General features: G+C 41.6%; 1 protein-coding gene and 1 long non-coding RNA gene across 2 annotated transcripts; one reads left to right on the plus strand and one right to left on the minus strand.

Annotated features, from left to right (window-relative positions):
- The first annotated feature begins 25,253 nt into the window (after positions 1–25,253).
- Positions 25,254–113,429, plus strand: LOC148884172 (ephrin-A5b-like). Its single transcript, XM_089020295.1, has 5 exons — positions 25,254–25,975; positions 104,297–104,589; positions 110,929–110,994; positions 111,089–111,169; positions 111,856–113,429. The coding sequence occupies exons 1-5, from the start codon at positions 25,869–25,871 to the stop codon at positions 111,978–111,980; spliced, it is 672 nt and encodes a 223-aa protein (XP_088876421.1). The 5' UTR covers positions 25,254–25,868; the 3' UTR covers positions 111,981–113,429.
- On the minus strand, positions 28,303–31,818 carry LOC148884173 (uncharacterized). Its single transcript, XR_016118288.1, has 3 exons — positions 31,102–31,818; positions 30,556–30,999; positions 28,303–28,873 (listed from the first exon to the last, which is right to left on the minus strand). It is a non-coding gene; the product is annotated as an uncharacterized LOC148884173 (long non-coding RNA).
- Positions 113,430–144,179: the final 30,750 nt, after the last annotated feature.

Below are 144,179 nucleotides of genomic sequence, written 5' to 3' on the forward strand. Positions count from 1 at the left end.
GAATCAGAACATTTTCTCTCCTCTAATGCTCCGGTGCATTCACGCTGAAGTGCACTAGTTGGGCTCGTTTAAAGGGGCGTTTACCTGTTTCAACATGACGGCCACTATCATCCAATCAACATGGCGCTTTCGGCCATTCTAGGTCAGTGTCATCCAATCAAAATTGCGCTTTCCGCCAACTGCACCCCCAACGGGAAATGAACGCCGAAAAAAACGACAATATGTATTATAATATGGAAGATTTATCGGCGAGCCATATGCAATCATCAAAAGAGCCATATATGGCTCGCGAGCCATAGGTTCCCGACCCCTGCTATACACACACACACACCCATGCACGCACCCACCCACCCACCCACACACACACACACACGCACACACACACACACACACCGAGGAACAATTTCTGGTGTTCCATGAACCCACCAGGCATGTTTTTGGAACCTCACCTAACCTCGTCCACGCACATGCACACTCTCATTCTTCTCTCTCCCTTTCAGTTGTTGTGTCCCAGCTGGGAGCCAAGCCACCCAGACACAGCTCACTGAAGCAAGGAGCAAACGAGCACCTGCTCCGGCCTGGCTGAGGGTCCTCCAAACGCATGACAAATTGCCCCGGTTTGATGAAATGACCTTCATCCATTTATTTGTTCTTTTACTGTTTCTTTTGCTCTCATCTCCATGCAGCTTGCCGACCTCTTTCTGCTGCTATGATTGCCCAAGGGTTTAATCCTCTGGTTCAAACATGGCTGACCATATCCAGTGTCTGTCCACTGTGTTGTCACAGAGTTCAAAGGACAACCGACACCTCCCGACAAGTTGCGTCCCTAATTTGTAAAATCACTTCAAATGACTTCTACTGAGCACATTTTACGACGATTCCACGGCATATAGCTATATTTTACTTTTTAAAAGTCACGCTGAATATTCCTGAAGTCTTGTTTTCGAGTTGATGTCGACACCGGAAGTGACATCACATTCGGTACGCCACTGACCGAGAAAGTGACACACAATGTATTTTGGGTACTTTTTTTTCATCTGAAAACACCTTGTATATCGCAAAATTAGAAGGAAAACTACACATGATGGTGAATTGTTGTGTGGCAGCCAATTGCGGTAACACGCATAAAGAAGGTGTAAATTGACACAAATTCCCAGCGGTCAAAGCAGCCATTTCCAACGGAGCAGAGCAGTAGAGCACCAGCGGAGGCGAACAAGTAAGCTAACCGGAGTTAGCGATTCGGCGCTTGGATAGCGGATGTTTGATGCATGTTTACTCATTTAGTCACACTGCATACTAACTATGAGCTCACCTAGTCAAAGAAAGCAATCCCCATATTAGTGGAGCAAACCGATCGGCCAAACATCCACTTTCCACCGTGTCATTTGTTGCTCTGTAGCGCTGTCGAGCTCTCTCTTGTCTCAACATCTCTGATTGTCACGATCTGGTTGGCGACGAACGGGTGGCGCTGTTGGCCCCGCCGGCACCTGCACAGGAGTTAGTCGTTCCAATCCGCGGCAGACTGTCACGTTCTGGTTGGCGACCAACGGATAGCGCTGTCGGCCCTGCCCTCAGTTGCACAGTTGTTGGTCATCCTCATCAGTGGCAGTTAAAAGGACTCCCATCACGACCATTCAGGGTCGGGTCAATGTACTGTGTATGTGTTTGCTGCACCCTGTCAGGTTTGTTTCATTTTAGCAGATTTTTACTCGTGGTTTTCTTTGATACTTTGCACTTTTCTGTTCAGATGACTTAGATGTTTTAGATATTGTTCCTGCTGACTTTATTTTAACTTAAAACAGATTCTTTTATTATAGACAGTGTATTTTAGGTTTTCAAATACTATAAATTATATTTTAATACACTTTGTCAAATACAACCTGCTGCTCCTGTCACGGTTTGCAAGGTGGTGATGGCGGGTGCGGATCCCAAAAAGCAGGCAGGAGGGAGCAGGAGGTTGTTTGACAAATTGTATTAAAATAAAGTCAGCAGGAACAAAATGTAAAACATCAAAATCATCTGAATGGAAAAAATACAAAGTAGCAAAAGAAGACCAAAAGTAAAAGTCCGCCAAGGTTAAACAAACACATACACAATGCATGTAGCAAACAAGCAACAAACAATGAACCGACACCGGATGGTCGTGCCGGGTGTCCTTTTAAGTGTCAGTGATTAAACGACCAGCACCTGCGAGGCTGCAGGCAGGGCTGACGTCGCTACCCGTTGGTCGCCAATCTGATCGGGACGACCAGCACCTGTGCAGGTGCAGGCGGGGCCGACAGCGCCCCCGTTGGTTGCAAACCAGATCATGACAGCTCCCTCCTGCTTGCTTTTCTGGGATCCACAACCACTATCACCACCTTGCAAACCGTGACCGAATTACCCGGCCAACCATCGGATTCCGCAGGTACAACGGACCTGTCTCATTTCCACCCTGTGCCTGGCAGTGCAACGTCCACGGCGAGCCATGCGTTGTCGCGTGATTGTGTGAGAAGGGTCGCACTCACGCTCACGACAAGCCATGCCGCATCCACGTCCACGTCAGGCCGAGACCTCTTTCCAGGTGGCCGTCCAGGGTGACACTCGATGTCTGGCAGTGTGACGTCAACATCGAGCCATGCGTCGTCACGTGATTGAGTAGAAGGGTCGCTCTCACATCCACGTCAGGCCGAGACCCCACTCACCGCTGGATCCCGTGGGTTCTAGGGACTGGTCTCGTTTCCCCAGTGCTGGGCTGTTCATGTACACGTTAGGCCACGCCTTGTCGAGTTTGAATTGCGTCACACGACGAGCCGTGCCACATCCATGTCAACGTCCGGCCGAGACCTGTTCCCATACGGCCGTCCGGGGTGCTACGCTGCGCCTGGCGTTACAACATCCACGTCGAGCCTTGCGACTTTACGTGAATGTGCGAGAATGGTTGAACTCACGTCCACGACGAGCCGTGCCGCGCCCTCAATTGTCAGGTGTTGGTCGTCCTTATCAGAGGAAGATGCTTTCTTGCTACTCATCCAGTTATGAATATCATTCAAATTGTTCTGAAGAGGACAACATAAATGATTGCAATCGATTAAAGAAGTCCTTCCGTATCAATTCGAGGCGTCTGCAAGCGATGAAACCGGTGAAGATCTGGACTCCGATGTAGCAGCCCAGAAAATGCACAAGATGGTGCACAAGAGGCGTTTCATCCAGTATATGGAGCCGCTAATAAGAGCCGACCTTCAGTTAAAGCTGCCCATGATTGGTTAAAATCCGTGGGAGAAGACACGGGGTTGGGTTTTACGCGCAGATAGATAGAAACCTAGAGGGCTAATAGTTAGTAAATAGATAGCTAACAGTTAGCTAGCTAGATGGTTAGATAGCAATATATTTAAGATGCATTACTTTACAACCAGTGGAATCAATCTTTCAACAATTTCCAAGAGGGGTGGGAGAAACCGCCCAACAGAAGCAAGTGATGTGCTAGGTGCACAGCACTTATTTCTCATCTTGTTGAGAAAAAGGCATGTTCTCCAGTTTCTGGCAATACATTTCCATTTGTTAGACTGCAGTGGAAACTGTGTGCTATGTGGGTGCTATTTATACGTTGTATTTGTGGCATAAATGGCCCCTTTGTGCGAAAAATTGGCTTCTTGTCTCAGGCAAGGGAGTCACAATCCATTTCTGCGGAGCAAAATGGTTTTAATAATCAGACCGGGGGAATGAAATGTGGCTTTGGAGACTAAATGGGAAGTATAAAGGTTGGTTGAGAGGATGAAGGAGGGTGAGTTGGAAGCAAGCAAACAATACATATATTCTTTTAAAAACATCTTATCTGAGATCAAGAAAAGGAGGTAAAAGAAACAATGACATTAGTTGTTGTGTTGTGATGTGCAGCACATGAAAAGGGAGCTTCTACAAAGGGGCGAGAGAAAAGCGTTAACTAAGGGACAACCCTCAATAAAGGCAGAAATGCGGGTGCTGTCCTTCATCACACCGATAAAACAAATGACCCAGAAAATGTCATAGCTGTCCATCATTACAGAAGTAAACAAGAAAATGTCTCAAGTGCCAATCAATGCACAAATGGGATGAAAAAAAATATATATCACAAATGTCCATTATCAAATAGCCTGTAGAACCCGTGTTCCATCCTGCCGTCCCTCGTGAACAAGACCCCCCCGGGACATCAACTCCCCCACTCATTCCGCAAGATCTCATCCCGGCCCGTATTGGACACGATACGAAATCCGATCGCCTGCTACGAACCAAACTCTGACATCTACACAGTAGTAGTACCCAATGACTCCTGAATCGCCCCTCACAGAACTCTCACTGGTCCACTATTCCACAACTAGGGACGAAAATCATCCGGATGCGCCTCAATGATCGAACTCATGACCTCACAACAGTTTGGAATTGAAGATCTCGTCATTCCTAACTCTGTTTAATGACAGAATGACTGATCAAGTGTCTTAAAACTGCTCTGACACTTTTGACTTAGGTTCTTTCACCCCTTGGCGATGGGGAGATGAGACCCGGATCATATCCTGCCTGGCATGAATAATCATAATAATAATAGACACCTGAATTAATTCTGCCTGTTTTCTTCTTCTTTGATTTGACAACGACTGAAGGGTAAAACAGAGCAGGACGCACAATTCATCCTCGGTAATAGTTCAAGTTATAATTTAACCAAAACAATGGCAATGAACGCAATTTCCCCGGCAGAATTGAACAACTTAAAACGCTCGCGGACGGGTGGGGGGGGGATTTATTTTTGTGTGTTTGCGTACCCCCTTGGGTCGCTGTACCTGACCGTGCTTCGGAAAGAATGAACAGAAGGTGCTAAGTGGAAGAAGGACTAAGAATCTGGGGCACAGCATCGGTTCCTGGAGCGGCTCGGAAAGGCACTTGAAAACATATGGCCGTTTTTATCGGCCTCTGCTGTGCAGTCTGGTGTAAGCCTACTTGACACCTGATATTCTGAACGACACCTGTGATGGAAGGGCACTGGGGGAAATGTGCTTGGACAGCGCGAGTGTCCCAGTTCTGTGCCAACAAAGAGTTCATGAAGGGAAAGTGCATCACGTTTCTACAAAACCACCTCCCCTGTGGCTCAACTAAACCCGAAAACCATCCCTTTAATTGATTGTCCAGGGTAATCCACATTTTCCATGTTTGGTCTTGAATTTGACCGCCGGCCTCTGATTGAACTGCGAGTCTCTGAGGATTGAAGAATCTCTTTAAGATCTGCCAAACGGCCACGTCTTGAGTATGTTCCTGAGTATGGAGACAAGGATGGAAAAAAGCGGGTGACCTTACAACTGCTGATCTGCAGTCCTGCTTTCCACTTCCCAAGATCCTAATCCGAAAATCAATTTCTGCCTGTGTTTTTCAAAACCTAAAAACTTCCAAGATGGCACGCTAATGGTTTGAAGTGTTTCAACATTTGCATGTCCAAGCGCCATCTGAATGATCTGACAAGACGATTTCTCCAAGGAGAGATGAGAGGCAATTTGTTTGCTCGGTAGAATTAACGACGGCGTGCGCTGGATATTGGCCTTCACTCTCTAATGTGATAGAGCCAATCCAGCCGTCAGTTTCGATCTGGGACTCCACTGATGATGCAACGATGATAAGCATTGATGATTCATTTATCAAGCTGCTCTTCCAGTCTCTGACATGACTCCACTGTTACTCTCTGTCGCTTTGTGACGTCATATTGCATTAGCCTTTATTAGTCTCGCGGTGGAGAAATGTCCATTTCACAGCAGCAATATGATGAGGGTAAGAGGAAAGGAAAGGAAGAAGTAGAAAAACAAAATGCAGGACCTGCTGTAAAGGCAGACATCTTGAACTCCCAAAAATAACAACTAAATAACCAATAATGTGACACGACACAAAAGCCGCAGACAGTCACTCAATCTTAAGCACTTTCTGCAGCCTCTTTGTTGTATGAAGCAGTTCTAAATGAAAGGAAAATCATTGGACTAGAAAACCTGCCTTGATGATCATTTATTTCTCTCAAATTTACATTTCACAGCAGCAAAAACATAATACAGGAGCTGCTGTAGAGGCAGCCACTCCCACGGCGCCATCTTGAAGTCAAAACAACAAAAACTACATAATAAATAATGCGACACAACACAAAAGACACAGACAGTCTTCAACATTAAGCACTTTCTGCAGCCTCTTTGTTGTATGAAGCAGTTCTAGATGAAAGAGCAGAGGATCAAAGCGTCCTTGTCACCAGTGGATCAGGGCCGTCATGATGAAATTTGCACGCCTGCTACAAGCTAAATGGTGAAAGCAAATACAAAGTTGTAGTATACATTGACACACAAAGACACTGTCTCACTCATCTATACATATCGCTAATTCTCTATATATCTATATCTATATCTATATCTATATCTATACCTATATCTATATCTATATCTTTATCTATAGCTACTATATATCTATAGCTATAGAAAAACTATAAGGAAAATAAAAAATAAAGCTATGTAGCTATGTAGCTAGCTATCTATCTAGCTACCTAACTTAACCTGGGACTGTAAAGGGACCTTGAGAGTTTTGAAAGGCTCTTATAAATGAAATGTATTATTGTTATTATTAGCTATCTATTAGCTACCTATCTAGCTATTAACTATCTATTCACTAACAATTAGCTATCTATTCACTAGCTATTAGCTATCTATTTTGCTAGATATTAGCTATCTATTCACTAGCTATCTATTCGCTAGGAATTAAATTTTGTATTTTATTTATTGGATTTTATTGGTAATTGTATTTTATTTATTATAGTATATATGCTTGTCTGTGACTGTAAAGTGTCCTTGAGCGTTTTAAAAGGCGCTTAAAATAAAATGTATTATTACTATTTTCTATTCCCGAGCGATTAGTTATCTATTCGCTAGCTATTAGCTATCTATTCGCTAGCCGTTAGCTATCTTTTCGCTAGCTATAAGCTATCTTTTCGCTCGCTAGGTAGCTTGCTTTCTATTTGAGTTACTTGAGCTGTCGTATGTGGCTGCCGCTGCTCACCCACAGAAAAACTTTATCCTGTGACTATAAAATGACCTTGAGAGTTTTGAAAGGCGCTTAGAAATGAAATGTATTATTATTGTTATTATTATTATTATTATTATTATAGCTATATCTATAGCTATATCTATAGCTATACCAATAATATGAATAAAGCAGCTGCCTTATATCCGTCACAGTCATTCCTCAACATGCACAGTCAGGTCGATTGCAAGTGATGCATCTGCAGAAAAAAGGGTTAAATAAGAACAAATAAAGCACTCTGGAAAGCCCCGAGCTAAGTTATGCGTAAGGTCGCGTCCCTCCCCGCACAGCCGAGTGTTAAGGTTGAGTAAACTAATCGAGTCTTGAAATGGGGGTGAGCCCCGGATTTAGGTTCAATCACCAGGATAGAAAATGTAACCAGTGTCCTCTCATGGAGCTAACGAGAGGCAGGCCACGACCTTTGACCCCTTCCCTACATGGCAAGGTCGCCACGCTCATGTGAAATTAAGAGCTATTAAGAGAAAAGTTGCCACTAATGAGGACCCCCGTTTGGAGGTCTGCTGCGGAATGCAGACTCCTCGTGTGCGCTGGGGGGAACTTACTTAGCGCAGCGTTTGCTCTCGTGACACCAGATAAGGTGACAGTGCATTACGTCTGTCCGATTTCACAGGCGCGGACTGCAAGGGAGTACATGCGCTGTTATTTGACAAACTACAATGCCGGGTGAGCCAAATGGCAAAGAAATTTCTGTTATTTTACAATTCATTAACTCATTCACTGCCCGACGTGCTAAAATGTGTCCACTCCAGTGTCAGAGTTTTTGCCATTGTCACTTGACATACACATACAATGCAGCGTAAGAAATCTTAGACTCTCTTCTTTTATCAGAAAAAAATAGTTATTTCCTAAATGATATGGGTCTGGGGTTATATGAGCTTGAAATGAGGGTGGCTGTCCAAAATACAATGCATTAAATACATATCTGGCTGGCTAGCTATCTAGCTGGCTATCTATTTGCTATCTATTAGCTATCTGGCTGGCTCGGTAGCTATCTAGCTGGCTATCTATTAGTTATATGGCTACCTAGCTAGCTGGCTATCTATTAGCTAACTAGCTTTCTATCTATTTGAGTTACTTCCAGGTTGAGTGAACGCTGGCGCGTGTGGCTGGCGCTGCTCACCCACAGAAAAACTTATCCTGTGACTGTAAAGTGACTTTGAGAGTTTTGAAAGGCGCTTATAAATGAAATGTATTATTATTATTATTATTATTATTATTATTATTATTATTATTATTATTATTATTATGATTATTATTATTATTATTATTATTATTATTATTATTTGGTGCGCATGGATCAATAGCGCCTGCCTGAGGGGAGTCGGAGGAAGAGGTCATGGGCAGGGTGCGTAGGGTCCAGTAGGATTTTCCGCGCCCTTGTTTGGATTCTATATTGGTTGATATAGCGCTTTAACAACAGCTGAAGCTCGAACAAAGTGGTAACATGGACAAAAGGGAAATGCTGCCCCCACGTGAAAGGGAGAAAACACTGCCAGAGGTCCGACCAGCGCTTTATCGGCACCCAAGCATGAAAAAAACCCCCGAACAAATTCAGGAATGGCGCTTTACGTCATATTTTCAATTCCTGAATAAATTTGTGAATGGCAGTGAATGAGTTAATATACTGGGCGGGCTTTGTATTTTTATTCCCGAAATTCATTGCCATGTAAATTTAATGTGAAAATGAATATTGTCCAGTGACATGCAAATGGAATGGCATTATGTTTTAATTTGTTGTTTCAAGGGCAAAAGGGCGTTGGGAGGTCGAGGCTACTTTGACCCCCTCCCTCCAGAATGCTTGAAACAATAATTCAAGCAAATTTGCCCCCTTTTTAAGCACTTGTGCACAATTGTGCAGTGTCAATATTGACTTGTCTCATGGTTGAAGGATGAGCGCCTTTCTGCCATCATTGAATGAACCTAACGTGACCACCAGCATAAATCACACATGCCTGTTTGCTTTGAATCGGGACGGGCGGCTTGTTAACTTAAACCAATCGGCCATAAAGTAACTTCAAGGTTGAACCCGAAGCACTCCGCCATGTTGTTGACTTTCTTTTTCGTGGGATTTTGAAAATAAGTGTCCATACAAAGTAGTAACAATGTACAGGTAACATCCGACTAACGACCGAGTTCCGTTCCGATGAAACGGTCGTAAGTCAAAACTGTCGTAAGTCGAAATCCATTCAAAATGTTGAATAGGGACTCAGAGGAAAACTGCCATCACACGGTCGATTGCTGTGCGAGACTGAGATACTGGCTGGCTAACCAAAATTGTCGTAAGCGTTGCGGTGCCAGGTGTAGAATTAAATTTTTTTTACATAGTGTCTAGAGGAATGTAGCCACAAGGGGGCACAAGCCAGTGTCTTATTGTGCCGGTCCCAAGCCCGGATAAATAAAGAGGGTTGTGTCAGGAAGGGCATCCGACGTCAAAAAAAATTGCCAAAACAAATATGCGAATCCCATACCGGATGGGTCGAGGCCCGGGTTAACAACGGCCGCCATTGGTACTGTTGACCTTCAGGGTGCCAGTGGAAAATGGACTACTGTTGGTCGAAGAAGGAGAGGAGGGAGGTGTGCCCGGAGGAAAAGATAGAAATGGAACGCCAAGAGTAAGGAAGGTAGACAGACTGTGTGTCCAGGAGACCAGGTGGAAAGGGAGCAAGGGTAGAAGCTTAGGGTCAGGGTTTAAGTTGTTCTATCATGGTGAAGACAGAAAGAGAAATGGAGTTGGGGTTATCTTAAAAGAGGAGTTTGTTGGGAATGTCTTAGAAGTAAAAAGAGTATCAGATAGAATGATGAGCCTGAAGCTAGAAATTGAAGGCGTGATGTTCAATGTGGTTCGTGGGTATGCCCCACAAGTAGGATGCGAGCTGGCAGAGAAGGAGAAATCTTGGTTGGACTTTGATGAAGCCATACAGAACATCCCGAGAAGTGAGAGGGTTGTAATTGGTGGAGACTTCAATGGACATGTTGGCGCAAGAAACAAAGATGATGAGGAGGCGATGGGCAGGTTTGGACTCCAAATGAGGAACGCTGAAGGACATATAGTTGACTTTGCTAAGAGAATGGAAATGGCTATTGTGAATACTTTCTTTCAGAAGAGACAGGAACATAGTGTGACCTATTCGAGTGGAGGCAGAAGTACACAGGTAGACTACATTTTGTGTCAACTGCGCCATCTAAAGGAAATCAGTGACTGCAAAGTAGTGGTTGGTGAGAGTGTAGCCAGACAGCATAGGTTGGTGGTGTGTAGGGTGACGCTGGTAGTGAGGAAGATGAAGAAACCAAAGGCTGAAGTGAGGACAAGATGGTGGAAGTTGAAAAAGGAAGAGTGTTGCATGACATTTAGGAAATAGGTAAGACAAGCACTGGGTGGGCAAGAGGTCCTTCCAGATGACTGGCAAACTACAGCGAACATAATCAGAGACACAGGTCGGAAAATACTTGGTGTATCGAGTGGAAGAAAGGTAGATAAGGAGACTTGGTGTCATGATCTGGTTGGCGACCAACGGGTAGCGATGTCAGCCCTGCCTGCAGCCTCGCAGGTGCTGGTCGTTTTAATCACTGACACTTAAAAGGACACCCGGCACGACCATCCGGGGTCAGTTCATTGTTTGCTGCATGTTTGTTGCATGCTTTGTCTGCAATCACATGCATTGTGTATGCTGTGCATGTTTGTTTAACCTTGACGGACTTTTACTTTTTGTCTTCTTTTGATACATTGTATTTTTTCTGTTCAGATGATTTTGATGTTTTACATTTTGTTCCTGCTGAACTTTATTTTAATACAATTTGTCAAACAACCTCCTGCTCCCTCCTGCCTGCTTTTTGGGACCCGCACCCGCCATCACCACCTCGCAAACCGTGACACTTGGTGGTGGAATGGGGAGGTGCAGGAGTGTATACAGAGAAAGAGGTTAGCAAAGAAGTGGGACACTGTGAGGAAGCCATGCGCCACTCCTTCTGAAGAAAGGCATCGATAACTTCTTTGTAGAAGCCTTCCTTATCTTTCTTCAGTTTTAAAAGTCTCTCTGTCTCAACGGAGATCACTGCCAGTGAAGAAAGTCGTCCTTGATCAGTCCTGTTCCGACTGTATGTTTTCAGTGCTGAGAATGACAATCTCGTCTACTTCTACAGCAACAAATGGGGCTGCACCGATCTCCTTTTTAATGTCATTTATAATGACATCACCAACTGCTTCAATTAAATCATTCTGTATTCTGTTTCACAGGCTAGAAAATACAGTGGATGTCCCAAAATGACTCGCTAGCCTGTCATCTTTCTCAGCGAAAGCATGTAATAGTTCAACATAGTTGCCACGATTAGCAGAGCCTTTCCTTTCATCATTTCCACGAAATGCCAGCTGTTGTTTGGCAAGGAAGCAGGTGGCATTGATAAGATCTTTTAAAAACTCCCGGTTCTCCTTTACCTTAGCATTGTGGATGCTGATGTTGAGTCTTCGCTCATTTTTGATGAGGCTCCGTTGTAAATTTTTCAGGTCGCAATATCCCATTTGAGTCCAGACATTGTCACAAATTGAGAACAGAAGGCAGGAAAAGCAGAAAAGGTGGTTTCTTGCTGGACATCCACACAGTCAGCCTTTTCGTGTGTACCAGTCTGCCTGAAAAGAGCGAGTATTGTGTCCCGTTGTCTGAAGCAAACCTTTTAGCTCCGGTGTTGGTCTTCCTTTAATTATTACCTCCTGCTTCGATTGAAAGTCCAGTTTAGAAAATTCTTTCAATTGAGATATGTAATCCTCCATTCTGAAAGTGAGGCCAAGCAACACGAAAAAATGACTGCAGGGTTGCACTTTACTTGCTAACTGTTTACTGTAGCTTTCTGTCTCTAATTCTATTATTCTGCAGACGTGAAGTCCGAAGTATCACTGGAATCATAAGCGCCCCCTGTCATGAGGCGGGAGAACTGTTTGCCTCACCTACGCATAGCGTTTTGATAAAAATAAAACAAAATAAACAGTGTTTATAATGTACAATGACTCTACATTATATACACCAGCTAAACTGTAGAAATTTAGTTCATATACTAAACGTGTTTGAACGCTTTAATGTTTGCCCATGTCTGCTGTAGATCATTGCAGTCCAGGAAGGGGGGGAGTTTGATTTGAACGACATTTAAAAAAAAAGGGTGAATCTCAATACATTCATAATAATTTGATAATAATAATACTTTATAAAATAGTTTACATTCATATTGCATAGATTTTCAATTGCATTGCAGATTGAAGTAACATTTTCCAATCATATCGACAGCAATATAACATGCTTTTCTTAGCTAGCTCTTAGCGGTCTCGCTAGCTGGCTATTATCTGGCTAGCTGTTGGCTATCTATTAGGTAATTATTAGCTTGCTGGCTAGCTATTAGCTGTCTTGCTGGCTGGCTGTAAACTGTTTATTAACTCTCCATTAGCCAGCTAGCTAGCTAGCTTTCTATCTATTTGAGTTACTTCGAGGATGAGTGAATGCTGGTGCATGTGTCTGCCGCTGCTCATCCCCCACAGAAAAACTGTTTTCTACAGTCCATGGAAAGAAAAAAAGGATGTTACAAATTAGGGAAATGTGACAGTTTGATGTCCACTATGTACTGCATTGATCTCACTAAAACTAACATGGAAACCAATATGTATGTATTGCATTCCATTAGCTATCTATTTGCTAGCTAATAGCTATCTATTCGCTAACAATTAGCTATCTATTCACTAACTATTCGCTATGTATTCTCTAGGTATTAGGTGCCTAGTAGCTATCTATTTGCTCGCTATTAGCTATATATTCTCTAGCTAGTAAGTCTCAGTAAAGTCTCGTTATATCGATATCGGTTATATCGATAGTACTGCTTATTACGATACTATTTCTATGAACACAAGGAGAAAATTTACATGCCACAGGATCGGATATATCGATAGTTCGTTTATATCGATATTTTTTCCGACTCCCGAGAATATCGATATACCGAGACTTTACTGTATTAGGTATCTATTCGCGAAGAATTAGCTTTCCATTCATTAGCTATTAGCTATCTATTCGCTAAGTATTAGCTAGCTATTAGCTACATAATTACTAGCTATTAGCTATCTATTTGCTAGCTATTAGCTATTTACAGGTAGCATCCGATTTACGACCGTCGCAAGTTACGTCCACCCGTACTTACGACCACAACCGCCAGACCTTTGTTCTACAGCTGCTTCCGCTACAGCCAGCAACGCGACAGAGACAGAGGTCCGTGCAGGATGATTTATTAAGCTACAACACAAAGCGCTGGTCACAAAAAGAGGACCAGGGGAATAATCAAAAATAAAGAATACCAAAAACGACGAGTGGGAGGGGGGCATGGGAAACCCGACAATAGCGAGAAGCAACTCGCACACGGTGGTGCAGAAATGGAATAATAATAATAATACTACTACTACTACTACTACTACTACTACTACTACTACTACTACTACTAATAATAATAATAATAATAATAATAATAATAATAATAATAATAATAATAATAATAATAATAATAAGCCTGTGGGACTCCTGAGACAGCTGACAGGTATCGATTAGCCAAGCGGAATGCAGCCTCGGTGGTCGCCGAGGCAAAAACACGGGCATGGGAAGAGTTCGGTGAGGCCATGGAAGCCGACTTCCGGACCGCTTCGAGGAAATTCTGGTCCACCATCCGGCGTCTCAGGAGGGGAAAGCAGTGCACCACTAACTGTCTTGGCAAACTACAAATATGGCCGAAGCTGTAGTCCAAAGATGAGTGTCTTGGTAAAAAAACTACAAATATGGCCGAAGCTGTAGTCCAAAGATGAGTGGCACCATTTTTCCCCCAGAGGAGAGAGCTGAAATGCAGGCAGGTGTGCCAGCAGCTGAAAGCCATTCAGAAATCAAAGGCTCTCACCAGAAGCAACCACTCCTTAAAATAGTCAGTTGCTACACCGCTCAGCGTTCGGTTCGGTTCAAGTACCGCTCTAGGAGTTTACCAAGACAGTGGAGTTCAACTGACGGTGAGAGAACCTGTTATTGTGACCGTTTAATTTGATGATTTGATTTGGTGGTTTAATGTCAAAACCAGCCTGTTAAGCCTTCAAATGTAAACCTAATTGCCGTTTGTGTTTTTACCTTCTTCAAAGGTTTTTCACCTTGCAATCAGCTTGCAATCAGCTTGCAATCTGCAATTGTCTTTTCAATGAGAAAAGAGATTATTAAGTCCAAAATAAAAGAGGAAAAAGAAAGGAGAAATCTGTCTCATCATTGGAGTCAAAGAGTGAAGTCCCAGTGTAATCCCGGTCAACACAGTCAAAACCCTTTTCAAGTTAGGGGGAGAACTCAAAAAACCAACATAACTTGACACTAACACTGTGTACAGTGAGAGTGGGGTGCTGCTCACCTCGACTTGAGACGTCGTGAACCGGTGGGCAGAGTACTTCGAAGACCTCCTCAACTCCACCAACACGCCTTCCTTGGAGGAAGCAGTGTTTAGGGACTCCGAGGTGGGCTCTCCGATCCTTGTGACTGAAGTTAAAAAGCTCCTCGGTGGCAAGGCCTCCGGGGGTGGATGAGATCCGACCGGAGTTCCTAAAGGCTCTTGATGTTGTGGGGCTGTCCTGGCTGACACGCCTCTGCAACATTGCGTGGTCATCGGGGAGAGTGCCTCTGGATTGGCAGACCGGGGTGGTGGTCCCCCTTTTTAAAAGGGGGGGGGGGGGGGGTGGAGGGTGTGTTCCAACTACAGAGGGATCACACTCCTCAGCCTCCCTGGAAAGGTCTATTCAGGGGTCCGAGAGGAGCGGGTCCGTCGGGAAGTCCAGCCTCAGATTGAGGAGGAACAGTGTGGTTTTCGTCCTGGCCGCGGAACAGTGGACCAGCTCTACACCCTTAGCAGGGTCCTCGAGGGTGCATGGGAATTAGCCCAACCAGTCTACATGTGCTTTGTGGATTTGGAGAAAGCGTTTGACCGTGTCCCTCGTGGAGTTCTGTGGGGGGTACTTCGGGAATATGGGGTACAGGAGCGCCTGATACAGGCCGTTTGGTCCCAATATGACCGATGTCAGAGTCTGGTTCGCATTGCCGCAATAAGTCGGAATCGTTTCCAGTGAGGGTTGGACTCCGCCAAGGCTGCCCTTTGTCACTGATTCTGTCGATCGATGCGGACTTGGTACCGCTCTGTCGTGGTGAAGAAGGAGCTGAGCCACAAAGCAAAGCTCTCAATCTACCGGTCGATCTACGTCCCAACCCTCATCTATGGTCATGAGCTATGGGTTGTGTCCGAAAGAACGAGATCCCGGATGCAAGCGGCCGAAATGAGCTTTCTCCGTCGAGTGTCCAGGCTCTCCCTTAGAGATAAGGTGAGAAGCTCGGTCATCCGGGAGGGGCTCAAAGTCGAGCCGCTTCTCCTCCACATCGAGAGGAGCCAGATGAGGTGGCTCGGGCATCTGATTAGGATGCCCCCGGGACGTCTCCCTCGTGAGGTGTTCCGAGCATGCCCCACTGGCAGGAGACCCCGGGGAGGACCCAGAACACGCTGGAGAGACTATGTCTCCCGGCTGCCATGGGAACGCCTCGGGATCCGCCAGGACGAGCTACAAGAAGTGGCTGGGGAGTGGGAAGTCTGGGATTCCCTACTGAAGCTGCTGCCCCCGAGACCCGACCCTGGATAAGCGGCAGAAGATGGATGGAATAAGAATAATAATAATAATAATAATAATAATAAAAATCATACATTTCATTTTTCTGCTGTGAAATGTAAAACTTTCGGACAAAGATATAGAAAGTCCAGGGTAATACAAAGTACAAATACAAGTTGTCAGTGTCCCTTCATCGTACCCGCTGTCCTGAAGAAGGAAGTTGTGGAAGCGGGTAGGTGTGACTCCGCACCCAGCTGTCAATTCGAACGTGACAATCGGGGGGAGGGAGGGGTGCCCACCGACGCCGAGGCGGAGCGGGTGGGATCGCAGCGACGCAAACGCCCCGGCGCGCTGACGGTTGACGCCGCCGCCTCTTTGAGACAGGTGACCTCTTCTGTCTTCTCTATTAGCAGGGGGAGCGGTTTATGGAAAGCTCGCATGCGTGCGAAGCCGTGCGGATTCGGGTCAGCAGAAAGCGTGTTTGCCGACACAGTAATAAAGATTGATAATACGAAATATAAAATGATTAAAATGACACCAAAAGTTATAAGATTTATAAATGAACTGTCAACATTTTGGTATATAATAGTATTCAATGGAAAATGTTGCTTAAATGTTGCGTATGTGGAACTGTCGCGGCTTGGAATTGAAGCGGATTTATGTTGGACAGGAGATGTCAGACAATCTCTTTTCGTCAATGGATGCTACAGTTGCGTGTTTGCTTTCAACATTTAGCTTGTAGTCGACGTGCACATTCCACCATGATGTCCCTGATCCACTGGTAAAGAGATGCTTTGATCCTCTCCTCTTTCATCTGGAACTGCTTCGTGTAACAAAGAGGGTACAGAAAGTGCTTAAGAATGAATGACTCTCTGTGTCTTTGTGTTGTCATGTTATTTGTTATGTAGTTTTTTTTCCTTTTACTTCAAGACGGCGCCGCGAGAATCGCTGCCTTTCCAGCAGCTCCTGTATTTTGTTTTTCTACTTTCATTCCTTTCATAACTTTTCTGCTGAGAAATGTAAATTTCTCCACTGCGAGACTAATAAAGGCAAATCCAATCCAAAAACAACAGATTGACATGGTATACTATCCTGTAGTATGCTAGCATGTCGTCATTTGTTTTGATCTTGTGATCCTCGCGGCAGCCATTTTGAATGCTTTTCGATTTATGACCGTTTGACTTACGACCGTTTTGTCGAAACGGAAGCCAGTCGTAACTCGGATGTTACCTGTATTTGCTAGCTATTAGCTATCTATTCGCTAGTTAATAGCTATCTACTCGCTAGTTAATAGCTATCTATTTGCTAGCTATTAGCTAGCTATTTGCTAGCTGTTAGCTATCTTTTCGCTCGCTAGCTAGCTTCCTTTCTATTTGAGTGCTGGCGCATGTGGCTGTCGCAGCTCACCCACAGAAAAAAACTTATCCTGTGACTGTAAGCTGACCTTGATAGTTTTGAAAGGCGCTTAGAAATGAAATGTATTATTATTATTATTATGTTCAAAATGGCGAGTCGGGAATGAGAATAAAAAGTTGAGTTGTGCAAGGGAGGCCAGACAAGCTGATTTATGGCCCGGTGTGATAAATCACCTCCTATTTGTGGGAGGAGGCCACCATTGGATCCTCCAGTCTGAGGAAAATCTGTGGATTCAGCTGTGGCCTCTGTGACCTGCAGGCAGGACCGACTTGTTGAATCCTCCTTCCTCTCGCTTGTCATTCACCTCCTACCTATCCTTCTTGGTCATCTCTCTGTTGCTATTCAATCTCGTGTTCCTTTGGTTGTCATTCGCGCTGCATCTTTTTTTTCTGTCCTCTTCCTCAAATATCACCAAAACACTTTTTTTTTCACCCCTTCGCTGGCTGACTCTTCCCTATCTTCTTACAGCGCTGAATCTTATCCCCCCCCCCCCGTCATTATTCCAGGTTGCTCCGCCCCTCTCCCTCATCTTCCTCTTAACCTCTCACATCCCTTCCATCATTCTCTTTGACATTATGAGTCATGCCGAGTTCTTCGTATCGAGCCATTTCTCAATCTCATTCGCATTGCATGAAAAAAAATGCATTTGAACCAAGTCAAGATGGCCTGAGATGACTGTGCACTCTTTTATGCTTCCCTCCACTCCACCCTGAATAGTAATAATAGTAATATTAATAATATTAATATTAATAATAAAAATAACAAATAATAAAGCTAAATGTTGAAAGCAAACATGAAGCTGTCACATCCATTGACGAAAAGAGACTGTCTCATATCTCCTGCGCCACATAAATCCGCTTCAATTCCGAGCCACGACAGTTCCACATACGCATCCGCGCTCTGCGCTGACACTCCTTTCTTCTTAACCCCCCCCCCCCGTTGATTGGATTGAATTGGATTAGCCTTTATCAGTCTCGTAGTGGAGACATTTACATTTTGCAGCAGCAAAGTGATAAAAGTAAGAGGAAAGGAAAGAAGTAGAAAAACAAAATGATAGTGTTTTTATATACATCCGTAAACATCATGTTTAGTTTAGTACATACTATGTTATTTCATGTTTAGTCTATATGGATGTATGTAGTTTATTAGTTAACTAGTTGCGTATGCAGAGTGTAACAAGTATCAAATTTCAGTCTAATGTTCTCCCAACACTTGTCCATAGCTGATAGGCTCAGTCGAGATGATGTCATCAACTGTTGTGTGTTTTAAACTAGTTTGAGGAGGCGGGCTTGGTGCTCTTGGCTTCCCGCTTCGACGAGAGATTTTCTTCCATTGTTCTACTAGAATAAAGTAGTCTATTCTGTTTACCATCTATCGTCCCCGCTGGTATTTCATCATAAAACTCTGTTGAACTCTGAACCAGAAGAGAAACAGGAATTAGTTCCCAACACAAAATATAGGAGCTGCTGTAAAGGCAACCACTCTCGCGGCACCATCTTGAAGTCAAAAGAACATAATAACATGTATAAAGCAGTTCTAGATGAAAAAGGAAAGGATCAAAGCGTCCTTTTCACCAGGGGATCGGGGATGTCATGGTGAAATGTGTACGTCTGCTACAAGCTAAATGTTGAACGCAAACACAAAGCTGTAGCATCCATTGACCAAAAGATTGTCTCACATCTCCTCACCCACGTACTGTAAATCCGGTGGATTTGCCGTGTCATTCAGGTCTTTATTTGCTATCCATTTGCTAGCCAGCTAGCTATTAGCTGTCTAGCTGATTTTAAGCATGAAGTCCACCAGTTAAGTACAGAGCGTTCCACAAGTTGTATAATACAAAATCCAAATATGGTTAAGTATAAGTAGAAAACACCCCAAAATTAAATGATATGTTTAAAGTGATCATATGTGCAAGTGGAACAGTCGCGGCTATGAATTGAAGCGGATCTGGCCGGCTAGCTGTTGGCTATCTGGCTATATTCGCTATTTATTTCCTATCCATTAGCGAGCTATTAGTTGTCTAGCCGATTGTAAGCTGTTTGGTTGGCTAGCTGTTGGCTATATGGCTATATTCGCTATTTATTTGCTATCCATTAGCGAGCTATTAGTTGTCTAGCCGATTGTAAGCTGTTTGGTAGGCTAGCTGTTGGCTATCTGGCTATATTCGCTATTTATTTGCTATCCATTAGATAGCTATTAGCTTTCTAACTGATTGTAAGCTGCCTGACTGGCTAGCTGTTGGTTATCTGGTTGTATTCGCTATTTATTTGTTAGCTATTAGCTAGCCATTAGCTGTCTAGCTGATTGTAAGCTGTCTGTCTGGCTAGCTGTTGGCTGTCTGGCTATCTATTAACTATTTATTCACTATGCAATAGCTGGCTAGCTAGTTAGCTTTCTATCTATTTGAGTTACATCCAGGTGAGTGAACGTTGGCGCGTGTGGCTGCTGCTGCTGCTCACCCACAGAAAAACTAATCCCGTGACTGTAAAGTGACCTTGAGAGTTTTGAAAGGCGCTTAGAAATTAGATGTATTATTATTACAGTAAAGTCTCGTTATATCGATATTCAAGGGAGTCCGAAAAAATATCGATATAACCGGGACTATCGATATATCCGACCCTGTTTGCATGTAATTTTCTCCGTGCGTGCATAGAAATAGTATCGATATAACCGGGACTATCGATATATCCGATATCGATATAACGAGACTTTACTGTATTATTATTATTATTACACACAAAGCTAAGGGGAGACCACCCCCCCCCCTTTTTTTTTCCTAACTCTGTGTTTATATTTTGGTGTGTCCGTCATGGGATTACGGGTCGCACTAATCTAATCATCTGTGAGCTCAAGTGAGAAGACATTTATGAAATGGACGGCGGCCGAGGTGAACGCAGACCTCCAGTCTGTCATCCGTGTCAACGTTCGCTCAATGACAAGCTTCGCCTGGCCCGAGTCTGATCGCCCGCAGACGTGTCTGACTGATTGTGAAGGTCTTTGTTTCACTTTGGACACCTTGCTGGCGTCTGTTAGATTGGTGTCTATGAAAGATATCTATCACAAAAAATATAGATTTGACATCTGGAGGATGTTGGGATGAGAGACAGACAGAAACGTCTCAACGTCTGTGGCATAAAGGATTGGAACAACTTTTTTTTTTTTGCTTCCCCGCTTGAAGTTAAAAGGTCACGAAGCGTAGTTGCCCTTGGATGAACTGGGCTCTTCTCTGCACTTCATCATTTTGTAAACCCGGGTGGCTGAAAGCGTATTTTCTCAGGCTCAAGTGGTTAAGCGGTCCAAAAGTGGGGGAGGGAAGGATCAATGCTTTTCATTTTTAACGCAGAGACAATATTGAGTGCTTGAAACACCTTCTGGGGTGCGCATTGTAACACTGTCACAAAGTCAGAATTTAACTCTATTTGTCATCTTGATGTTTGAAAATCATAGGTGAGAGTGTGAGAGTGACTGTTGTACGTCTTTGTGTGCCCTGCGATTGGCTGGCAACCAATTCAGGGTGTCCCCCGCCTCGTGCCCGAAGACAGCTGAGATAGGCTCCAGCAACCCCCGCGACCCTAATGAGGAATAAGCGCTAAGGAAAAGGAAAATGAGATGAGATGAGATGAGATGTTTGAAAATCGATTCACTGCAATGCTTACTTCATTTCTCCACTGTGAGACTAATAAAGACATAGCCAATCCAATAAATGTCCAGAGATTTAGAACTTTACGCCCCAGTCCACTGTGAGACTAATAAAGGCAAATCCAATCCAATCCAATCCAATTAATGGATTAATTAATTAAAAAAATAGTTAACTAAGTAATTAATCAGAATAAATAAATGAATAGACAAGCAAAATAAACAAATAACCAAATAAATAAATACATATGCAAACAAAATAAATAAATACAAAAATAGTCAAACAAATAAAAAATAATAAATACATAAATAAAGAGACAAACAAATACACAAATAGACAAACAAATAAATAGAAAAACAAAAAAATAAAACAAACTAACAAAATAAATAAATACAAAAATAGTCAAAAAATAAATAAATAAATAAATCCATCCATTTTCCGTACCGCTTATTCCTCATCAGGGTCGCGGGGGGTGCTGGAGCCTACCCCAGCTGTCTTCAGGCACGAGGCGGGGGACACCCTGAATTGGTTGCCAGCCAATCGCAGGGCACACAAGGACAAACAACAGTAACTCTCGCAATCGCACCTAGGGGCAATTTGAAGTCTTCAATTCGCCTGCAATGCATGTTTTTGGAGTGTGGGAGGAAACCGGAGGACCCGGAGAAAACCCACGCTGGCCCGGGGAGAACATGCAAACTCCACACAGGGAGGCCGGACCCGGACGCGAACCGGCGACCTCTGCACTGTGAAGCCGGTGTGCTAACCACTCGACTACCGGGCCGCCTAAATAAATGAATAAATAAATAAATAAATAAATAAATAAACAAATAAATAAATGAATAGAAAAATATTTACACAAACAAATAAAAAAAATACATACATAAATAAACAGACAAACAGATACACAAATAAAAAGAAATAAATACATAAATAGATAAATAAATAAATAAATCTTTCAAATGTTAACAGCTTTCAGGACGTTAGGTAACTCATACATGTGTGGGTTTGTTGAAGTGTCTCTCTCTCTCTCTCTCTCTCTCTCTCTCTCTCTCTGTCACTGGAGAGTCACCCACAGCTGTGACTTTGGGTCAACCTGGTTCAGTTCTGGAATTCTGTGCCACACAGGTCCTCTATCGGGAACCGGGAGGTTGAGGGTGGGGGGTGCTGAGAAAGGTCATCGATGCCTTGGAATGAATATTACTTTTTGCGACGTTGCTCGCAAAAAATGGCCAAAGCTCAGAAGGGCTCATGTGAGGCGTGTGTGCGAGTGCGGGTGTTTGGATGTCTCCGTGTGAGTTTACACACACACACACTTTGGCTTTTGTGTGGATGTGTAGGTTTGCAGTGTTTGTGTTTACAGGAGGTCATATATACAAAAAAGAAGTTCAACGAGGTGCCAGACATGAGCGCGAGTGCAGATCGGACGGGAATATATCAGACCTCCCACGTCTTTCTGAGTCCCCCCCCCCCCCCAAATCCCCCTCATGGTGGAATGTGCACGTCTGCTTCAAGCTAAATGTTGAAAGCAAACACGACACTGTAGCATCTATTTACGAAAACAGATTGTCTCACATCTCCGGTCCCACGTCAATCCGATTCATTTCCAAGCTGCGACAGTTCCACATACGCAAAAAAAGCAAGACTCATGAGAGCATTTGCTGACGTCTGCTAACATGGGCGCCATCTTGGACGTCGATTGAGGCCTTTCGAGGCTACTATCACAACAATGGATTATTACACATTACATCCCCCCCCCAAAAAAAACTGCCACATGGTCGCCCTCACTCCTCAACTTGATGTCTGTCATCTGCACTCCAGCCGGAGCTCCCGTTACTTGTAAAGCCATGAGAACCATTGGCACGCACTGCAGACCCACTGACCCTAATTGACAAGGACTCAATTGTCTTGGGCAAGTGGCATAAATGAAATAGGACAGCCACTTTGGTGGGTGCGATCAGGTGATTATTGCTCATGCAATATCGAGCCAGATGATCAACCCCTCCAGCCCCCCCCCCCTTTAATTCCCACCACACTCTCGCACAAAAGACTCACGCATGCATCATCAGGTCTAGGCGTTGCACGCTTGTGTGTTGCAACATTATCCTTCGGCAGCATCCTGTGCGTCTGAGCAGCCCTATTCAGGGTCCGCACTGCTCACCCCTTATAGGGGAAGGGTCTAGAAAAGGTGACCTAAACATTGCTTGTTCCACCACACCTGGGTGGCCCACCGCAGCCACCAAGGCATCCCCCCTCTGCGGTCGAAAACGAAATATAATCAAACCCATGACTATGAACCTGGCTTCCTGGAATGTTCGCACCCTCCTCGATGCTCGAGACGGGATGGAGAGACCTCGGAGACGAACTGCCCTCATCGCACATGAGCTGAGAAGGTACAACATCGATATTGGCGCACTCAGTGAGACTCGGTTCTCAGGCGAGGATTCACTCACAGAAGTTGGTGAAGGTTACACCTTCTTCTGGAAGGGTCTCCCAGAGAATGAGCGAAGACTCCATGGAGTTGGCTTTGCTGTGAAAAGCAGCTTACTCAGTAACATCCCTGAGTCCCCCCAAGGCATCAGTGAACGGCTTATGACCTGGCGTATTCCCCTGGTAAAAGGTCGCTTCGCAACTTTAATCAGCGCCTATGCTCCCACCTTGGATGCTGACGATAACACCAAAGATGCAGGCCGACAGCCAAACAATCGTCTGTCTGTGTTTTTCCTTCATTCATGGATGTATTTATTCAATATTTATATCAATATGCATGTATGTATGTATGTATGTATGTATGTATGTATGTATGTATGTATGTATGTATGTATGTATGTATGTATGTATGTAATTAATCATTTATTTATTTATTTATTTATGTATTCATGTGTTCATATGTTCATTTATTTGTTTATTCATTTATTCCTTCATTCATTAATTTATGGATTTATTTAAATCAATATTTATCTATGTGTGACAGGTGTCACAACAGTGACTGTCTATACAATAAAAACGAAATGAAACAATCATTACCTGCAACACAGTATGGCAGAAGGGATGGGTGAAGTCGCATGGGTTTCGTCTTGTGATTAACTCCGCAACAGAAAAGCACTATGAAGCAAATGTTCTTCAGAGTTCCACGCGACGAAACGTGAATTAACTAATGACACAAAAAGTAATCTGGAGTCAAAAAGAATCAGGGAACTAATTAGATAACACTAGACAGTACACAAGGGGAAACAAAATAAGATATTGCCATGGAAATACGCGTTAATCCAGACCATCAGAGAAATGCGACTCACCATAAATCTCGTCCAGATTGTTCTGGAAACTATGGGCGGGACTTGGTGCCACACTGTGCGCCGTTGCGTCACTTCCATCATAATTTAATAATTTTAGTGTACAACTCCGTTACATATGTATGTATTTATGTATGTGCCTGTATTTATTTTTTTGCTTATCTGTCTATTAATAATCAAACGGATGGATGGTGCTTTATGAAAAGTCACCCACATCACTTGGAACGTGAGCTACAGCCTATTCTAATTTTTGGGCCTTGGATTGGTCACCAGCAGTGTTGACTTTCGCACTCATTCCCAGTTCAAAGTCTATTTGTGGATTTTTACACACGATGCCGTTTTCACGGTCGCCACTGGGCGGCGCCGCATTCAATTTGCGCAGATCTTACACTAATTTTACCAATGAAACAAAAAGACAACCCCATTAATAAGCAACAAATAGATACAATATTTGTTTGTGATCGCGTGTTTGTATTTGTGTGTATTTTATTTAAGATTTCCTGATTCTTTCAGATTAGCTAAGCAACTGCACTGTTGACTTTCGTTTAACTTTCCAACAAAAGGGAACGTTTTTAAAGACGCCAGAGGGATAAAAACGCAAAACCCAAATGGAAGAAGAGCTCTGAAAAAAAATATGAAATGTACCTCCTGCTTGTGCATCCCAAATCAAAACATGGGCGCTCGAACCTTCACGCTGCAAAAAAAAAAAAAAAAAAAAATCATCAGTGATGCCGAAAAAAACCCACACAAAACGGACATGCATTTTTTTGCACACAGAGGGTCAAATAATTCACCTCAGCATTTTTATATCATCTTTTTTTTAATTTGGAGACGTCAATAGATGGTGCAGCTTCGAACAGGAGAATATGGACACTTTTCACAGCGGGGCTGCGGCTTTTACAACTGTGAGAGAGAGAGAGAGAGAGAGAGAGGGGGGGGGGCGAGGGGGCGAGAAAAAGGAAAGAGGGAAAGAGAGAGAGGGAGAGAGAGAGAAAGAAATAGAGAGAGAGATAGAGAGAGAGGGGAGTGGGAGACAGGGAGACAGAGAGGGAGAGAGGAAGAGAGGGGGAGAGAGAGAAAGAGAAAGAGAAAGAACGAGAAAGAGAGAGAGAGAGTGGCGGTGTTGAGGATGGGGGTTGGGTGGGGGGGTCGAGAGGTGGGGGTGTGTCAGGGGGGGGGGGTTTGGTCCAGGGGAGCATGGCTGCAAAATCCGAAGCGCACAGTCGGTCTGCTTCCTTCGTCTCCGGTTGTTCACTTCGCTTCTCCCACAGACGCCCGGTCCGTGCGACGCGTTCCGTGGACGCTCCAGCGCGGCAGCGTGCGTGTCGGTGAACGATCGTGAGGACCAGTTTGGGTTTTTTTTTCCTCTCGCGTTTTGCATCCACGCGTTGAGTTGAGACGTTGGCCGCTTTTGGCGTCGTCGCTCTCGCCTGGGTTGTTGGGTCAACAGCTCAGAAGATTCCAACGACAATGGCAGCATAAGGACTCCATTTACTTTTTTTGTTTTAAATCTCGATCCAAACGGAGCATTTCACGTGATATTCTGCCCCCCCCCACCCTGCCGACCCTCGGGGATTTTTTTGTAGCCGGAGTTGATGGAAACCGGATTTTTCCTTTAAATTGACGTTCTGTTACTTTTCCAGAAGAACCCCCAAAAGGACTATTCCATCATAGAGAGACTCATGAAGTAACTTCAGGAGGCGAAGGGGGGTCAACGAACTCGACTTGCGACAAGATCCATCGGACTTTGAAATCAAAGCGGAACTTGGCGTCTCTTTGGGCTTGCTTGGTCGCAAACGTGCCACAGGTGGAAATGATGTTGTTGGTAGTCCTCCTAGTCGTTGGGGGCTTCGCTCAGGACCCGGCTTCCAAAGTGGTGTCGGACCGCTACGCCGTCTTCTGGAACCGCACCAACCCCAAGTAAGTCATCGTCGCTCGGCTTTCCTCTTACGCGGACGCGCTTCAGCCAATTTGGTGGAGGTCAAGCAAGAGTGGCGTGTTTTGCCCCCTCACCCAAAAAAAAAACAAGTTGCCAAAACACTGTTGCTATTCCGCCGATGGAATTTGGCCTTCTCATCAACTCACAGCGATTGTAAAGCCGACATTGCTGTCCCCCCCTCAAACTCATCTGACAAATCCTATTCCCCCAACCAATAATAATAATAATAATCATCATCATCATCATCATCATTATGTCTTTCACGCACACATTTAGTATTTCACTTTGATTCATTTCACATTTAAAAACCAAACATGCAATTTTATAGATGTTTATATCTCTTAATATGAGTGCAATGAGTTGTTTCATCCATCCGTCCACCCATCCATCTATCATTCATCCAGCCGCCCACCCGTCTGTCCGTCCATTCATCCATCCGTGCATCAATCCATCTATTCTTCCGTCCATTCATCCATCCGTCTGTCCATCCATCCGTCCGTCCATCTGTCTGTCCATCCATCCATCCGTCCGTCCGTCCATCCATTCATCCATATGTCTGTGCATCCATCTGTCCATCATCTATCCATCCGTCCGTCAATACATCCATCCATCCATCTATCTGTCAATCCATCCATCAATCCGTCCGTCTGTCCATCCATCCATTCATCCATCCATCCATCTGTCTGTGCATCCATCTGTCCATCCATCTATCCATCCTTCCGTCCGTCAATACATCCATCCATCCATCCATCTGTCAATCCATCCATCCTCCATCCATCCTCCGTCCGTCCATCCATCTGTCAATCCATCCATCCATCCATCCATCCATCCATCCATCCATCCCTCCGTCCATCCATCCATCCTGTAGCGGTCGTGTAACTGCTGTGCTTTGGGCTTATTTGGATTTCCTGGTCTCGAAAGTATCCCAGAATTCCTCGAAATGTGTCGTATAAAGCAAACGTAAATCATTTCCACCGTGGTCTCAATGAGACTGACCGTCAAAATGCGTCAAAAAGCCAACCGATGGGCGAAAATTCGTTTTCTTCGCCTGCATGTTGAGCCGATGGCGAGGACGGCAACGCAAACACCATCGGCAGATAAAAGGCCGATATCTGTTGCGATAAGCGTTTCTGCTTCCATTCCCTTGGCTTTCGTCCCTACGCTTGGCCTTCAAATTCCTCCGAAGTCTGGATTCTTGGCTGCTAAACACCTCCCCCCCCCCCCCCCCCCCGTCCGCCCGTATCAAGCTGGGCCAGACAATCGGGGCGCATCCAGAGCTATTTTAGTAACGGGCCAAGACGCAGCACCATGTCGGGTCTTGTGCGAGATCCACACATGACGAAGTCACACACTGAATGCTAACCGATCGAGCTCCAGGTTAAGCGGCGCAAAGGGAAACCCTTGTCAGGGTCCAAAACGGGACAGTGGCCTCACTTACGGGGTGGGGGCGATTTTTTTTGGGCACGGCACTGATAGGACTAGAACTGAACCGGAAAAAGAACAAGATTTTATCTGAAAAGATTCAAATCTAACAGCACCCCGCCTGGACTTTGTCTCCAGAGAAAGGCAACAAAATAAATGAGTAACTCCAAAAGACTGTGACGCTATGTCATTCACAAGTTTCATCTCAAGCTGACGATGGGCTGCATAATGGAGGCAAGCGCCATGACCAAAACCCCCTATTCTGACCGTCCATGGTCCTCGCATGTTTGTGTCTCGCGCCCGTAACGCCGCAGAATCGTGTTGCCGGAGGACTTTCTGCGTTCTAACCTCTGCATTAGCGTTCAGCTTAGCTCTTATTTCTTTCGTCTGCTAATCTGTGTCGCATATTTGTCTAAAGAGCACAGGAATGGCTTCCCGTGGAGCTCTAAAATTGAAACCGGAAGTGGGTTGTCAAATAAGACAATGTTTTTTTTGTGGACATGATTTCAGGGAGGACGACAAAGCTAGCCTTGTTGCTATTTTGATAGCGGCGCATCTTGGTTTGGGATGTTTGGATATGCGGGTTCAACGTCTTTGCCCCGCGCTGATGCGTCTTGCCGATAAGAGTCAGACAGCAAGACTCAGCGTGCAGGATGAGGGATTTACAACCCAACCCCGCAGGATGATTTGCCGTTTGAAAAAGAAGCTTCCGCTATTGACGGTAGAGCTCCTAAAACTTAATGGCGTTATATTGTCCAGAACGCTCGACGTGTCTGGATTTTGTCAGGAAAAAACTCACGAAAACAGAGTGACGGGTCTCTTCTCATTTTATTTTTTTCTTGTTAGCAACAAAAAAATGGCCGTTTTTGTCTTAGGAGAAGAATTTTGGGGACAGTCGGAAAATCCGACTTGGAATCGTTGAAGACTTTGGCGATGAGCTGCTTTTCAAAAGGGACACCGCATGCGCCGTCGTCTACGGTCGTTGCTTTGCATATTATTCGCAAGAGTTAGCGCTTGTGCGGAATTTAGCGTCATCGGTAAAAAAAACAAGAAAAGTTCTCCTCAAAGGTGTCGAAAAAGGCACTTTTCCAACTACAGAGGATTGCAAAGAATAAAAATAAAAATAAGAAAGCCTTTCATAGTCCCATAACAGGGGAATTTGCTACCATGTCAGGATGCTAGCTTGTACTAGCATATACATATTTTCTTCCATATCCCGTGTTTCCTTATACATTGATACCTCGGCTTACGAACGCTTTAGCTAACTAACTTTTCGCCTTACAAACGTTAAATTCACGAGAATTAAAATCTTGACATACAAACTATTTTTCGGGAAACACACAGAGCGTCACAATGGGTGATGTGTCGTTCACGAACGAGAAATGGCAGCCGGCTTTTTTCCCCCTCTATTCCCTGCCCCCAGTCTTCGGTTAAAGCCGTACGTGACTGGTCACCATCTGTGGTAGAGGAGGAAGGGGACACACGTAGCCGCAGCAGTGAGCGGGTGGAGGGGTTACAGAAACACACACACACACACACACACGGAAGGAAAAGACAGAGCTTGAAACAAAAAAAAAAGGGAAAAAGAAAACAAATCTGAAATGGTGAGAAAATGGATAGAAAACACAATGAAATTTGGACTCGTTTAAACTTTATAGTTTAAACGATAGTTTTTTATTGATATTTCAAAGGCAGAGTGTAGACTGCAAGGTTAAATTATGCCATCAATCAGGCTCCACAAATAACCCACATAAGTCATCTGCACAATTTGAAGAGAACATACAAGCAAGGGAACCAGCTATTAATTAAGTTTCTAGTGTTTTTGCCTGCATCTACAACTTCTAAAATGTACAACCCAGAGCTCCTTGAGACAATTTATGCAAAAAGCTATCCATTCCATCAAGCCATCAACGACCATCGCAAAGGTAAATAAAATGACTTTATTATATACTACAGTTTATTTCTTTAATTACAATACCATAGCATATTTATTATACATACAATCAGGTATACTGTGTATAGTTCTAAGGCTTATTTAGGTCAAAATTATGTTTTATGGGGACCTGCAAACGGATTATTCTCATTTTAATGGTTTCCTATGAGAAATTAATGTTTGGAATACACACTTTTCGCCTTACACACACTTTCTGGGAACCAATTAAGTTCATAAGCCAACGTATCACTATAAATGGTAAATCTAAGTATTTCAGCCACCTTTCCCACGCTAATATCTTTTCTGATCACTTCCTATAACCTCCATAAAAGTTCAGATTCATTCGCCATAAGTGACACGCAAAAATAACCCATGTTTTGCTCAGATAGCAAACATTTTGGCTAGCATACATCTTTACAGATCAGAACGGGGTCAAAGAATCAAAACCTGTCATGGACCTCTGACCTACGTAGGAGGTTTTAGTTCCTGGGTTATAGTTTAGTAGGCTATTGACCGCAGCTATGACAAGTAAGCTACTAGCAACACTCGCTATTTAGCTGCTTCATTAAAAAGCCACCCGGGTCCATATGGTGGCCACGCAGGTCTCGGATGTGGCCCAAAGGTGTTTATTTGTTGAATTGGGAGCTCTGGGGGTTTGCCTTCTTAATCTCTCAAGCTGTTTGTGTCTCCGACGCCACGGAAACCGATACCCGTCCTCATCAAAGAAGCTCATTGGGCGGGACTAACAAGCCGACAGCTGGGGAGAGAAGGTATCTCGGCATTCTGCGGGAGGAATGGCGGCTAGGGGGGTTGTCTTAATCCGTGACAATAGTCATGCGAATCTTTCAGATGCTCACCATCCGTCCCGCTAATCAAAAAATGACAACGTTTCTTTTCGTTTCTACTCGAGATTTGTTGGTGTTTGAGCTAATTCCCCCACAGTGCGAATAAAGTGATACCTTGGCTTACGAACTAAATTAATTCCCAGACAGAGTGTGTAAGGTGAAAAGTGTGTATCCCAAACATTAATTTCCCATAGGAAACCATTAAAATGAGAATACTCCATTCCCAGATCCCCATAAAACATAATTTTCTACTTTCTAATTTTCTAAGCCATAAAACTACACAAATTATACCTTATTTTATGTATAATAAATGTGCTATGGTATTGTAATTAAAGAAACAAAACAACGTAGTTTTATTTACCTTGGTGATGGTCGTTGTTGGCTTGATGGAATGGAGTGGCCGGTTTCATCAGCATTAAACACTTAATGAGGAACGTAGCCTTCTTCTTCTTCTACCATCTTACACCATCTTGAGAAAGCCACCATCTTGTAAGCTTTCACAGCTTTATCGTCAGAACTGGCTGCCTCTCCATGACGACACCATGAATCCCTTGTACGACGCTTCATCCGTTGCCAGCCTTGAAATCATTAATAGATGAAGAACTTCCAGGTTGCCTCTTGACGATATCCGAGTGAAGTTGGTGGGCTTTCTCTGTGATAATTTTACCTTGTTCCTCATCAATTGCGTTCTGTTTAGATGGGTTGATAGCTTTTTGCATCAAGTGTACAGATGGCCATTTCTTTGTTCGTAGAACAGGCTCGTTCGTGAATGACACATCACTCATTGTGGCGCTCCGTGTGTATCCTGAAAAATATAGTATGCCAAGATTAAATTCTCGTGACTTTAACGTTCGTAAGTCGAAAAGTTTGTTAGCCAAGGCGTTCGTAAACCGAGGTATCACTATACCTCAATATGACACCCGTCCACTTTTCCTCTCCATGGCGCAATGACCTGAGCTATTTGTTTTCTCACTTTAATCTTCACTTAAAAGAACAATACTCCGCTTTTCACCGGGTGACCAAGTGATCTGGTGAGAGTTTCCCAAGCACTGTTGTGGTTGGCCCATTTGCATTGTGTCAAGTGTTTACCCTAGCGTCCCTCCTCCACCCCCCCTCGGTCTTTCCCCGGCTCCCCGCTGGCTCGGTTCCATTCGGATTAAAAAGGGACACAAAAAGGCAAACCGCGTCCAAATATTGACTGGGTCTCAGGACCGATTCTCTCTCCTAGCGCCGGCGCGGTCTTCACTTTGAAAGGGCGCTATTGTTGTCTCTGCATTTCACTGTGCGAGGGGCGGGGCAGGGGTTATAAGGAGGAGATGGGGAAGAAGGGTGAATACGTTATCCGAGTTAACGGAGGGAATTTACAACGGCAGGACGACGTGGTCTTCGGCGGAAGAGGCCAAGGTCTACGCGACGCTCCGTTGCGTCACAGGGTGTAGTCGGAAAACAGGAAGTGTCAGAGGGTCAAAGGGAGCTAAACGGATGTGATTTCCTGCTTTCAAATGTATCATTAAGGTCAAAAGGAGACGCTGGCTTCCAGACCTTTTGGCCCCAACATGAAAGCGCAATCACCCGCCTATGAGTTAAAATGTGATGTAAAGATGTTTCTTGTAGAACACAGTTGTCAAAGGCTGGGGTTAGGTTTAGGTCTAGATTCAGGGTTTGGGCTTAGAGTTAGGGTTTAGGGTAGGGTTTATGGTTAGGGTTTAGAGTTAGGATTTAAGGTTAGGGTTTAGGGTTATTATTTAGGGTTAGAGTTTATAGTTAGGGTTTAAGGTTAGGGTTTAGGGTTAGGGTTTAGGGTTTTGGGCACAGGTGTCAAAGTCAAGGCCCGCGGGCCAAATCCAGCCCGCCACATCATTTTTTTCGGCCCGCGAAAGCAAATCAAACTAAATTCCATGATGATTGCTAAAATCTGAGCCAAAATTTCATATTTTTGGATGTCAACCACAATAAAAGTCATTATTCTTGACTTCAGATTTGAAAACGAGTTATTCATTAATTTGCTGTGTGCTCTATATGTAATATTTGAAGGGATTTAAACATTCTAATGGGTTCCCCAAAATCATAACGGCCTTCTAGAGGAAACCATAACTACAATGTGGCCCGCGGCAAAAAATGACTTTGACACCCCTGGTTTAGGGCAACCATGGGCAAACTTCGGCCCGCGGGCCACATACGGCTTTTTAATCCGGCCCGCCGAACTTGTCCAAATTATAGTAAAAACAGTGTATGAAAGTCTGAAAAAGTTAGCGGACAACAAGGCAGACAACTCTGAAAAGTTGCCTGCCCGGCCATAAAGGAAGACGAGAAATCACAAAAAAACCATTAACGCAAAGTATATAGTTTTTTTTTTTTTTAATTAAGGCTGTACCTACCACAAATGCTACCTTGCTTAATTTACGTTAAATATCCGTGGCTGAAGATTTTGCTCCCGTTGTCATTTGCCGTCATGGTGCACAATGCATCATTTTCGTTGCGTTGTCTCCTACAAGCCACTGAGCGCCTTTCATAACTCTCAAGTACACTTTACAGTCACGGTATAATGCACGACCTTGCTTCGGACTTTCCCAAGCGTTCTTGGGAATGTCCGAAGCACGAAGCAGGCTTCTGATTGGCTGCTGTGCCGAGTATGCAAATTTCAACTGTAGGTAGCCCATACACGGGTACTGTTTGCGCATGAAGGCGAGCGAGGGCGTCCGTGGCGAGTTTGTAGAGTGCGCAGTCAGGACAATCCATCCATGATTTTGCGGAGTTTAACACAAGTATATATTATTGAGCTTGAGTATTTCGTTGTGTAATAATATGTATTGAATGTGGAAAGTGATTCCATTTTTCAATAAATGTTGATTTCTTTAACTTTCCACTTTTGATTGAAACTTATTAAAAACAGACGCAATCTTGATAAATCACAGTGCGTATGTTATTTTAATCTATTTATTATTTATTATTTATTATTTATTATTTATTATTTATTATTTATTATTATTTATTATTTATTTCCTCCTCCCAGTATCTAGCTTCTAGGTGCCAATGTACTCCCGATGACGGCTGAAGAAACCTTCTCATCGATATTATTATTATTATTATTATTATTATTATTATTATTATTATTATTATTATTATTATTATTAATTCAGCCCGTGAAAGAAAATCAAACATGTGAATTTCCATGCTCCTCCTTTACATCACAGGTGTCAAAGTCAAGGCCCGAGGGCCAAATCTGGTCCGTCACATCTTTTAATTCAGCCCGCAAAAGCAAATCAAACTTCCATGGTGCTTGCGAGCGTCCGAAACAAAATTTCAGATTGTCCCACGTCAACCACAATAACAGTCATTATTTTTGACTTCAAATTTGAAAACTAGTTATTTGTTAACTCGTTCACTGCCAAACATGTGCAAATGGGTGTCCACTCCTGTGCCAGGGGTTTTTTGTCATTTTCACTCAAATTCCAGGACCCACAGAGTCTTCAGACTACATAGAAATTCAATGCAGCATAAGAAACCTTAAACTTTATTCTTTCATCAGAAAAAAGAAGTTAATTCCTTAATTATATGCATCGGGAGTTATCTGAGCTTGAAGTGGGGACGGATGTACAAAATACAATCAATCTTGATTTATATAGCGCTTTAACAACGAGCTGAAGCTGTAACAAAATGTTAACATGGACAAAAGGCTAATACTGCCTCCTTGTGGAAGGGGAAAAACATTGTCAGAGGTCTGGCCGGCACCCCAGCAAGAAAAAAACGTTGTTGTAGAAGGATCGCCTCGACAAATCATCGTCAGGGGCGCAGAATCTTCTCTCAAACAACCTGATTTGCTTGGTTCAATAGATGTATCTGATGGCTAGCTGGCTATCTAGTTGGCTATATATTAGCTATCTTGCTAGCTAGCTGGCTATTAGCTATCTAATAGCTAGCTTTCTATCTATTTGAGTGACTTCCAGGTTGAGTGAACGCTGGCGCCTGTGGTTGCCGCTGCTCACTGACAGAAAAAACTGATCCTGTGACTGTAAAGTGACCTTGACAGTTTTGAAAGGCGCTTAGAAATTAAATGGATCATCATTATTATTATTATTATTATTATTACAACTCGGTGTATCTTAGCCCCTTCCACCCTTACTCTGCCTCCATAGTTTAGTTCTGAGAATTCACCACTTGATAAGCTCAACGCGGACTTTTGCCTCGCATCCGTCGAAAATCCGAATCGTAAGGCCATGCCGAACGGGGTGTCAATCAACGGTCCCATGAAGACGGCCGTCTTTCAATGACCCCGCCTGCAGGGAGGAGCGACCCCCGGCCCCCCTTTTTTTTCTTTCTTTTTAACGCTCTAACTAATAAGACCCTCGCCCTCAGGCAGGCGGCTCGGCTTTGATTGACAGCTTAGAGTGACGAGAGGTTACTGTGGCGGTTTACAGAGGACTCGTTAATAGAATATAGAACTATATTATATATATTTTTAAAAATATATATACACAATTTTTTATGTGTATTCACAGTCACATACACTAACAGGACGTTGCCAGTCGAATTGGCAATGTTTTTTTCAGCAAACCCGAATGGTGCTATCTTGCGCTTAAGACGTGTAGCTTTAAATAATCATCTCATCCAGTCACGCATTATTATTATTATTTATTTATTTTATGTCTGTAAGAAAAGAATCTGGTTTTAATTAATCACATATTTTTTTATCTTCATTGGACTTTAATTTTTACAGTCTTATTTGCGTTTTCAATCTAAGATTTGAACAAATATTTGGACATTTATTTGAATTTTGCGTATTAAAAAAAAAACACCCGTAAAAATATTTTCACGTTAAAATTTAAATGGATGCCGTTGCTCCACACGTTCTATCCACTCATTCATTTTCTCCCGCGACTTCATGTGAGAAGTCGCGCAAAGATCACATTTTTGTTTTCAAATTGGACTTTAATTTTTACACTCTTATTTACTGATGCACTTTGAATCTATGATGTGAAAAAAATATATTTATTATCATAATAATTGGGCGGAGCTTGTAGGTGGAATAAATTGAAATGACGGGGGATTGGAAAAAAAATTGTTGGACTTTTGAGTTTTGCGTATTATTAAAAAAACATCTGTAGAAATATATTTTCATGTTAAAATTTAAATATATGCATTTACTCATTCATTTTTGTCCCGCGACTTAAGGAGAGATTTGAGCAAAAATCACATTTTTTAATCTTCATTGGAATTTAATTTTTACACTCTTAGTTACCGACATGTTGTAAATGTAAGATGTGAAAAAAACATTTTTATTGTCAAAATTGGGCGGAGCTTGAATGTCGGAGAGAATAAAATGAATGGGAATTGAAAAAATTAGTTGGACATTTATTTGAATTTTGCCTGTGATTCCAAAATTTTCTGAAAAAAATGTCTGAAAATATGAAAAAATAATATGAAAATATATTTTCGCTGTGATTTAAATGGACGCCTTCACTTCGCACGTTCTATCCACACATTAATTTTCTCCCACGACTTAATGAGAGAAGTAGAGCAAAAGTTGCATTTTTTTCTTCAAATTGGACCATAATTTTTACACTCTTATATAACAGTCATTATTTTTGACTTCAAATTTGATAACTAGTTATTTGTTAACTCGTTCACTGCCAAACATGTGCAAATGGGTGTCCACTCCTGTGCCAGGGGTTTTTGTCATTTTCACTCAAATTCCAGGACCCACAGAGTTTTCGGACTACATAGAAATTCAATGCAGCATAAGAAACCTTAAACTTTCTTCATTCATCAGAAAAAAGAAGTTAATTCCTTAATTATATGCATCGGGAGTTATCTGAGCTTGAAGTGGGGACGGATGTACAAAATACAATCAATCTTGATTTATATAGCGCTTTAACAACGAGCTGAAGCTGTAACAAAATGTTAACATGGACAAAAGGCTAATACTGCCTCCTTGTGGAAGGGGAAAAACATTGTCAGAGGTCTGGCCGGCACCCCAGCAAGAAAAAAACGTTGTTGTAGAAGGATCGCCTCGACAAATCATCGTCAGGGGCGCAGAATCTTCTCTCAAACAACCTGATTTCCTTTCTCCAAACATTGCTTGGTTCAATAGATGTATCTGATGGCTAGCTGGCTATCTAGTTGGCTATATATTAGCTATCTTGCTAGCTAGCTGGCTATTAGCTATCTAATAGCTAGCTTTCTATCTATTTGAGTGACTTCCAGGTTTAGTGAACGCTGGCGCCTGTGGTTGCCGCTGCTCACTGACAGAAAAAACTGATCCTGTGACTGTAAAGTGACCTTGACAGTTTTGAAAGGCGCTTAGAAATTAAATGGATCATCATTATTATTATTATTATTATTATTACAACTCGGTGTATCTTAGCTCCTTCCACCCTTACTCTGCCTCCATAGTTTAGTTCTGAGAATTCACCACTTGATAAGCTCAACGCGGACTTTTGCCTCGCATCCGTCGAAAATCCGAATCGTAAGGCCATGCCGAACGGGGTGTCAATCAACGGTCCCATGAAGACGGCCGTCTTTCAATGACCCCGCCTGCAGGGAGGAGCGACCCCCGGCCCCCTTTTTTTTTTCTTTCTTTTTAACGCTCTAACTAATAAGACCCTCGCCCTCAGGCAGGCGGCTCGGCTTTGATTGACAGCTTCGAGTGACGAGAGGTTACTGTGGCGGTTTACAGAGGACTCGTTAATAGAATATAGAACTATATTATATATATTTTTAAAAATATAGATACACAATTTTTTATGTGTATTCACAGTCACATACACTAACAGGACGTTGCCAGTCGATTTGGCAATGTTTTTTTCAGCAAACCCGAATGGTGCTATCTTGCGCTTAAGACGTGTAGCTTTAAATAATCATCTCATCCAGTCACGCATTATTATTATTATTATTTATTTATTTTATGTCTGTAAGAAAAGAATCTGGTTTTAATTAATCACATATTTTTTTATCTTCATTGGACTTTAATTTTTACAGTCTTATTTGCGTTTTCAATCTAAGATTTGAACAAATATTTGGACATTTATTTGAATTTTGCGTATTAAAAAAAAAACACCCGTAAAAATATTTTCACGTTAAAATTTAAATGGATGCCGTTGCTCCACACGTTCTATCCACTCATTCATTTTCTCCCGCGACTTCATGTGAGAAGTCGCGCAAAGATCACATTTTTGTTTTCAAATTGGACTTTAATTTTTACACTCTTATTTACTGATGCACTTTGAATCTATGATGTGAAAAAAATATATTTATTATCATAATAATTGGGCGGAGCTTGTAGGTGGAATAAATTGAAATGACGGGGGATTGGAAAAAAAATTGTTGGACTTTTGAGTTTTGCGTATTATTAAAAAAACATCTGTAGAAATATATTTTCATGTTAAAATTTAAATATATGCATTTACTCATTCATTTTTGTCCCGCGACTTAAGGAGAGATTTGAGCAAAAATCACATTTTTTAATCTTCATTGGAATTTAATTTTTACACTCTTAGTTACCGACATGTTGTAAATGTAAGATGTGAAAAAAACATTTTTATTGTCAAAATTGGGCGGAGCTTGAATGTCGGAGAGAATAAAATGAATGGGAATTGAAAAAATTAGTTGGACATTTATTTGAATTTTGCCTGTGATTCCAAAATTTTCTGAAAAAAATGTCTGAAAATATGAAAAAATAATATGAAAATATATTTTCGCTGTGATTTAAATGGACGCCTTCACTTCGCACGTTCTATCCACACATTAATTTTCTCCCACGACTTAATGAGAGAAGTAGAGCAAAAGTTGCATTTTTTTCTTCAAATTGGACCATAATTTTTACACTCTTATAATTGGGCGGAGCTTGAAGGTCAGAGAGAATGAAATGAAGTGGAATTGAAAAAAAAATAGTTGGTCATTTATTTGAATTTTTCATATTATACAAAAATAAAAATAAAAACATCTGTAAAAATATATTTTCACTTTAAAATTTAAATGGCCGCCTTTGCTCCACACGCTCTATCCACTCATTCAGTTTATCCAGCGCTTGCCCTCATGAGTGTCACACCACTCACGATTAGAGCGATTAGCCTTTGGATGGACACAAAAAACCCCTTTTTGATCAAAGTAAAGAAAAAGGTGAAAAAAGTGTTTTTTTCTCCATGTTTTGTCTTTTTTTCTGGAGGATTTGTCCCCGCTGCCATGAAGGTCTCCCCCGTCCCCCTTCTGTGTTGTGATAAGACATTGTGTGACTTTAGCTTTCTTCCGTTTGATATGCGCCCCAGTCAATGGATTAGTGGGAGACTCTTCAGACCTAATCTCGGTGTCACCCCGCTGCACAGATTCACTTTTCCGCCATTGGAAACTCAGCGAGAGCTTTTTCTTTTTTTAATTTTTTTTTCATGTGAACCGCGTTTAAATGCAAGTGGCGAAATGGTATCCCCCGTGTCTTTGTAGGCACCGGTGAGGGTATTAGCAAAGAGGCTCTAAGGGGCTTAAGAGGTCAGCCCTCCTTTTGTGCGGGGACACAAAACACTTCCTGTGAGACCCCTTCACCCCTTCAGAAAGCCAAGTCCTGCCTGACCATTCACATTAATCAGTCTTACCTCCTAATGACCGCGCTAAAGCTCCTCAAAACGGCTTCCAAGATGGCTCCTAAAGAGCCACTAAGCCACTAACGGTTTGAGCAAGTCTGACGTACTTAGCAAGGGAGGCCCAACGTATGGCCGCGAGGGAATCGGGTAGGCGTAGGTGTCAAGATTGCGCCTGTCTATTACGTAAAGGAATAAAAAATAAAATCATAAGGCTAATACTGCCTCCTTGTGGAAGGGGAAAAACATTGTCAGAGGTCTGGCCGGCACCCCAGCAAGAAAAAAACGTTGTTGTAGAAGGATCGCCTCGACAAATCATCGTCAGGGGCGCAGAATCTTCTCTCAAACAACCTGATTTCCTTTCTCCAAACATTGCTTGGTTCAATAGATGTATCTGATGGCTAGCTGGCTATCTAGTTGGCTATATATTAGCTATCTTGCTAGCTAGCTGGCTATTAGCTATCTAATAGCTAGCTTTCTATCTATTTGAGTGACTTCCAGGTTTAGTGAACGCTGGCGCCTGTGGTTGCCGCTGCTCACTGACAGAAAAAACTGATCCTGTGACTGTAAAGTGACCTTGACAGTTTTGAAAGGCGCTTAGAAATTAAATGGATCATCATTATTATTATTATTATTATTATTACAACTCGGTGTATCTTAGCTCCTTCCACCCTTACTCTGCCTCCATAGTTTAGTTCTGAGAATTCACCACTTGATAAGCTCAACGCGGACTTTTGCCTCGCATCCGTCGAAAATCCGAATCGTAAGGCCATGCCGAACGGGGTGTCAATCAACGGTCCCATGAAGACGGCCGTCTTTCAATGACCCCGCCTGCAGGGAGGAGCGACCCCCGGCCCCCTTTTTTTTTTCTTTCTTTTTAACGCTCTAACTAATAAGACCCTCGCCCTCAGGCAGGCGGCTCGGCTTTGATTGACAGCTTCGAGTGACGAGAGGTTACTGTGGCGGTTTACAGAGGACTCGTTAATAGAATATAGAACTATATTATATATATTTTTAAAAATATAGATACACAATTTTTTATGTGTATTCACAGTCACATACACTAACAGGACGTTGCCAGTCGATTTGGCAATGTTTTTTTCAGCAAACCCGAATGGTGCTATCTTGCGCTTAAGACGTGTAGCTTTAAATAATCATCTCATCCAGTCACGCATTATTATTATTATTATTTATTTATTTTATGTCTGTAAGAAAATAATCTGGGTTTTAATTAATCACGTATTTTTTTATCTTCATTGGACTTTAATTTTTACACTGTTATTTACTGATGCGTTTTCTAATCTAAGATTTGAACAAATATTTGGACATTTATTTGAATTTTGCGTGTTAAAAAAAAAACACCCGTAAAAATATTTTCATATTAAAATTTAAATGGATGCCTTTGCTCCACACGTTCTATCCACTCATTCATTTTCTCCCGCGACTTCATGTGACTAGTCGCGCAAAGATCACATTTTTGTTTTCAAATTGGACTTTAATTTTTACACTCTTATTTACTGATGCAGTTTGAATCTATGATGTGAAAAAAATATATTTATTATCATAATAATTGGGCGGAGCTTGTAGGTGGAATAAATTGAAATGACGGGGGATTGGAAAAAAAAAATTGTTGGACTTTTGAGTTTTGCGTATTATTAAAAAAACATCTGTAGAAATATATTTTCATGTTAAAATTTAAATATATGCATTTACTCATTCATTTTTGTCCCTCGACTTAAGGAGAGATTCGAGCAAAAATCACATTTTTTAATCTTCATTGGAATTTAATTTTTACACTCTTAGTTACCGACATGTTGTAAATGTAACATGTGAAAAAAACATTTTTATTGTCATAATTGGGCGGAGCTTGAATGTCGGAGAGAATAAAATGAATGGGAATTGAAAAAATTAGTTGGACATTTATTTGAATTTTGCCTGTGATTCCAAAATTTTTAAAAATGTCTGAAAATATATTTTCGCTGTGATTTAAATGGACGCCTTCACTTCGCACGTTCTATCCACACATTAATTTTCTCCCACGACTTAATGAGAGAAGTTGAGCAAAAGTTGCATTTTTTTTCTTCAAATTGGACCATAATTTTTACACTCTTATAATTGGGCGGAGCTTGAAGGTCAGAGAGAATGAAATGAAGTGGAATTGAAAAAAAAAATAGTTGGTCATTTATTTGAATTTTTCATATTATACAAAAATAAAAATAAAAAACATCTGTAAAAATATATTTTCACTTTAAAATTTAAATGGCCGCCTTTGCTCCACACGCTCTCTCCACTCATTCAGTTTCTCCAGCGCTTGCCCTCATGAGTGTCACACCACTCACGATTAGAGCGATTAGCCTTTGGATGGACACAAAAAACCCCTTTTTGATCAAAGTAAAGAAAAAGGTGAAAAAAGTGTTTTTTTCTCCATGTTTTGTCTTTTTTTCTGGAGGATTTGTCCCCGCTGCCATGAAGGTCTCCCCCGTCCCCCTTCTGTGTTGTGATAAGACATTGTGTGACTTTAGCTTTCTTCCGTTTGATATGCGCCCCAGTCAATGGATTAGTGGGAGACTCTTCAGACCTAATCTCGGTGTCACCCCGCTGCACAGATTCACTTTTCCGCCATTGGAAACTCAGCGAGAGCTTTTTCTTTTTTTAATTTTTTTTTCATGTGAACCGCGTTTAAATGCAAGTGGCGAAATGGTATCCCCCGTGTCTTTGTAGGCACCGGTGAGGGTATTAGCAAAGAGGCTCTAAGGGGCTTAAGAGGTCAGCCCTCCTTTTGTGCGGGGACACAAAACACTTCCTGTGAGACCCCTTCACCCCTTCAGAAAGCCAAGTCCTGCCTGACCATTCACATTAATCAGTCTTACCTCCTAATGACCGCGCTAAAGCTCCTCAAAACGGCTTCCAAGATGGCTCCTAAAGAGCCACTAAGCCACTAACGGTTTGAGCAAGTCTGACGTACTTAGCAAGGGAGGCCCAACGTATGGCCGCGAGGGAATCGGGTAGGCGTAGGTGTCAAGATTGCGCCTGTCTATTACGTAAAGGAATAAAAAATAAAATCATAAGAATACCTATCACCGCAGTGGACCGTGCAAATTGAATCGCATGTGAAACAAGAGCTGCCTTAACAACATACTGATAGTCAGTTTTACTTCCATTGCTATTTAGTGAACGATATGGAGCAGTCCGCAATTCCCTGATCCATTTTTCCTCATTCGAACAAAGATCGAATGATCTTTGTGCCAAACCAGAATCAAGCGACATCTCGCCGAATCTGATTAAATGAATTCCAACCTGCCACGCACTAAGGTGTTTGATCCAAATACAGGTAACATCCGACTTACGACCGAATTCTGTTCCGAGCAAACGGTCATAAGTCAAAATGGCCGTAACTCAAACTACTCCTACTACTAATAATCATAATACATTTGATTTACAAGCGCCTTTCAAAACTCTCAAGGTCACTTTGCAGTCATAGTTTTCTGTGGGAGAGCAGCGCCAGCCACACGCGCCAGCGTTCACTCAACCCGGAAGTAACTCAAATACATAGTTAGGTAGCTAGCTAGCTAAGAGATACTGTAATAATAATAATAATACATTTTATTCATAAGCGCCTTTCAAAAATTTCAAAGTCACTTTACAGTCACAAGATACAGTCACTATAGCCAGCTCGATAGATAAACGATAGCTAGCCAGATAGCTAGCGAGCCAGCTAATAGATAGCTCATAGATAACAAATCGATAGTTAGGTAGCTATCTAGCTAATAGATACAGTACGTCTGTGTAAGCTCTCAGTCGTACAGGAGTGGTCCATCGATGAGAAGGTTTCTTCAGCCGTCAAATTTGTACAGATGACGGCTGAAGAAACCTTCTCATCAATAGATACAGTAATAATTATAATACATTTCATTTATAAGCACCTCTCAAAACTCTCAAGGTCACTCCACAGTCCCCACCACAGTCCCCCCTCCCCCACCGGTTGGCGAACTCAACCACAATCAAAATGTTAAATAGAGACTCGGAGGCTAAATGACTGGCAAACTCCCCCCTCTGGTGCCATCACACGGTCGATTGCTGTGCGAGAGTCAGATGCTGGATGGCTGGCCAAAATTACATACGCGTTGCCGGCCTGCTAGCGCGTTGTGGTGCCAAGCGTAGAATATTTTTTTTTTAAATAGGGTTTGGAGGTCATGGTCGTAAGTATGCGTGGTTGTAAATCGAGCTGGTCGTAAGTCGGATGTTACCTGTAGTCTTATTTACTGAAACGTTTGGAATATAAGATGTTAAAAATATATTTTAGTATCATTACAATCTGGCGGAGCTTTAAGGCGGGAAAAATCGAAATGAAGGGGAATTGAAAAAATCCATTTGAGTTTCCCGTATTATTAAAAAAAACATCTGTAAAAATATATTTCCATGTTAAAATTTAAATGAAAGCCTTTGAGAATTAAAATGTTAAAAATAGGGTCTGGACGTCGTGGTCGTAAATACGGGTGGTCGTAAGTCGAGCTGGTCGTAAGTCGGATGATACCTGTATTCTCCAGTCGCTCGTTGATTTCAGACTCTGGGTTCAAAACAGATCACAATCATTAAGTTTGTGTCGTCTTTCCACCTCTCTCGGCATTGGATTAAAAAACGTAAACTACACCCTTGTGCAAATTAATTGCACTGTCCTGTTATTTTGGCATAAAATCGATGGTTTACATTTTTTGACAACTCAAATGATTAAAATGTACATTTTAGTAAGAAGTGTGTCCTCCCTTGTTCTTTTTCACCTCAGCGATGCGTTTTGGCATGAAATCCACCACATTTTGATAGTTGTTGATGATGGAAGGGTCCTTGTACCGGGTCTTAATTATAGCACAAAGTTGGGATTTTTTTGTTGTGCAATCTTTGTCACGCAGACGAATCTTGACTATTGACCTGATTATGGCGTCTACGACTGGCCTGTTACTCCATTTACTCTTGTATCGCCTCATCAGCATAACTAACCCTATGTTGCCTAAAAAGTCTGTTGTAAGATCGATCCAAATTAAACCTCACCCCACCATGGCGATTTAGTGAAGGGTTTTGCTGTTTTATAAAAATAGCTTAAATAGCTTATTTCAAAACATCAATTTTCTTTGGATAAGATTTTAACCTAATTTTATTGAGGTACTATTTGAGTGCTGATTGATAGAATCGAGTCTAGTAGAGTTGTGGGAAATTCACACACACAGATGTGATTTTTGTGTGACGTGGGGACCGACCCATTGGGTATTTGCTCTTGTAGGATTTCTACTCGTTTGGTGCTTTGGGACTTGTGAAATATTGAATAAGGCGGTTTGTGATCTTACAAAAGAACTCGGACCAACCCTTCACACGCAACCAGGAAAAAATCCAGGTCAGGACGGGAATGACTTGAATGGAGGAATTGCCATTATCCTCCTCCACCCCTCCGCAAATACTTTTGCGGGACTGTTACTTTGATTCTGGGGATTCAGTAGTTTTCTAATCAACTTCATTTCATTTGCTCAACTGTCAAACTGTAGAAATCTCTTTCTGTGACGGCGTGTCTGGATACTCCGTTTTTCCTTCCTGCCCCGCAACGGGCTGAGGCCGCCATTTTCCCACTTCGAATCCATTTTGTCTCAAGGATGAAAATGTCGGTAACGAATTCAAGTCAGTGACCGATGAACGGAATTGTATGTTTTTTCATAGTATTTAAATCACCTTTAATCGTCCCACAATGGGGAAATTTGAAGTCCACAGTAGCAATTTGAGAAGGGATGAGGGGGGCGGGTGAAAGGATAAAAAACAAGATATTCTAAGCATAGTAAAAAGGGCAGAAGACTGAGATGTATCCTGTAAATGTGCAAAAATGTTTCATAAATAACTGTACATAGTGCAAGTATCAAAGAAAATGTATATTCATATAACTATTTATATATAAATAAAATGTAATATTACTATTATGTAGCTGTATTTAAAAAAAAAAAATACATAAATTTCATTCATTTCATTTCATTTTCCGTACCGCTTATTCCTCATTAGGGTTACATAAATTAATAAGTGAATTAAAAATACAGAATTAAATAAATAATAAATGAATAGAAAATTAATACTAAATAAATAAATAAATAAGTGAATAAAAAAAGAAAAACAATCAAATGAATAATAAACGAATAGATTCCCTGATCCATTTTTCCTCATTCGAACAAAGATCGAATGATCTTTGTGCCAAACCAGAATCAAGCGACATCTCGCCGAATCTGATTAAATGAATTCCAACCTGCCACGCACTAAGGTGTTTGATCCAAATACAGGTAACATCCGACTTACGACCGAATTCTGTTCCGAGCAAACGGTCATAAGTCAAAATGGCCGTAACTCAAACTACTCCTACTACTAATAATAATAATAATACATTTGATTTACAAGCGCCTTTCAAAACTCTCAAGGTCACTTTGCAGTCATAGTTTTCTGTGGGAGAGCAGCGCCAGCCACACGCGCCAGCGTTCACTCAACCCGGAAGTAACTCAAATACATAGTTAGGTAGCTAGCTAGCTAGCTAGCTAAGAGATACTGTAATAATAATAATAATAATACATTTTATTCATAAGCACCTTTCAAAACTCTCAAAGTCACTTTACAGTCACAAGATACAGTCACTATAGCCAGCTCGATAGCTAAACGATAGCTAGCCAGATAGCTAGCGAGCCAGCTAATAGATAGCTCATAGATAACAAATCGATAGTTAGGTAGCTATCTAGCTAATAGATACAGTACATCTGTGTAAGCTCTCAGTCGTACAGGAGTGGTCCATCGATGAGAAGGTTTCTTCAGCCGTCAAATTTGTACAGATGACGGCTGAAGAAACCTTCTCATCAATAGATACAGTAATAATTATAATACATTTCATTTATAAGCACCTCTCAAAACTCTCAAGGTCACTCCACAGTCCCCACCACAGTCCCCCCTCCCCCACCGGTTGGCGAACTCAACCACAATCAAAATGTTAAATAGAGACTCGGAGGCTAAATGACTGGCAAACTCCCCCCTCTGGTGCCATCACACGGTCGATTGCTGTGCGAGAGTCAGATGCTGGATGGCTGGACAAAATTACATACGCGTTGCCGGCCTGCTAGCGCGTTGTGGTGCCAAGCGTAGAATAACATTTTTTTTTTAAATCGGGTTTGGAGGTCATGGTCGTAAGTATGCGTGGTTGTAAATCGAGCTGGTCGTAAGTCGGATGTTACCTGTACTCTTATTTACTGAAACGTTTGGAATATAAGATGTTAAAAATATATTTTAGTATCATTACAATCTGGCGAAGCTTTAAGGCGGGAAAAATCGAAATGAAGGGGAATTGAAAAAATCCATTTGAGTTTCTTGTATTATTAAAAAAAAACATCTGTAAAAATATATTTCCATGTTAAAATTTAAATGAAAGCCTTTGAGAATTAAAATGTTAAAAATAGGGTCTGGACGTCGTGGTCGTAAATACGGGTGGTTGTAAGTCGAGCTGGTCGTAAGTCGGATGATACCTGTATTCTCCAGTCGCTCGTTGATTTCAGACTCTGGGTTCAAAACGGATCACAATCATTAACTTTGTGTCGTCTTTCCACCTCTCTCGGCATTGGATTAAAAAACGTAAACTACACCCTAGTGCAAATTAATTGCACTGTCCTGTTATTTTGGCATAAAATTGACGGTTTACATTTTTTGACAACTCAAATGATTAAAATGTACATTTTAGTAAGAAGTGTGTCCTCCCTTGTTCTTTTTCACCTCAGCGATGCGTTTTGGCATGAAATCCACCACATTTTGACAGTTGTTGATGATGGAAGGGTCCTTGTACCGGGTCTTAATTATAGCACAAATTTGGGATTTTTTGTTGTGCAATCTTTGTCACGCTGACGAATCTTGACTATTGACCTGATTATGGGGTCTACGACTGGCCTGTTACCCCATTTACTCTTGTATCGCCTCATCAGCATAACTGACCCTATGTTGCCTAAAAAGTCTGTTGTAAGATCGATCCAAATTAAACCTCACCCCACCATGGCGATTTAGTGAAGGGTTTTGCTGTTTTATAAAAATAGCTTCTTTTACTCCCCTTTCAAAACATCCATTTTCTTTCGATAAGATTTTAACCTAATTTTATTGAGGTACTATTTGAGTGCTGATTGATAGAATCGAGTGTAGTAGAGTTGTGGGAAATTCACACACACAGATGTGATTTTTGTGTGACGTGGGGACCGACCCATTGGGTATTTGCTCTTGTAGGATTTCTACTCGTTTGGTGCTTTGGGACTTGTGAAATATTGAATAAGGCGGTTTGTGATCTTACGAAAGAACTCGGACCAACCCTTCACACGCAACCAGGAAAAAATCCAGGTCAGGACGGGAATGACTTGAATGGAGGAATTGCCATTATCCTCCTCCACCCCTCCGCAAATACTTTTGCGGGACTGTTACTTTGATTCTGGGGATTCAGTAGTTTTCTAATCAACTTCATTTCATTTGCTCAACTGTCAAACTGTCGAAATCTCTTTCTGTGACGGCGTGTCTGGATACTCCGTTTTTCCTTCCTGCCCCGCAACGGGCTGAGGCCGCCATTTTCCCACTTCGAATCCATTTTGTCTCAAGGATGAAAATGTCGGTTACGAATTCAAGTCAGTGACCGATGAACGGAATTGTATGTTTTTTCATAGTATTTAAATCACCTTTAATCGTCCCACAATGGGGAAATTTGAAGTCCACAGTAGCAATTTGAAAAGGGATGGGGGGGGCGGGTGAAAGGATAAAAAACAAGATATTCTAAGCATAGTAAAAAGGTCAGAAGACTGAGATGTATCCTGTAAATGTGCAAAAATGTTTCATAAATAACTGTACATAGTGCAAGTATCAAAGAAAATGTATATTCATATAACTATTTATATATAAATAAAATGTAATATTACTATTATGTAGCTGTATTTAAAAAAAAAAAATACATAAATTTCATTCATTTCATTTCATTTTCCGTACCGCTTATTCCTCATTAGGGTTACATAAATTAATAAGTGAATTAAAAATACAGAATTAAATGAATAATAAATGAATAGAAAATTAATACAAAATAAATAAATAAATAAGTGAATAAAAAAAGAAAAACAATCAAATGAATAATAAACGAATAGAAAATAAATAGTAAATAAATACATACATAAATAAATACACAAATAAATGCATAAATAAACAAATAAATAAATATACCCCAAAATATCCAATTTTTAGAAATCATTATTGAGATGTAAATGTCCAATATACAGTAAAGTCTCGTTATATCGATATCGGATATATCGATAGTCCCGGTTATATCGATACTATTTCTATGCACGCACGGAGAAAATTACATGCAAGCAGGGTTGGATATATCGATAGTCCCGGTTATATCGATATTTTTTCGGACTCCCTTGAATATCGATATAACGAGACTTTACTGTATAAAGGTTATTTATATATTTAATAACAAATATACTGTACATGCTCATTATTACTCATGCTAATTTTATATAGCCTCTTGATTTTCGTTGTGAAACAAAAGCGACTACAAGAAGGCGATTAAAAATCACAACAGTGAAGCGCCGCTCAGACCGAAAAGTTTGCGCTTAGAATTGTTGTCCCGATATGAAAATCTATCAAGACTTTGTGACAAAAATTGTTTCCCGTTTTCACGCTTATATTTGGAAAATTGGTTTGCACTCCCGGAAAGCACAAAATCCACCGTTAGCTCTTTAGCCGCAACACACCGCTAATCGCACATCAAAACTAGCTAGCTAATAATAATTGTATGCGATAACTATTCCCCTTAGTTGCCTTAGTTTGCATCCCATCGCTTCAATGAAATTTGTCCGAGCTACGTTGGAGCACCTTTCAGAGGCGACTTTGTACCTTGGTGCTCATATCAGCGGCGCAACGGCAGCAGGCGGGCCGACGCTACGAGCGCTGGCATCCATGATCCCCCCTTTTATGTCTTGGCTCCATCAAGGGCCCGGAGTTATTCTTCTGCATAATTGATGGAGGAGTTAGAATAGCAGAAGTAATGCGATGAGAGGGTGCAGCCGAGCGAAGCCGAGCGGAGCCGGGGATCGCGTGCGTGGGGCCGTAAACATTGCAGGGGACGAGAGGAGGGCATCCCGCGCAACCGGTCCCAAGCGCACAATATGTCGCCGCGCCAGCCAACCACAGACCTCCTTCTCTCCGCCAATGGGAGGCCACCGAGTACTACGGCCTTGGACCGGGGACTCGTTCATTCCCGGACGCCCGCTCGGAGAATTCTTTCATGAGGCTTTTTAGCGGCAGCGGTGACACGGGCAGACGTGGCAGCTTTCACAAAGGGAACGCTTATAGTTGGACGTGCTCGTCTTGTCCCTTTTGAACAAAAGAGACAATGTGACGGAGAAGCCACCTGATCCCTGCCGAGGAGCCAAGATCGGCTTCTGCTTGATCAACGTCAAACTTTCGTTTCTCTGTTGTCTTTTGTAAAAATACAACAAGGGATGACACCCAATTTGTCAATTTGTCATCTAAATTTCAATGCAATCGACTTGCAAGAAAAGAAATGTTATTAAAAATACAATTACCATCAATTAAAAATATTAACATTTAGAAAAATATATTATGTTTTTTATAAATTGTTATTTTTAAGAATTATATTTTTGTCTCAATACAAGAATGCTTGTGAAACTCATTGCGTAATGAGAAGAAACCATTCTTAATTTGTCAATTTCGATCTGATTTTCAATGCAATGGATTTGCAAGAAAAAAAAATAAAAAATACAATTACTATGAATTAAAAATGTTTTGAAAACATTTTGAAAAAAAAAATATTTTTTTTAAATTGTTATTTTTAAGATTTTTTTTTTGTCTCAATACAAAGTGCTTCCAAAATTCACATTTGCATGCGATGAAACCCATTCTTAATTTCTCAATTTGTCATCTAAATTTCAATGCAATGGAATCGCAAGAAAAAAACATAGCTGAAAAAGTAAAAATTATTATTAATTACAACTTAAAAAAAAAAACATTTTTAATTTTATTTAAAAAAAATATTTTTTGTCCGCATTCAAAATGCTTGCAAAACTCTCATTTGCATAATAAGATGAAACCATTCTTAATTTCTGAATTTCTCATCTAAATTTCAATGCAATAAAATTGGAAGAAAAAATATTAATTATAATAAAAAAAATGTGTATTTAAATATAAAATATATAATATATATATATAATATTAAATACAACTTTATTATATATATATATAATATAATAATATAATATTTATATAATATATATATATATATATATATATAGTCTAAATACAACATGCTTGCAAAACTCCCATTTTCATAATGAGATGAAATCATTCTTAATTCAGAGAGGAGAAGCAGCTATTCAAATATTGACTATGTACTGAAAAATATACAGCCGATGCATTTTTTTGTTGAGAACGATGATTCACATTTGTTTAGGAAATGGATTGGATTGGATTGGATATGCCTTTATTAGTCTCACAGTGGAGAAATTTATCAAAATGGCGGATGAAGAAACAAATTCAAAATCAATACACCAAAATGTATGTTGAATTTTGAGCTCTAGAAACTGCAGAATATTACAAATGTCGAGACCACATATTGTATTGATGAAAATGAAACAGCCACATTAATGAGTTAGGAGTATTAAATATCAAAACGCAAAATGAAATTATGGAGTAAAACACCTTTATGGGCTTATCAATGTCATTAAAAAAAACCAGTGACGCTGTACAGACTTGCAAAAAAAATGCGGAGACAGTAGCTGTGTTCTGAAGTGTTCTGAGAGAAAACGGAGGGGACCAATGGAGCACTTAAGAGGTCACTGGACCTTGACTCAGACTATTAAGGTCATAAAAGCAAAGTCGTAAAGATGGTAGATTTGCTTCCTGAGTACGCTTGCCGCTTGGCCTTCCGTCCGTATTCTTTATGACTCACGACTCATATTTCTGAATCTGAATCTGCTGGAGGAAAGAGGACCAAAAGGTGTAATGGGACTTCTAGGAGTTTTTTGTTGTTGTTTTTTTGAAAGAAATATTATTTTTGTATTTTTTTGCAGGGCTTTTTTTGGAGAGGGTATTGTGTAAATTTTGTCATAAAAATGCATATATTTATATATAGACATTTTAATCACATAAATTACACTATATATTTTTGTGGGAAATAAATTGTACATTTTTGTCGATGTAAATTTCTCCACTGCGAAACTAATGAAGACAAATTCAATCCAATCCAATTTTTGATTTTTTTGCAGGGCTTTTTTGGGAGGGGGTATTGTGTAATTTTTGTCATAAAAATGGCTATATTTATATATACACATTTTAATCACATAAATTACACACTATCTACGTGTCCTTGAGAGCTTCGAAAGGCGCTTGAAAATAAAATGTACTCTTATTATTACTATAATTTTTTTTTGGGGGGGGGAGAAATTGTCATTTTAGATTTTTTTGCGCGGCTTTTTTGGGAGAGGATTTTGTGTAATTTTTGAAATAACGGTCACAGGCTTGACGAAATGAAAAATAGTGTAAAAATACTGACATGGCCGCACCTCGGGTTCACACGGACCTTCCCGAGGCACGAAGGTCTTGACAGGCGATACGCCGAGCCAGTGGGGGTGCTTCAAGAAAGACGCCAGCGACAAGACGTCACGCATGTTTACCACTCGCGTACGGGGGGAAGGCGCACTCCAAAGTTTGCCCAGCAACCCGACGGTGTAGAGTGGGTCACATTGGGCTTTGGTGCAGCATGGGCGTTTCTATCACTACAAAATGTATTTGCAATGAATAAAAAAGAGCAATAGTCGTTTTATTATTTTGAGTAAAAAAATATTTTTATATAAAACATACTTTAGGGACACTTTAGAGTTACTTTTGTTTACATAATCAGAATCAGAAAGCCTTGATAATCCCACAATGGGGAAATTTGCAATCTACAGCAGCAAAATTGAAAGAAGGGCTGGGGGGGTCAAAGATAAAACAAAGTACTCTATGTTCAAAAGAGAATATCAGGAGAATGAAATGTGCAACTGCACAAAAACTTTCATAAAAAACGTACATATACATATACATATATATATATATATATATATATATATATATACAGTAAAGTCTCGTTATATCGATATTCAAGGGAGTCCGAAAAAATATCGATATAACCGGGACTATCGATATATCCGACCCTGTTTGCATGTAATTTTCTCAGTGCGTGCATAGAAATAGTATCGATATAACCAGGACTATCGATATATCCGATATCGATATAACGAGACTTTACTGTATATAGTAAAGTCTCGTTATATCGATATTCTCGGGAGTCCGAAAAATATCGATATAACCGGGACTATCGATATATCCGATCCTGCAGCATGTAATTTTCTCCTTGCGGTCATAGAAATAGTATCATAATAAGCGGTACTATCGATATAACCGATATCGATATAACGAGACTTTTCTATATATATATATATATATATATATATCGCTGTACGTTTAGCTGTATGGTTTTTTTTTATGAAAGTTTTTGTGCAGTTGCACATTTCATTCTCCTGATATTTGTGTGTGTGTGTGTGTGTGTCTTATTCCTGTTTTGTTTTCATCTTAATTTTAGGATAACAGACATTTTATGCTGCTCTTGAAAAAAAATCAAGTGTGTGTGTGCGTGTGTCTGAGTGTGTCAATTTGGTGTTCATACAAAATGGAATAGTTTGACCTTTCCAAAATTGTACTCAGTACTATACACAGAAGTAATTCAATCTAAAGGAAACCTCAAAACTCTGACTCTCGCTGCTAAACTAGCAACAGAGGTTCTTTTTTTTTGTCTACAACTCCCCCCCCCCCCCTCAGTCATGAGTCTAGTGCACACATTAATCAAAGGGGTAAAAAAAAAGATTGTTTTGAAGTAAAGGCATATGAAAAAGCTCGCCGCCGGCTTCCAGGTACAGGCTGCCACAGCCTCCCGTGTGGTGGTCTGCTCCACTAAGCCGGGAAGCATTTGGGACCGGCCAGACGGCCAAAGCGGCCAAAGCGGCCGAAGCTACGCTCACTCCCACATGCAAAGCTGCGCCTCATTCAAAGCGTCTCACGGCTGATTAATTTCAATTTGGCATCAAACGGACGACTTACGGGGCCAACCTGTGACACCCTGCTCACAAATCCACGCGGGCACCAACGACATATTTGTGTCGCACCGGCCACTTTAGCGTGCGGACGCCATTGGAGGCCCCCGTTGAAAAAGCGCCTTTCTTCTTGATTGGGAAATGGAGGGAGAAGCCATTTCAAATCAGCTCAAACAGCCAACCGGTTCGTATGAAAGACAAAACATATCCCGTTCAAGTTACTGTTCAATGTCTACCGTGGAACTGATGTCCACATGGCCAAGTAAGAATCAGCAGCTGAACGGTCAGGATTGAAGGAATGGCTCCATTTTGTTTTTCCTTCAAATAGCTAAATTCCCAGACAGAATTAAATTCATTATTTGATAAGCGAGCAACAGCAGTCAACATCTGGATGGCAGGCAAGGACACAGGAGTGCCAAATTCAACCCGCCCCCCCTACGTTCTATCATTCCTTGTGTTACTCTCTAGATTTGCTACGACGACCGAAAAACATAGCAGACCCGCATAGTCACATTTTTGTTCCTTATGTGGAATTGTGTGTCATAGACATGCAATGGCACACAATTAGCCTCATCTTGTGTACGTTTGGTTTTTTTTCGTTAATATATTTTGTGAAAATAAGACTTTTGTCTTCTGCAAAATAAGATTTGTGTTATGTATTCTGTTGTATTATTTTTATCATTTTATGTAGGATTTTCCCAGTGAGGTCTTGCCAGGCTATATAATAATAAATAACCTCGCTGGCTATCTGTTTGCTGTCTATTAATAATAATAATAATAATAATAATAATAATAATAATACATTTCTAAGCGCCTTTCAAAACTCTCAAGGTCACTTTACAGTCAAAGGATTAAGTTTTTCTGTGGGTGAACAGCGGCACCCACATGCGCCAGCGTTCACTCAACCCAGAAGTAACTCAAATAGATAGAAAGAAAGCTAGCTAGCTAGCTAATAGATAGCTAATACATAGGTAATAGCCAACAGCTAGCCAGCTAGACAGCTTACAGCGAGCCAGCTAGACAGCTAATTGCTAGCCAGATAGCTAATGGATAGCTAATAAATAGCTAATAGATAGCCAGATAGCCAACAGCTAGCCAGCTAACAGCCAGCCAGCTAGACATCTAAAAGCTAACTAGCTAGCTAATGGATAGCTAATACAACATCATTTGGAACGGAACGAAACTATTGGTTCCCCCCTTGAGCAGTCACAGATGATTCTGAGTCAATTAAGTCCTTATTAAGTGTTTTGGCGATGGAGTGGAATTTTGTGTTAGCCAGCTAGCTAGCTGGCTGGCTACCTAGCTAGCTGTCTATTAGCCAGCTAGCTATCTAGCTGGCTACCTATTACCGAGCTGGCTATCTGGCTGGCTATCTAGCTAGCTAGGTAGCTTTCTATCTATTTGCGTTACTTCCAGGTTGAGTAAACGCTGGTGCGTGTGGCTGCCGCTGCTCACCCACAGAAAAACTGATCCTGTGACTGTATATTGACCTTGAGAGTTTTGAAAAGCGCTTAGAAATGAATCAGAATCAGAATACCTTTATTCGTCCCACAATGGGGAAATTTGCAGTCCACAGCAGCAATTGAAAAGGGATGGGGTAGGGGTGAGGGTGAAAGGATAGAAAACAAGATAATAATAATAATAATAATAATACATTTTATTTCAAGCGCCTTTCAAAACACCCAAGGACACTTTACAATAAAAACAATAGAACACAGCACATAACAATAAAACCATAAGTAAAATGATAAATAATAAAATAGCAGAGAGAATTATACATTGAAAGCAATTTTAAACAAAGATATTTATTATTATTAAATTTATTATTATTATTATTATTACAGTAAAGTCTCGTTATATCGATATCGGTTATATCGATAGTACTGCTTATTATGATACTATTTCTGGTTTTATATGATGTGATAAATAATATATATAATATATATATACTATTTCTATGAACGCAAGGAGAAAATTTACATGCCGCAGGATCGGATATATCGATAGTCCGGTTATATTGATATTTTTTCCGACTCCCGGGAATATTGATATAACGAGACTTTACTGTATTATTATTATTATTATTATTATTATTATTATTATTATTATTATTATTATTATTATTATTATTATTATCTTGATCTTATTATTTATCACATCATATAAAACCATATCATGTAATATAATAGAAAAGCATATATTTTTATGGTACCATATACGTATTATTATCAAAAGTAAACAACAATTCCATGAATTGACGACAGAGGTGAAGACGGTATATGACAACGCACGCATGACAGACGCGTGTTGACGACATATTGACGTGGCGTTGATTGATGTGAGAGGTGGGGCTAAAAAAAGATTGGTGACAAAAAAAAACAGTTGCTTTCAAAATGACAAGGATTCAAAGTGGGACTTTGATGAGATGTCGATGTTGCCATGGTGATACCATGATACCAATGTATAATTTAGGCATCATTGACTACTAAGTAACAGATTGTGCATCATTTTTCTTTGTTTTCTTTTTCTACAAATGTATGTGTGTGTGTGTGTGTGTGTGTGTGTGTGTGTGTGTGTGTGTGTGTGTGTTGAAGGATGGGGGGGATTGTGGGTCTGTGGAGGATGAGGTAGGCGGGAAAGGCGTTGAAATTGAAAGCAAGCAGCCCCTTGTAACCTTCTAAAGTCCTTGTCGGGACGCACGCTCGGATCATACCAATCGCAACCGACGTGTTTGTCTTTTCACTTTTCCATCTTGGGAAAAAAGAAGGAGCGAGGATGAAGCCATCTTCCTTCCTGCTCCCTTCGGGCTAAAAAAAAAGAAGTGTGGCTCATTTGTAGCGTGGCGTATCGAGCGTCGTTTTTGGTGAGCCATCCTCAGCGGGCCAATGGCGGCGCAGCTGCTTCATGGCTCATTGGTTCTTTTGGCTTGGCAAGCGCCACCCTGATTGGTGACTTTCTGAGGCCATGTGACCCCTCCTTTGCGCCTCCCCCCTCTTTCAGTCAGGGATGATTAGTTGCATATCGAGCCATTTAATTTAGATGAGATGAAGGTATAGTTTTTCATTGTGGGTGCCATATATATATATATATATATATATATATATATATATATATATATATATATATATATATATATATATATATATATATGGCGAGAGAGAGACGGAGAGAGAGATGGAGATTTTTACTCTCTCTCTCCTCTCTCTCTCTCTCTCTCTCTCTCTCTCTCTCTCTCTCTCTCTCTCTCTCTCACTCTCTGTTTTGAAAATGGGACGTCGCCATGATTAAATGAGGGCCAATTTTTGTTCTTTAATATGAAAAAATAAACGGTGTCTCCGCTCGTCTGAAAATGAGCGTTTGAGTTGAAACGAAGCGAGTCCCGCCGTGACTAAAAAAAAATCTAACTAAGTTTACTATCTAAGTTTTATGAGACACCCGAAATGAAAATCACCCCCAAAAAAAAGCAGCGGCAGACATTTTAGCATTTTTTTTCTCCTCCAAAATGTCACTTTTGATCTGTCGATGATTTTTTTGTCTGTTGGCGTCCCGACTCGTTTGGGGATGCTTTCTTTTTTTTTTTTAATACGGAACATGGCGAGCATCTTGTTCTAATTACATCCAACCAAGCTCAAGAACCCCCCCCCACCCCCCATTCACCACACCCCTCCCCTTCCGGGCAGGGATCCACACGAAGCCAGACTCTGTCACACATGCATTCATCGGACACTTTGGATTGCAAAATTGTGCGACATTGTAAGAGGCCACTTGACCCCCAACCATCCTAGCCCCTCCCCCTTTGAGCTCGGAAGCCCTCGCCTTCATCTTGCTATCGTGTCCCATTTTGTGTCTTGGGACATTTCGGCTCAACCAAACCTGCTTGCGCTTCTTTCGTGGAAAGGGGGGGGGGGGGGCTGTTAATAATAATAATACATTTTATTTTAAGCGCCTTTCAAAGCTCTCAAGGACACTTTATATAGGTACTATCATAAATAAAATACAATCACAAATAAAATACAATTATAAATTGAAACAAGAGAAAGAGCTACACGGAAAATGCAATTTTAAATAGGTGGCTTTTGTGATGGGATTTGAAGGTGGTCTGGAAGAGGTGAGAGTGGAGCTGGAAGTACGCAACTTTTTCAAGGATTTTGGAAATAAAAGGAAGGCGAGAAATGGGGAGAAGGTTTTTGAAGTCATTGAGATCAGACCCAGGCTTTTTAAGAATTGGTGTGACAGTCGCCGTTTTGAGGGGGACAGGGACGATTCCTGAGGATAGCGAGGAGTGAATAATGGCTGAAATGAATGGAAGGAGAAATGGCAAGCAGGATTTGACCAGAACTGTTGGGAGGGGATTTAATGAATGTGACTTAAAAAAAAAAAACAACTACCCCAACACACACACAACCATACACACACACAGACTCCAATCTGAATGCCGTCTCCTCAAGATGGCCGCCGTAACTCCGATTTAACCCTGGTCTTCTGCCATGAACTTGGCTTTCCTGCCCACCATTCATGTCAAGTGGGCCCTGGCATTCATCCTGAGCTTTTTTATCTTTTTTTTTAAAGTGTGTTCACTTTGGATGGCGATGAAAGGAGGAAGGGGGGTGGGTGGGAACATGAGATCGCAAATCACTTAATGAGGGAAGACAGGCAACGCTTTTGTCCAGTTTGTTCTTTGCTTGTGTCCGGCCAAAGGCCTCTAACGGGCTCTGACACCTCGCTCCGCTGAAGACTCAAGTGTGTGTGTGAGCATGTGTGTGTGCATGAGAGAGAGTGTTTGTGAGTGTGCGTGTGTGTGTGTGTGTGTGTGTGTGTGTGCGTGTGTGTGTGTGTGTGTGTGCGTGTGTGTGTGTGTGTGTGTGTGTGTGTGTGTGTGTGTGTGTGTGTGTGTGTGTGTGTGTGTGTGTGTGTGTGTGTGTGTGTGTGTGTGTGAAATCGCCAAGCATCCCTCCAGCTGTCGGTTTCTCAGTCCGTCCAATTTATTGATTTTTTATTTTTTTGGTGCGCATCACAACATTAATACACATTTCCGAACGACACAGGCTTATTTGTTTGGTCTCACGGCAACACGAAGTGTTGTGATGGCGGCAAGGGTTAAGGTAAGGGGGGGTGTAAAGATGGACGCCGTCGCTCCCTGCGGGGGTTTGGCCTGTGGATGGCGTGCGAGCACGTGCTGATGAATGGTTTAAAAGAAAACAAATAAAGTGATACCTTGGCTTACGAACTAAATTAGTTCCCAGACAGAGTGTGTAAGGTGAAAAGTGTGTATCCCAAAAATTAATTTTCTATAGGAAAGCATTAAAAAGAGAATAATCCGTTCCCAGGTCTCCATAAAACATATAATTTTCTACTTGCTAATTTTCTAATCCTTAAAACTACACAGAATATATCTTATTTTATGTATAATAAATCTGATATGGTGCTATAATTAAAGAAATAAACTGTACTATATAATAAAGTTGTTTTATTTACCTTTGTGATGGTCGTTGATGGCTTGATGGAATGGAGTGGCCGGTGTCATCAGCATTAAACACTTGATGAGGAAGGTAGCCTTCCTCTTTCACCATCTTGAGGAATGATCCCTTGGAGGTGCTTTCTCTGCAATAATTTTACCTCGTTCCTCATCAATTGTGTTCTGTTTAGCTCGGTTGATAGCTTTTTGCATCAAGTGTACAGATGGCTTGTGCGGGTTGTTTGTGGATCCTCGTTGATTGGATATGTTAACCTTGCAGTCTAAATTCGGGCTTTGAACTATCAAAGTTGAAACGAGTCCAATTTTTTTTTTAATACGGAACATGGCGAGCATCTTGTTCTAATTACATCCAACCAAGCTCAAGAACCCCCCCCCCCCCCCCCATTCACCACCCCCCCCCCCCTTCCGGGCAGGGATCCACACGGAGCCAGACTCTGTCACACATGCATTCATCGGACACTTTGGATTGCAAAATTGTGCGACATTGTAAGAGGCCACTTGACCCCCAACCATCCTAGCCCCTCCCCCTTTGAGCTCGCCTTCATCTTGCTATCGTGTCCCATTTTGTGTCTTGGGACATTTCGGCTCAACCAAACCTGCTTGCGCTTCTTTCGTGGAAAAGGGGGGGGGGGCTGTTAATAATAATAATACATTTTATTTTAAGCGCCTTTCAAAGCTCTCAAGGACACTTTATATAGGTACTATCATAAATAAAATACAATCACAAATAAAATACAATTATAAATTGAAACAAGAGAAAGAGCTACACGGAAAATGCAATTTTAAATAGGTGGCTTTTGAGATGGGATTTGAAGGTGGTCTGGGAGAGGTGAGAGTGGAGCTGGCAGTACGCAACTTTTTCAAGGATTTTGGAAATAAAAGGAAGGCGAGAAATGGGGAGAAGGTTTTTGAAGTCATTGAGATCAGACCCAGGCTTTTTAAGAATTGGTGTGACAGTCGCCGTTTTGAGGGGGACAGGGACGATTCCTGAGGATAGCGAGGAGTGAATAATGGCTGAAATGAATGGAAGGAGAGATGGCAAGCAGGATTTGACCAGAACTGTTGGGAGGGGATTTAATGAATGTGACTTAAAAAAAAAAAACAACTACCCCAACACACACACAACCATACACACACACAGACTCCAATCTGAATGCCGTCTCCTCAAGATGGCCGCCGTAACTCCGATTTAACCCTGGTCTTCTGCCATGAACTTGGCTTTCCTGCCCACCATTCATGTCAAGTGGGCCCTGGCATTCATCCTGAGCTTTTTTATCTTTTTTTTTAAAGTGTGTTCACTTTGGATGGCGATGAAAGGAGGAAGGGGGGTGGGTGGGAACATGAGATCGCAAATCACTTAATGAGGGAAGACAGGCAACGCTTTTGTCCAGTTTGTTCTTTGCTTGTGTCCGGCCAAAGGCCTCTAACGGGCTCTGACACCTCGCTCCGCTGAAGACTCAAGTGTGTGTGTGAGCATGTGTGTGTGCATGAGAGAGAGTGTTTGTGAGTGTGCGTGCGTGTGTGTGTGTGTGTGTGTGTGTGTGTGTGTGTGCGTGCGTGTGTGTGTGTGTGTGTGTGTGTGTGTGCGTGTGTGTGTGTGTGCGTGTGTGTGTGTGTGTGTGTGTGTGTGTGTGTGTGCGTGTGCGTGTGTGTGCGTGTGTGTGTGTGTGTGCGTGTGTGTGTGTGTGTGTGTGTGTGTGCGTGTGTGAGTGTGCGTGTGTGTGTGTGCGTGTGTGTGTGTGTGTGTGCGTGTGTGAGTGTGTGTGTGTGTGTGCGTGTGTGTGTGTGTGTGTGTGTGTGTGTGTGTGTGTGTGTGTGTGTGTGTGTGTGTGTGTGTGTGTGTGTGTGTGTGTGTGTGTGTGTGTGTGTGTGTGTGTGTGTGTATGAAATCGCCAAGCATCCCTCCAGCTGTCGGTTTCTCAGTGCGTCCAATTTATTGATTTTTTTATTTTTTTGGTGCGCATCACATTAATACACATTTCCGAACGACACAGGCTTATTTGTTTGGTCTCACGGCAACACGAAGTGTTGTGATGGCGGCAAGGGTTAAGGTAAGGGGGGGTGTAAAGATGGACGCCGTCGCTCCCTGCGGGGGTTTGGCCTGTGGATGGCGTGCGAGCACGTGCTGATGAATGGTTTAAAAGAAAACAAATAAAGTGATACCTTGGCTTACGAACTAAATTAGTTCCCAGACAGAGTGTGTAAGGTGAAAAGTGTGTATCCCAAAAATTAATTTTCTATAGGAAAGCATTAAAAAGAGAATAATCCGTTCCCAGGTCTCCATAAAACATATAATTTTCTACTTGCTAATTTTCTAATCCTTAAAACTACACAGAATATATCTTATTTTATGTATAATAAATCTGATATGGTGCTATAATTAAAGAAATAAACTGTACTATATAATAAAGTTGTTTTATTTACCTTTGTGATGGTCGTTGATGGCTTGATGGAATGGAGTGGCCGGTGTCATCAGCATTAAACACTTGATGAGGAAGGTAGCCTTCCTCTTTCACCATCTTGAGGAATGATCCCTTGGAGGTGCTTTCTCTGCAATAATTTTACCTCGTTCCTCATCAATTGTGTTCTGTTTAGCTCGGTTGATAGCTTTTTGCATCAAGTGTACAGATGGCTTGTGCGGGTTGTTTGTGGATCCTCGTTGATTGGATATGTTAACCTTGCAGTCTAAATTCGGGCTTTGAACTATCAAAGTTGAAACGAGTCCAAAGTTGACTGTTTTTTATCCATTTTCTCACTCTCTCTCTGTCGTCTGTCTGTCTCTTTAAATTTTAAAACCCCGCTCACTGCTGCATTCTTGACCAATCACGTGGCTTTATCCGAAGACAGGGGGCAGGGAATAGAGGACAAAAAAAGTTCAGCTGCTAGTTCCTTGTTAGGAGAACGGGCTCGTTCGCGAACGACACATCACTCATTGTGGCGCTCCGTGTCTATCCTGAAAAATAGTTCGTATGGCAAGGTAAAATATTCATAAATTTAACGTTTGTAAACCGGAAAGTTCATTCATTGTTCATTCTTGGAAAATAATATGCAACAAATAGCTTTAAACTTTAATGAATGAATGATTTTTCCAGCAGATACTGCAAATTTAGATTTTTTTTCTTCGTCTTATTTTTCACTAAAATCTTCTATGTAATCACTATTTAACTCATTAAACGCCAGACGTGCAAAAATGTGTCCACTCCAGTGCCAGGGTTTTTGCCATTATCACTGGAATTGCAGGATTCCACAGAATATTGACTTTTTCAATGTAGTGTAAGAAATAATAATTATATTTCATTTCTAAGCGTCTTTCAAAACTATCAAGGTCACTTTACAGTCACAGGATAAGTTTTTTTTCTGTGGGTGAGCAGCAGCAGCCACACCCGCCAGTGTTCACTCAACCCGGAAGTAACTCAAATAGATAGAAAGCTAGGTAGCTGGGTAGCTAGGCAGCTAGCTAGCTAGATAGATGATAATAATTAGCTAGTTAGATAGCTAGCCAGCTAGCTATATTGCTATATAGTTAACAGATAGCTTGCTAGATAGCTTGCCACTATCTATTGTTCACATGTTTGGTATCCTCGGGACAGGGAGCCATCAATCCATAAATGTAGCCACCCTGAGCAAACCGCTGTTGCTATAAACGATGACACCATAACAACAATATTTGCGAGACCTGTTGTACGAAACCTTAGACTCTCTTCTTTCATCAAAAAAAAGAGTTAATTCCTAAGATATATGGCTCTTGAGCTATATGAGCTTGAAATGAGGGCAGCTGTCCAAAATAAAATGCAATACTGTACACCAATATTGGTTTATGTTGCGCTTCAACAGCAGCTGAAGCGCTAACAACAAAGTGCTAATATAGACAAAAGGGAAATGCTGCCATCTTGTGGAAAATAAAAAACATTGCCAGAGGCCACGTCATGCACTTTATTGGCACTCAAGCATGAAAAAAAAAATCCTGAACTAACTTAAAACGGCGTATACTTCCGCCTTCGTCAGAGGCGGAAGTATGCCGAAACATATTAGGTCATTGAACACCTCAAATACACTGTCTGTAAGAAATCTGTTTTAAAGGACAACCGACGTCTCTGGACAAGTTGTGTCCATAATTTGTAAAATGACTTCAAATGACTTCTACTGGGCATATTTTAATAAGAGTATATAGCTATATTTTACGTTTTAAGACTCGCGCTGAATAATTTAGGAAGTCTTGTTTTTGAGTTGGTGACGAGTCCTCACGTGACGATAGAAAAGGACCGTCTCCTGACGTAAAAAAGACGCATTTTACGTTTTTAATCTCCAGCAATGCAAAACGTCTTGGCATGACGTCACGAACTGGGGGCGGGACTTTCTGAAAATGCCCAATTCGCAGCTCAATTTTTTTCAGATTTAAGTCATTTTTATTGGTGTTTTGCATTTGAATAAAAATATCATACTGCGTGTTTTGGGTATTTTAGATGCTATACCTTTTTCTGATGTCAGTTAAAAAACAAAAAAGTGACGTCGGTTGCCCTTTAAGTTCGATATCAAGTAGCCAGGATGAACTTAATACAACTAAATCCTGAGCTAATTCGGGAATGGGGCGCTCCGTCATATTTTCAATTCCCGAATAAATTTGTGAAGAAGTTAAAACATAAATAAGTAAACACAGCACCAAAGTTGACATTAACACTCGGATTGGCGGTTTGGATTTCACACCGTCGCCTCTTTCCCATTTTTGGTCCGCTGCCATTTAACCTCGAACCAGATTTTCCTCCGTCCTCCCTTGAATATATATTTTTTTAATTTATTTTATAAACGATTGCCCCATCATACAAGTTTTGCCCGCTTAGGGCACCCTGGCACCAAATTGTCCCGGAGTGAACCGTTCAACGTAGCAGCTGCTAACAGTTACGGACGTAATTGCGCCTTGCTGCCTTGCCCTTTATAGCCAAGATTTATACGCCGTTCTCCATTTTAGCTTTGGCCACTACCGCTTCTTGGCTGCTAGACCTCAATGTTCTTTTCAGCGGGGGTGTAAGGGGTGCTGGGGGAGGTTTGGGGGGTTCCTTTTAGTGTTGTCTAAAACAAAAAGGAGCGCAATCAAGTTCCCATGCTAAATCACAGTCCCGTTAACATTTCCAGCCTCCTTTTCAATGCAAACCCGACAGCGGCACTGCATTAAAAAAGCGTCCTTGTAGTCGAGCAAACAACAGCGAGCACAAAAAGGAAATTTCACGTTGCATAATCAATCTGTCCATACTTTTGGCTGAAACACACTGAAAGGAATCCGATTCAAAGACTTAGTTTAATTTCTTGGAAACAAACAGTTCTGAGATTGTCATACACCATTCATTGAGGTTGCGCCCGACTAATAATAATAATAATAATAATAATAATAATAATAATAATAATAATACATGTCATTTATAAGCGTCTTTAAAAACTCCCAAGGTCACTTTACAGTCACACGATAAGGATATCTAATAGATTGCTAGCTAGATAGCTTGCGAGCCAGCTACAAAGCTAATAGATAGCAAATAGCAAATAAAGTGCTCGCTAGCACGCCAGATAACTTATTGGATAGCGCAAAATGTATAAAGAAGATAGAATAATAATACATAGCTAAGGCAGTAGATAGCTAGCTGGATAGCTAGCCAGCCAGCTAGGCCGCTAATAGCTAGCTAGATAGATAGCTAGACCGCTAAGAGCTAGCTTATAGCCATCTAATAGATAACTAACAGATAGCAAATAGGTAACTTGATCGCTAGCTCGACTGTCATAATTTATGATGTAACATGAATCCTAACCATGAAATGTTTTCAAAGTTTACTCACTTAGCTGGCTAGCCATTGGCTATCTGGCTATCTATTCACTATGTATTTGCTATCCATTAGCTCGCTAGCTAGCTATTAGCGCTCTAGCTGACTGGCTGTAAACTATCTAGATGGCGGCTTGCTGGATATCTATTCACTATTTATTTGTTATCCATTAGCTAGCTAGCTAGCTATTAGCTGTCTAGCGGACTTGCTGTAAACTGTCTAGCTGGCTAGCTGTGGGCTATATGGCTATCTATTAACTATTTAGTTGCTATCCAATAGCTAGCTGGCTAGCTTTCTATCTATTTGAGTTACTTTGGGTTTGAGTGAACGCTGGCGCGTGTGGCCGCCGCTTCTCACCCACAGAAAAACTTTATCCTGTGACTGTAAAGTGACATTGAAAGTTTTGAAAGGCGCTTCGAAATAAAATGTAATATTATTATTATTATAATACCTGTTTACATTTTATACTCTGGTGCGCCTTATACTTTGGAAAATACGGTAACTGCACAAAAAGTAGCATAACGGGTACTAATCCTAACCATGAGGGGGTGTCGGGGAGGTCTTATCTGTGGTCTTAGAGCTGCCGAGAAAATTATATTTCAAGTTGAGGTCAAATCGTTGACATTATATGACAATCGCTAGCTGGGTACCAAACGATGAATCCACCGACGTCAGATTCCCTGAAGGTTTCCAATTGAGAAAAACAAACGGCGACATCCCTACGTCATGATATCGCCGCCCCCACCGACGTATTTACGCCTGACCGGATGACACGACGAAAAGTGTATCGTATTTTGTTCGCACTCGACGTGGACTTGAAATGGCCAACTCGGATGAAACCATGAGAAACCTCACACATGAAAGGCGTCGTCTTGCCACCAAAGAAAATTCTCATGACATCGAATCACATCCCCCCCCAAAAAATGGAGTCCGGTCTCGTAGCAACGCAGCGGGTTATCTTGAGGGAGCGTAACCTTTGTGACATTGATAGGATTTTACTCAAAATGGGGTCAGCCAGAATAATACAACTGGACCGACTTCCTTTCACTCATTTTTTTCCGAGCTGGGCGGATGCAGAAATGACCGACGTGAATGTCGTCAGATCATATAGTCTTGGCTAATGAACCAGTTTTCCACACCCACTTCCTTTGAGTGCGGACGTGGTTTGTTATCGAGTGTAGTACTTTTGTTATTATGGGACCATGCCACAAAGAGGATACAGAAAGTGCTGAAGAATGAATGACTCTCTGTGTCTTTGTGTTGTCATATTATGTGTTATTTAGTTTTTTTTAATTACTTTGTTACTTCCGGGTTGAGTGAACGCTGGCGCTAGTGGCTGCCGCTGCTCTCCCACAGAAAAAAATATAGTAGTAGTCGTAGTAGTAGTAGTAGTAGTCGTAGTAGTCGTAGTAGTCGTAGTAGTAGTATTTGTCTCCATGGACCTTTTTGGAATGAGAAACACGAATGGGAAATAGGAAGGAAAGAAAAAAATATTGATAAATTGATTTTTGGCTTTTGGTTAGAAGTCCAAGATGGCGCCCAAATAGACAGTCTTGCTTTTTTTGTGGAACAGTCGCAGCTTTGAATTGAAGCGGATTTACGTAAGACAGAAGATGTGAGACAATCTCTTTTGGTCAATGGATGCTACAGCTTGGGTTTGCTATCAATATTTAGCTTGTAGCAGATGTGCACATTTCACTATGATGTCCCTGATCCACTGGTGAAAAGGAGGCTTTGATCCTCTCTTATCTAGAACTGCTTCATACAACAGAGGGCGCAGAAAGTGCCTACGATTGAATGACTGTCTGTGTCTTTGTGTTGTCATATTATTTTGTATTATATATTGTATGTATATATTTGAATTCAAGATGGTGTTGCGAGCGTGACTGCCTTTACAGCAGCTCTTGTATTTTGTTTTTATAATAATAATAATAGTAATAATAATAATAATAATAATAATAATAATAATAATAATAATAATAATAATAATACATTTCATGTCTAAGCGCCTTTCAAAACTCTCAAGGTCACTTTATAGTTTACAGGATAAGTTTTTTCCTGTGGGTGAGCAGTGGCAGCCACACGCGCCAGCGTTCACTCAACCCGGAATAACTCAAATAGATAGAAAGCTAGATAGCTAGGTAATAGCTATCTAATAGCTAGCCAGCTAGATAGCTAGCCAGATAGTCAGAAAGCTAGCCAGCTAGCCAATAGCTAGCTAACAGATAGCTATATATTGCAAAAGCAATTAATTGGTAATGGAATGAACCAAATTACTAATCAAAAATGAGGCACTGCTTTTTTGAATACCTGGTGGCAAATCATTTGCAATCGCATTGAATCTGAAGTGTGGAATTCACCAACACCAATTACAACTATGTCCAGTTTCAGTTTGTTGTTAGCTGATTTTTTTGGGAAGCCTACACATCATCAAGAAAATGAGTTTTTCTACTTCTTCCTTTCCTTTCCTCTTCCTTTCATCAGTTTGCTGCTGCTAAATGTAAATTACTCCACTGCGAGACTAATACAGGCTAATTCAATGCAACCCAATTCTTGTTCCCACCAACCATAGATTGCCTAATCAACACTTCTTTTTAATTCATGTTGCTGAACTGGAGGCCAAATTCAGGCCGCAAAGGCAACAAGTCACTTTTTCCCTCCTTCGTGCTTCGTTTTTCTGTCGTTCTGACAGAATGTCTTCATGTCACGCCAAACATGTGATTCCCCTTAACCGCTGCCTTGTCGCATCCCATCGCGGCGGTCCCCTCTGTGGCCTAAAGCGGCGGCGCCGAGAGTCGACAACAAGATGCTAAAAACATACAGTCTGATCTTTAAAGACACAAGGTTAGCCGATCCAACTACATTGATACCCCCACTCACGAACTTAAAAAAAAGTTTATTTTCTATAAGAAACCATTGAATGAGAATAATCCGTTCCCATGTCCCCATAAAACAATTATCTCTTAAATAAGCCTTAAAACTGCACAAAATAGACCTTATTTTATGTATAATAAATATGCTATTTCATTATAGTTAAATAAACTGTAATAAAGTGGTTTTATTTGCCATTGTGATGGACGTTGATGTAGTTGCCTCTTCGATCATACCCGAGTGAAGTTGCTGTGCTTTCTCTGTGATAATACCCTCACTCACAATGTCCCCTGCTAGCTGCTTTTCGTTAATCGAAATCAACAGAAGTTTTTCAACCTCTTCTATTGCCTGAGACCGTTGCAGAAATACCCATAGCTACATGCAGCAATGGTCGACTTAGCGTACTAGTGCTGGGACTCTAAGTCACACAAACGCACACCTCATTGGTGTTTTTCAATGATCTCCTTCTTCTGCTCGACCGCCATTTTGTTTTGTGCTTAACACTAGCCTGTAGTGGGGTCTTTTTCGGTCCCATAATAGTAAAAGCACTCCACTTGATAACAAACCACGTCTGCACTCAAAGGAGGTGCCGAAAACCAGTCCGCCAGCCACCGTGGTGCCGTGTCGTTTGGTTCGTCCGCAGAAAACTAGTTTGTATGCCGAGACTATATGCTTGCGAATTGAATGTTCGTGAGTCGAAAAAATTGTGAGCTAAAGCGTTGTTAGGCCGAGGTATCATTGTATTAAAAAAATATATATTGTATGAAAATGTGTAGTTCAAACCACCGTCAATTTTCAATTTCACATTTGGGGCATGCGGCTAATGCTTGTTGCGCTAATGCTAGCAGGCATGATTATATTTATCGTATCAGCTATACAAAAAATAACAATAATAAAAATCTGGTTTAGAATAACGCTTGTATTAATAATTGAATATTCAGCGCACAAAATTATCCTTCCAAAACATTGAAAAACAAAATTGAATTATTGAGTAGCTCGAATCGAGAAACTTTCTCCGTCACCACATGGCACCATCGCATCCAAGCCACAGCGTGACAGCCCATAATTCTGTTTCATCGGCTCATTTTCTGCCAACCTCCATCGGGTTGAGCCAAGAGCACATTTACGTAACGCCGTTCCTTTCTATTGTCGTGTGATAAACGATAAAACGAGTAAAATAAAATGAGTCATGCCGAATGAAAACTAACGGCATTTCTGCATATGTGTGTTTATTTATTGTATTGTATTGTATTTTGTGTACATCAGCCCCCATTTCAAGCTCAGATAACTCCAGACCCATATAACTTAGGAATTAACCATTTTTTCTGATGACAGAAGATAATACAGTATAAGGTTTCGTATGCTGAATTGAATGTTTATGTAGTCCTAAAACTCAATATTTTGTGCGTCCTGCAGTTTGAGAAAAAAAAAATGACACAAACCCTGACACTGGATGAACACATTTTTGCACATCGTCTGCCAGTCAATGAGTTAAAAAAACATTATTATTAGACACATTGAGCATAATCTGATCCAGATATCAAAACAAAACATAGATCACATAACCATCTCAATCAAACATTTTACATTTCTTGCTGATGCAATGTCCTGTTGACTGTGCCATATGAGAAAGAAAAGACAAATAAATAATGAGATAAAAGAAAAGAAAAAAACAATACTAATAAAAATAATAAATAACAGTAATTTTAATAATTGCAATAATGTATTTATTTTATAATAATATTAATTTTTTTTAAATGGATTTTCTATTGAGGTTAATAAGAATTTGCATGGCAAACAACAATGACTCATTCACAAGAAAATTGTCCAAAAAAATGATTATTTTTGATTGCCACAGTGTCTGAAATAACGTATGCCCGGACACCCGGGCCATGCAACTTTTACGTCGGGCGTACAACTTACAAAACGTCTCCGCCCTGATGTCCAACGACTTTTTCAAGAAAAAAAGAAAAAAAAAACGAAATATTTTTTTTCAAATCAAACGTTTGCTTTATTCAATAAAGCATACATTTGAACGAAGATTTCGAAATCTTAATAAATTATTCCGATTTTGAAATCTTCATTTGGTTTGGAAATTTCGGAATTTCGCTTCGTTTGGCAATTTGCATACTTGGCACGGCAGCCAATCAGAAGCCTGCTTTGTGCTTTGGGACTTTCCCGAGCGTTATAAGGTCATGCATTTGCATATCAGTTTCCAAAGTAGATGCACAGACCCTCAGCCCCAGAAGAGAGATTCAAAAGAAACTAACACAATTTATCACACTAAAAAACGTAAACGTACATTATTCCGTGACTGAAAAGTGTCCTTGAGAGTTTTGAAAGGCGCTTAGAAATTAATGTATCATTATTATTATTAAAAGCATCGTGGAAAGAGGAATTCACGTGGCTTGTAGCAGACGACGCAACTCAAACATTGCATTGTGCAACATGACGAACAGAAGGGAAAAGCCGAAAGGAAAAGAAGAAGAACATGACGAACAGTGTATGGACAAATGACAACTAGTGCAAAATCATCAGCAAGGGATATTTACCATAAATTAAGCAAGGGATCATTTGTGGTAGGTACATCCTTAATAAAAAAAAAAATCCTTAATACTTTGCAACAATTGTTTTTGCAATTAGTCGTCTTATTGTGTTTCAAGTTGTGAAAAACGGGGCAGGCATCTTTATGGCTGGGCAGGCAACTTTTCAGAGTTTTCTGCCCTGGTATCCTCTACCTTTTTGTCATGAGACACTGGATTGGCAGTTTGCATCGTTTGCTAATCCGATCGCGAACTCTCACAAATGGTGTTTCCTGCTTCTTTTCTTATGTGCCTTGATGTTAACCGGACTTCACCCCCCCCCCCCCATTTGACCCTCCATTCTTCAGCCTTCCACAAAAGCTTCAGACGTTGCTCATAGGATCGTCACCCAACAGCCTCCCCTTGCCCTCCTTCACGCTCTCCCCCGCCCAAGTTGCCATTGTCTAAATGTCAGCCTACTAACAAACCACTCGTTCATACCGAGCCGGAACAAAACACGGCATCGTCTATTCACACTGCGATTGTCACACACTTGAACGAACGGTACTACCCAAAAAAAAAAAAAGAAAAAAATACAGAGCTTGTCTCTTTTCTATTTCATCATAAGGGGGTGGGAGAGGATTGGACCTTGTCACCCGGGCTCAAAAAGGCTAACATAGCAAACGTGACATGCTAGCTAACTTCTGCCCGGTCATTTGCAAGTGGAGGCCCAGAAAAGGCCCATTGTGGCCTGGCTCGTGTGGCTAATTAGTGTGAGTACAGCCCTTTCACTCATCCATTGATCTCGCTTTGTCCTGGTGAATAAAAATGTTTGACCCTGCAAAGTGTCGTTGGAGTTTGTCGGGTTTTGACAGTTGATCGCGATTTCATTTCAAGACGGAAACACAGGATAAGAATACTCTTTGCAGCTTTTTTATGCTAATTGCTAATTCAGCTACGCTGTCATAGCCACTCTCGCGGCGCCATCAAGTCAAAAGAACAAAATAATGTTGCATGGAGCAGTTCTAGATGAAAAAGGAGGGGATCAAAGCGTCCTTTTCACAAGTGGATAAGGGACGTCATGGTGAAATGTGCACGTCTGCTACAAGCTAAATATTGATAGCAAACACGAAGCTGTAGCATCCATTGACGAAAAGAGACTGTCTCCCATCTCCTGGTCCATGTAAATCCGCTTCGATTCCAAGCCGCGACAGTCTCAGGATGTAATAATAATAATAATAATAATAATAATAATAATAATAATAAATAATAATAATACATTTATTTTATAAGCGCCTTTCAAAACTCTCAATCAATTTACAGTCACAGGATAAGTTTTTTCTGTGGGTGAGCACCGGCAGCCACACACGCCAGCGTTCAGTCAACCCGGAAAACCTCAAATAGATAGAAAGCGAGCCAGCCATCCAGTGGCTAGCTAATAGATAGCTATCTAGCCTTCCATCTATTTGAGCTATTCAACTAGCTAATATTTAAGCTATCCATCCAGCTAATAGCTAACTAATAGCTATCTAATAGTTAACTAGATAGATAATAGCTTCTAGCTAGCTAGCCAGTCAGATAGCATATAGATAGGAAATAGATAGCTAGATAGGTAGCCAGCACCCCGTCCCCATGTTTGAAATTCAAAACAATAAGATGTGAGCATGTGCGAAAGCAGTGTCTGAAACTTATGACAAAAAGTTAGTGGACACCAGGGCAGACACCTCTGAAAAGTTGCCTACCCGGCCATGAAGTTGCCTGCCCCATTTTTCACAACTTGAAACAAAATAAGACGATTAATCGCAAAAAAAACAACATTGTTGTCAGGTAATAAGGATTTTTTTTAATTAAGGATGTACCTGTTGGATTATTTTTATCGTTCGCCCTTGGTGCATTGCTTCGACGGGTGTTGATGGAGATCGATGGTTAAATCATCAGGGAGCCAGGTCTGGAAGAGAAAGTTGATTTAATTTGGGAGAGCGCGGAGCATCGCAGTGTCGGCCGCGGAGGGAGCAAGGAGAGTGAGAGAGAAAACAACGGGCTGCAGGAGTATTTATACGGCGCATAGTATATGACGCGACAGGATGTGACGTAATGAAAATGCGACACCATGTAAAGGAAGGCAGGATATGACGTATGAGGAAGTTCAAAATGTAAACAAAGATTACGGAGCGATGTTTAGAGATGTTTGTATGGCGAATTACCCCAACAGTACCTACCACAAATGCCCCCTTGCTTAATTGATCGTAAATATCCCTTACTGATGATTTTCCTGCAATTGTCATTTGTCCATACATTATTCGTCATGTTGCACAATGCAATGTTTCCGTTGCGTCGTCTGCTACAAGCCACATGAACTCCTCTTTCCACGATGCTTTTAATAATAATAATAATAATAATAATAATAATAATAATAATAATAATAATAATAATAATAATAATAATAATAATAATAATAATACATTAATTTCTAAGCACCTTTCAAAACTCTCAAGGACACTTTACAGGCACAGAATAATGTACGTTTAGGTTTTGTAACGTCTTAAATTTTGTTAGCTTCTTTTGAATCTTTCTTCTGGGGCTGAGGTTCCGTGCATCTACTTTGGAAAATGATATGCAAATGCACAACCTTATAACACTCGGGAAAGTCCGGAAGCATGAAGCAGGCTTGTGATTGGCTGCCGTGCCGAGGATGAAAATTGACAAACGACCCGAAATTCCAAAATTTACAAACCGAACGAAGATTTCAAAATTGAAATAATTTATTCCGATTTCGAAATCTTTTTCAAATCTTTGTTGATTTGAAAAAAAAATAAAAAATAAAATAAATAAATAAATAAATAAATATATATATATATATATATATATATATATATATATATATATATATATATATATATATATATATATATATATATATATATATATATATATATATATATATATATATATATATAGGGCGGCCCGGTAGCCGAGTGGTTAGCACACCCGTCCCGGTCCGGCCTCCCTGTGTGGAGTTTGCCTGTTCTCCCGGGACCCGCGTGGGTTTTCTCCGGGTCCTCCGGTTTCCTCCCACACTCCAAAAACATGCATGGCAGGCAGATTGACTACTCCATATTGTCCCTCGGTGTGAGTGTGAGAGTGACTGTTGAGATGAGATATATATATGTATATATATTTTTTCTTTTTCTTGAAGAAGTTGTCAGCCACCTGGCCGGAGACGTTTTGTAAATTGTACGCCTGATGTAAAAGTTGCACGCCCCGGGCGTCTGGGCAGACATTATTTCAGACACTGGTTAAAGTGTGGTTCTCTAGTGAGAGTGCTTCAGAAAAATAAATGGATGAATTATGACGGTTGTCTGTAGTCGTGTCGGATTCCTCCGCCGAGCCTGTCGCTCGCTCAATAATCCAAAATCGATGGAATAGCTCATGTTCTTCAGATAAGGTTTCGTCCCAAATAAACAGAGAAGCCCTCTGCGTCTCAGCCGAAGGCCCAAAGCCATCTGTGCCACATTCCTTTCACATTCAGATGAGTCGAGAGAGAAGGCGGCTAACCCCCCGACGCGATGCGTTCACAGCGTTGGGATCTCTGTTAGGTTGCGCGTGGCCTCGGTCGCGCTGGTTATTGATTCATTGGAGAACACGTTCATCAAAATCGGGGCACGGGCCAGTGTTACAGGACAACCGACACCATTTTTTTTGTTTCTAACTGACATCAGAAAAACGTTTTATAGCATGTAAAATACCCAAAACACGTAGCCTGATATTTTTAGTCAAACGCAAAACACCAATAAAAATGACTTAAAGTTGCCCAAAACTGCCACTAATGAGCTCAAAACTGAAGAGATTCAGAAAGTCCCGCCCCCTTGTTTGTGACGTCACTATGGATCCCACACTGCCTTGCTCCAGAATCAAAACAATGGCTTCAAAGAGTTCAGATTCTGAGAAGATGCTTTCTTGTTATAACTATGATTCAAATCGTTCTGAAGAAGAAAGCATAAATGTTTGCAATCGACTAAAAAAGTCCTTCCGTATCAATTCGAGCCGTCTGCAAGTGATGAAACCGGTGCACATCTGGATTCCGATGTAGCGCCCAGAAAATGCACAAGATGGCGCACAAGATGCGTTTCGTACAGTATATGAAGCCGCTTATCAGAGGTAGAAAACTGAGGGGTGTGTTTTACGCACACACACAAAAGAGACAGCGGCACAATTCGAACAAGCACACGAACATCAGATGTTGAGACGAAAGAGAACGCTCCGACAGCGCTACAGAGTAAAAAAATGACACGGTGGAAAGTGGATGTTTGTCCGATCTGTTTGCTCTACTAATATGATTGCTCTCTTTCATCAGGTGAGCCTACAGTTAGGATGCAGTGTAGACATGCATCAAAACTTCCTCTATCCAAGCCCCGAATCGCTAACTCTGGTTAGCTTCCTCATTCGCATCCGCTGGTGCTCGACTGCTCTGCTCCTGGGAATTTGTGTAAAGTTACACCTTCTTTATGCGTGTTACCGCAATTGGCTGCGACACACAACGATTAACCATCGCGTTATTTATGCAGTTTTGCTTCTAAATTTGCGATCAACACAGTGTTTTCAGACGGAAAAAAGTACCCAAAATGCATTGTGTGTCGCTTTCTCGGTCAGGGGCGTTCCGAATAAGACATCATTTTGGGCGTCGTCATCAACTCGAAAACAAGACTTCATGAATATTCAGTGCGAGTCTTTATACATTTAAAACTATCCATAACCTTGCCCCCCCAAACTTATCTGCCCTTCTTCAAATTTCTATTCCCTCTCGTTTTCTCAGATCCTCTTCCTCCCTCCACCACTGTGTGCCCCCCCTGCCCGTCTCAGCACGATGGATGACAGAGCCGGCAGCTGCTCTGCCCCCAAACTTTGGAACTGACTTCCTCCCAACATTTGTAACATCAATTCTCTTCCCACCTTCAAGTCCCATCTCAAAACCCACCTATTTAAATTGCATTATCTGCGTAGCTCTCGCATAGCCTTTTCTGGATGGAACTGTTCAATAAACGCCTGCACATCAACTCCTGAATGGCCTGCTTCTGCTCCTCCTCTTGAAGGCAAATCAAATCTGTGTTGAAGACCTCATTATCATCAGCAACAAGCTCCTCGATGTTATCTGCATCCATCCTGGCAGAGATTTTATTACCACAAAAGGCGCAAGTCCGATGATTCCATAGACGCGGAAGAAAAACGCGACAAAAGACGGCGGGCAGGGCGATCCGTCCAACACATTCGCGATCCCTTAAAGCACCAAACTCACGCGATCGCGGCTAATAATCACGGGCAAAGCAAACTCTTGAACTTGCCAGCACAAGACATATCGAGGCGCGAGGCGTCGTAATCATGTCACTAGTGAGGTGACAGCGACTCGTTGAAATGTCCCAGTATCGTTGATGAGGGGATCAACACGCACACCACACACATTTGCGATCCCGGAAACCACCAAACTTACGCGATCGCGGCTTACAATCACCTCGGGCAAAGCCAACTCTTGGACCTGCCAGCACAAGACACAGCGAGGAGCGAGGCGTCGTAATCATGTCACTGGTGAGGTGACAGCGACTCGTTGAAATGAAATGAAATTGAAGCGTCTTCTTCGCTGGCGGAGGTCGTGACCTGCGGCTCCACCCCAGCTGTCAACTCGCACGTGAAAATTTCGGTGTCATTAGTCACGTGAAAGCATCGACTAAATAACGCTTGTGTAAAGCTTTTAGGCGAAGGATGGTAGCAATGGTGGACGATACCGGGCTCTTTATTTGTAGCTGGTCGTAGAGAGTTACTCTCAGGGAAGTGGCACACAACGTGAGATATGTGTCAGGCTGAGATTCACATGACAGCTGCGGTGTGCGCATGTGACGCCACAAACGCAAACCTCGTTCGTGTTTCTCAATGATCTCCTTCTTCTCCTCGACGGTGATTATTAGGGGATCATCTTGCATTGATTTCCTAATAGTAAAATTATCTGCAAAAAGCTCCTCGGTGGCAATCGACGTGTGAATTCAGAGAGAGGGGGTGTGGTTGTGCGCCATCTTGTGCATTTTCTGGGAGCAACATTGGAGTCCAAACGTCTCAAAATGATACGGAAGGATTTCTTTAATCGATTGCAAACATTTATGCTTTCCTCTTCAGAACTATTTGAATCATATTCCTAACTGGATAACAAGAAACAACAAGAAAGAATCTTCTCTGAATCTGAAGCCATTGTTTTGATTCTTGAGCAAGGCAAGACGTCATAGCGTGACGTCACGAACAAGGGGGCGGGACCTTCTGAAACTCGCCATTTCCGAGGTCATTTTGAAGTAGTTTTGGGACACTAAGTCATTTTTATTGGTGTTTTGCATTTGACTAAAAATATCAGCCTGCGTGTTTTGGGTGTTTTAGATGCTATAAAACGTTTTTCTGATGTCAGTTAGGAAACAAAAAAATGGTGTCGGTTATCCTTTAAAATGTAATGGATTGTTATTATTATTATTATTATTATTATTATTATTATTATTATTATTATTACGTAAAATATAGCTAAATGCGTTGGAATCGTTGTCAAATGCGCTCAGTAGAAGTCATTTGAAGTGATTTTACAAATTATAGACGCAACTTGTCCGGGTGTCGGCTGTCCTTTAAGGCAAAAAGATTCGCATGCGGATGGCGACGGGCCAAGCGCCGACAGACTGAGCGGTCGTTACTTGGAAGTAGACAGCGGAAAAAAATGTCAGAGGGAAACCCAGACCTCGCGGGAGTTTTTTCGTTTTTCGTCTTGAGCTGTGTTTGACATTAAGACCAACATAAAAGTCCACAAGGTCCATTTTAATATTTGAACTCCTCGCGGTGGTTTGGGGAACGTACAGTAGAGCCGATGAGCTTTGCAGACGGCGGCAATAATTAAATTCCTCAGGTAGCGTGACGTTGCGGGTTCCCACACATAAACACGGTGTGAATGCACAGACCACGTCAACACATCTGTCACATCCAGCACAAAAAAAATCCAAAGAAGCCACCATTTATTTTATTTTTTTATCCATTATACATCGAGTTAAATCCAAACGGATTCTTAAAGGACAACCGACATCACTTTTTTTGTTTCCTAACTGACATCAGAAAAACGTTTATAGCATCTAAAATACTACTCATGCTTTAACAGTATATCTGCGACCAAATCCATTTCTTCTCCTTCTTTAGCCATTGTCGGTTGACAAAACCGCTATTAAATCAACACAAAACTATATTTGCGTATGCAGCTCACTACCGATAAAGTGTGCTAGCTTTTGCCACTATGCTTTTGTTACAAGTGACTAGTGATCAGAGCAGTTTTCGCAAAATATGATTGGCTCTTGACTAGCCATCGGTTCGCGAAAACTCTGACGTTGACCAGCGCCTTCAAGAAGGCGTTGATACCCCTTTTGGGTTGCTAACTCGAAATCTGATTGGTTAAAGCAACAGTTTGACCGACCCATTTGATTTGTGAGACTAATAAAGGCAAATCCAATGCGATACTCCAGGGCCTGCAAAACTTATTGTGAAGGTGTCCAGGTCGATTTATGTATCTAGCTAGCTACTATTCGCTACAGTATTAGCTATCTAGCTATCTACGTATTCGCTATCTATTAGCTATCTAGTTGGTTAGCTATCGATCTATTAGCTATATAGCTATCTATCTATCCAGCTATTCACTATCTACAGTATTGGCTTTCTAGCTATCTACGTATTCGCTATCTCGCTGGCTATCTATCTATCTAATAGCTATATAGCTATCTATATATTAGCTATAAAACTATCTATCTGACTTGCTATTCACTATTGACAATATTGGCTATCTAGCTCTCTACGTATACGTTATTTATTAGCTATCTAGCTGGCTAGCTAGCTCGCTATTACCTATATAGCCAGCTCGCTTTCTATTTATTTGAGTTATTTCCGGGTTGAGTGAACACTGGCGGGTGTGGCTGCCGCTGCTCACCCACAGAAAAACTGATCTTGTGACTGTAAAGTGACCTTGACAGGTTTGAAAGGCACTTAGAGATCAAATGGATTATTCGATGAAAAGGTTTCTTCAGCCGTCATCTGTACTTCTTTGAAGGTGTCGGACGTTTCGCTTCTTTCCCCAGAAACTTTGTCAGCAAACTAAAGTCTTACTGGGATAAGAAGCGAAACGTCCGACACCTTCAAAGAAGTACAGATGACGGCTGAAGAAACCTTTTCATCGATGGACCACTCCTGTACGACTGAGAGCTTACACAGACAAATTGATTATTCTTATTATAATTAGTTCTGACCCGGGTCACAAATGATGGCTGAAATGTGATTGGTTAAATGCTTAAATACAAAAACACACATCTGGAAGCAGCGCAACAGGGGAAAAGTCATGAAAGGAAGCTGAAAGACAATTTGGAATTATTTCATCAGGACATGGACAAAATGCCATTCACATCATTCTGTGATTCAGATATTTTGAGGCCAGCAGAGAAGGCTTTGCAGGCATTGACGGTCCGCCACTGGTATAGACGGGGTCGTGCGTGGAATTTATTTAGCAAGTAAATCCCCAGCAGGCGAGGGCCGAGTTGTACAATGTGGCAACGTGTCAGGAGTTCCTGATCTGTGTTTGAGGAAGGGGATTACGAGGGATGACAGACCGACATCCCAACGCAACATGAAGAAGGAAAGAAGCCGGAAAGAGCGGTGAATCCGTTTTCTATGAGCAGATGCTCTAACCCGCCTGTAACATTAAGCTAGCTTTGATCCTAACCGCCTTTCTACACCGTACGTTCTAATGAAAGGGAACCCCAAGACCCTTCCTCGGATTTTGATTGTCTTTGGTGCCCCCCCCCCCCCCCCCCACACTCACACACACACTACCCCGGTGATTTTTTTTCTCAATCACTCGCTGCCCCAAGCCCAAAGTTGGGGAACAGATGAGAAACAAATGGTGTTTGTCTGGCACCTAACACACAGGAAGGAGATACAGTGACACCTTGGCTTACGAACTTAATTGGTTCCCAGACAGAGTGTGTAAGGCGAAAAGTGTGTATCCCAAAAATTAATTTCCCATAAGAAACCATTAAAATGAGAATGATCCATTCCCAATTCCCCATAAAACATAATTTTATATGTTCTAATATATAATTTTCTAAGCCTTAAAACGACACAAAATATACCATATTTTATGTATAATAAATGTGCTATGGTATTATAAGTAAATAAATAATCTATAATGTATAATAAAGTCATTTAATTTACCTTTGTGATGGTTGTTGACGGCTTGATGGAATGGAGTGGCCGGTTTCATCAGCATTAAACACTTGATGAGGAATGTAGCCTTCTTCTTTTGCCATCTTGAGAAATGATCCCTTGATTTTAACCTTGCAGTCTACACTTTTTCTTTGGACTATCAAAGTTGAAACGAGTCCAAATGTCACTGTTTTCTATCCATTTTCTCACTCTCTCTCTCTCTATTCTGCCTGTCTCTTTAATGTTTACTGCTGCGTTCTTGACAAATTACGTGGCTTTAACCAAAAACTTGGGGCGGGAAATAGGGGACAAAAACAAGTCGGCTGACATTTTGTTGTTTGCAGAACGGCCTCACTCTCTCTCTGTCTATCAATTTAATGTTTGCAGCTCTGTGTTTCTGTAACCCCCCACCCTCACTGCTGCATTCTTGACCAATTACGTGGCTTTAACCGAAGACTGGGAGTTGGGAATAGAGGACAAAAACAATTTAGCTGCCATTTTCTTGTTCGGAGAACGGGCTTGTTCGTGAACGACACATCACTCATTGTGGCACTTCGTGTGTATCCCGAAAAATAGTTTGTATGCCAAGCTTACATTTTCAAAAATTTAACATTCGTCAACCGAAAAGTTTGTAAGCCAAGGCGTTTGTAAACCGAGGTATCACTGTGGGTTTTTATCAGACCTCAGTGTTAACTGGCGAACAATAATTTTTCTTATGAGGCTTTTGGATGGTAGATAAGCCAGCCCCCCCACCCCCTTTACCCTTGTGCGGAGGAGTGGAGAGCAATTTAGCTGTGAAAGCTTGTAGCAGACGTGTACGTTCCACCATGATGTCTCTGATCCACTGGTGAAAAGGAGGCTTTCATCCTCTCCTCTTTCCTCTAGAACAGGGGTCGGGAACCTATGGCTCGCAAGCCATATATGGCTCTTTTGATGATTGCATATGGCTCGCCGATAAATATTACATACAGTAAAGTCTCGTTATATCGATATTCAAGGGAGTCCGAAAAAATATCGATATAACCGGGACTATCGATATATCCGATATCGATATAACGAGACTTTACTGTATTATAATACAGATTGTCGTTTTTGTCATCGTTCATTTCCCGTTGGGGCGGCTGACCTAGAATGGCCGAAAGCGCCATGTTGATTGGATGATAGTGGCCGTCATGTTGAAATAGGTAAACGCCCCTTTAAACGAGCCCAACTCGTGCGTGAATGCACCGGAGCATTAGAGGAGAGAAAATGTTCTGATTCTAATTTGCAATGAAACAATACCATCGATGAAACAGTCGAATGTCAGTGACATTTTAACAAGCCCCATGTTAACGTTAGCATCAACATACTTCTGCGAGAAGTAGATTGCAGATAGCAAGTGTGGAAGCTTATGAGCCGTGTGCAGGCGAGCTAGCAGTAACTTCGCCTCTGGACCGGCAAATTGAATTTCATTCCGATTGTTTTCCTGGATTTTTACCAAACACGAGGAACGGAAAACCATCCATGTTAACGGTGAGTACTATCACAAAGTTATTTTAAATAATACATTATGATATTTTGTTGAAAAGTAGCCGCGCATGCGCGTGCGCGTGCGTGTGCGCGCGCGTGTGTGTGCGCGCGTGTGTGCGTGCGCGTGAGCGTGTGTGTGCGCGCGCGTGTGCGTGCGCGCGCGAGCGTTTGTATGTGCGCGCGCGCACGCGAGCGTTTGTATGTGTGCGCGCGCGTGCGTGTGGCTCTCGCTGAAAAATATTTCTAAATATTTTACTTTTATGGCTCTCTTAGTCAAAAAGGTTCCCGACCCCTGCTCTCAAACTACTTCATGTAATAAAGTGTTTGTCTTGTATTCAAGACGTTGAGATGTTTTTATGTTCCTGTAAGTTGAGATGTTTTTATGTTCCTGTTGTGTTTATTATTTTGCTTTGTGTTGACTATTATGTGAAGCGCTTTGTTGTAGCTGTTGTGAAATAATAATAATAATATTAATACATTACATTTTATGCTATATGAATTCGAATGTACTGTATTGTATTGGATGTTTTATTTCTGTGTTCATTTGTCTTGTTTTTATAGCTAATAGCTACCGAGATAGATAGCTAGCTAGAAGGATGGTTATATAACTAATGGATAACTAGCTTGATAGCTAATGGATGGCTGATAGATAGCTATCGCGATAGATAGCTAGCTAGAAGGATGGTTATATAGCTAATGGATAACTAGCTTGATAGCTAATGGAAGGCTGATAGATAGCTATTGCGATAGATAGCTAGCTAGAAGGATGGCTATATAGCTAGAGGATAGCTAGCTAGATAGCTGGCTGGCTGTCTCAAAAAGTCAAAGTCAAAAGTCAAAAGTCAAAGTCAGAGTCAGCTAAAAAAGACATACAATTTATAACAGACAATACATGTAATTTCTGGTAGTGACGTATATAAAGTGATGTAATGTAGTAATGCAAAAACAAACAACAACAAAGGGTTGAAGTGAGGTCTTGCAGAAAAAATGAGAAAGAACAAAAAAATAGAGTTCAGGATGATAGTACAGCATGTAGCGTGTACTCAGAGTTCGGTCAGTGTGGCAGTGGGAAGGGAGCTGGGAGGGAGTTGAGTCTCCGGACTGCCTGGTGGCAGAAACTGTCCTTGAGCCTGCTGGTCTTGGCTCGGAGACTCCGCAGTCTCCGACCCGATGGCAGCAGGCTGAAGAGGCTGTGGGAGGGGTGGGTGGGATCGCCAACGATCCTGATGGCTCTGCGGGTGAGGCGGGTGTTGTAAATGTCCTGAAGACACCGATGATCTTCTCAGCTGTCCTCACGATGCGCTGCAGAGTCTTACGGCAGGACACGGTGCAGGCGCCGTACCACACGGTGATACAGCTGGTCAGGATGCTCTCTATGGTACTGCGGTAGAAGGAGGTTGTGATGGGGGTCGGGGCTCCAACTCTTTTGAGCTTGCGGAGGAAGTACAGGCGCTGGTGGGATCTCTTGGCCATTGATGCCTTGTTGTGGCTCCAGGACAGGTCTTCGGATATGTGCACTCCCAGGAACTTGGTGCTGCTCACTCTCTCTACCGCAGCACCGTCAATGGTTCGTGGAGCATGCTGGGGGCGCACTCTCCTGAAGTCCACAACCATCTCCTTCGTCTTCTCCACATTCAGAAGGATATTGTTGTCCTTGCATCGCGTGGCAAGGCGGCTGATCTCGTCCCTGTAGGCTGTCTCCTCATCATTGTTGATGAAGTACAAATTGGACATGTGGCTTGGAGCTGGGATTGAACCCAGAACCTTTGCATCGGGAGTCCATCGGCTTAATCAGTCAGCCATGGGCACATGGTCGCTATCTATTGGCGATCTATTGGCTAACTAGCAAGCTTTCTACTATTTGAGTTACTTCCGGGTTGAGTGAACGCTGGCTCGTGTGGTTGCCACTGCTCACCCGCAGAGAAAAAAAAATATTTTCCTGTGACTGTAAAGTGACATTGAGAGTTTTGAAAGGCGCTTATAAATGAAATGTATTATTATTATTAGCTCAACTGTCACAAAAATGGAACGTGGGGTGGGGGCTTGGCATTTGGGTGACTTTTACTTGAATGGAAACAGAAGTTGGCACTTAAATTATGGAGGTTTCAGCAAGTTTCGAGGAAGATGAAAGGTACTAAACTATATTCGTAATGCTCTATTACTTAAAAACACACCAAAAAATAATTTTTGCAATATTTGAGTCTCTGCAGGGTTGTAATTTTGCGAACAAACCATTCAATCCACTACTTAAACCCACTCGATATCGACGTTAATTAACACCATCAGTTTCTTTCCTCTTTTCATGACGTTAGCGTCAGTGGCAGGCCGTGGATTTTATGGCTAGGCTATGTCTGAATCAATCCAGACTGAAAAAAGTGTGGTGTGATTTACGACAAGTCTACGAGATGATACCATTAGCCAGGAAATAACTGTCTGACCTTTCTTAATAATAACTTTTCTTGAAAAGTCTGTCTTGAAAATGGCTTTAACGGTAAATATCCAACCAAAACCAGTCCTTCTCGTCCTTCAGCCATTGTGAGTTGACAAAACTGCTGTTAAATCAACACAATAATATATTTACTTATGCAGCTCGCTACCGATACGGTATGCTAGCTCTGGCCAGTATGCGCTTATCACTCGCAGCTAATAATAATAATAATAATAATAATAATAATAATAATAATAATAATAATAATAATAATAATAATAATAATAATACGGGCAGGTGGTCGGGCAGGCGCACGGATAGATAGATAGATAGATAGATAGATAGATAGATAGATAGATAGATAGATAGATAGATAGATAGATAGATAGATAGATAGATAGATAGATAGATAGATAGACAGCTAGCTAGCTAATAGACAGCAAATAGATAGCAAATAGATAGCTGACCAGCTAGATAGCCAGCTAGGTAGCCAGCCACGTAGCCAGCTAGATAGCCAGATAGATAACATACACAAGAGAGTAACACCCGAGTGTATGTTTGGCTGGAAGAAATATCTAGCTCGCTCGCTCATAAGTATCTATTAGGTGATGTCCTGTTGCTATATATTTAATGTAGTGATACTATGATTGGCTGGTGATACGCCCATCAACCGTTACTGAGTCAGAATCACAACTTGTCATATAAGTGAAGCTTGCCCGCTAAGTGCTCGACCACCCTGATGAGGGGCTTCTTCTGGTGAGGCACTAACGTCATCACAGTCAGATTTACAAACATATGAACTCTACAGAGTAGCTTATTCACAATTTGATTGGCAACAGTTAACGTGTTTTGTTTAAAATGTCATGTTTGCATTCTTTATATAAACTGTATCTATGGCCTGACAAAAATACATAAAGAAGGGTTCCCCCTCAGACCCATTGTTTGTAGCATTGACTCCTCTACATAAAATGTAGCCAAATATTTAAAAACTATCTTAGCTCCGTTGGTTGGGAACACAGAATATCGCGTAGAGAACACCACAGGGTTTGTAGAGAGGATCAAAGACCTCATATTGGAACCTGAGGAAACTTTGGCATCATACGATGTGACGTCTCTCTTTACATCTGTCCCAACCCCAGCAGCAGCCTCAGTTGTGAGAACGAGACTGCTGGCGGACGTTTCTCTGCATGAAAGAACCAAAGTTAAAGCGGATCACATCTGCCAATTATTGGAAATTTGCCTTAATACTACGTATTTTCAATTTCGGGAGAAATTTTATAAACAAATTCATGGTTGGGCTATGGACTCACCAGTTTCACCCATAGTGGCTAATCTGTACATGGAAGAGATGGAGAAACAGGCCCTCACATCCTTCCCGGGGACAAAACCTAGAAACTGGTTTAGATATGTGGACGATACTTTTGTCATAATTAAAAAACAAGAAATTCAATCCTTCACAGATCACCTCAACTCGGTAGACATCAACATTAAATTTACTCGTGAGGACATTAAAGAGAACCAACTAGCCTTCTTGGATTGTAAAGTAATTATAAAAGAGGACAAAGCGCTAAAAAGGAAGGCTACGCACACTGACCAATACTTACTTTTTGACTCTAACCACTCTTTACAACACAAACTAGGAGTTATCAGAACCCTCCAGCATAGGGCTAAACTAATACCAACAAGCGTTGAAGGTAGAGAAAAGGAGTCAAAACATATCAGGAGAGCACTCTGTAACTGTGGGTACCCTCAGTGGTCATTCAACAAATGTCAGAAAGAAAGAATAGGGAATGAAACCAAAAATTCTCAAGATACAAAAAGGAGAGGAGTAGCAGTACCTTACATTGCAGGAGTTTTGGAAAAATTACAAAGAGTCCTTTCGCAACACAAAATTCCTACTTATTTCAAACCGATAAACACGTTAAGGCAAAAATTAGTGCATCCAAAAGATAGGCTACCAAATGCAAAACAAAGTAATGTAGTTTATTCAATATATTGTAAGAATGAAAATTGTAAAGATCAGTACATTGGGGAGACTCAACAAATTCTCAAAAAAAGACTTTATCAACATCGCAAGGATAATACAAGTGGGCTTCAATCGGCAGTACATTTGCACCTAAAAGCTAGCAACCACTCATTTGACGACAATGAGGTTAAAATCTTAGCGAAAGAACATAGATGGTTTGAAAGAGGGGTAAAAGAAGCGATTCTTATAAAACAACAAAATCCTTCATTAAACCGGTCTGGTGGGGTGAGGTTCAATTTGGATCGTTCATCCAATAGCCTGCTTAGGCAAAACAGGTTAGGCAACATTCGTAATGTTGATGAGGTGATGCCGGTGGGAGTGGGGCAAATAGGCCAGTCGTTAGTCAGGAATGTAGGAACAATCAGTGGGGCCACAGGGAGTGGTCCTCTGCTCCCCCCAACCTGAGAGTAGGGACCTATCATAGCTGTTTCCGGCACCGCCATGCCTGGACATTAGGGATATATAAATGGGCCCGATACGACCAGTCAGACTTTAGTTCGCTGACGAAGCCTCTTGGATAGGAGGCGAAACGTCCGAAACCTTCAAATTTGTACAGATGACGGCTGAAGAAACCTTCTCATCGATAAACTGTAGCATGAAAAAAATAATTTAAAAAAACTTTATTATCGTGTTACCTTTCATTATAAATGAAGTCCATGCGGCGCTCATTCTGAGGAAAGGCATTGATAACTTCTTTGTAGAAGCCTTCCTTCTCTTTCTTCAGTTTCAAAAGTCTCTCTATTTCTTTCAATTTAGAGATGTAATCCTCCATTCTGAAAATAAGGCCAAGCAACACGAAAAATGACTGGATGGTGGCACGTAACTTGCTAACTGTTTACTGTAGCTTGCTCTCACTAATTCTATTATTCTGCAGGCGAGGAGGCGCAAGAAGAATCTGTAATCACCAGCGCCGCCTGTCATGAGGCAGGAGAACTGTGTGCCTTACCTAATCACACAGTTTTGATAAAAATAAAATGAAATAAACACTGTAGTACAGTGTTTATAATGTACAGTGACTCTACATTATGTACACCAGCTAAACTGTAGAAATTTAGTTCATATACTAAAAGCTTTTGAGCACTTTAATAGCGATATGCAGAGGGACAGCAATGCGGTCTCACTGCAGAGCAAGCCGGCACAGTTAGCATAGTCATTGCGCAATCCATGGTGAGACTCAGCCGGCTGCTGCCTCACCACTCGTCTCTACTTAGTATTTGAACTGTAAATGTGAAAATGCAGCGATTTTGGGGGAAAAAAATCCAAAAATGGTGAAGTTAAATGGAAAATAACTTTAAAGTACAAATTACTAAATAAATATAACTGTTTAATTTATTTTTTCATTTGATATTTCCATGATGAGAGGTGAGGCACGGCCTCACCTGCCTGCCCTGACTGCACTTCACTCATTAACACGTCATGTAACCAAGTAGCGAATGGAAGTCGCATTACTGCGTCGCATACTTTTTTTTTTCATTTTTAATGATGAAACATCAAAAGATGTCACGCCACAAGTCACACAAGTTCACTGAAGGCTTTTTTTTATTATTATCCCAGACATGCTAATGCGGGATGTGGGATTTAAGACAAATCTGGAGTCTGGCTGCAGCAGCCACTTGCCTCCCATCTGCACGCTGCTGCTCGGGCTCTTGTCACCTGACACCGGCTGCATGCTAACGGGGCCTGTGAAAGGCTTTTCGGGCCGCCAGGCGTATTTGCGCACACACCGACACACACCGACACACACGGCCCAGCGCTTCCTGGGACGTGAGCCAGAAGGCACACAAGAATGCCGTTTCACTCTTCCCGTGTGTGAGTCTTGAGAATTCCCACTTCATTGGTCTGTTTTGGGTTATTTTTTTTCAATTTGTAATTTGCCTCTGGCAAATAAATATCAACTAGCCTGCTGAGAAAAAAAAATACAGACGCTCCCCAACTTACAACCGAGATACGGTCGTATTTTGGATGGAATGTATGTTTAAAGGACAACTGACATCACTTTTTTGTTTCCTAACTGACATCAGAAAAACGTTATACAGCATCTAAAGTACCCAAAACACGCAGTATGATATTTTTAGTCAAATGCAAAACACCAATAAAAAACAAGAAATTCAATCTTCACAGATCACCTCAACTCTGTAGACATCAACATTAAATTTAATCGTGAGGACATTAAAGAGAACCAACTAGCCTTCTTGGATTGTAAAGTCATTATAAATGAGGACAGTGCGCTAAAAACAGAAGACTTTAGGAAACCTACGCACACTGACCAATACTTACTTTTTGACTCTAACCACCCTTTACAACACAAATTAGGAGTTATTAGAACCCTCCAGCATAGGGCTAAACTAATACCAACAAGCATTGAAGGTAGAGAAAACGAGTCAAAACATATCAGGCGAGCACTCACTAACTGTGGGTACCCTTAGTGGTCATTCAACAAATGTCAGAAAGAAAGAATAGCGAACGAAACCAATAATTCTCAAGATACAAAAAGGAGAGGAGTAGCAGTACCTTACATTGCAAGAGTTTCTGAAAAATTACAAAGAGTCCTTTGGCAACACAAAATTCCTACTTATTTCAAACCGATAAACATTTTAAGGCAAAAATTGGTGCACCCAAAAGATAGGCTGCCAAATGAAAAACAAAGTAATGTAGTTTATTCAATATATTGTAAGAATGAAAATTGTAAAGAGCAGTACATTGGGGAGACTAAACAAATTCTCAAAAAGACGTTATCAACATCGCAGGGATAATACTAGTGGGCCTCAATCGGCAGTACATTTGCACCTAACTAGCAACCACTCATTTGACGACAATGTGGTTAAAATCTTAGCGAAAGAACATAGATGGTTTGAAAGGGGGGTAAAAGAAGTGAATCTTATAAAACAACAAAATCCTTCTTTAAACCGGTCTGGTGGGGTGAGGTTCAATTTGGATCGTTCATACAATAGCCTGCTTAGGCAAAACAGGTTAGGCAACATTCGTAATGCTGATGAGGTGATACCGGTGGGAGTGGGGGAAATGGGCCAGTCGTTAGTCAGGAATGTAGGAACAATCAGTGGGGCCACAGGGAGTGGTCCTCTGCTCCCCTCAACCTGAGAGTAGGGACCTATCATAGCTGCGTCCGGCGCCGCCATGGCTGGACATTAGGGATATATAAATAGGGCCGATACGACCAGTCAGACTTTAGTTCGCTGACGAAGCCTCTTGGATAGGCGGCGAAACGTCCGAAACCTTCAAAATTGTACAGATGACGGCTGAAGAAACCTTCTCATCGATAAACTGTAGCATGAAAAAAATAATGTAAAGAAACGTTATTATCGTGTTACCTTTCATTATAAATGAAGTCCATGCGGCGCTCATTCTGAGGAAAGGCATTGATAACTTCTTTGTAGAAGCCTTCCTTCTCTTTCTTCAGTTTCAAAAGTCTCTCTATTTCTTTCAATTTAGAGATGTAATCCTCCATTCTGAAAATAAGGCCAAGCAACACGAAAAATGACTGGATGGTGGCACGTAACTTGCTAACTGTTTACTGTAGCTTGCTCTCACTAATTCTATTATTCTGCAGCCGAGGAGGCGCAAGAAGAATCTGTAATCACCAGCGCCGCCTGTCATGAGGCAGGAGAACTGTGTGCCTTACCTAATCACACAGTTTTGATAAAAATAAAATGAAATAAACACTGTAGTACAGTGTTTATAATGTACAGTGACTCTACATTATGTACACCAGCTAAACTGTAGAAATTTAGTTCATATACTAAAAGCTTTTGAGCACTTTAATAGCGATATGCAGAGGGACAGCAATGCGGCCTCACTGCAGAGCAAGCCGGCACAGTTAGCATAGTCATTGCGCAATCCATGGTGAGGCTCAGCCGGCTGCTGCCTCACCACTCGTCTCTACTTAGTATTTGAACGGTAAATGTGAAAATGCAGCGATTTTGGGGGAAAAAAATCCAAAAATGGTGAAGTTAAATGGAAAATAAATTTAAAGTACAAATTACTAAATAAATATAACTGTTTAATTTATTTTTTCATTTGATATTTCCATGATGAGAGGTGAGGCACGGCCTCACCTGCCTGCCCTGACTGCACTTCACTCATTAACACGTCATGTAACCAAGTAGCGAATGGAAGTCGCATTACTGCGTCGCATACTTTTTTTTTTCATTTTTAATGATGAAACATCAAAAGATGTCACGCCACAAGTCACACAAGTTCACTGAAGGCTTTTTTTTATTATTATCCCAGACATGCTAATGCGGGATGTGGGATTTAAGACAAATCTGGAGTCTGGCTGCAGCAGCCACTTGCCTCCCATCTGCACGCTGCTGCTCGGGCTCTTGTCACCTGACACCGGCTGCATGCTAACGGGGCCTGTGAAAGGCTTTTCGGGCCGCCAGGCGTATTTGCGCACACACCGACACACACCGACACACACGGCCCAGCGCTTCCTGGGACGTGAGCCAGAAGGCACACAAGAATGCCGTTTCACTCTTCCCGTGTGTGAGTCTTGAGAATTCCCACTTCATTGGTCTGTTTTGGGTTATTTTTTTTCAATTTGTAATTTGCCTCTGGCAAATAAATATCAACTAGCCTGCTGAGAAAAAAAAATACAGACGCTCCCCAACTTACAACCGAGATACGGTCGTATTTTGGATGGAATGTATGTTTAAAGGACAACTGACATCACTTTTTTGTTTCCTAACTGACATCAGAAAAACGTTATACAGCATCTAAAGTACCCAAAACACGCAGTATGATATTTTTAGTCAAATGCAAAACACCAATAAAAATGACTTTAATTGTCTATAAACTATTTCAAATTGAAAGTGGAAGTGACCAGTTTCAGAAGGTCCCGCCCCCTTGTTCGTGGTGTCACCCCAAGACGTCTTGCCTCGCTGCAGAATCAAAACAATGGCTTCAGATTCAGAGAATATGCTTTCTTGTTACTCATCCAGTTATGAATATGATTCAAATAGTTCTGAAGAGGAAAGCATACATGTTTGCAATCGATTAAAGAATTTATTCTGTGCCAGTTTGAGGTATCTGGGGGCGGGAAATTAATCAGCCCGTTTACACAGGCTGATTAATTCCTTACACGGATCTTTAACGCCATCTTCTGCCTCTTTTTGGTGCTACACAAAGTTTTCAGACCAAACAAAGTACAGCAAAATGCATTGACGTGATGGAAGGACTGCTACAATGTATCCTTTTTTTCGGTCAGGGGCGTTCCCTCAGTGACGTCACGTACTCGTCACCAACTCAAAAACAAGACTTCCGGAATGTTCAGCGTGAGTCTTAAAACGTAAACTATAGCTATATGCGGTGGAATCTTTGTAGAATACGCTCAGTAGAAGTCATTTGAAGCGATTTTACAAATCATAGATACAACTTTCCCGGAGACGTCGGTTGTCCTTTAAGGCGTATATAAGTATGTTTAAGGCTTGTATAAGTAACCTATATCGGTCTGAAAAATAAACATTGACTAAAAAATTTGCTCTATAAAGATATGTACATATCAGTGTCTGAAACTCATGACAAAAAGTTAGCGGACACCAGGGCAGACAACTGTGAAAAGTTGCCTGCCCGGCGATAAAGTTGCCTGCCCTATTTTTCACAACTTGAAACACAATAAGACGACTAATTGCAAAAAAACCCATTGTTGCAAAGTATTAAGGATTGTTTTTATTAAGGATGCACCTACCACAAATGCTCCCTTGTTTAATCGATGGTAAATATCCCTTGCTGATTATTTTGCTCCAGTTGTCGTTTGTCCATCCACAGTTTGTCATGTTGCACAATGCAATGTTTGCATCGCGTCGTCTGCTACAAGCGACGTGAACTCCTCTTTCCACGATGCTTTTAATAATAATAATGATGATACATGAATTATATTATTAATATAATTAATTAAAGTGCCTTTCAAAACTCTCAAGGACACTTTACAGTCACAGGATAATGTATGTTTACGTTTTGTAGTGTCATAAATTTTGTTAGCTTCTTTTGACTCTTTCTTTTGCGGCTAAGGTTCTGTGCATCTACTGAGGAAAATGAAATGAAAATGCACGACCTTATAACACTCGGGAAAGTCCGGAAGCACAAAGCCGTGCCGAGTATGCAAATTGCCAAACGAACCGAACGTTTGCTTTACTGAATAAAGCAAACGTTTGATTTGAAAAAAAATCTTTAGTTGCTTGTTTTTTCTTGAAGAAGTTGTCGGCCACCCAGGTGAAGACGTTTTGTAAGTTGTACGCCCGACGTAAAAGTTGGATGCCCCGGGTGTCCGGGCAGACGTTATTTCAGACACTGGTACATGTTCAACTGGAAGAGTTGAATATACATAATACATATGTTACCACAAAAATGTTCGTACTTACCATTGTTTGTAACTCGAATGTTCGTAAGTGTTTTCGTTCTTTTAGGGCAAAGTGAATCACATTAGTTATATTCAGGCATACACTACGCCTCGTATTAAAATCGGAATACCACCAATGCCGCATACTAGCGCGTATAAAAAATACAGTATTTTTTTTTCAGTTTGCGAGTCATTTAGAATCCGAGGCTCTATTCAACATTTTGAATTGAACTTACTACCATTTTGACTTAAACATGTCGCACACGTCGAGCCACAAAAGCAAATACATAAAAATGTGTTTCCTTTTCTCTCGAACCATTTGAATAGAAACACACACACACATATACAAACCCATAGCCTACAGAGTGGTCAGCAAAGCCACCTGTCTGTAAAGTCCTCAGCCAGCAGTTTGCTTTACCTGACTGATGACGGCTTTGACTGTCAAGGCGGCCAAAGGGGGCTTTGTTCGGGTGGTATTAGCCGCCAGCAGCGTCATACTCGGGTTACCCTTGAAGTTGGACTCGCCAATGGCCAGTCGCAACACTTCTCTGACCCGCAGGTGTTAAATTGAGTCCTCTCCTCAAACTCAGTTGATGTTTTCAGCCACAGTGACCCTTTTTCCATTTAAATATGATCAGATGAATCCTCGATTTGTTTACAGTGATGTCCATGTCATGTAATCCAGGAAGTAAATAGTAAAAAAAAATATTTGTGTCCCTATGTGATTGTCAAGACTCCGCATCTACATAACGGGCTAAGGTTCTGTGCATCTACTGAGGAAAATGAAATGAAAATGCACGACCTTATAACACTCGGGAAAGTCCGGAAGCACAAAGCCGTGCCGAGTATGCAAATTGCCAAACGAACCGAACGTTTGCTTTACTGAATAAAGCAAACGTTTGATTTGAAAAAAAATCTTTAGTTGCTTGTTTTTTCTTGAAGAAGTTGTCGGCCACCCAGGTGAAGACGTTTTGTAAGTTGTACGCCCGACGTAAAAGTTGGATGCCCCGGGTGTCCGGGCAGACGTTATTTCAGACACTGGTACATGTTCAACTGGAAGAGAACACTACATATGTTACCACAAAAATTTTCGTACTTACCATTGTTCGTAACTCGAATGTTCGTAAGTGTTTTCGTTCTTTTAGGGCAAAGTGAATCACATTAGTTATATTCAGGCATAACTACGCCTCGTATTAAAATTGGAATACCACCAATGCCGCATAATAGCGCGTATTAAAAATACAGTATTTTCTGGTATATAAGGCGCACCCCCAATGAATGGTGTATTTTTCAAAAATGTTCCAGTGTATAAGGTGCACCGAACTATAAAACACACCTCCAATAAATGAAAAAAAAAACGTTTTTCAAATATAACATAGACATATCTATGTTTTTCAAATACACGCAACATCCGACTTACGACTGGCTCGACTTACGACCACCCGTACTTATGACCACGACCGTCAGACCCTATTTTTAAAATCTTTATTCTACGCGTGGCACCGCAACGCCCTAGCAGGCTGGGAATGCGTACGACAATTTTAGCCAGCCTGCCAGCATTTCACTCTCGCACAGCAATCGACCGTGTGATGACACCAGAGGGGGGGAGAGTTTGCGAGTCATTTAGAATCTGAGTCTCTATTCAACATTTTGAATTGAACTTACTACCATTTTGACTTAAAACCGTTTGGTCGGAACGGAACCCAGTCGCAAGTCAGATGTCTAAGGAACACCACATTATCACAATCAGAATCAGAAAACCTTTATTCGTCCCACAATGGGGAAATTTGCAAAAAATGTGAAATTATATTTCTATTTATAATTGGATTTTATTTATTGTATTCTATTTGTGATTTATTTTATTTATTATCGTACCTATGCTTGTCTGTGACTGTACAGTGTCCTTGAGAGCTTTGAAAGGCGCTTAAAATAAAATGTATTATTATTATTATTATTATTATTATTATTATTATTATTATTATTATTATCATCATTATTATTATTATTATTATTATTATTATAAGGCGCTACAGTAAAGGCTGAGAGGGGGGCGATATAGTCGGTGGCTGCTGACAGTCATTGCAAGACCTGTTGTGGCTCAATAGGACTTCACATATAAGGCGCACCGCCGTATAAGGTGCAGGGTCATCTTTTAAAGAAAATCAAGGCTTTTCGGTGTGCCTTATACACAGGAAAATATGGTAACATAAAAAAAAAACATCCTACGTTTTTGTTGTGAAATTGCAAGACCAAACGTGTATAGAAGCAGTTGTGTGACATGACCTGAACGTAATCATATAATGGACAAACATGAGGAAAAAAAAGGCCAACTCATCACTTTGGAGGCGAGTAATGGATGTAACTTCAGGTCCGGGCATGTCGCACACGTCGAGCCACAAAAGCAAATACATAAAAATGTGTTTCCTTTTCTCTCGAACCATTTGAATAGAAACACACACACACATATACAAACCCATAGCCTACAGAGTGGTCAGCAAAGCCACCTGTCTGTAAAGTCCTCAGCCAGCAGTTTGCTTTACCTGACTGATGACGGCTTTGACTGTCAAGGCGGCCAAAGGGGGCTTTGTTCGGGTGGTATTAGCCGCCAGCAGCGTCATACTCGGGTTACCCTTGAAGTTGGACTCGCCAATGGCCAGTCGCAACACTTCTCTGACCCGCAGGTGTTAAATTGAGTCCTCTCCTCAAACTCAGTTGATGTTTTCAGCCACAGTGACCCTTTTTCCATTTAAATATGATCAGATGAATCCTCGATTTGTTTACAGTGATGTCCATGTCATGTAATCCAGGAAGTAAATAGTAAAAAAAAATATTTGTGTCCCTATGTGATTGTCAAGACTCCGCATCTACATAACGGGCTGCCGAAACGCTATCGGAGAAGTGTTGATCCTCTCAAGTGGTTTCTGTGTGTTTTCACAAGGGGGTTGAGTGTGGAGTATTTGATGGTGTGTTTGTGAGCGGTTGATTGATCCGGACTCTAAAGTGTTTTCAATCATTACTTGTGATCGCTATTTCAGAGATACGTTGCAGCCACTTTTCACTAGAGTGACTTAGTGCAACCTGCTCCTTTATTCTCTTGGCCTGCATTAAAAAAATAATGTTTGGATAAAAAAATAAACAGACATAATCTGGGGAAAAAGTACTGAGTTATGTGCAAAGTCGGTGTACAGTGCAAAAGTAGTTATACAGTTATATTAAAATATATAAAAAAATATCTTAAAAAAATATACACATTGTTTTTCTTATATAAAATTATACAAATCATTTCATCATATATTTTTGCACCCTTCCCTCCATCGAAATTAATATATTAAATAAAACAGATGTTATTGTATTTTTATTGTATTTATTTATTTCATTTTTAAAAGATACTGAATGTTTTTCTTATACAAAATAAAAAAAATGATTCATCATATAGATTTTGCACCCCTCAAATTGAAACAAATAGTTTAAATAAAACATATTTTATTGTATTTTTATTTCTGTTTATTTATTTACATTTTATTTTCACTGTTAAAAGATAATGTTTTTCTTACATAAAATCGAAAAAAAAGATTCGTCAAATAGATTTTGCACCCTTCCCTCCAGTGAAATAAATATATTAAATAAAACATGTTGTATTGTATTTTATGTATGTATGTATGTATGTATGTATGTATGTATGTATGTATGTATGTATGTATGTATGTATGTATGTATGTATGTATTTATTTATTTATTTGTCTGTTTATTTTTTTATTTATTTATGTATTTATTTATTTATTTATTCGTTTTAAAATGATACTTCATGTTTTTCTTATATCAAATTTAAAAAAATGATTCATCATATAGATTTTACACTTTTCCCTCCATGGAAATAAAGCGTTCACTCAAGGTAAAATAACTCAAATCGCTAGAAAGCTAGCAAACTAGCTAGTAAATAGCTATGAGGTAGCTAACTAGCTAATAGCTAGCTAGCTAATAGATAGCAAATCGCTAGCTAGGTAGCCAGCTAGATCGCCAGCGAGAAAGCTAGCTAGATAGCCAGATCGCAATAGATAACTACATAGCTTTTGATTAGCAATGAGTGAGACCCCCCCCCCCCCCCCTCGGCTAGTTTAAGTTCAAATTTCTGAACAATTTTCACACTTTGGTTGTGGGGCGGGCAACATTGAAGATATCAAAAATTCAAATCCCAAACGTGTAATAATGTATGTGCTACACTGTGTATGTGCTGGACAAATTAGTCCTAATCGGCGCCGACATGAAAGGTGCGTCTCTTTTGCTAAGCGGATGCCCCACCCATGACTTCCACCTCTTTGGGTTCAGAAGCAGCCAGAGGAAGGATGTACATTAAGGACCACAGTACTTAGAGTCATAAAAAATAATGATAGCGCTTGATTGGGAGCCGCCACAGTCCGACGGGTCCTTCGGTCCATTATGCCGATCGGGACTCCCCGAGTGTGCTCACGTGGGTTTCATAACCTTTCTAACCATTATGGATGAATAAAGATTGCGCAGAGGATGATGACGATGCTCTTTACAGACGCTAATAAGGTGGTTGACACGCCATTGAGAACGAGTAGCAAGAGTCACACAGAAAATGGGATGCGATCGGCACCGTTGCCCTCAATTTAGTTTTTTAGAGTTATATGAGCTTGAAATGGGGGCGGCTGTACAAAATATAATGCAATACGGAAATAAGGAAGAGAAGCGGTAGTTTATTGACAGCTTGCTTTAATGAGACCAACACTTAACTTATTTGCTGCCATTATTCGGGAATTGAAGTGTGACGTGGAGCGCTATTCCCAAATTTGTTCGGGTTTTGGTTTTTCTGGCCGATACAGCGCTGGTCAGACCTCTGGTAATGTTTTTTCACTTCCACGAGCTGGCTCCATTTGCCTTTTGTCCATGTTAACACTTTGTTCCAGGGGTTATGTTTGTACATATTTATTTAGCTATTTATTAGCTCTCTATTAGCCAGCTTTCTATCTACCGGTCTGCTCAATCCGGGCCTTACAACACCCGCGGCGGCCTGTCCCCCCCCCCCCAACGCAGGATATCTGTCGGCATCTTGTCCATCAGTCAGCAAATCAGAGGCCGTCTCTGATCCGCACATGCCGCCAAACGTCCCGAACTGCCTCTCATTTGTTCGTGACGGAGTTTCAAAGTCACTGGTGGGAATTTCATATTCACACCCGCCGAGGAATTCCGGTTCCTCATTGAGATCTTTCTCAAAAGCGCCAAGCAGTCCCTTGGTGCTTTTGAGAAAGTGTTTGCTTTATTGAATAAAGCAATTGTTTGAACGATTTCAAAATCTTCGTTCGGTTTGGAAATTTCGAAATTTCGGTTCGTTTGGCAATTGGCATACTTGGCACGGCAGCCAATCAGAAGCCTGCTTCGTGCTTCTGGACTTTCCCGAGCGTTTTAAGGTTGTGCATTTGGATATCATTTTCCAAAGTAGATGAACAGAACCTCAGCCCAAAAGAAAGATTCAAAAGAAGCTAACAAAATTTATAACGCTAAAAATGTAAATGTACATTATCCTGTGATTGTAAAGTGTCCTTGAGAGTTCTGAAAGGTGCTTAGAAATCAATGTTTCATTATTAAAAACATCGTGGGAAGAGGAGTTCACGTGGCTTGTAGCAGACGACGCAACGCAAACATTGCATTGTACAACATGACGAACAGTGTATGGACAAACGACAACTGGAGCAAAATCATCAGCAAGTGATATTTACCATCAATTAAGCAAGTGAGCATTTGCGGTACGTACATTCTTAATAAAAAAAATCCTTAATACTTTGCAACAATGGGTGTTTTTGCGATTAGTCATCTTACTGGGTTTCAAGTTGTGAAAAATGGGGCAGACAACTTTATTGTCTGCCCTGGTGTCCGGTAACTTTTTGTCATGAGTTTCAGACACTGCATACACCCAAATAGGATCTACAATGAACCTAAATTGTTCATGTAGTTTACCAATCCCTCCTTCCAAAGCTCTCAAAGTTTCTCACATCACCCCAACTTCTTGTCTTTCACATTCCTCTCACCCCTCAATAGTTGATTTGCTACTTTACTAACCCCCCCTTAACCCCACTCAGGAACTCACATGCTGTCCTCTCGATCGTCCTATCGCTATTACAAACTTCCACGGTCCTCCCCATAGAGCGAATATTACTCAACCAAGACAGCTCTACCGCACTTTGAAGTGCGTGAGACCTCACTCGTGGATAAGTGCTAGTATTATAATATCTGTGTGTGTGTGTGGGGGAGTGTAGTTTTGCCGGCTTGTCATGGGCGGGTGATTGACTCCAGACGTTGCGGGTTCCTCTCTTTTGCCTCCGTCTCCTCCTCCACGGTTGCGGGTTAGATAATGTGTGGGGAGCAGCAACATAAGGGGCGGCCGGAGCTCCCCGGGGTGCAGTAAAGTGATAGGAGGGGTCAGGGAGGGGGGTCGCAGAGCTTTAGATCGCCCCTGGGGAGGAAGGTCAGGGGTCGGAGTCTACACTTTGGTGATCCGGGGGACGTGGGTGTCAAAGGCCCTCAGGTGTGAACCGGCGGCCTGAATCGAAGTATGTGTGACCAAATATCGTCCTTGTTTTTTTTAATTTGGGGAAGGAGTTCAGGCCAATTTGCAAAGTGCACAACTCAATCGATCCTTTGCCATCTGTTCTGTTTAGATTCTAGACAGGGGTCGAGGTGGGTTCGGTGAGTCGGCCCCTGGCGTTTGGTGGATTCTAAGTCTAGTCTGCAGTTAGTGCAAGGTGTCATTGAAAGAAGGGTTCGGTGAATGAGCATATGAAACTTGTGGGGTTCGGTGTAAACTCCGCCGCAGAGGTCCACCCCTCAGTCTAGTCTGCAGTTAGTGGCCAAAGTCGTTGAAAAAGGAGTTCGCGGAATGAGCGGATGAAATCGGTGGGGTTCGGTGCCTCCGACAAGATTAAGAACCACTGGTCTGGAAGATACCCGCATCTGGAGGTGAATCTAGGCCAACACATTCTGCACTTCATCTTCATCATCAACTCTGATGGACGGCGGTGAGGTCAGTCCATCACCTGGACTCTCAGACACTGACACTAGACCTGGTTCTCCAGCTGAATAATGAAACGTCGCTAACCTTTGACGCGAGCTCACAGTCGACGGTGTCAGATCAATATCTGTTTGCTGAGCGGCAGCGCGGGACGCTTGCTCTTGGAGGTCATTAGTTGCCCCCCCAAGCCTTCTCACCGACGCATGTGCAACTGCAACCTGACGTGTTAGCATCTGGCAACACACGTTCAACCAGTAGGTGATGATGGGACGTTAATGGGGTTATTTTAACGGAACCGTCTCTGGGCCTCCCGGAATGATCTTGGCATTCGAGTGTACGTTCTTATATGTCCGCGCTCACGTGTGCTCGCGTTTAGAGATCACATTCAGGTATGAATACTTAGCCTTGGCCAAAACCAGAAACTTCCTTTGATCAGTACTTGGTGTCTCGCTAACTGATACATGGCAACCATGTAAAGTTTCATGTTCCAGCTTCAGCTGTTGTTAAAGCGCTATATAAACCAATATGTACTGTATGTATTGCATTTGGACAGCCGCCTTAATTTCTAGCTCATGTAAGTTCAGACCCATATCATTTAAAGGACTACCGACGTCTCTGGACAAGTTGTGTCCATAATTTATAAAATGGCTTCAAATGACTTCGACTGATCTTATTTTACAAAGATTCCACCGTATATAGCTATATTTTACGTTTAAGACTCGCACTGAATAACATTTCCCCCCCCTATTGCCTCAAAATGGCACAGAATAAATTCTTTAATCAATTGCGAACATGTATGCTTTCCTCTTCAGAACTATTTGAATCATATTCATAACTGGATGTGTAACAAGAAAGCATATTCTCCAAATCTGAAGCCATTGTTTTGATTCTCCAGCAAGGCAAGACGTCTTGAACAAGGGGGCGGGACCTTCTGAAACTGGCCACTTCCGGGTTCATTTTTTTGCAGATTTTGGACACTTTAAGTCATTTTTATTGGTGGTTTGCATTTGACTAAAAATGTCATACTGCGTGTTTTGGGTATTTTAGATGCTATAAAACGTTTTTCTGATGTCAGTTAGGAAACAAAAAAGTGATGTCGGTTGTCCTTTAAGAATTAACTTTCTGGTAAAATAAGAGAGTCTAAGGTTTCTAATGCTGTATTGAATGTTTGTGTAGTCCTAAAACACAATATTCTGTGGGTCCTGGAATTCAAGTGACAATGACAAAAACCCTGGCACTCCAGTGGACACATTTTTGCATGTCTAGCAGTGAATGAGTTAATAATAATAAAAATCCCCTGCATACAATTGAGTTGATGGATCCAGACCGAAAAGTGTGCACAAAGCTTTGGGTGCACATCCAACACGTACTGCGACTCCAGCTGGAGTCAAGGAGGAGCAATTTGCACAGCGAGGACCACCAGCTTCCATAAACATACACCACTTGTACAATCTTCCTGTCTGCCTTGCCAACCTACTCCATCTCCAGCCTCTGTTGTATTTTGGATTTTTTTTCAAGCTATCTAAGTTGCCTTCCCACAAGCAGCAATGTGTTTTCAATCGGAGACCAATTATTCATCTCCCTTGGCTTTGTTCCCAGTAGAGAGAGAGAAAGAAACAGAGGACTGTCTATACTTTACAAGCTCCATTATCCCATCTTACTGCTGTCAACTCCGCATCGGACCAAGTCCCCTGACAAGGACTTTACGTGTTTAATAACGACATGCGCACATGCGTACGTGCGTACGTGCCCATGAGCCAAAGACCACAAACAGATGTGTGTATGTAATTAGCTAACTTGGTAATAATAACTTTAATTTCCTTGCAGCAATGCTACGGATGACGGGACAGGGCTTGATGGGGACTTCCAATGCCTCTTCCACCCCCCCAATGAGCAGATACCCTGACCTGGTTCAGTGACATCACGTCACAACCTTTGCCTTCCTCCCCCTTACCAATGCAGAGTGCCCCCTGCTGGGAAACGCTGGTAGTGTGATAAAAGCTTAGCAGAAGGATAGCTAAAATTGCTTTTGTGGTACCGTATCGTGAATACGGTAATACCTTGGCTTAGGAACTTAATTGGTTCCAAGAAAGTGTATAAGGCGAAACATGTGTATTCCAAACATTAATTTCCCATAGGAAACCATTAAAACGAGAATAATCCATTCCCAGGTGCCCATAAAACATAATTTTCAACTAAATAAGCATTAAAACTACACGCAATATACCTTATTGTATCTATAATACATGTACTATGGTATTGTAATAAAAGAAATAAACTGTACTATATAATAAAGTCATTTTATTTACCTTTGTGATGGTCGTTGATGTAGTTGCCTCTTGATGATATCTGAGTGAAGTTGCCGTGCTTTCTCAGTGATAATATCACACATGGTCCCCTAGCTGTTTTTGTTCATCCAAATCAACAGAAGTTAATCAACCTCTTCTATTGCCTGTGACTGTTGCTTAGACAACACAGAAACACCCTTAGCCACACGTCGCAATGGTCGACTGAGCATACTGGTACTGGGACGCTAAGTCACACAAACGCACACCACGTTCATGTTTTTCGATTATCTCCTTTTTCAGATCGACCATAATTTTCCTATTCGGCTTAACACTAGCCTGTGGTGAGGTCTTTTTCGATCAAATAATAGCAAAGGTATCCACTCCATAACAAACCACATCTGCACTAAGTGGACTCAAAGAAAGTGGGTGTTGAAAAGAAGTCCGGCAGCCACGGTGACACTGTTCGGCCATGTAGTTTGGTGTTCTTCCGCCAAAAACTAGTCCGCCAGCCATTGTGGTGCTCTGTGTGTTTCCCGAAAAATAGTTTGCATACCAAGTTTATATTCTCACTAATGTAACGTTTGTAAGGCGAAAAGTTCGTTAGCTAAAGCGTTCATAAGCCGAGGTATCACTGTATTTGTATCTGTGTGTGCGTCATAGGATCCGACAGAGTTACCTTCAAGGTGTCAGGCCAACACAACGGATGAGGATTAAAGAAAGAAAGCAAGCTAAAGAGAGTCGACTGAAAAGAGGGATTATCCGCAGTTGTGTGCCTTGCTCAGAGCTCCGGTTACAGATTCATTGATAAGTCCCCTTTTTTGACTCCTCCGCCATTCAAGCCATCCAGACTAAGGAAGCCCCTTGACAATATAATCCCGGATTAGAGGTTATTTTATTGACAGAGGGCTCATCATAATACAAACAAGAGTTCTGAACTGCGGTGTTGTTTTTCAAGTTAAGGACGGTTTGTTTTCCCGCCCCTCCAAAACAAAACACAGCGACGCCACCCGCTGCGCCACGAAATGCAACAAAGGGACTCGCCAAATTGCCTCTCAAAATCTGAAGAAAGACGGAGAAAAGGAAAGTTCTTTGTGAATTTTATGTAGAGTTAATGATTTAAAAGTAATCCACAAAGACTTTTTCAAACTTTTCATCCAAGACGGAAACTATCTGACAGCTGAGCCAAAGTTACTCTTGAAACAACGTTGGGTTGAGTAGCCGCCATTTTGGGTTGGTCCAATGCCGATTCTGTCAGCACAGACACCAAAGTCCCAAGTAATGCAAGTAAGAACGCAACAATACCAAGTAAAAAAAGATGCAGACGTAATCTCTTTCCGGCAAAAGTTTTGAGCACATTGCAAATTTCCCGCGAGCACGTTGTCTTCGATTGTTCGCGTTTGAGCTAATTGAAATCTTGCTGCGTGTCATATTACCGCCAGTGTTTCACTTTTACATCTGTATTTGATGACCCTGGAGGAAAAGCGTCTCGAGAAGCCACAGTGGGGGGTTGGGAAGGGGTGCAATGGAGGTATACCGGATGCTCTTAGGGGAAAGATAGTCGGCATCAAAGCAAACATCCGCGGAGGAAAACGCTGATCAGCTTCTTCCTTAATCAAAACAGAAGGACGGTATGAGCTAAAACTGTCCGACATTTTGAGTCTGGGTCGTGCTTTTAGTAGCTCGGGAGTATTTTTGTCAAATGCGTCTCGATACGTTCATCTGGACAACATCTGGAGGGTCCTTTGGTGCTTCCTCTTCCCAGACCGTCAATGGTAATATCAGTGTCTGAAACTCATGACAAAAAGTTAGCGGACACCAGGGCAGACAACTCTGAAAAGTTGCCTGCCCGGCCATAAAGTTGACTGCCTCATCTCTCACAACTTAAAACACAATAAGACGACTAATCGAAAAAAAAAAAAAAACATTGTTGCAAAGTATTAAGGATGTACCTACCACAAATGCTCCCTTGTTTAATTTATGGTAAATATCCCTTGCTGATGATTTTGCTCCAGTTGTTGTTTGTCCATACACTGTCCGTCATGTTGCACAATGTAATGTTTGCGTTGCGTCGTCTGCTACAAGCCACCTGTACTCCTCTTTCCACGATGCTTTTAATAATAATAATGATAAATAAATCTCTAAGCGTCTTTCAAAACTCTCAAGGACACTTTACAGTCACAGGATAATGTAATGGGCCCGAGGTAAAAGTTGCATGCCCCGGGTGTCCGGGCAGATGCTATTTCAGACACTGGTAATATTACGCTTCTATCAGGTCTTTCTTTGTTCTGAAAACCCTCACTGGGAAGATCTGCTTTTTCAAAAAGTGAATTAAATCCCCCCCTTATTAATTTTCTTGCCCATTTTTCGGATTATAAATTTGATTTCTCATTTGCAATCTGGGTGGGAGCTTGATCATCATTTTCAGAAAAGCAGTTTCAGAGTTGAACAGGACCGAGTTGTCGATTCTTGGGTTTCCCTGACATTTGATAGACAGCTGCTCGTACAAGTGAAGTCGAAGTTGACATATGGGCATGAATAAAGCCGTGCATCGCTTCTGGCCAAGGTCATGATATCGCAGAGCCACTTGACCTCTGCTAGTCATAACATCAGCAAACGGCCCTGAAACGAAGGCAACTTTACGACATGTTGTCTTTGCCCGGAGCCAAACACTCAGAGGTGGTGATGGTGGTGGTGATGGTGGTGGTGGACTGTGGATAAAGTACTTGGTGTCATATTTGACCAGACTAGAATCAAGACCGAGAGAGAAAAAAAATGTCAACGTAATTGATCATGCCACAACATGGACATTCCGCTAGCCACTAATCCCGCAGCACATGTCCAATCTGCATAGCGACAACCTGATACCCTGCGGCACTCAACCCCCCTGCCGACATCATGCTACTCGCATCTCATGTAGCCCGAACGTGTCCGCCAAGACATGACAGTCGTAACAGCTGTGCACAAAGCCTTTTATTTGACACTCTCACCTGATTAGCAACCGCTTCTGCGATAGCATGCACATAGTAGATTCATTGTCTCTCTGATATGGAGCTAGTTGTTTCCGTTCTCACCCAAAAAAACGAATTTATTGTCCAACAATCGCAACCGTCTCATACTACGACAATCCTTCCTCCTTTTCATGACTTCAGTGTATTTCAGACATCCGTAGCATGTCCCTGATACTGATCCACAGCCCATTAGTAGCCAGAGCGACACAAGCGCTAAAGTAGAGAAACATTGGAGGGCCGGGTTAAGCTTTAACACATGCAGCGTTTTACAAACGTTCTGCACAAAGCAGTCTTCAAGTTTTCATCTTTGCTAATGGAAATCGCGCTCCAGAGCGGAATCCTCTGAAGGCGAAAGGCTAATCAGACAATTAACCCAGTACGGGGGATGAATTTCAAGTCTTTTCCACTACTTAGCCTTGATACCGCTACATGGCCTTTGACTGATGAAGGGCTTTTGCCGGAGGATTTCTGTCTGGAGTCTGGCAGAGGATTTGGGCAATTGAATGTTTGTTTATTTGAATATCGAATTGAATATTTATTGGGTACCGTATTTTCCGTACTATAAGGATCATTCATTGTCATTCATTGAGTGTGAGCCTTATCGTCCGAAAAATACGGTATTTTGATTTGTTTTCCTGTTATCAGGGCTAACAGCAAAAGCAACTCATTTTCCATTGAACAATGAAATCCCCAATGAGGACCTTAAAAGTTGGAAAACCGATTTAACTGTCCCATCACTTCTACGCAACTAATATTTTCCTTTTTTTTGTCCCGTTTCTTCTTTAGATTTTACCGTGGCGATTACCACATTGATGTCTGCATCAATGACTACCTGGACGTCTACTGTCCACATTATATCAGTCCTCAGCCGGATGAGCGGGCCGAGCGCTATGTACTGTACATGGTCAACTACGATGGCTACAGCTCCTGCGATCACACCGCCAAAGGCTTCAAGCGTTGGGAATGCAACAGGCCTTTGTCTTCAAACGGACCGCTCAAGTTTTCCGAAAAGTTCCAGCTCTTCACACCTTTCTCGTTAGGTTTTGAGTTCCGTCCTGGTAGAGAGTACTACTACATCTGTGAGTATAGTGATTACAGACAGAAATCACACAAAATAATGTAATGTTTTTATGTCATTTGTTCTGCCTTTAACCAGTGTCTGAAACTCATGACAAAAAGTTACCGGACACCTGGCAATAAAGTTGCCTGCCCCATTTTTCACAACTTGAAACATAATAAGACGACTAATCGCAAAAAAACATTGTTGCAAAGTATTAAGGATTTTTACCACAATTGCTCCCTTGCTTAATTTATCGTAAATATCCCTTGCTGATGATTTTGCTCCAGTTCATCATGTTGCACAATGCCATTTTTGCATTGCGTCGTCTGCTACAAGCCACGTGAACTCCTCTTTCCACAATGCTTTTAATAATAATAATGATGCATTAATTTCTAAGTGTCTTTCAAAACTCTCAAGGACACTTTACAGTCATGGAATAATGTATGTTTACGTTTTGTAGCGTCATAAATTGTATTACCTTCTTTCGAATCTTTCTTCTGGGGCTGAGGTTCTGTGCATCTACTTTGGAAAATGATATGCAAATGCATGACCTTATAATGCTTGGGAAGGTCCGAAAGCACAAATAAGGCTTCTGATTGGCTGCCGTGCCGAGTATGCAAATTGCCAAGCGAACCGAAATTTCCAAACCGAATGAAGATTTCAAAATCGGAATAATTTATTCCGATTTCGAAATTTTCGTTCAATAAAGCAAATGTTTTATTAGAATAAAAATCTTTCGTTTTTCTTTTTTTCTTCAAGAAGTTGTCGGCCACACGCGCGAAGACGTTTTGTAAGTTGTACGTCCGACGTAAAAGTTGCACACCGTGGTTGTCCGGGCAGACGTTATTTCAGATACTGCTTTAACATCCACACTAAATATCATGATTGTTGAATTTTTGGGTTTTACCCAAATATTTCCGAATCATACAAAATTCGTGTTAGACTTTCCACGTCATGTAAAAGGGAATATGTTCACCTTTTAGAAACACAAAAAATATTTCAGAGCAACACAGGACTGGAAAAAGAAAAATAAATCTCAGTCTTTTACTCCGGGTACCTGGAGTGAGGTCCAACCCAAAACACAAGTCACCACGGAGCAAAAAAAATACTTCAGCTGTTTAGATTTGAGACTCAAGTGTCTTTTGTTGCTTACTGGCTGAGCTCAGCTTGTGAGAAGACTCAGGAAAACAAGCAGCTGGAAACTTCTGTTTTCATAAGTGATGTCAGCTCCCTCGCAGGGGCCATAGGGAGGGACCCAAACAGATACACTGGCTCCTGATGGTAAATTTGAGGTATTCCCAGAACACTTCGTTAAAGAAACAAAAAATGATGTGTAATTTAAAACAGATTATTTACTTTTACTTTACTTTCTTTACTTACTATCTGTATTGTAGGTGTTTAAAATACCTGACATGTTTCGGCGTATACTTCCGCCTTTGTCAGAGTGTCACGGATGTTGTTGTGAGGCGCCATTTTCAGCTCAAATGGCGCGTCACAACAACATCCGTGACACTCTGACGAAGGCGGAAGTATACGCCGAAACATGTCAGGTATTTGAACACCTACAATACACTGTCTGTAAGTAAAGAATCTGTTTTAAATTAGATATCAAGTCGACAGGATGAACTTAATACCACGAAAAAATGATGTGGTTGGGCAATCCAAGAAGATTGGAGCAAGAATTCATTGATGGGAGACGTAGGTTGGAAATGGAATGCTGATCCCATAGCATGGTTCATCGATGGGTTTTCGGTTCACAGATTTGATTCTGTACTTTGTCTTAGAAAGCAGTATATCAGAGTGACAACTCATACTACAGGCTTTGGAGAGAAAGTCAGAGAGGCCAGACTGAGATGGTTTGGACATGTCCAGAGGAGAGAGAGTGACTATATTGGAAGAAGGATGCTGCGCCTTGAACTACCAGGCAGCAGACTGAGAGATAGACCAAAGAGGAGGTTTATGGATGTTGTCAAAGAGGACATGAAGGTAGCTGGTGTGAGAGAAGAGGATGCACAAAACCGGGTTAGATGGAGGACACTGATTCGCTGTCGCGACCCCTGAAGGGAAAAGCCCAAAGGAAAAGAAGACTTTGTCTTACAAAACATGTCCAGCGGTGTTCGGAGAAGTGAAAATAGTCCGGATTCTTGTGTAAGACCGTTGGCGTTGACACGAGGCCCATTAGATGTGCCCCGCTGTACAAAACGGTTAAGAAAATAATGTGGTACAGCTGTTGAATAGCTCACCGATGCGAAATCAGAAAGCGAATTCATTTGCGCTATTCTGTGCTCTTGCAAACTGTAAACGCTGTAAAGTATGTTTTAGCATCTGCCACTGTTTTATTCGTAAACTACATTTTATCAGACCACAGCATAACAATAGTTGATACCCAACCCTTGTGCAAATTAATTGCACCAACATGTGATCTTGACTGTTTTCTGGTTTAAATCATTTTAAAGCTCGTGAAAAGTTGAGAACAATGTTTGCCACGATAGGGGTGGAGTCTGTCTGATATACTTGACCAACCACCTTTACTAATTACTTGTTCGCCAGGCCTCTGATTGGATAATTAATGGATTACCGTGTCCTAATCCCCTTTCTGTCATGTATAAAAAGAAGGGGGTTTTGGCTTGTAAATCAGTTCTTCTTCAACAAGAAGTATACAACACCACGGAAACACGCTGCAATTATAACGCTAAATGAACACACCAACAAATCGAATTGAGAAATCGCCAAAATCTTCGGTCTCAGCCACACCACAGTCAGCCGGATATTCAAAAGGAAAGAGGAGACGGGATCAGCCAGCCCACGAAGACATGGACGGTGCCGCAGGAAATGGAAGATGACCCCGCGAGACGACAAAATGCTGGTACGCGACAGCAAAAAGAGCCCACGATTGACCAGTTCTGCCCTGAACGTCCGGGAGAAGGATAGAGTGTCTGTTTCGGACAGTACAGTACGAAGACGTCTGTTAAAAGCCGTCCTTCCGGTACGTCGTCCAGTGAAGAAACAGCTCCTTACCAAATACCCATGCGAAAGAACCATGGCACCGTGTCACAAGTCTAACAAGATGGATTTATTTGCACAAAAAGACATTACTGTGATGAATTGGCATGGCAATTCACCAGACTTGAACCCGATTGAGAATTTATGGTCAATCATCAAGATTCTTCTGTGTGAGAAAGATTGCTCTACACAAAATCCCCAATTTGAGCTATAATTACGACCTGGTATCGGGACCCTTCCATCATCAACATCTGTCAAAATCAGGTCGATTCCATGACGCATCGTTGAGGTGATAAAGAACAAGGGAGGACACATTTCTTACTAAAATGTACATTTGAATCATTTGAGTTGTCGAAAAATGTAAACAATCAATTGTATGGAAAAATAACAGGGTGTAGTTGCAGCATCGCATGTCAACTTTGGTTCGGAATTCTGTTAATCAGTGGTCCTCAACCTTTTTTGCGCCACGGACCGGTTTAATGTCAGACAATATTTTCACGGACCGGCGGATAAAGAAACTTTACAAAGATGTCGTTTTTTTACTCATTTTGCTAGTTTACGGCGGGCTAATTTTAGCGGTATGTATCACGTGACGTGAAGCGTTTTGACATGCGTCAAGAGTAAATCATAGATGGATCTAATCTGGTAATTGTTCATTTTTCATTTTATGTAAATTAATTATTCTTTCTGCGCGGCCCGGTGCCAAATGACCCACGGACCGGTACTGAGGGTTGGGGACCTCTGCTGTAAGTGACAAACTGAGGCGGCATCTAGGGGAGGGTCATGTCCACCGGCCTCTGCGAGACAGATCCTCCTTTATCCTCCTCGGCGGTGATTGTCACCAGCCCCAGGCGGGAGGGAAGTGGAGGCAGGGTCACGTCAAATAGATGACACCTGCTGTTGGCTAGCGGCCGCCTGGCAGACAGGCACAAAGTCCAACAGGCTGGTCGAGCCAGGCCAAAGATTACAAAGATGACTATGAAGTCATCGCTGCTAGCTTCTCATGGCCTCAGAGGGCGCCGTGTTTTTCTTACAGAGCCGTAGTAGAGCGAACGAAGCCTGATCCTAATCTCGAGGGATAGAAATCCAATTTTCAGAGGAGACAGTTGAGAGTCTGGCTCTCCGCCGTGTGAGAGAGAAGACTGACTCGCCGGAAAGCCTCAAACGCTCGGACTCGCCGCTTGTGTACACTCGACGTAGATCGACATGGATAATGACGGAGGCTTGGATAGCGCAGGCGGCTTTCCCTTTAACTTCTTACAGAGGAAAGCGTGGGAGGCTCAGGCAGAAAGCCATTCTTACACATCTGATCCCACGGAATTAAAATCCAGGTCTGGCTAATTCCCTTTACAAAGAGACCTTACATGCCTCTGCAATGCTCTGTTGGCACCAAAAACCGGAAATAATGGAAATTGTCAGGCTCAATACTACAGACGAGGATTAGGGTTTGGCAAAATACTCACTTTAATCCCAAAATTCTGATTTAATTCTCAGAATTCTGACTTTAATCTCAGAATTCTGATTTAATTCTCATAATTCTGATTTTAATCTCAGAATTCTCACTATAATCTAAGAATTCTTTATACTACATCTTTCACTTTAAAGTCTTTTTAAAGTCTCACTTTAAAGCCTTTTTTTTCAAGTGAGAGACGTAGCATGTAGAATTCTGAGATTAAAGTGAGAATTCGGACTTTAATCTCAGAATTCTGACATTATTCTCAGAAATCTGATTTTATTCTTTGAATTCTGATTTTAAAGTCAGAATTATAAAGTCAGAATTCTGAGATTGAAGTAAAAATTCTGAGAAGAAAGCCAGAAATTTGACTTTAATGTCAGAGTTCTTCCATTCATTTTTCCATACCGCTTATTCCTCATTAGGGTCGCGGGGGTTGCTGGAGCCTGTCTTCGGGCACGAGGCGGGGGACACCCTGAATTGGTTGCCAGCCAATCGCAGGGCACAAAAAGACGTACAACAGTCACTCGCACACCTAGGGACAATTTGGAGTGGTCAATTTGCCTGCCATGCATGTTTTTGGAGTGTGGGAGGAAACCGGAGGACTCGGAGAAAATCCACACAGGCCCGGGGAGAACGTGAAAACTCCACAGGGAGGACAGAGTGGGACACGAACCGGCGACCTCTGCACTGTGAAGCCGGTGTGCTAACCACTCGACCACCAAGCCGCCTCTCAGAATTCTTAATGCTATATATTTAACATTTTAAAGTGAGAGACGAAGCAAAAAGAATTCTGAGATTAAAGTCAAAATTCTGCCTTTATTCTCAGAATTGTCACTTTAAAGTCACAATTCTGAGATTCAAGTGAGAATTCTGAGATTAAAGAATAATTAAAGTCTTAGAATTTTGACTTTAACATCAGAATTATGAAGTCAGAATTCACACTATAATCTCAGAATTCTCACTGTAAAATTAGGATTCTGAGATAATTAAAATCCAAATTCTGAGATTAAAGTCCGAATTCTTAGAATAAAGTCAGAATTTCGACTTTGACCTCAGAATTTTGACTCTATTCTTAGATTTCTGAATTTCAAATGAGAATTCTGAGAATACAGTCAGAATTTTCAGTTTCATCTCAGCATTATTTATGCTATATCTTCACTTTAAAGTCTTTTTTTAAAGTGAGAGGCGTAGCATGAAGAAATCTGCAATTAAAGTGAGTGATGGGTTAAAAATGATCGTCCCCTCCGGTTCATGGCTCTTCACGGTGTGAGAAGATGGTAGTAAAATCAGCAGGAACCAAGATGTCGAACAAAAGACATTATTTTAATCTTGTAGACCGCAGGGACATTGTGAGGTTGGTTGAGGAGGGCCTGAGGGAAAGAAAAGGGGCGTGTTGGGAGAGCTTTTATAAAGACGGATAGGATGTGACGTCATGTAAAGGTGGGCAGGATGTGACGTCATGTAAAAGCGGGCAGGATGTGACATGTCAGGAAGTCCAAGAAAAACAAAATGATGCAAAAGGAAATAGAAAAGATGTTTAAAAATATTCATGTAGCAAATTGTCAAACAGTCAGCTAGCAGATAGCTACCTTTGACAGAACTCTCTTGACTATCTAATTACCAAGGCAGCACGTAATAAACAAGAAAAACATTTCAGTTTTAACGTTCTTCATCCGCTAGTTATTTGCAGTACCTCATCGTTAAAAAAAAAAAAGTACAAATGAATTGAGCGTTTCTAATTTTTCTATGTATGGTGACAGTCAGTCCAGATTGTGTGATCCCAACAAAATGGACGTATCTGTGATGAGGTGTTGCAAAAGGTGTTGAGTAATTTGTCGTTAAGAATGAAGAAAAACTGGAATCATATGCGATGTATGCCCCCCCTTTTTTTTCTCTTAGCTTCCCTCACGAACGCCAAAGGAAGAAGAAGCTGCCTTCGCCTCAAAGTCTTTGTTCGGCCACAAAGTAAGTTAACGCATTGATTGACGGAGAGCGTAAATGTGCGACGTCGCGATTTCGGTCAACACGCCTGATCTTCTTTCCCTCTTTGTGTTTCAAGACAATTGCGTGCGAAACTCCGGCGGCGTACAGGAAGGGGTGGACTTTGACGAAAGGAGTCACAACAGTCTCGAACCCAGAGGTTGGTGGGATTTGTCAGCCACGTGTGGCTTTCTCTTGAGAATTTGAGAAGTAGATTGCTCACAGGTGTCAAAGACAAGGCCCGGGGGCCAAATCGGGCCCACCACATCATTTTATTCGGCCCGTGAAAATAAGTCAAACTTGTGAAATTTCAAGCTCATATATCGAGCTAGCCAGTCGCGAGCCGGTTAGTGCTCAAGCTAACCTTTTTTCTATTCAGCTCGCTGGCTACTCCCTTGCATCACAAGTGTCAAAGTTAACGCCTGGGGGCCAAATCCGGCCCGCCTCCAGTTAGTCATCAAGCTAACCATTTTTCTATTCAGCTAGCTGGCTTCTCCCTTGCATCACTGGTGTCAAACTTAAGGCCCGGGGGCCAAATCGGGCCCAACACATCATTTTATTCGGCCCGTGAAAGTAAGTCAAATTTGCGAAATCCTATGATGCTTGCTAAAGTCCGAACCAAAATGTCAAATTGTCTTACGTAAACCACAATAACAGGTTTTATTCTTGACTTCAGATTTTAAAACTAGTTTTTCATTAACGGCCCCCCGAGATAAAATCTGGAACTACTATGTGGCCCGTGGCAAAAAAATGATTTTGACACCCTCGATCTAAAATGTTCACAACTGAGTACTCAAAATGTGTCAGACAATCTTTTCAAGCAAAATCTCCTGATTTTCCCTATAGATGACATCAGTCACGAGTCACCAGAACCTTCTCGGAGGGACGTTAGCTCATCTGCCCCGTCCTTCAATTCGATGTCCCTACTGTCCTCTGCCATCGTCTTCCTGGCGGCGATTTTGTCGTCATAGCGCCCGTTCCGAGGAAACCGCCAGGAAATTGACTGTCCTGATTGGACTGACGGGCTGCTCTACCCTGCCACCCTTCCCCGTTTATTGAGCACTTTTATATTACCTTTGCCGAAAAAAATGGATACACTCTTGACAATCTTTCACAATGAAAGAGGGGGTGACCTGGATCATGCGTGATTGACCTTGGGCCAGGTGCTGACGGCCCGCGCCGGGAGAGGTACAATCTCTTCATGTTCGCCTCCCACATATTCAGCATTTATTACTGTCCAAGAAAACCTGCACAATACCCACACACATACACCCAAGGCGCACTGGTGTATATCGATTTTTTTTCCACATATAAAGTGCACCGAATTATAAGGCACACCTTCAATGAATGAAAAAAATATATAATTGATTAATATGTACAAGTTTTTCAGCTATACGGTACACCACATTAGAAGGCACTGCATTAGAGGCTGGGGAAAAATGGATAAACTCTTGACAATCTTTCACAATGAAAGAGGTGGTGACCAGGATCATGCATGACTGACCTTGGGCCAGGTGCCGACGGTCTCTTCATGTTCACCTCCCACATATTCAGCATTTATTAGTGTCCAAGAAAACCCGCACAATACCCACACACATACACCCTTGTGCAAATTAATTGCACCACCCTGTTATTTTGGCATAAAATTGATTGTTTACATTTTTTAACAACTCAAATGATTCAAATATACATTTTAGTAAGAATAGGAGGCGAAACGTCCGACACCTTCAAAAAGTACAGATAACGGCTGAAGAAACCTTCTCATCGATTTTAGTAAGAAGTGTGTCCTCCCTTGTTCTTTATCACCTCAGAGATGCATTTTGGCATGGAATCCACCAGATTTTGACAGTTGTTGATGACGGAAGGGTCCCTGTGCCAGGTCTTAATTATAGCACAAATTTGTTTTTTTTTTGTTGTGCAATTATGCTCACGCAGACGGATCTGGATTATTGACAATAAATTATCAATCGGGTTCAAATCCGGTGAATTGCCAGGCCAATCCATCACAGTAATGTCCTGTATCCATCTCGTTGAAGAAGAACTGATTCATAAACCAAAAACCCCTTATTTTTATACCCGACGGAAAGGGGATTAGGCCATGGTAATCCATTAATTATCCAATCAGAGGCCTGGCAAACAAGTAATTAGGGAATGTGGTTAGTCAAGTACAGTATATCAGACAGACTCCACCCCTATTGTGGCAAACATTGTTCTGAACTTTAGAATGAGCAATCAGACAATCAGGAAAACAGTCACAGTGTGGTGCAATTAATTTGCACAAGGGTGTACACCCACACACAAGGACACACCAACATAAACAACAGCCTTTTCTGCATACGGATGGTCTCATCAGACCCCAAAAAGTAACATGACGACACCTGACATGAGAAGATCGCAGAGCGACATGTGGGTCAGAATTTTTTTTTTTTGCATGGGGGGGTGTCGGGGGGGTTGGGGGGGGTGGGGGGGGGGGGTCATGATGTAACAGAGCAAGCCTGTCATGATGTAACCTTCCTCAGGTGATAAATGTGTTTTGTTGACTGTGGATTAGCCTTAGTTGAAAATTTATTGAGAAGCATTTTTCGTGTCTCGACTGAGCGATGTCGTCCCCCCACAACGCCCCCAAGAACACATTTTACTAGACATACTTTAACTGTAACAGCCAATACAGGTGTACAGTTAAATGTTGGAATAACATTGTGCAAGGTATGTTTTTGTTTGTGTTTGTTTTTTTTTTTTTTTTTTTTTTGCCCCGGCACGGTACGTTTTGTGTATTGTCATTTCTGTCCCAAAAACGCCAATCAAAACACATTGGATTGGATTGGATGTTTATTTGTCTCGCAGTGGAGAAATTGACATTTCACAGCAGCAAAGTTATGAACGGAAGAGGAACGGATTGAAAGAAGTAGAAAAACAAAATACAGGAGCTTCTGGAAGGCGGCCACTCTCGCGGCGCCATCTTGAAGTAAAAAAAACAACAACAACAACAAAAAAACAAATAACAAGTAACATGACAACACAAAGACACAGAGAGGCATTCATTCTTCAGCACTTGCTGTAGCCTCTTTGTGACATGAAGCATCAGGTCATATTTCATTTGGGAAAATCACAATATGATACTAAATGGAGTTAATGGGTGTGTTTTAATTGGAATGTTTATCGCGGTTTTACTATGTCCAGTAAGGAAGGAGGGCGGGGGAGGGGGGGGGGGCTAGTGTGCTATCAGGGTGTGCAAATTGTGGTATATGTGTTGAAATATGCTATTCATGAATGTCACCGTCGTATGTTTTCTCTTTGCATTATTTGTGGATCACTGTCAGGACACCATCGTTGTATATAGTCACACCATGTATTCCTAAAATCATTCAGTCACATATTTTCCGGTGTATAAGGTGCACTGGATTATAAGGCGTAACCCCAATAAATGAATGGTGTATTTAAAAAAATCCACATATAAGAATTATAAGGCATACCTTCAATGAATGAAAAAAAAAAAAGAATTTAGAAATATGTAAGTTTTTCAGCTATAAAGTACGCCACATTTTCAGCTATATGGTACACCACATTATAAGGCGCTGCAGTCGAGGCTGGGGTTACGCACTACTTCTACTGGGGTGAGGGGGGCGGCGAATGGAGTTGCGAGACCTGTTGTGGCTCAATATGACTTCACGTATAAGGCGCATAAAGGTCATCTTTTGAAAAAAAATCAAGACTTTTCGGTGAGTCTTATACACCGGAAAATACGGTAAATAATACACTGAAATAGTATAAAATGGATACATCGTAAACCTAATCATTTTTAACTCATTCACCGCCATTATCAAATTTATTCGGGAATTGAAAATATGACGTAGAGCGCCATTCCTGAATTTGTTGGGGTTTTCTTTTTTCATGATTGGGCGCCGTGACCTCTGGCAATATTTTTTTTTCTTTTTTCACAAGGGGGCAGCATTTCCCCTTTTTCCATGTTAGCGCTTTGCTACAGCTTCAGCTGTTGCTCTTCTTCTTTTCCTTTCGGCTTTTCCCCTCAGAGGTCGCCACGGCGAATCAATGTCCTCCATCTATCCCGATTTTGTGCATCCTGTTCTCTCTCTCTCACCAGCTACCTTCATGTCCTCTTTGACCACATCCATAAACCTCCTCTTCGGTCTTCCTCTCGGTCTCCTGCCTGGCAGTTCAAGGCTCAGCGTCCTTCTCCCGATATCACTCTCTCTCCTCTGGACATGTCCAAACCATCTCAGTCTAGCCTCTCTGAATTTCTCTCCAAACGCTCTAATATGAGTTGTCCCTCTAATGTACTCATTCCTGATCCTATCCAACCTGGTCACTTCCAAAGAAAACCTCAACATCTTGAGCTCTGCTACCTCCAGCTCTGCTTCCTGTCTTTTCTTCAGTGGCACTGTCTCCAGTCCAAACATCATGGCTGGTCTCACCACTGGTTTTATACACTTTTCCTTTCATCCTAGCTAAAACCCTTCTATCACACGTCACACCTGACATTTTTCTCCAGCCGCTCCAGCCTACCTGGACACGCTTCTTCACCTCTTTTCCACACTCTCCATTGCTCTGGACAGTTGACCCCAAGTACTTAAAATCCTCCACCTTCTTTATCTCTTCTCCCTTCAGCATCACTCTTGCACTTGGATCCCTCTCATTCACACACATGTATTCCGTCTTGCTGCGACTGATCTTCATTCCTCTCCTTCCCAGGGCATATCTCCACATCTGTAGTTTCTCCGCCACCTGTTCCCCGTTCTCGCTACAGATCACAATGTCATCTGCAAACATCATGGTCCAAGGAGATTCTTATCTAACATTGTCTGTCAACCTGTCCATCACCATAGCAAACAAGAAGGGGCTCAGAGCTGAACCCTGGTGGAGTCCCACCTCCACCTTGAATTCCTCAGTCATACCGACAGCAGACCTCACAACTGTCTTACATTCATGATACATACATACATGATACACCGCTCTGACATAATTTTCCATCACTACAGACTTCCTCATGCAATGCCACAGCTCTTCTCTGGGCACCCTGTCATACGCTTTCTCCAGATCTACAAAGGCACAATGCAATTCCTTCTGACCTTCTCTGTACTTCTCTATCAGCATTCTTAAAGCAAACACTGCATATGTCGTACTCTTTTTTGGCATGAAGCCATACTGCTGCTCACAGATGTTCACTTCTGCTCTTAGTCTAGCTTCAACTACTCTTTCCCAGAGTTTCATTGTATGGCTCATCAACGTTATTCCTCTGTAGTTAGTACAACTCTGCACATCTCCGTTGTTCTTAAAAATGGGCACGAGTACACTTTGTCTCCATTCTTCAGGCATCTGTTCACCATCTAAGATCTTGTTGAATAACCCAGTCAAGAACACCACCGCCACCTCTCCAAGACACTTCCATACATCGATTGGTAAATCATCAGGCCCGAGTGCCTTTCCCCCCTTCATCCTCTTCAGCGCCTTCCTCACTTCATCCTTGCTAATGTTTGCTACGCCTTGGTCCACAACAGTCACGTCTTCTACTCTTTGTTCCTTCTCATTTTCCTCATTCATCAATTCTTCAAAGTACTCTTTCCATCTTGCCATCAGACTACTGGCACCTGTTAATACATTGCCATCTCTATCCTTAATCACCCGAACCTGCTGCAGGTCCTTACCATCTTTGTCTCTCTGTCTCCCCAGTCTGTAAAGATCAGTCTCACCTTCCTTGCTGTCTCGCCAAGCATACAAGTCATCATAGGCCTCTTGTTTGGTCTTTGCCACCTTTACTTTAACCGTGCGCTGCATCTCCTTGTACTCCTGTCTAGTCCTCTCAGTGTACAGCTTCAGCTGTTGGTAAAGCGCTATATAAACTGATATGTATACATTGCATTGTATTCTGGACAGCCACCCTCATTTCAACCTCATTTCTCCAGACCCATATAACTTAGGAATTAACTCTTCTTTTCTGATAAAAGAAGAGAGTAAGGTTTCTTATTCTGCATTGAATGCTTATGTAGTCCTAAAATGTAATATTCTGTGGGTCCTGCAATTTGAGTGACAATAACAAAAACCCTGGCACTGGAGTGGATACATTTTTGCACGTCTGGCTGTGAATGAGTTAAAAAAGTCATAATTTCAAGTTTTTCTCTCTTTCCACTTGAGGTGCTGAGGTTGTTGCGCAATGTGGGTCTTAAACACATTCAGAGGTTAAACGCATGTTCAATTTTGATGTTTTGTGACACCGTCTTCACTCACGACGTTTCATACGCATTGCATGATCTCAAATCCACTTAGCTTAGCTTCCAGTTTTGATCTTTTGTGGCTTTTTTGGGGTGTTTTCACATACCTGCAGGTTGTGTGCAGATAACAAAAGATGGAAATATCGGTTTTCATTTTACTTCCTGACATCGACCACCAAGCCTCAATACACCTGAATATCTTCGGCTACGTCACCATGAGAAAAGCAACCGTTTTTGTTTTGTTTTTGTTTTTTCCTGGATACTGTGTATCCAACAATAAGACTATTGTTACATATGGTGTTTGATACTTTGTTCACAAGGAAGAAAATATTTTTTTGCTAATAGAAAATGTTTTTTTTCCTTTTGTATGTATTTTATACGAAACGCGGATACGTTACACCCCTTATAATGCCAATTGGTGAAAATGTGGAGCATATTGAACATTCTTTGTTGGTTATCTGAGATGAAAGAATGACGAATAAAAGCCTGAATGAAGACCAGATGGGTCTTGAAGACCCACAAAAAGGAAAAAAAATAGAGACTCCGGTTTATGTGGGTTTTTTATGACAGTGTACAGTGATACCTCAGTTTACGAGCACCTTGGCTAATGAACTTTTCGGCTTAAATTCACGATAATTTAATCTTGGCATCCTAACTATTTTTTGGGATACACACGGAGCGCCACAATGAGTGATGTGTCGTTCACGAACGATCCCATTCTGCTAACAAGGAAATGGCAGCCGACTTGTTTTTGTCCTCTATTTCTCCCCCCCAGTCTTCGGTTAAAGCTGCACGTGATTGGTCAAGAACGCAGTAGTGGGGGGGGGGGGGGTTACAGAAACACAGAGCTGCAAATAATAAATTGATAGGCAGACAACAGATAGAGAGTGAGAAAATGGATAGAAAACACAGTGACATTTGGACTTGTTTCAACTTTATTGATAGTTCAAAGGCAGAGTGTAGACTGCAAGATTAAAATATCCTATCAATCAGACTCCACAAATAACCCGCACAAGCCATCTGTACACTTGATGCAAAAAGCTATCAACCCAACTAAACAGAACACAATTGATGAGTAACTAGGTAAAATTATCACAGAGAAAGCCCAGCAACTTCACTCGGATATCGTCAAGAGGCAACCTGGAAGTTCTTCATCCATTAATGATTTCAAGGCTGGCCACGGGTGGTTCGAGAACTTTAAGCATCGTACAGGGATTCATAGTGTCATTCGTTATGGTGAGGCAGCCAGTTCTGATAATAAAGCTTCCAAAGGTTACAAGGAATCATTCTTCAAGATGGTGGAAGAAGAAGGCTACATTCCTCATCAAGTGTTTAATGCTGATGAAAGCGGCCACTCCATTCCATCAAGCCATCAACGACCATCACAACGGTAAATAAAAGACTTTATTATATAGTACAGTTTATTTCTTTATTTACAATACCATAGTACAGTAAAGTCTCGTTATATGGATATTCAAGGGAGTCCGAAAAAATATCGATATAACCGGGACTATCGATATATCCGACCCTGTTTGCATGTAATTTTCTCCGTGCGTGCATAGAAATAGTATCGATATAACCGGGACTATCGATATATCCGATATCGATATAACGAGACTTTACTGTATATTTATTATACATAAAATAAGGTCTATTTTGTGTAGTTTTAAGGCTTAGAAAATTATGAAGTAGAAATTTATGTTTTATGGGGACCTGGAAGCGGGTTATTCTGATTTTAATGATTTCCAGTGGGAAATTAATGTTTGGGATACACACTTTTCGCCTTAAACACTGTCTGTGAACCAATTAAGCTCGTAAGCCAAGGTATCACTGTATTATCATTTCGGGGTGCACGTGAGCTAGTTGTGATAATGTTTCACTTACATGTGATGATATTTTCTGTGTTCCGAACAAAATGGCGACGCAAAGGTTTTTTTAACCGAATGTGATGTTCTTTCTGGCTAGCAAATCCGTTGCTCATCTTTTGCAATGACAAAGGCCACATCGTCGTGATTTTAATCCGGGAAAACATTTAAAAAAAAATATCGTAGCAACAACCAGTTTCCCCCCCCCCAAAAAAAAAAAAAAAAAACAAAACTCCACGTTTGTTATCACGTTGCAGCGAGTGTAACTTTCATCCTGTCCATTTTCTTCTGTTTCCCTGATTCGTCTTTGGCGAGTTTTTTTTTTTCCAGTATTCCAAAAAAGTGGTGTTTATTTGTAAATACACAGCAGCTATTATAAATGAAAACAATCATGAACAACAAGAAAAAAATAAAAAAGATGTAATAAATATTTCTTTGTCATTGTAAGTGTGATGTGTGTTTTTTTTATTTTTTATCATGAACGACAATGGCCGCCGTTTGTCTTGTTTTGAGTTAACTCATTCATTGCCGTTACCAAATTTATTCGGGAATTGAAAAAGTGTGATGTGGAGCGCCATTCCCAAATTTGTTTGGGTTTTGTTTTTTCTTGTGAGGGGGGGGGGGCGATAAAGTGCTGGTCAGACCTCTGGCAATGTTTTTCCCTCCTACGAGGGGGCATTACAGCATTTGCCTTTTTTTTGCCATATTAGCGCTTTGTTACAATTGGAGCTGTTAAAGTGCGACATAAATGGGGTCAAGAAAAACCTTGAATGAAAACTCGCAAATGAGTGTATTTCCTGCACTATAAGGTGCACCTAAAGGAAAATATTCTTTTCAAAAGCTGACCTTGCGCCTTATCATGCGGCGTGCCTTATGTATGTATGTTTTAAAATGTAACTTTTTTTCTTTCTTTTTAGCGAGGGGGGGGCTTTTATTTATCTAGCTATTCAGCTATATTTGTATCTCGCTGGGCATCTGGCTATCTAGCTAGCTGTCTAGCTATTTAGCTGGCTACCTAGCTAGCACTTTATTTGCTATCTATTAGCTGTCTTGCTGGCTCATTAGCTGTTGAGCTAGGTAGCTATTAGCTATCTAGCTGGCTCTTTAGCTGTAGCTATCTATTAGCTATATATCTAGTTGGCTAGCTATTAGCTATATATTTGCTAGCTATCTAGCTTTCTATCTATTTGAGTTATTCCGGGTTGAGTGAACGCTGCCGCTGCTCACCTACAGAAAAACTTATCCTGTGACTGTAAAGTGACCTTGAGAGTTTCAAAAGGCGCTTAGAAATGAAATGTATTATTATTATTATTATTATTATTATTATTATAAATAAAATGTATTATTATTATTATAAATTAAATGTATTATTATTATTATTATTATTATTATTATTATTATTATTATTATTATTATTATTATTATTATTATAATAAATCAATACTTATGTATTGTATTTTGTACAGATGCCCCCATTTCAAGCTCAGATAACTCCAGATTAATATCATTTCGGAATTAACTCTTTTTTTCTGATAAAATAAGAGAGTGTAAGTTTTCTTACGCTGCATTGAATGTTGATGTCGTCCTAAACATATTGTGTGGGTCCTGGAATTGGAGTGACGATGACAAAAACCTGCCACTGGAGTGGACACATTTTTGCATCGTCTGCGAGTGAAGTTAAGCAAGACTCAATATGTTGACTGTAACTCAAATAAAAATGAGATGCGAGGCTATACCGTAAAAAAAAAAGTACAATGATAACTCGGCTTACGAACGCTTTAGCTAACGAACGCTTTCGTGATGTTCCGAGTGTGTCTGCTTGCATCTGTTGCTGTTGCAAGATCACAACTTCGAAGATGTACAACCCAGAGCTCCTTGGGACACTTTGTGCCAAAAGCTATCCATTCCATCAAGCCATCAACGACCATCACAAAGGTCAATAAAATGACATTATACAGTACAGTTTTTTTCCCATGATAATACAGTAGCACATTAATTATACATAAAATATGGTGTATTTTGTGTAGTTTTAAGGATTATTTAGAAGAAAATTATGTTTTATGGGGACCTGGGAACGGATTATTCTCATTTTAATTGTCTCCTATGGGCAATTTAAGTTGTTATACACTTTTTGCCTTCCACACACTTTCTGGGAACCAATTAAGTTCGTAAGCCATGGTATCGCTGTTTATTTTAGTGCCTGGTATTTCACCGACTTGAATTTACAATCCTTCTTTTAACTTGATGAATTTCGCCATCATGTCGGTCTTAAGAAAATCTCCTGCGGCGTGTGTTAATTTGATCTCACAAGGGGAGCCTCCTGTAAAATATTCGCAGTGCTTCCACTACTTTTTTCTCCTCTTGTCTGCTTCAATTTAGTCGAACGCTTAAACAGACGGAATTTGGTTGGGGCCTTTGCTAAACAAACCATTCGGCAGTGAGTGGGAGACGAAAAGATAATATCAGTAACCAAACAATTGTGCTGCCTTCTTTGGTAGCAGTGACCTTTGATCTTGCCGCAACAGAGACGTCACCAACGAGGAGAAAGCCATCTTTGAGAAATCCTGCCAAAAAAATGATGTTAGCTGTCATCAGTAGTTCCAAACGCCGCCGTTATGGAGGCCACACGACGACACATCCGTCACTTTCTCTGACACGCTCTTTAACTCATTCATTGCCATTCACAATTATTTTCGGGAATTGAAAATATGACGTAAAGCGCCATTCCAGAATTGGTTCGGGATTTGTTTTTTCATGCTGGGGTGACGATAAAGCTCTGGTGATGTTTCTTACCTTCCACAAGGGGGCAGCATTTCCCTTTTTTTCCATGTCCGCGCTTTGTTACAGTTTCTGTTGTTGTTCAAGCGCTATATAAATCATGAGTTAGCCTCTTCTTGCAATTTAGCATTTAGCCTCCCATTGGCAACATCGTTCCATCCACAAACATCCGGTAACAATTTCATTTTTCCAAATATCTGCCATCTCCAACAAAGAAATTTCCTTATTGTTTAAAAAAAAATCAGTAGTGTCATCAGTGTATTTTTAGTAGAATTTCCCTTTGAAAAATTTGCTTTTAGCATAGCTCTCAATGCTGACATTAATGTATATTATTATTATTATTATTATTATTATTATTATTATTATTATTATTATTATTATTATTATTATTTATTATTATGATTATTATGTGCTAGCTATTTGCTATCTATTAGCTATCTGGCTGACTAGCTATCTATTCACTATCTATCTAGCTTGGTATCTGTTGGCTGTCGATTGGCTAGCTAGCTAGCTTTCTATCTATTTGAGTTATTTACGGGTTTAGTGAATGCTGGCGCGTGTGGCTGCCGCTGCTCACCCGCAGAAAAACTTATTCTGTAGAGACCTTCAGAGTTTTGAAAGGCACTTGTAAATAAAATGTATTATGATTATTATGATTATTATGATTATTATAATTATTATGATTATTTTTTAATTATTATTATTATTATTATTATTATTATTATTATTATTATTATTATTATTATTATTATTATTATTATTATGTACGTATTGCATTTTGTACAGCTGTCCCCATTTCAACCTCCGATAACTCGAGACTCCTATAACTTAAGAATTAACTGTTTTGTTCTGATGAAAGAGGACAGTCTCAGACAGGGGTGTCAAACTCAGTTTTGTCACGGGCCACATTGTAGTTACAGTTTGCATTGGAGGGCTATTATGAATTTTGAAAAACCACGTACGAGTAAATATTTAATCACCTCAGTGTACGCAAACTGTACGGCATTATTGGCTGGACACCTGTCACTCATTGAGTTACATTGCAAAATGGTACAAAAATAAATAAATAAAATAAAAAAATATATATAGTTTTCCCTTGCCCGGACGCGGGTCACAAGGGGCCCCTCTCTGGAGCCAGGCCTGGAGATGGGGCTCGTCCAGCTCCAACCGCGGTACGCGGTTGGAGCTGGACAGCGAATTAATCGGCCCGTCCAGCTCCCAAACCGTGCGGGCCCTAGTGGACTCGGGGGCCGACGGGTGCATCATTGACCCCCAGCTGGCGGACTCGTTGGGCTGCCAGCTGATGGATCTCCACCCCCCCCAAAGGAGATCGTCGACCTGGACGGCAGACTGTTAGCCCGAGTCACCCACCTCACTGCCCCGCTAAAACTCCGGGTAGCGGGGAACCACGTCGAGCACCGCCAATTTCTAGTTATGCCCTCCCGGAATGCGCCGTTGGTATTGGGTCTCCCCTGGCTCAATACCCACGACCCATCCATCTCCTGGGAGGGTCCCACCATTCAGGGCTGGAGCCCCTACTGCTACGCCAACTGCCTGTGGGAGGCTACGGCAGGGCGAGACCCCTCCTGCCTCAAGGGCGTGCCACAATGCTACCATGACCTGCGGGAGGTGTTCAGCAAAGACAACGCCCAATCCCTGCCACCCCACCGACCGTATGACTGTGCCATCGACTTGCAGCCAGGGGCTCCATTACCGGACTCCAGACTTTTTCACATTTTACAACCTGAACGGGAAGCCCTGAGCACTTACATAGACTCCTCCCTTGCGGCGGGACTCATCCGGCCGTCACGGTCTCCGTTGGGCGCAGGGTTCTTCTTTATTGACAAGAAGGACGGAACCCTGCGTCCGTGTGTCGACTACCGGAGTCTGAACGACATCACCATCCGAAACAAATACCCCCTCACCCTCATGGACTCAGCCTTCACGCCCCTTCAGTCCGCAACCATTTTTTTCTAAATTAGACCTCCGCAGTGCGTACCACTTGGTCCGCATCCGGGAGGGGATGAATGGAAAACTGCATTTAAAACACCGTTAGGTCATTTTGAAGATCTGGTGATGCCGTTCGGACTCACGAACGCGGCCGCCGTCTTCCAGAACTTGATCAATGATGTGCTCAGGGACTTCCTCAATGTTTTTGTTTTCGTTTATCTGGATGATATTCTTATTTTTTCTCGTTCTGCAGAGGAGCACCGGCAACACGTCCGACGGTTCCTGGGGGGGGTTTCAACCGCTTGCCTTCACCAACCCCCCTGTTCTGCGTCATCCCGACCCGGATCTCTCGTTCACGGTCGAGGTTGACGCATCCGAGTCCGGAGTAGGGGCCGTCCTGTCCCAGCGCTCTCCCATGGACCAGAAGCTACGCCCATGCGCCTTCTTCTCCCGCCGGCTCAGCCCCGCCGAGGCCAACTATGACGTCGGCAACCGGGAACTGCTGGCGGTCGTCCTGACCCTTCAGGAATGGAGACACTGGCTTGAGGGAGCGAAACACCCCTTCACCGCCTACACGGACCATAAAAACCTGGCGGCCATTCGGTCGGCCAAGAGACTAAACTCTAGACAGGCCCGATGGTCACTCTTCCTCACCCGGTTTAACTTTTCTCACCTACTGCCCAGGGTCACAGAACACCGGATTCATTCATAGATACGTCTTTGTCTCCTTCCCCCAAGTGAAAATAAACTTTTGATCCGGTGCAAAGATTATTTTTCTTTTAACTCTCAAGAACCAAAAAAAAAGTTCCTGTCGTTTTTTTTTTCTATACCGTTCGTTCAAATCACTGATTGCAAAGCCCCCCAAAAACTTTGCGGAGGAGAGAGAAAGAGCATATTTGTCCTGGATGACGCCGCGTCAAGACGAAAATTATCCACGCACTGAAATAACAGTGCATGTCGACCTCGTGGGGGTGTGGGGGGCACGCGGGGAGGCATGAGGGATGGGGGTCGGAGACAGCCGAGGTGTGTTTCAGCGTAGGAAGAAAGGCGTTGCGCCACGTCAACCCTCAAGCGGCGAATGAGCATGGAGGAGGGGTCAAAGGTCAAACACTTTCATAGAGAAACACGCTGAACAGTCCCACGTCACCCTCCCCCTCCCTCAACTCCAGTTTACCCAGTGACTAAAAAAGGTGACTGTTTTCTGTCACTGGAAAAGACACGCTGAAATGCTTGTGCACAAACGCCAAGTAAAAAACATGAATGGTCTCGCCCCCCCAGACCACCCCCCAAAAAAAATTAAAATAGGTCATCATAGGCCAGCAGATGTTTTCAACTTTCTGATAAATTCGGCTTTTTTGTCCGGATTAACAGATAATGAGATCTTTGGAGTCACCCTGAGAAAGCAACAACCCCTCGACACCCCCCCCCCCAAGAAAAAAATTCAGGGGCATCGGGGGGGGGGGGGGGCTCTCGGAGTGATTTATGTTCTTCCTTATCAGACATAATGAGTGTTCTTACAATTAGAAGGAGGCTATTTGTCAGCGTCGGCGAGACTCCGTCATGGCGACCTGTGTGAGCTTGGAGGGGAGGGGAGGTTAAGGGTCGGGGGAGGGATTTAAGAGGTGGAAATGTTACGCAGACTCAGCGTCCGGCTCTCGCCTGGTTATTTTCGGGAATGAACTTGTTTTTGGCTTGTTGATTCTTCTCGTTAGCATAGCGCTACACACTAGTGATGTGTCGCTTGCGAGCTAGCCGGTTCTGAAGTGAACGAGGAGTGCCGGTTCGTCACAAGGAGCCGGAAATGGGAGCCAACTTTTTTGTCCTCTATTCCCCGGTCTTCGGTTAAAGCCACACGTGATTGGTCGATATCTGTGGGCGAGGAGGGAGGGGATAATTACAGACACACGCAGCAGTGAGAAGTAGGGAGGGTGTCACGATCGGGTTGGCGACCAACGGATGGCGCTGTCGGCACCGCCTGCACCTGCACAGGTGTAGGTCGTTCCGATCAGTGGCAGACTGTCACATTCTGGTTGTCGACCAACGGATAGCGCTGTTGGCCCCGCCTGCAGCTGCACAGGTGTTGGTCATTCCAATCAGTGGCAGTTAAAGGACAACCAACGTCTCCGGACAAGTTGTGTCCATAATTTGTAAAATGGCTTCAAATGACTTCTACTGAGCGTATTTTACAAAGATTCCACCGCATGTAGCTATATTTTACGTTTTAAGACTCGCGCTGAATATTCCGGAAGTCTTGTTTTTGAGTTTGTGACGAGTCCTCACCCTACGTCACTGAAGGAACGCCCCTCAGCGAGAAAGGACATACCTTGCATGCATTTTGCAATACTTTGTTTGGTCTGAAAACTTCGTGTTGATCCGTGTTGATGGCGAAATTAGAAGGAAAACACATAAATAACGCGATGATGAATCCTTCTGTGTGGTACAGAGCATCTATTTGATATTCACTGACGACAATTCTAAGGAATTAATCAGCCCGTTTCCACTGAGCTTTCCACGGAGCTTTGTCGCCCTCTTCTACCTCTTTTCGGTTCTACATCCCCCCCCCCCGAGATGACACACATTCGGTGCTACATTTTCCCCATCCAAATGACACGTAATAAAATCTTTAATCGATTGCAAACATGTATGCTTTCCTCTTCAGAACTATTTGAATCATATTCATAACTGGATGAGTAACAAGAAAGCATGTTCTCAGAATCTGAAGCCATTGTTTTGATTCTAGAGCAAGGCAAGACTTACCGTGACACCACGAACATGGGGGCGGGACCTTCTGAAACTGGCCACTTACGGTTTCAAATTAAAGTACTTTTTACACACTTTAAGTCATTTTTATTGATGTTTTGCCTTTGACTAAAAATATCATACTGCATGTTTTGGGTATTTTAGATGCTATAAAACGTTTTTCTGATGTCAGTTAGGAAACAAAAAAGTTGTCCTTTAAAAGGACTCCCGGCATGACCATTCCGTGTCGGGTCATTGTATGTGTTTGCTTCACCCAGGGTATCAGGTTTGTTTCATCTTGGCAGATTTTTACTCATGGTTTTCGTAAAAAGGAGCCGAAAATGGGAGCCGACTTTTTTTGTCCTCTATTCACCGGTCTTCGGTTAAAGCTGCACGTGATTGGTCGATATCTGTGGTAGAGGAGGGAGGGGAAAATTACAGACACACGTGGCAGCGAGGAGTATGGGGGGTGTCATGATCGGGTTGGCGACAAAAGGGTGGCGCTGTCGGCCCCGCCTGCACCTGCACAGGTGTTGGTCGTTCCGATCAGTGGCAGACTGTCACGTTCTGGTGGTCGACCAACCATCACCACCTCGCAAACCATGTGGCAGTTGTGGATCCCAAAAAGCAGGCAGGAGGGAGCAGCAGGTTGTATTTGAGAAATTGTTTGAAAATAAAGTCAACAGAAACAAAAATCAAAAACATTAAAATCTTCTGAACAGAAAAATACAAAGTATCAAAGAAAAAACCAAGAGTAAAAGTCTGCCAAGATGTAACAAACACATGCACAGCATACAGAGCATGCACAATGCATACAATGCATACACAATGACCCAATGCCGAATGGTCGTGCCGGGAGTCCTTTTGACTGCCACTGATTAGAACAACCAGCACCTGCGAGGCTGCAACAGGGCTGACCGCGCTACCCGTTGGTCGACAATCCGAACGTGGCAGTCCGCCCCACTGATCAGAACGATGTAGATGCAGGCAGGGCCGACAGCGCCACCCGTTGGTCGCCAACATGATCATGACACCCTGACAAGGGGTTAGGGTAGACAGGTGGACAACTGTTATTATTATTCAATTATTATACTTTTTTACTCGTTGGTATGATAGCATTATTAATATGAAAAGCAAATTAGTGACAGCTGATCATCAGACCAGAGTAACCACAAGGAAAGTGAAAGTTAGTAGATGCTCTCTGTGCACATATAAATGAAGCCATATAAATAAAAATATTTGATATTGTGTATATTTTACATGAGTAATTCATTTTTCCACATAATTGCATGTAGTTTTTGGTATTTAATTAATTTAAGCAACAACAAAACAAACAAACTGAGGAGCCATTTGGGAGCCAAAGAACGCGGATCTTTTCTAGTGAGCCGAACCAAAAGAGCCGGAATTCCCATCACTACTACACACAAATGTTTTAGTATGCTTAGAAATCGCAATTCTTAGTACTCTTCATGACCCCCCCCACCCCCCGCCTCCACCCTTATTTTTTTTTTTTTAGGGGGAGGCGGACCATTCCCGTTCTCAATGTCCCAACAACTATGCAGCTGTCAGTGAGTTATGAATAAAACACATCCAAAAGAACTTCGCGCTTTGAAAATAGATTGGTTTGATCATTTGATTAACGACTGGCCTAATGTAAATTTACGTTTTTTTAGCGTCACATATGTTGTTAGCTTCTTTTGAATCTTTCTTCTGGTCTGAGGTTCTGTGCATCTATTTTGGAAAATGACATGCAATTGCACGACTTTATAACGCTTGCGAAAGTCCGGAAGAAAGAAGCAGGCTTCTGATTGGCTGCCGTGCCGAGAATGCAAATTTCAACTGCAGGTGGTCTATGTTCGTGTGCTCGGCGACGGTACTCGTGTTTTGTTTGTGCGTGTAGGCGAGGGCGTCAGTGAGGAGTTTGTTGAGCGCGCGGTCAGGACAAACCATCTATGATTTGGAGGAATTTAACACAAGTAGGTATTATTGAGCTTGAATATTTCGTTGTGTAATAATATGTTTTGAATTTTGAAAGTGATTCAATTTTTTCAATAAATGTGGATTTCTTTAACTTTGCCCCTTCGATGGAAACTTATTAAAAACAGACGCAATCTTGATAAATCACAGTGCATGTTATTTTAATTTATTTCCATTTCCTCCTCCAAGTATCTGCGAAATAGTATGTAAACGCCATGTTCCTTGAGACAAATTTATTAACTGATCAGGGATATTTTTCACATTTGAAAGACAGTTAATAAATTGGGTTGTAGTGTTCTTACTGTGCTATGAGGTTTGTACATACTACATTTAAAGGCACCGGCACCATTTTTTAAAAATGACTTCAAATGAATCCGGAAATGGTCAGTTTCAGAAGGTCCCACCCCCCTGTTCGTGACGTCACGCCAAGACGTCTTGCCTTTGATCGAGAATCAAAACAATGGCTTCAGATTCGGAGAAGATGTTTTCTTGTTACTCATCCAGTTATGAATATGATTCAAATAGTTCTAAAGAGGAAAGCATAAATGTTTGCAATTGATTCAAGGAGTCCTCCCATATCAATTTGAGCCGTCAATGACAGCAATGTAGCACCCAGAAAATGCAGAAGATTGCGCCCAAGCTCCGTTGGAAATGGGCTGATTTGTCAGCTGACTGGCCTGATTGCCCCACTTCCAATCCAATTTGATCGTCTTAGGCAATATAGACTGAATGACTCTATGTGTCTTTGTGTTGTCATGTTATTTGTTATTTAGTTTTTTTTTTGTTCTTTTGACTTCAAGACGGCGCCGCAAGAGTGGCTGCCTTTCCAGCAGCTCATGTGTTTTGCTTTTTCTACTTTCATTTCTTTCATAACTTTGCTGCTGTGAAATGTAAATTTCTCCACTGCGAGACTAATAAAGGCAAATCCAATCCAATCCAATAGGATTAGTAATACTGATGAGGTGATGAAGTGGGGCAATCAGGCCAGTCGTTAGTCAGAACAATAGGAACAATCAGTGGAGCTGCAGGGAGTAGTCCTCTGCTCCCCCCAACCTGAGAGCAGGGACCTATCATAGCAAACAGAGTCTGGACAGTAGGGATACCCCTCCTGTCCATGACTGGACAGGAGGGATATATATAGGGCCTAAACTACCAGTAAGACTTTAGTTTGCTGACGAAGTTTCGCTTCTTGAAGAAGAAGCGAAACGTCCGACACCTTCAAAGAAGTACAGATGACGGCTGAAGAAACCTTTTCATCGATGGACCACTCCTGTACGACTGGGAGTTTACACAGACATACTGTACTCTATAATAAAGTCGGTTTATTGACCTTCATGATGGTCGTTGATATAGTTGGCTCTAGATATCCGAGTGAAGTTGCTGTGCTTTCTCGGTAATAATACCCTCACTCACACTGTCCCCTGCGAGCTGCTATTCGTTAATCCAAATCAACAGACGTTTTCTCGTTTGTGTTGCTCGATGATCTCCTTCTTCTGCTCGTGCCTAATTTTGTTTTGTGTCCTCTTTGGCTTAACACGAGCCTGTGGTGGGGTCTTTTTTAGTCCCATAATAGCAAAAGTATTCTACTCGATAACAAACCACGTCTGCACTGAGTGCATGCAAAGAAAGTGGGTGAGGAAAAGTAGTCTGGCAGCAACAGTGGCGCTGTTCGACTGTGTGGTTTGGTGTTCTTCCGCCGAAAACAAGTCCGCCAGCCACGTTCCTTGTGTTTCCCCAAATATAGTTCATATGGCAAGATTAAATTCTCGCGAATTTAAAGTTCGTAAGGTGAAAAGTTCGTTAGCTAAAGCGTTCATAAGCCGAGGTATATCACTGTAATTCTTTTTTTTTTTTAATATCGATCTGTGATTTGCTAACTTGGACTTGCATGCAGTTCCAATGAGTGACGTTTTCCAGGTTTCCCTTCGTGGGATACCACTAATCAATGAAAGCTGTTCCAAAAAAATGTTTTTTTCAAATCGTCCTTGCAGCCCGGCTACATTTTTGTCTTTGAAAGCCAATTAGCATTGATTACAGAAGATTCTTGACCTCAGCCGCTAAAACTGAGGGCAAGGGCAGTTCTCTGCATATTTAACCTTGACTATTTAAGCGTGAACCAGCAAGGGGGTATTCGCGTATTTGCTTGATTTTGAATTTTTTTTTATCAACAATACAGAAATTATACAGGTAACATCCGACTTACGACCAGCGCGACTTACGACCACCCGTACTTACGACCACGACCGCCAGACCCCTTTTTTTTCTACGCCTGTCACCGCAAAGCGCTAGCAGCCGGCAACGCGTACTACAATTTTGGCCAGCCAGCATCTTACTCGCGCTCAGCAATCTACTGCGTGACTGCACTCAGTACATTAGTTGTACTGCATCTCAGCTCAGCATCTCAGCATCATCTCCTGTAGTACTGTACACTGCTTTTTTTCTTCAGCGTCCGCCTGAGTCTGTGCGCGTGTCAGGTGACCTCTTCTGGCTTCTGCGTCAGCAGGGAGAGCGATTTTTTAACAGCACGCATGCATGGGAAGCCGTGCATATTTGGGTCAGCAGAATGCCTGTGCACCGACATTGTAATAATAATCGATCATACGAAATATAAAATGATTAAAATGACACTAAAAGTAACATTTATAAATGAAGTGTCAACAGTTTGGTATATAATAGTTTTCAATCAAAAACATTGCTCAAAAGCAATAGATTGACATCGTATACTATTGTGTTTTGTAAACGTCACGTCGGCCATTTTGAATGGATTTCGACCTACGATTGTCATATCTACAGATATACACATTTTGATATGATTTAATATAATTTTGATATGATCATATTCACAACACGCTAATATCCTTCCACGTCCCATTTGGAGAACCTGGTATAGTCCGAATGAAGCCGAACGCAACGCTAACGCTCCTCTGAGGTGTCTTATTGAGTTATTGGATTTGTCAGGCTGTCCCCCTTCTCCCGAGTGGGGCGGCCATTCCCTCTATTCCTAAATACGATAAACACACCCGCGCTCACTTGACCTCAACAAAAGATTCCGTTTTATGACCAATTCTTGACAGTGAGAGCAAATAGCCACGGGGGGTTAGGAAGGGTGGAGGGACCCGGTGGGAGCATGAAGAAAGGAGGGTGGGCGAGTGTTCGGTGAAAAGTTGCTGGCGCGGGGGTCTGCCTGGTGGGCTTGTGAGAAGTACTGACAGACTAATTAGGACTTTCCTGTCAGATGCTTTATTTTGATATTTACTCCAGAGCATCACAAAACCAAACGACCTTCTGACTGGGGGCAATCACACACATACACACACATATGTAGACGCACACGTGCACGCGCACGCGCACAGGCACACACAAATCATCCATGTTGAACGCCGCAAAACCAAGCACGTCACCAGACAATTGGCCCGTTTGCTGCCCTCTATTGGCAGCATTAGATTACTGCATTGTATCAAACTCAGCTCGATTGTATTGTATTATGTTTAGGACATTTTAAAACAGTCAACGCTGCACATAACATGGTGGACGAGGAGCAATTGTCACACAACAATAAAGCCATAAATATACCACAACGTGAGTAAAAAGGAACAAACAATAACACTAAAACTAAGTCTCAGTCTGAATCACAAATGCAAAACAGTACGCCATTTTTACGTCTGTGTTAAGCTTTCAGTCATACAGGAATGGTCCATCGATGAAAAGGTTTCTTCAGCCGTCATCTGTACTTCTTTGAAGGTGTCGGACGTTTCGCTTCTCATCCAAGATATCCAACAATAAAACTAAGACCAAGTCTGAGTCGGAATCACAAATGCAAAACAATACAACATTTGAAGTTCAATTCTTAAAGATGAGCGGCCAAAAATTCATTCATACATTCTAGAAAACTTCCACAATCGTATTATTGTTTTCAATGTGACGTTAATTTAGTCCAGGAGTGTCCAAAGTCGGGCCTCCAGTGTGTTTCCCAAGAGCAGCCAACCGGAATCAAATCCTGACTGGACTGCTGCCTCAGAGCGGGTTAATGAGCTGATGATGTGAATCAGGTCCGTTGCAGCTCCTACAGATTGAAAAGAAGCAAAGCTCTAGACTTGAACATAATAATAATAATAATAATAATAATAATACTAATAATAATAATAATAATAATAATAATAATAATAATAATAATAATAATAATAATAATAATACATTTCATTTATAAGCGCCTTTCAAAACTCTCAAGGCCACTTTACAGTCACAGGATAAGTTTTTCTGTGGGTGAGCAGCGGCAGCCACACACGCCAGCGTTCACTCAACCCGGAAGTAACTCAGATAGAAAGAAGCTGGCTAGCTAATAGATATATAACAGATAGCTAGCTAGATAGCTAGTTAGCCTGATAGCTATACACCTCTACTTATGATAAACATACAGTTCAAGCACTGACGTAGACACACAGCTCAAACCTACTCACATACCTGCCCAAGACCCACGGTTGCTATCCTAGTCAAAAACAATTGTTATTTTTATCATTTACTATGATTTTGAACTGCACTGAAAGTACAATAACACCATGACATCCGCTAATTAAAATATCTTCCACTCCTTTCAGTCAACATCAGGGTTCAGATGACCGTATGTTCTGGAACATAAGGCGCACCGCATTATAAGGGGCCCCTGCAATGAATGACATTTTATAGTAGAAAAACAAAATACAGGAGCTTTTGAGAAAATTAAAACAATGTCATTGAGGTCCGATCTGCACAGGTTGTTCGTCAATATGTAATTAAAAGACAAGAGATATTTTCCATAGGTTAAACATACAAATCTAAAAACTACACAAAGAGCACACCAAGTGTTGGAACTCAGCACAATTATGAAACAAAAATTTGCTGGCAGCACCAATGGGAAGTAATTCACAGATAAATAATAAAGAATAGCACATTGAAAAGTCCAATACTGCATGAGGTCAAACTTTTGGTTGTGACAGAACCTGGCAGACCTACATCTGGTGCTTGATTAGGATACCGTGTCAGAAAATGGGAGGGGGCTTGGACCCAGTTGTGCATGTGAACAAAATATTTCACAATTTATGTGTTCAAAATTTAGAATTGTCAAAAAATATCCCATCATGGCTCCTGCAAAACACAATTGATGACCTTACAGGCTCTAAATATTGTCTCTTGAAAAAAATAAGCGCCACCTGCTCGTAGTTTTGGTTTGACATGATTCGTCCCCACGGAGTTGCGAAAAACCTGGAAAAATTAAATCAATAATTTTGCCTTTTTAAAGTGATTTTTGAGTGAGCACAGGCTAAAAAAATTTTGGGTCCTAAAATCCAATTTTTATGAGGTTCATAAATGTTTTTTTCATGTTTGAAATTGGGTTTCCCACGGTGCGTGCGTGTGTGTGCGTGCGTGTGCGTGTGTGTGTGTGCGTGTGTGTGTGTGTGTGTGTGCGCGCGCGCGATGGTGAAGGAAATAAATGCATTTAGTTAGCCATATTAAACATTGTGGAGGATAAAATATTTTAATGATTGGACCATCCGGACCACCACGACCATCCGGTGTCGGTTCATTGTTTGTTGCATGCTTTGTCTGCAATCGCATGCATTGTATGCTTTGCATGTGTTTGTTTAACCTTGGCGGACTTTTACACTTGGTTTTCTTTTGATACTTTTTTCTGTTCAGATCATTTTGAGGTTTTACATTTTGTTCCTGCTGACCTTTATTTTAATACAATTTGTCAAACACAACCTCCTGCTCCCTCCTGCCTGCTTTTTGGGATCCGCACCCGCCATCACCACCTCGCAAAACGTGACAGAATGAACCGACCAACCATCAGATCCCGCAGGTACAACGGACCCGTTTCATTTCCACCCTGTGCGGCTCAGGACTGGTCTCGTTTCCCCGGTGTCGGGCAGTTCACGCCCACGTCGGCGTCCGGCCGAGACCTGGTCTGATACGGCCATCCGGGGTGCCACTCTGCGCCTGGCAGTTCGACGTCCGCGTTGAGCCATGCGTCGTCGCGTGAACGTGCGAGAGGGATCGCACTCACATCCACGACGATCCGTGCTGCGTCTTCGTGCACCCCAGGACGAGTCCCGTGCTCATCAGGCCGCCGCCCGTCGTGTGCTGGAGAGGCAGCTGTTGCCGTCTCCACCATTGTTCCCTGGCGAGTGGACCTTTTGGGAGATTGTTGGGACTTCTGTAAGCAGCCCCTTCAGAATCAGAATGCCTTTATTTGTCCCTCGCAGGTGCTGGTCGTTTTAATCAGTGACACTTAAAAGGACTCTCGGCACGACCATCCGGTGTCGGTTCATTGTTTGTTGCATGCTTTGTCTGCAATCGCATGCATTGTATGCTGTGCATGTGTTTGTTTAACCTTGGCGGACTTTTACACTTGGTTTTCTTTTGATACTTTTTTCTGTTCAGATCATTTTGATGTTTTACATTTTGTTCCTGCTGACCTTTATTTTAATACAATTTGTCAAACAACCTCCTGCTCCCTCCTGCCTGCTTTTTGGGATCCGCACCCGCCATCACCACCTCGCAAAACGTGACACGCAGGGGAAATGAAGGAGTACAACATGACCAAGGCTGCATGGAGGAGGTGAAATGCTACAACATAACGCCGCTTGACGGGGATGCAACTTGAGATATCGCGACGACATCACAGATCAGTGAAGGAGAGGGATTCAATCAACTGTTGATTTCTTTGTTTGAGACAAATTTGAGTCTCATTCTTTGTCTCTCTTTTGTCTCACCTACTGATTTTGATGACACACGAATATTTCCTGTGTCAAAGAGCTTAGACCCAGAATTCTGTATTAGATAAAATTATTAGGAATAAACCATCTGTGAGTAACTTGCCGGCTTTTTTGGTCATGCCTCTCGCAAAGAACATGCCAATGGATTTTTTTTACAACATTGTGCAATAAGGTAAATATTTAATTACCTTTATAATTGTTCAAAGGAAACTGTTCATGCTAATAGTAGCTTGTGATATTTTAACCTAACAATAGATAGATAGATAGGTAGATAGATAGATAGATAGATAGATAGATAGATAGATAGATAGATAGATAGATAGATAGATAGATAGATAGATAGATAGATAGATAGATAGATAGATAGATAGATAGATAGATAGATAGATAGATAGATAGATAGATAGATAGATAGATAGATAGATAGATAGATAGATAGATAGATAGATAGATAGATAGATAGATAGATAGATAGATAGATAGATAGATAGATAGATAGACTACTGTCATTTGTTGTCACTACATAATAAACAATGTGAATAAAGGAACAAAACACATGTGCGTATGTTTGGTTTAATTTCTTTGATCAATACAATGCACAAAATGGTCGTATCAGGATTTGAATCAATTCATTAGCATGACTAGATATGCTCGAGTTCTGTATATTTGAATCCACAATATTCTGATATTGTGAAGGTTTCCCGAATTTTTCCAATAGCGCATGATGGCATTGGAAACCTAACCGAACGCCCCAGGAAAGCAAAGCCGTACGAAATTCGGATAGGCGACATCGCGGTATTGTATGAAAATATAAATATACATTTTGTGACCATGGATTTCTCTTGGACCTCGTGGTGCTCCATAGCGCTCGACATAATCTCGATACATGGCCCGTAGAACATATTGATTCAGGCAGAGTGCCTCGAAACCCGGGTGTTCCGTGATGCAGGTAATGCTGCACTCCTCGTCCAATTCTGCTTTCACTTTTGTTATTTCGTGGCAAAATTGACATTCTTCAGGCGTTTCCATTGCTTGGCAGTTCTGACAAAGGCACCTGAAGCCAAGAAGCAGATATCAATATCCCTGTCAAAAGTTCCCTACACCAACATGTCGATCCATTATAAACATACAAACCATTCTGTATTCTCTAAGCGTCCAATATCCAGCTAGGGACGAAACGCCGCTTGGGCGCCATCTTGTGTATTTTCTGGGATATGACCGTCAAGGTCCAGATCTTCTCCTCCGGTTTCATCACTTGCAAACGGCTCGAATTGATATGGAATGAATTCTTTCATCGATCGCAAACCACTTGTGCTTTCCTCTTCTGAACTATGTGAATCATATTCATAACTGGACGAGTAACAAGAGATGATCTTCTCCGAATCTGAACTCTCTGAAGCCATTTTGATTCTGTAGCAAGGCAGTTTGCGAAGGTTCCTTACGTGACGTCACAAACTGGGGACGGAACTTTCTGAATCTTTCCAGTTTTCAGCTCATTTTGCGGCAGTTTTGGGAAACTTTAAGTCATTTTATTTGTGTTTTGCGTTAGACTAAAAATATCAGCCTGCGTGTTTTGGGTATTTTAGAGGCTATAAAACGTTTTTCCGATGTCAGTTAGGAAACCAAAAAAAATGGTGTCGGTGGTCCTTTAACTGTTATCACCACCAGCCAAGAAAAATAACAGGATGACTCCTTTCTACCTTTTGACACCATTTTCACTTGAGCTTTGCTGTAAGCGATAAAACAGGAGTCAAGGAGGACTTTGAATCATGTTATTTTCAAGTAACGGTGAGAAGTCAAATTCAAGGTTGATTGGTGGGAGGTTACTGTTTAGATTGCTCTTTTACCCCCTTTTATTTTAACAGTCGGCATATATAGATAAAAATCTCTATTTAACTCAGGCCGCAGTGCTTTCCTAACCTTACTAAATCCTTATTTTAACCTAAACTATAATCCTCCCTGAAATCAAACAAAGTAGTAATTGGGTCAGACATCAACAACGACACACAAGACAAACTTTTCAACTCTGACTTTATCGTTGGGGGAGAGGAAATGACCCTGAGCTCATTAATCGCAGCTCTGTCAGGTCCCCCTAAATAAATCCACGGAGGAATAATCTGAGATATACGATGAGACACACACAAATCTCACCCATGATGTTGCAAATGGTTTCTATTGATGTTATTGGTGAGTAAAATTCAAAAGTTTACATATTAAATAAGAAAAAAAAAACGAATGAATGAATGAATGAATTGATTAATAAATAAATAAACGGACGAATGAATGAATACATACATTAATGGATGGATGAATAAATAAAATAAAATAAAATAAAATAAAACTAAATGAATAATAAATAAATAAATGAATGGATTAAGGAATAAAAATAAAGACATAAATAAATGAAAACAATGTATGGATGAATACATAAAAATAAATAAACAAATAAATAAAAAAATAAATAATAATAAATGAAAATGGATAAACAAATAATTAAATGAATACATAAATCAATAGTAAATAAATAAATGAAATCATGAATGGATTAAGGAATAAAAATAAATACATGAAGAAATGAATGAATGGATGAATGAATAAATATATACTAAATATAAATACATAAATGCATGAAAGAATGGATGAATGAATAAATAAAAATAAATAAATACAAATAAATAAATGGATCAATAACAGTAAAACAATAAATCTTTGAGAAGGTTTCTTCAGCTGTCATCTGTACTTTTTGAAGGTGTCGGACCACAGAGGACCACTCCCTGTGGCCCCACCATTAACACGCCATTAGGGATATATTAATAGTATAATATATATTTGCTGCTGTGAAATGTAAATTTCTCCACTGTGAGACTAATAAAGGCAAATCCAATCCAATAGGGCCGATACGACCAGTCAGACTTTAGTTCGCTGACGAAGCCTCTTGAATAGGAGGCGAAACGTCCGACACCTTCAAAAAGTACAGATGACGGCTGAAGAAACCTTCTCGTCGATGGACCACTCCTGTACAACTGAGAGCTTACACAGAAGTAAAACAATAAATACAAAATGGATGAACAAATAATATAAATAAATAAATAAAATTAATAAATGAATAAATAAATAGGGGTAGGTATGTCTTCGTGTGCCCTGCGATTGGCTGGCAATTCAGGGTGTCCCCCGCCTCGTGCCCGAAGACAGCTGAGATAGGCTCCAGCAACTCCCGCGACCCTAATGAGAAATAAGTAGTACAGAAAATGAGATGAGATGAGATGAGATGAGAATAAATAAATAAATACATCTCATCTCATTTTCCGTACCGCTTATTCCTCATTAGGGTCGCGGTGCCAATCGCAGGGCACACAAAGACATACAACAGTCACTCTCACACTCACACCTAATTTGGAGTGGTCAGGCAGGCTGGAGCGGCTGGAGAAAAATGTCAGGTGTGATGTGTGATAGAAGGGTTTCAGCTAGGATGAAAGGAAAAGTGTATAAAACAGTGGTGAGACCAGCCATGATGTTTGGACTGAAGGACATGAAGGTAGCTGGTGTGAGAGAAGAGGATGCACAAAACCGGGATAGATGGAGGACATTGATTTGCTGTGGTGACCCCTGAAGGGAAAAGCCCAAAGGAAAAGAAGAAGATTATTATTATAATTATTAAAAAGAACCTCTGGTGTTGTCGGCCATTAGTTATTCCCTCTTATTTTGAAATAGTTGGAGTTCTGTCGCCATCACATTTGGCCTGGACATTCCCTCATCCACTTCCCCATGCTGCCCACCCACAAGTCAGCCGAATTTAGTTTCAATTAAAATTAGGAGCGAGAGATCACATCAGAAAGGCGGCTCAGGTGATAATCGTCGTCTCACGTTGATGGGAAAAAAACCCTGAGTGGGAAAAGAGAAATGCTGGCCGTCACCTCAGGGTCATGACACGAATGAGAAGACCCCAGGGGCGTCTGTTGGTGTAACACCCCCTCATCACCCCCCCTACAACAAAACACCATGTTTCATTTGACTTCCTCCAGACGCTTATGCTTAACATTGTGTCGACATTTAAAAATATATATCGAAACACATTTGTCAGTCTGCACAGTGGAATTGTTGGCTGCTATTTTTAAGACGTGAGAGAATAATTTGTCAAGAAAATATACCGTACGTGTCTTTCTCGTATATTGTCTTGTTTAAATAATAATAATAATAATAATAATAATAATAATAATAATAATAATAATAATACATTTCATTTATAAGCATATTTCATAACTCTCAAGGACACTTTACAGTCACATGATATTTTTTCTCCGGGTGAGCAGCGGCAGCCACACGCACCAGCGTTCACTCAACCCAGAAGTAACACAAAGTAAAAAAAAAAAAAAAAAAAACGAACTAACAAATATTCATTTTTCAGCACATGCTGTACCCTCTTTTTGACATGAAGCAGTTCAAGATGAAAGAGGAAAGGATCAAAGCATCTTTTTCGGCAGTGGATCAGGGACGTCATGGTGGACTGTGCACATCTAGTACAAGCTAAATGTGGAAAGCAAACACGTAGCTGTTGCATCCATTGACCAAAAGAGATGGTCTCACATCTGCTGTCCCACATAAATTCCCTTCAATTCCAAGCCGCAACATGTTTTTATTTATTGTTATTTATTCAGTTATTCATTTATTTATTTAGATTTATTTCTTTTTATTTATTCATCTATCCAATCTTTCATGTATTTATTTATTTATTTATTTATTTATTTATTTGTTTGTTTGTTTATGTCTTTTTATTATATAGTTATTCATTCATCCATTCATTTTTTTCATTTATTTATTAGTGTATTTATTTTTGTTCCTTAATCCATTACTTCTTTCATTTATTTATTTATTTATTCATCCATTTTTTAATTGATTATCATTTATTCATTTATTTATTTGTATATTTTTTTTTTTTTGTTTTATTCATCCATCCATTCTTTCATGTATTTATTTATGTGTTTTTATTATATATTTGTTCATTCATCCATTAAATGCCATTTAACATTTTGTAATTGAAAATTTGGACTGCAAGAAAAAAAATCATTGGTGTCGCCCGAACAAGGCAAGAAAAAGTCCTGTTGACCCTTCTACATCCTGCTCACCACCTCTCCCAGACATTCCGAAAACCGCCAGGCATTCACACAGAATCTCCCCACTCACCAGGTTGTTAGAAAGAAAGAATTCCCGAGAGGAAAATAAAATATTCATGTGGATGTCGGATTGATGAAACATCATGTTTTCACTTAGGCCGCGAACGTAACCGCTCATTCAAGTCCAATAAACGGCCTGCATGCAACCTGGAGTTAAAGGACAACCGACACCTTCGGACAAGTTGCGGCCATAATTTGTAAAATCGCTTCAAATGACTTCTACGGAACGTATTTTGCAAAGATTCCACCACATATAGCGATATTTTACGTTTTAAGACTCGCACTGAATATACAGGAAGTCTTGTTTTTGAGTTGCTGAGGGTACCTACCGTGATGTCACGGTAGGTATCGTCACTGACAGAGAAAGCGACACACAATGCATTTTGGGTACTTTGTTTCGTCTGAAAACTTTGTGTTGATCCTTGTTGTTTACGAAAATCAAAGGAAAACATAAATAACACGATGGTGAATCGTTGTGTGTTCCCAGCAGACAAATCAGCCCATTTCCAACGGAGCTTGGGCGCCATCTTGTGCATTTTCTGGGACGCTACATTGATGTCCTGTGAGGACTTCTTTAATTGATTGCAAACATTTATGCTTTCCTCTTCAGAACTATTTGAATCATATTCATAACTGGATGAGTAACAAGAAAGCATCTTCTCCAAATCTGAAGCCATTGTTTTGATTCTCGAGCAAGGCAAGACGTCTGCGTGACGTCTCGAACAAGGGGGCGGGACCTTCTGAAACTCAAACTTTCTGAGCTCATTAGTGGCAGTTTTGGCCAACTTTCAGTCATTTTTATTGGTGTTTTTCATTTGACTAAAAATATCAGCCTGCGTGTTTTGGGTATTTTAGATGCTATAAAACGTTTTTCTGATGTCAGTTAGGAAACAAAAAAAATGGTGTCGGTTGTCCTTTAAATGACAGCGAAATGAGAGGCTCGCTATGAAATACAAGAAGAATTATTTCAATCATGAAAGCATGTTAGGGCTCATGTTGATGTGACATCTGCTGTTAATCTGGAAGAACAACCCCACTGACCTTTCCAGCTTGTTGGAATTGGAATAGAAGCTGCCATCCGTCATCCGCCGGTTTTCCAGGCTACTTTTTCTTTTTCTCTTCAGGGGTTAGGAGGAGCTGGAGCAGGAGCGGGGATGATGTCGATTCATGAACCTTGTGATCACAACCCTGCTGCCTGAAAGACTATTTCGCCACAAGATGGTAGCATTGCATCCCATAATGCTAAAAAGGAGCTGAACCGGTGCAACATGCAGCATCTCCAAAGCGTCGTTGAACGGCAGCAAAAGATCCAGCAATCAACATACACAAAAAAGTCTAACGTCACATGACTTCATTTGAACGGATTTGTGACATCACCTTTAAAATGACCCCGGAAGTAGTTTTTTTTGTACAAATAGGAAAGAGATAAAAACATATACAGTGATACCGCATCTTACGAAAATAATTGGTTCCCACAAAGTGCGTGTAAGGTGAAAAGTGTGTCTTCCAAACATTAATTTCCTATGGGAAACCATTAAAAATGAGAAGAATCCATTCCCATGTGCCTATAAAACATCATTTTCTACTAAATGCTGTGACCCGCACGGTCAGAAGATGGTCCACAGAAGCTGTGGAAGCTCTGCGGGACTGTTTTGACTCAACCAGGTGGGAGCTCTTCACTGAGATTCATGGGGAGGACATTGACTCACTCACTGACACCATCAAAGACTACATAAACGTTTGTGAACAAAACACCGTACCACCAGGACTGTGCGGTGTTTTGCCAACAACAAACCATGGATTAATCCCGACATAAAAGCCCTCCTGAGGGAAAAGTAAGGGGCTTTTGTGTCGGGCAACAGAGAGGAACTGAAGGTCGTGCAGATCCAATTGAGGAGGAAGATCAGAGAGGCGAAGAAGGCCTACAGGATGAAAATGGAGTAGCAGCTGCAAGCCAGCAATGTCGCTGGTGTTTGGAAGGGCCTGAAAAACATCTCAGGCCACAAAAGCCCAGTGACATTGAACAAAAAGGACAAGGACTGGGCAGGTGAACTCAACCGCTTTTTCAATCGGTTCTACAAGACGCCTGTCGCCCCCGGCCCACCGTCAACTCCACCTGTAGCTGCACCTGCACCAACTCTCACTGTGGACTTACCCTCCCTGACCCCTCTCACGACCAGCTTCCCGCAACCAACAACTGCCCTCCCAACCGTTGCCACACCCTCAGCCACACCTCTGCCTCCTGGTGGCAAACATGCCACAGTACGTGAGGGTAAAGAACTGTGAGTCGGACAGGATTCTTTGCAGCACCGGAGCGCCTCACGGGACAGCCAGGACTGTCCTGTTCACTCTCTACACCTCGGACTTCAACTACAACACTCCAACCTGCCACCTTCAGAAGTTCTCTGACGACTCAGCTATTGTCGGCCTCATTACAGAGGAAGACGATCGGGAGTACAGGGGACTGACAAAGGACTTTGTGGAATGGTGCCAGCAAAATCATCTCCAGATCAACACCGGGAAAACCAAGGAGCTTGTAGTGGATTTCTTCAGGAAACAATCCTCACGTCACCGTTGAACATCCAGGGTTCGGACATTGAGAGGGTGACCTCCTACAAGTACCTGGGTGTTACTCTGAACAATAAACTGGACTGGACTACAAACATGAATGCCCTAATAAAAAAGGGGCAGAGTCGCCTCTTCCTACTCAGGAAACTGAGGTCTTTTGGAGTTCAGGGGTCACTCCTAAAGACTTTCTCCGACTCTGTGGTGGCTTCAGCCACCAACTCTGGAATTGTCTGCTGGTCAGGCAGCATCACCACCCGGGACAGGAAAATACTGGAGCGCCTTGTCAAGAGGGCCAGTTCTGTCCTGGGCTGCTCGCTGGACTCTCTGAAGGAGGTGGGCAACAGATGGACGCTAGCTAAACTAAAAGCTATGATGGACAGCCCCTCCCACCCCCTCCTGCCCACCCTGACAGTGTCACGTTTTGCGAGGTGGTGATGGCGGGTGCGGATCCCAAGAAGCAGGCAGGAGGGAGCAGGAGGTTGTTTGACAAATTGTATTAAAATAAAGGTCAGCATGAACAAAATGTAAAACATCAAAATGATCTGAATGGAAAAAATACAAAGTAGCAAAAGAAGACCAAAAGTAAAAGTCCGCCAAGGTTAAACTAACCCGTACATAATGCATGCAGCAAACAAGCAGCAAACAAACAATGAACCGGCCCCGGATGGTCGTGCCGGGTGTCCTTTTAAGTGTCAATGATTAAACGACCAGCACCTGCGAGGCTGCAGGCAGGGCTGACGTCGCTACCCGCTGGTCGCCAATCTGATCGGGACGACCAGCACCTGTGCAGGTGTAGACGGGGCCGACAGCGCCCCCCGTTGGTCGCCAACCAGATCATGACAGACAGCACTGGGTCGCTCCTTCAGCCAGAGACTATTACACCCACGCTGCAAGAAGGAGAGGTACCGCCGCTCGTTCCTACGACTGCTGTCAGGCTGTGCAATTCTCAATGATCACACGTGAGAAAAAAACAAAACTGGACACTTATAAATGTGATTTGATGCAATATATCAATATGCCTTTCTTGATACTTGCACGATGTACAGTTTTTTTTATGAAACGGTTTTGCACATTTACATAGTATACAGTTGACATTTTTATTTTGTTATGCTTAGAATAGCTCGCTTTCTATCCTTTCACCCC

This window comes from Hippocampus bargibanti, linkage group LG18, assembly GCF_051943395.1.
Source record: "Hippocampus bargibanti isolate YZ-2025 linkage group LG18, ASM5194339v1, whole genome shotgun sequence".
Classification (NCBI taxonomy): domain Eukaryota; kingdom Metazoa; phylum Chordata; class Actinopteri; order Syngnathiformes; family Syngnathidae; genus Hippocampus; species Hippocampus bargibanti.

What these genes read in the sequence shown, in the direction of transcription:
- LOC148884172 (XM_089020295.1), top strand. Translation starts at nt 25,869, where the DNA reads ATGATGTTGTTGGTAGTCCTCCTAGTCGTTGGGGGCTTCGCTCAGGAC. An exon ending in TGGAACCGCACCAACCCCAA is followed by an intron (nt 25,976 to 104,296) that starts GTAAGTCATCGT and finishes TTTCTTCTTTAG; the next exon opens with ATTTTACCGTGGCGATTACC. An exon ending in AGTCTTTGTTCGGCCACAAA is followed by an intron (nt 110,995 to 111,088) that starts GTAAGTTAACGC and finishes TTGTGTTTCAAG; the next exon opens with ACAATTGCGTGCGAAACTCC.